The sequence below is a fragment of the Xenopus laevis genome, chromosome 8S (assembly GCF_017654675.1).
Source record: "Xenopus laevis strain J_2021 chromosome 8S, Xenopus_laevis_v10.1, whole genome shotgun sequence".
In the NCBI taxonomy this organism is placed as follows: domain Eukaryota; kingdom Metazoa; phylum Chordata; class Amphibia; order Anura; family Pipidae; genus Xenopus; species Xenopus laevis.
Window position 1 is genome coordinate 31,284,712 of NC_054386.1, and position 144,179 is coordinate 31,428,890.

A 144,179-nucleotide genomic window follows, 5' to 3' on the forward strand; every position below is an offset into this window, starting at 1 on the left:
CTGGTACTTCACAGGTAAGTGAATATTATCACAGGACTCAGAATAAGGCGGGTACTGCACAGGTAAGTGAATATTTAGCACAGGACTCAGAATAAGGCTGGTACTGCACAGGTAAGTGAATATTTAGAACAGGACTCAAAATAAGGCTGGTACTGCACAGGTAAGTGAATATTTAGCACAGGACTTGGAATAAGGCTGGTACTGCACAGGTAAGTGAATATTATCACAGGACTCAGAATAAGGCTGGTACTGCACAGGTAAGTGAATATTTAGCACAGGACTCAGAATAAGGCTGGTACTGCACAGGTAAGTGAATATTTAGCACAGGACTCAGAATAAAGGTGGCCATACACGGGCCGATAAAAGCTGCCGACAGACCAAGTCGGCAGCTTATTGGCCTGTGTATGGGGGCCCCCGACGGGCTTCCCCGATCGAGATCTGGCCGAAAGTCGGCCAGATCTCGATCGGATGGGGTTAAAAATCCCGTCGGATCGCGGCCGCATCTGTTCGTTGATGCGGTCCCGCGATCCGACCGCCCGTCTGGCGAACGCTAGGATCCGATCGTTGGGCCCTAGGGCCCACGATCGGATCAGCCCGATATTGCCCACCTCAAGGTGGGCATATCGGAGGGAGATCCGCTCGTTTGGCGACGTCGCCAAACGAGCGGATCTATCCGTGTATGGCCACCTTAAGGCTGGTACTGCACAGGTAAATGAATATTTAGCACAGGACTCAGAATAAGGCTGGTACTGCACAGGTAAGTGAATATTTAGCACAAGACTCAGAAGCACTGCGTATCTTGACAGCGCTATATAAATAAATGATGAATAAGGCTGGTACTGCACAGGCCTGGACTGGCAATCTGTGGGTTCTGGCAAATGCCAGAGGGGCTGCTATAAGGTCCCATAGAAAGTCAGTATTTAGTGGGCTGGTGGGGGCTGTTTGGGCCTCTATGTCGGCTGAGTGGGCCTCTGTGTACCTGAAAAGCCAGGGCCTATTTTAATTCTCAGTCCGGACCTGCACAGGTAAGTGAATATTTAGCACAGGACACAGAATAAGGCTGGTACTTCACAGGTAAGTGAATATTATCACAGGACTCAGAATAAGGCGGGTACTGCACAGGTAAGTGAATATTATCACAGGACTCAGAATAAGGCGGGTACTGCACAGGTAAGTGAATATTTAGCACAGGACTCAGAATAAGGCTGGTACTGCACAGGTAAGTGAATATTTAGCACAGAACTCAGAATAAGGCTGGTACTGCATAGGTAAGTGAATATTTAGCACAGGACTCAGAATAAGGCTGGTACTGCACAGGTAAGTGAATATTATCACAGGACTCAGAATAAGGCTGGCACTGCACAGGTAAGTGAATATTTAGCACAGGACTCAGAATAAGGCTGGTACTGCACAGGTAAGTGAATATTATCACAGGACTCAGAATAAGGCGGGTACTGCACAGGTAAGTGAATATTTAGCACAGGACTCAGAATAAGGCTGGTACTGCACAGGTAAGTGAATATTTAGCACAGAACTCAGAATAAGGCTGGTACTGCATAGGTAAGTGAATATTTAGCACAGGACTCAGAATAAGGCTGGTACTGCACAGGTAAGTGAATATTATCACAGGACTCAGAATAAGGCTGGCACTGCACAGGTAAGTGAATATTTAGCACAGGACTCAGAATAAGGCTGGCACTGCACAGGTAAGTGAATATTTAGCACAGGACTCAGAATAAGGCTGGTACTGCACAGGTAAGTGAATATTTAGCACAGGACTTGGAATAAGGCTGGTACTGCACAGGTAAGTGAATATTTAGCACATGACTCAGAATAAGGCTGGTACTGCACAGGTAAATGAATATTTAGCACAGGACTCAGAATAAGGCTGGCACTGCACAGGTAAGTGAATATTTAGCACAGAACTCAGAATAAGGCTGGTACTGCATAGTTAAGTGAATATTTAGCACAGGACTCAGAATAAGGCTGGTACTGCACAGGTAAATGAATATTTAGCACAGGACTCAGAATAAGGCTGGTACTGCACAGGTAAGTGAATATTTAGCACAAGACTCAGAAGCACTGCGTATCTTGACAGCGCTATATAAATAAATGATGAATAAGGCTGGTACTGCACAGGCCTGGACTGGCAATCTGTGGGTTCTGGCAAATGCCAGAGGGGCTGCTATAAGGTCCCATAGAAAGTCAGTATTTAGTGGGCTGGTGGGGGCTGTTTGGGCCTCTATGTCGGCTGAGTGGGCCTCTGTGTACCTGAAAAGCCAGGGCCTATTTTAATTCTCAGTCCGGACCTGTGCACAGGTAAGTGAATATTTAGCACAGGACACAGAATAAGGCTGGTACTTCACAGGTAAGTGAATATTATCACAGGACTCAGAATAAGGCGGGTACTGCACAGGTAAGTGAATATTTAGCACAGGACTCAGAATAAGGCTGGTACTGCACAGGTAAGTGAATATTTAGAACAGGACTCAAAATAAGGCTGGTACTGCACAGGTAAGTGAATATTTAGCACAGGACTTGGAATAAGGCTGGTACTGCACAGGTAAGTGAATATTATCACAGGACTCAGAATAAGGCTGGCACTGCACAGGTAAGTGAATATTTAGCACAGAACTCAGAATAAGGCTGGTACTGCATAGGTAAGTGAATATTTAGCACAGGACTCAGAATAAGGCTGGTACTGCACAGGTAAGTGAATATTATCACAGGACTCAGAATAAGGCTGGCACTGCACAGGTAAGTGAATATTTAGCACAGGACTCAGAATAAGGCTGGTACTGCACAGGTAAGTGAATATTTAGCACAGGACTCAGAATAAGGCTGGTACTGCACAGGTAAATGAATATTTAGCACAGGACTCAGAATAAGGCTGGTACTGCACAGGTAAGTGAATATTTAGCACAAGACTCAGAAGCACTGCGTATCTTGACAGCGCTATATAAATAAATGATGAATAAGGCTGGTACTGCACAGTAAGTGAATATTTAGCACAGGACACAGAATAAGGCTGGTACTTCACAGGTAAGTGAATATTATCACAGGACTCAGAATAAGGCGGGTACTGCACAGGTAAGTGAATATTATCACAGGACTCAGAATAAGGCTGGTACTGCACAGGTAAGTGAATATTTAGCACATGACTCAGAATAAGGCTGGTACTGCACAGGTAAATGAATATTTAGCACAGGACTCAGAATAAGGCTGGCACTGCACAGGTAAGTGAATATTTAGCACAGAACTCAGAATAAGGCTGGTACTGCATAGTTAAGTGAATATTTAGCACAGGACTCAGAATAAGGCTGGTACTGCACAGGTAAATGAATATTTAGCACAGGACTCAGAATAAGGCTGGTACTGCACAGGTAAGTGAATATTTAGCACAAGACTCAGAAGCACTGCGTATCTTGACAGCGCTATATAAATAAATGATGAATAAGGCTGGTACTGCACAGGCCTGGACTGGCAATCTGTGGGTTCTGGCAAATGCCAGAGGGGCTGCTATAAGGTCCCATAGAAAGTCAGTATTTAGTGGGCTGGTGGGGGCTGTTTGGGCCTCTATGTCGGCTGAGTGGGCCTCTGTGTACCTGAAAAGCCAGGGCCTATTTTAATTCTCAGTCCGGACCTGTGCACAGGTAAGTGAATATTTAGCACAGGACACAGAATAAGGCTGGTACTTCACAGGTAAGTGAATATTATCACAGGACTCAGAATAAGGCGGGTACTGCACAGGTAAGTGAATATTTAGCACAGGACTCAGAATAAGGCTGGTACTGCACAGGTAAGTGAATATTTAGAACAGGACTCAAAATAAGGCTGGTACTGCACAGGTAAGTGAATATTTAGCACAGGACTTGGAATAAGGCTGGTACTGCACAGGTAAGTGAATATTATCACAGGACTCAGAATAAGGCTGGCACTGCACAGGTAAGTGAATATTTAGCACAGAACTCAGAATAAGGCTGGTACTGCATAGGTAAGTGAATATTTAGCACAGGACTCAGAATAAGGCTGGTACTGCACAGGTAAGTGAATATTATCACAGGACTCAGAATAAGGCTGGCACTGCACAGGTGAGTGAATATTTAGCACAGGACTCAGAATAAGGCTGGTACTGCACAGGTAAGTGAATATTTAGCACAGGACTCAGAATAAGGCTGGTACTGCACAGGTAAATGAATATTTAGCACAGGACTCAGAATAAGGCTGGTACTGCACAGGTAAGTGAATATTTAGCACAAGACTCAGAAGCACTGCGTATCTTGACAGCGCTATATAAATAAATGATGAATAAGGCTGGTACTGCACAGTAAGTGAATATTTAGCACAGGACACAGAATAAGGCTGGTACTTCACAGGTAAGTGAATATTATCACAGGACTCAGAATAAGGCGGGTACTGCACAGGTAAGTGAATATTATCACAGGACTCAGAATAAGGCTGGTACTGCACAGGTAAGTGAATATTATCACAGGACTCAGAATAAGGCTGGTACTGCACAGGTAAGTGAATATTTAGCACATGACTCAGAATAAGGCTGGTACTGCACAGGTAAATGAATATTTAGCACAGGACTCAGAATAAGGCTGGCACTGCACAGGTAAGTGAATATTTAGCACAGAACTCAGAATAAGGCTGGTACTGCATAGTTAAGTGAATATTTAGCACAGGACTCAGAATAAGGCTGGTACTGCACAGGTAAATGAATATTTAGCACAGGACTCAGAATAAGGCTGGTACTGCACAGGTAAGTGAATATTTAGCACAAGACTCAGAAGCACTGCGTATCTTGACAGCGCTATATAAATAAATGATGAATAAGGCTGGTACTGCACAGGCCTGGACTGGCAATCTGTGGGTTCTGGCAAATGCCAGAGGGGCTGCTATAAGGTCCCATAGAAAGTCAGTATTTAGTGGGCTGGTGGGGGCTGTTTGGGCCTCTATGTCGGCTGAGTGGGCCTCTGTGTACCTGAAAAGCCAGGGCCTATTTTAATTCTCAGTCCGGACCTGTGCACAGGTAAGTGAATATTTAGCACAGGACACAGAATAAGGCTGGTACTTCACAGGTAAGTGAATATTATCACAGGACTCAGAATAAGGCGGGTACTGCACAGGTAAGTGAATATTTAGCACAGGACTCAGAATAAGGCTGGTACTGCACAGGTAAGTGAATATTTAGAACAGGACTCAAAATAAGGCTGGTACTGCACAGGTAAGTGAATATTTAGCACAGGACTTGGAATAAGGCTGGTACTGCACAGGTAAGTGAATATTATCACAGGACTCAGAATAAGGCTGGCACTGCACAGGTAAGTGAATATTTAGCACAGAACTCAGAATAAGGCTGGTACTGCATAGGTAAGTGAATATTTAGCACAGGACTCAGAATAAGGCTGGTACTGCACAGGTAAGTGAATATTATCACAGGACTCAGAATAAGGCTGGCACTGCACAGGTGAGTGAATATTTAGCACAGGACTCAGAATAAGGCTGGTACTGCACAGGTAAGTGAATATTTAGCACAGGACTCAGAATAAGGCTGGTACTGCACAGGTAAATGAATATTTAGCACAGGACTCAGAATAAGGCTGGTACTGCACAGGTAAGTGAATATTTAGCACAAGACTCAGAAGCACTGCGTATCTTGACAGCGCTATATAAATAAATGATGAATAAGGCTGGTACTGCACAGTAAGTGAATATTTAGCACAGGACACAGAATAAGGCTGGTACTTCACAGGTAAGTGAATATTATCACAGGACTCAGAATAAGGCGGGTACTGCACAGGTAAGTGAATATTATCACAGGACTCAGAATAAGGCTGGTACTGCACAGGTAAGTGAATATTATCACAGGACTCAGAATAAGGCTGGTACTGCACAGGTAAGTGAATATTTAGCACAGGTTCCCAGTTTCAGAACAAGTGAGTTTGTATCACGTGGCAACTCCCCTCCAATGAAAAGCTCCTATTGGTTTCTCCGGTACCGGTACAGAACAACAATAGGGTTGTGCTTTACCTTTTGTTCGCAGGCACCTGCTGTCTCGTTACATTTACACAGCGCAGTGATTATAACAAACTCTACCTAAAGCGCTCTGCCCCCACCGCACAGTTCGTGTACTCCAAGCTTTCCCCAGACACTGCCCGGAGGCGCCCCTACAGCCCGTATTTCCCCAAGCACCAGTCAGACAACTAACAATAGGATTAGGTTCAGGCGCTCGGCACTCTACCGCCTTTGATTGGCCCACCGGCGGCACGTGACGGAACTTTCAGCCAATGGCGGTCGGGAGGCGAGCTAAGGCTTCCCGTGACCAAGCGTTGATTTCTCATTCAAATCGCGGCAGAGCTGCAGGGGCAGTGTCGGAGGGGCATTACAGCATGGCAGCAGGGGCAGGAAGCCGGGGTAGGTGAGCAGCGAGAGCGCACGTATCACTTGGGCAAGGATGCCCTGACTGAGTGCCCGCGGGGGGAGAGCTGGTTGTTTCCCAGGATGCCGGGCAGGAACAGGTACAACCTGGTGGATGATGGATGTGATTCCCGGGTGCCGCTGCACAATGAGGATGCCTTCCAGCATGGCATTCACTTCCAGGCAAAGGTGAGTCCGACAGGCTGCCCTTCCCTTTGTGCCCAGTGCCAGTCTCTGCCTTCTTTGTGCCCCTTGTGTCCCCCTGCTCAAGTGATTGCCACTTCTGCCCACTGTCTCTGTGCCCACTTTGTGCTTCTTACTTCAGGCCCACCCACTGGTACAGTGCCATTCCTCTGCTGCCCCGCCCCACTGTACAGTACCCAGCCTCTGGCACTGCCTCTGCCCTCTCCCTTTGTCTCTGTGCCATTCCTCAGCTGCCCCACTGTACAGTGCCCAGTCCCTGTTGCTCCTGTGGTAAACCCCCCCTGCACAATGTGCCCATCCATCCTCTTCCCACCCTTCTTATCTGTGTCCAGCTGGTGCTACCCTGTTACCTGCTCCTCCAAATAATGGCCATTCTATACTGCCCAAGGACCCTGCACTGCCCTCTTCAGTCCTGCCATTTTCTCTGCATTGTGCCCAGTCTCTACTGCCCTTAACATGTGCCACCTGCTGCTCTGCCCAATTCCCTTCTGTCCCCAACCAGTGCCCAGCCACTACATCCCTTTACCAGCCCCCTCCACAATGCCAAGTCTCTGCTGCCCTCTCATGTGTGCCTACTCCAATGCTTCCCTAACCTAGTGTCCATCCACCTGCTAGTCCCTCTGCAAAGTGCTGCCCAATTCCCTGCCCACAGCACATGCCCTAAAGCTGTGCCTGTAGCACCTCACTGCCCTCGGAGTGTAGGAAATCTGATGCCTCAGGGCTTGATCTTGTTTTGGTGTTTGAGACTGGCTCTTCTGCTCCTGCTTTTCTTAGTATTCACATATTTTGCTTACTGAATTCTGCTTTCTCCCTTGATAATCTTATCAGATCTGATGGATAGATTCATGTTTTACCAAATGTGTGTCAAAATTAACCCAGTGCAAGGATAAGTGCAAGATCGATATCCCTCCAATCTGTCTGGCCCTGTTCTCTGATTCTGACAACTGAAACAGCATAGCAGGAGCCATTTCTTCTCCCAGTCCAGCTGACTTCTTCTACATTGTTCATGAGTCAGAACCAGTAGTGCATAGACTTGAATCCGCCAGGAAGATACTGCTTGCAATAGCAATTAGGTTAACATGTAACTCTAAAACTTGCCAATACTTATTTTATATATATATATATATATATATATATATATATATATATATATATATATATATATATATATATATATATATATATATATATATACAGTATATATATATATATATATATATATATATATATATACAGTATATATATATATATATATATATACAGTATATATATATATATATATACAGTATATATATATACAGTATATATATACTGTATATAAATATATATATATATATATATATATATATATAAATATATTTTCAGTGAACCAGAGTTCCCCTTTAAATCATGGCTTGAAAAATTCCATGCCTTCTACATGTTCCCTTTGGCCCATTTGTTGATGTTTATGAATAATGTCCTGGGTTGTAACTTTTTTTTTTTATAAATGTATCAACTGTCAGCTCACATAAAAAGCAACACTAACCAGACTGGACTGATTCAAAGTAACTTTATTACAATTATTTCTTTGTTGCTACATAGTTATCTGTTTTTACTGAACGTAGTGTAATGTGCACAATTTGCTGTTAGTCTTTTTTTTTAGATATTTTCTCAGCAATTCTCAGGCTGGGCATGTCAGCAGTTATCTTGTGTCCAGGGTTAAATTACCCTAACAACCAATCAGCAGTTAGGAAATCAGAAGATGAATAGGAAAGGGTTTGAAAAGAAGGCAAAGCGGTAAAATATAAGAACAACCATTGTTGCTGGAGTTGGTCATCCCTGACAAACAGCCTTTGTTGAATTTTCAGTTGCAGCCTGAGGGGCGGAATAGAAACCTGAATCATTCATAAAGCATATAAAAGAAATAAAAAAATGAACATTTTCTTAGAACAGATCTTTGCATATAATCTGTTAATCTGTTGTTTAATTTTAACCTGAACGAATTGACACCGTCACTGTGTATGAGACTCTGACATCTTTCATTGGATTGTGCCATGGACTGTCTGGTTTCCGTGGTCAGTGTCCTTGGTTACTGGGTTTGAGGGAACCGGCACAGCAGGTGTGATAACAGCTTTTTCTGACTGATTTCTCTGTTGTTGGGGGGTTCAGGATTTAGGATTTGGCTCAGATGGCAGATAACTGGGGACACTGGTGACAGTAAGGCGGTTTCAATTACCATATGGATTGTGTCTCTTCTAAAAGTTCTATGATCTTTTTGGGTCTCAGTGACATGTCCCTGATTATTGTGAATCCTTCTGTGTTATTCCTGGTCATCCTCTTATTCTACTAAACTCCTCCATTGATCCAGGTCTTCTCATAATATGTCCAGGAGCTTTATTCTGGCTATTTGTTCTTCAAGTGCAATGTTAGACTAGATTTATTTGGTCAAATATCCCTTTAGATCAGTGGTCCCCAACCAGTGGCTGGTGAGCAACATGTTAAGGTGGCCATACACTGGTAGATTAAAGCTGGCGATATCGGTCCATATGACCAATTCAGCATCTTATCTGCCAGTGTATGGGGGCTTCTGACGGGTCTCGCTGATCGATATCTGGTGCAAAAATCATTCAGGGAGGTCAGATTTTTCTGACGATTGAGGACCTCATAGGCTATTTGATGCGGTCCTCATCTGTCGGCCCCCGTTCTCTTCGGCCCCATGACCGAATGATTGGATTAACCCATTATCGCCCTGCAGTTGGTTGAAATATCGGGGAAAGATCCGCTCATTTGGCGACCTAGCAAAAGGAGAGGATCTTATCATGTATGGCCACCTATACTCACCAACCACTTCGATGTTGCTCCCATTGGCCTCAAAGCAGGTGCTTGTTTTTGAATTCTTGGCTTGAAGGCAAGTTTCGGTTGCCTAAAAACCATGTGTACTGCCAAACACAGCCTCCTGTAGGCTGCCAGTCCACACAGAGGCTACCAATAGCCCATAAGTGGCACCTCTGGGAACTTTATTCATGCTTATGTTGCTCTTCTAACTTTTTTAAATTTGATTGTGGCTCACTGCTAAAAAAAAAAAAAAAAAGCTTGGAAATCCCTGCCTTAGTTGAATGGTGCCATTGCAATTATAAATCATACTAACATTTCATTGGATAAGGAACTTTGCTATATAGACTTCATTGCAGCCCTATCTCTTGTAGCACTTTGCTACATTGTATCATATGCATATGGTTACCTCTGATTTTATTATTTTATTTATCTGTTATTTTAAAAGAGCACGTCTACCCAAATATTGTTTCCTACATCCAAAGATTGTTTCCTATATCCTGTTGTAAAAGACTTTTCAAGGTATATGTAAATGCAATTGCTATGGAAATCAATATTTGCCTGCACTCCTGGTTCTGACTCCCAAACCAATGTAGCAGAAGGACAAAAGAACGTAGAATGCAGCTGGGGAGGAGGCTGTAATAATCAGTGAATTGTGGTGTTACTGTAACTAAATGCCTGTTTTTCTTAGTGATTAGGGCTGGTTTAAAGCCTTACTTTACTGTAATCACTGTCTGCTAAATGGGTTTTTCCTTGGCTCTTCTACAAGATGTTGAAGCTTGGTTTATAGTTAGTGCATCAGCGGGCTGTCTCATGTTCTGTGGCTCATTGTCTCAGCCTAGTGAATACTGTAGATCTCAGTCTCCAGGGGCGCCCCCCCCCCCAAAAAAAAAAGTGGATTTAAGCTTTCAATTCAGTGGATGCATGGCTAGAGCAGATCAATTGTCAGCAGCAGCTCAGAGAGTTCACAGAGAGTTACGGCAGTGAAGAAAGCGTGGCAATAGCACAAAATAACGGCTACAAAAAAATGGCAATTCAAGGGCATCAAGCATTATTATTATTTCATTTCAAAAATTAAAGGGAAACCACACCTAAAAAGTAATTGCTATTGAATGCTGCCTCCTATGTAGACCCTTAGGAGAGTAATATCGGATTATCTTGGTATAGGAGCGCAGAACTGTTCTTTTGGGGTCTGCAAAGCCTCCCCATTGCATATAAAAGAACAAATGCAGATTGCTGTATTGTAGGAACGCAATGACGCGGGAATGTATCACCATGGGGGAAGAAATACGATGAAAAATATTGGATCCTGCTGCAAACTTGTTTCATCACGAATGGAATGTAGGCAGCCCGGAGACTGCGGACTCTGCCAGTACCGTGTGGGATTGGAGCATTGGATGCTTTTGCTTATGTGTCAAGGCCAGCACTGAAATGAAGAAATGATGATGTCTTCATGCACTTGTTATTGATTGTGTGTTTATTCATGTGGGTGGAACTGAGGTTATGGATTATAGAATCTTCCTTTTCTGTATATTTATATTTATACATATGGGAGGGAGGTGCCATATTGATTCCCTTAGAGACAGTACAGTATGAGGGTATAGCTTACTGTGTGCCCAAAACATTCCTTCTCTGTATATTTGTATTTAAACATAGGGGAGGAGGGAGGTGCCATATTGTTTCCCTTAGACAGTACAGTATGAGGGTATAGCTTATTGTGTGCCCAGAACATTTCTTCTCTGTATATTTGCATTGAATTATAAAGATAGAAATCAAGCAGTAGGCCCCCAGTCTCCATAGTTCAAGACAGCCTGTGGATCCTGGGAGTTACAGTTAAACTACAGCTAGTTGGAAGAAACTTGAACATATCTGATGTTGATGCTCAAAATGTTTGTGTTTCACATGTTTTTTTCCACTTTCGGTATGGTCCTTGGTCAAATGCTCTAACTATCGATCCTTAAAACTGGACCACCGTGTCCAGGGTATCTTCATGTTGCTATGACATTATTGTGACCACTGCCTCTAAATTGTCTTTGTTGCTTGTGCACTGATTAACTGTACATGAGTTTAGCTTGCGTATGCACAGGGCATTTCTTTGCAGTCCCCTGTGCTGGTGTCTCTCAATCAACCTTCTCCAACCTACCAGCCATTTAGCTTGTAGCCTGTCCATCCTGTCAGCCTGTTCATGCTTGACTGCAAAATCCCCCTGTAAAGGCATCTGCTTAAATACAGCTGTCTAAAGTCACTTTTGCATGATGACATCAGAGAAGCAGGCAAAGTTCTCTGTATGGTGTATATGGCCTTGGGTCTAAATATAGCTGTGAGGAGTTGGTGCTCCTGATTTGACCAACAACATTCTGGGCCAAATCATGATGATCTCATCATAACTGGGGGGCTAAGGAGGACTACCCTGAGAAGACTATTGATGCACCAATGCTGTCCTTTCCTAATGATGGATGTCTGGTTGACTTTCAGCCAGATTTTATTTGGATGGTCCATTGGGAAGGTACTAAGGACTTGGTCAGGCCAACAGCCTTTCTTACTTTGGGTGGCACTTTAACAAGCTGATGGGGAAATGTCTTTCCTTTACATCAAGGTTGTCCCCCACAGGCCTGATGTAACCCTCAGAGGAATTGTTATGGCCCCCAGCATGCTGGATCTCCACAGACCTCTTTGTATGTCTTCATGGCTCTTTGTATATTTTCTAATAGCGAGTTATTGCCCCAGGGCATGGGAAATCGCAGCACATCACAACATTGCTTTATATGATACTGTGGGGATAGACAAAATGACTGTAAGACCCTACTTTTTGTGATGCTTTCACAAGCAACCAGTTACAGACTGGACCCTCAAAGGATTCTACACATGGAAAGCATGCTGCCTATTTTGGGCTACCCATGGCACTCACATACTCATTGCCTACCTATGGTATGGACACACCATCTTTTATTTGCTCTTTCTTAAAATTCTTTATTTCAGTATTTGTCCCTGTCTCCTTCAAGCTTCACAAGCACAGCATTGTCCTGACTAATTATACAGCCTAAAGAGCCGCAGGTAGAAAATTCCATCCTTGCCAAAAAAAAAACACACGCAAAGCCCTTATGCTTAAATTTAGAAAGTGATACAAGCCTAACCCTGCTGTTGATTGATTGATCAGCTGAGCTCTTTCAGGGAAGCAAAAGAGAGAATAAAAACAAAGAAACTTTGTCATTTTCCGGTTTGGTTCTTTTAAGTAATCTGGCATGTTAAGCCCAGCGTGAACTGTCTTAAGACCCAAGGGGCTGAGCAAACTCATGGAAAAGCAAATATGAAAGTGCTGGGCTGGTATTATGCAGTTTAAACAGATGAAAAAGCAAAACTAAATGCAAATCTCAATGCAGCATCTGTGATTTTTTTTGCTGTGACCTTGGTCAAGGTGGCAGTTTAATGGTATGGTTTACCTGTAATGTTTACCCCACCTTAGAAGTCGTGTATCCTATGTCTCATTAGACATCCAGGGACCATCCTTTGCCCATAGATGGTTATAGTACCACATTATATGAAGGTTAAATGAACCTTCCCAGGATGGGGCCCTTTGAGATCCTCCTGTTCTTTTGACCCTGGATTTCATACCTGGCCAATTTAGGCTTTGAAAGTTATAATGTGCTTTATGGCAATATTTTGGTTTAAGTTCACCTTTGTGTTTTCTTGTCTGTGCAAGCCCCCACTATCTTAACTTCTCATAATACACATTCTTTCACGTTTCGAACCTTTCCTGGTTATAAGGATGCATGCCTCAACCCACTACTTTGAGCCTACTTGGGGGGGGGTTAGTTTCACAGTTTGGAAACCACTGAGGTTATGGTATGGATGAGCTCTGCTCATCTCCATTTAGGCAGTCCCATATCTTTTCCTTCTGCTCAGTTGTCATACACAGAAGGATATGAATAAAAGTTACTCTTCTGGACAGCCAGATCTGAGACTGATTTCTGAGACTTGATCATGCCAATCATTAGGCCAGGTTGGGCATAGTGCCCATGAAGGACTGATGGCCTTGGATCACAGCCACTGCCTGATGCAGTCCATTGCTAATGCAATTCCCTTTTCCTGATTAATATTTTAATCACCCCCTATCACATATTGAATGGAAAACTGGTTTGGTCCCATTCAATGGCAATTGGGAAAGAGATCTGATGTCTGCCCGTGTATCCTATGTTTCTGCCTTGTTTAAAGCAGAGGTCCCCAACCCTTTTTACCAGTGAGCCTCCTTCAAATATAAATAAAAAATTGAAGAGCAACATAAGCATGCAAAAAGGTTCTGTTGGTGTCCAATATGGTCTGTCATTATGGTAGCCCCTATGTGGACTGGCAGCCTACAGGAGGCTGTGTTTGGCCGTAGTGGTTTATATGCAACCAATACTTGCCTACAAGCCAGGAATTCAAAAATAAGCACCTGCTTAAAAGCTATTGTGAATGCTCACAAGCCACTGGTTGGGAATCACTGGTTTAGAGGTTGGGTATTTTCTCTAGGTCTACCAGACCTTTGGTCTCTGCCTGATCTTTGTTTGTTGGAAGGTAATAACCCAAGTATTCATTTATGTCTGAAGTCATGCGTAATTTTTACTCTGAAAATTGGATTGGCATAGTCATTCCTCTGGGCATTCTCTCAGCTGTGTCTATTACAAATCCTTTCAATATGCCCAGGGAGTCGGATGCTCTGCAGGAATGTTGATAAGGTCTGATGAGTGAAGGAAATTCCAGACATGTAAAAACTTAATAACTGGCCTTTTATAGATGTTCGCATTGATATGCAGCCGGCACATTAATATTTGAAGATAGATTGAACCATTTAAACACCTAAAAAAATCTTGCCTAGAAAGATCCTGCTTAATTATATATACTTTATTTTGTTTTATTTTTTTTGCTCGGTTTTTGGCTGGTTAGCCCTTTAACTAGGAAAACACTTGATATGGGGGGGGGGGGTGCATGCTTACAATAACAAGCTTGAGATGAAAATTTACCAATATATTATTCTGTTATGTCATTTTTAACAGCTGCTCCTGATTTCCTTATTTATGAATGACGTCTTCAAATGAACATTAAGCAAAGTAAAAAAAAAAAGGGAGTGTTTTAAAAATAAAAAGATCTCATGTTGCATTTAACGTAGTCAAGTGGTGGTGATGATTAACTTTACGCAACAAACTGTTAGGACCTGTCTCCAGAGATCCTCCACGCTCTCATCTAAAGCTTATTAAAAAACAACTCTACGATATTTGTAATTAATGCTGCCATTTCGTCCGTGTTCTTCAGGCACCTGAAAGGTTATTAGTGACAGCCAATATTAGTCCAGTGGGTCATACGTAACCAGTGAAGTGGTTTCAGGAACTCCTTGCTCTACACCATGGAATCACAGCCCATTTGGGGCCTGTATAACTAGACTGTAGCCCAGAGGTGCCGATCACAATCTACTGCTGCAACAACAGTCATAATGATGTTTGATAGCCATGATAAAACCTCATTAAATTGCGCTTATTAGAAAATGAACGTGGAATACCATGAAGGCCATTCTGACAGAGAGCAGCCTTCTTGCAAAAGGGAACTGACCCCTTTTAGGAGTACAGAATGCTGGAGTGAAAGACAACCCTTTACTCCAGTTTTTATTGATTTTGACATTTGTCTTCCCACAATTTGCTTTTGTGAAAAACAGTGAGAGTCGTTGAACAACTGTGGCTTTGACATTCTTCAGCATTCAATGAAATGCTGACATCAAGAGTAAGGGTAACCCAAAACTCCAACTGTTGCCGCCAACGATTATTTTTTACATGCATTTTTCTCATTCAAAAATTTTCTAAAGGTGGCCATACACGGGCAGATTTAATCTGCCAATATGGACCATTTAGACCGGTTGCTAAGGAGCAAAATGTTGCTCACCAACCCCTTGGATGTTGATCCAACTGTCCTCAACACAGGGCTAAGTTTTTAATTCCTGGCTTGGAGGTAAGTTGTGGTGGCATAAAAATCAGGTGTACTGCCAAACATAGCCTCCTGTAGGCTGCCAATTGACATAGGGACTACCAAATAGCCAATCACAGCCCTTATTTGGTACCCCAAGGAACATTTTTCATGCTTTATCTAGTATTAAGTAATTCTTAACTGGACATGCTGAGTAATCATTGAAGACGTTTCCAGAGACGGAACTAGGTGGGTGCGGGCCGTGCGGCCGGGCCCCGCCCCCACCCTCTTCCGTGCGGCGCTGCAGTGGGCACGTGACTGCCGGGGGGCCCTGCGGGGGTGCAGGCCCTTGCCCAATTGCACCCCCTGCTCCCCCGGTAGTTACGCCACTGGACGTTTCACTACTCATCAGAGCAGGTTCTTCATAAGACAATGTTCAGAAGTTACAATGTGCCTTTGTTATTGGAGTAGTGGTAGAGTTTATATGCAGCGGACTTCCCATACCAGTCAGTCAACATGATGAAGCTGCTCAGATGAGTAGTGAAATGTCTTCAATGATTACTCGGCAAGTCCAGTTGCTCTAGAATTATTTATACTGGATATACCATGACCTGGATGAATGAAAATCATCCTAGTCATCTTTCATGCTTGTGATGCTCCCCAACTCTGTTTACATTTAAACGTGGCTCATGGGTAAATTAAAAAAAAAAAGGGTTGGGGACTCCTGCTTTAGGCCAATTCCCCAATACAGAAACAGTCTCACACTTGAACAGAATTCACCTGACACTAGCGGCAGATTCCTCATTTGGGTATTCTATCCTGGCTAAATAATTCTGACGGACAATGTGCCATAGCCCTGAGATTTGCGAAATTGTCTGAAGACCTTGGACTCTTTTGAACTTGGAGAATACTTGACGCCAAACCATCTTGCACTTTGCAAAATTTTCTTTTCAATAATGTATAAAGAACGTCAACTTGAATTTCAGCTCTGGGCTCCCTTTATCTTTCTCGACTATGAGCCTATAGGTTCGGAGGTAGCGTAATCATGAAATCTTAATGAACGGCTCTGCTGTAGTGAACAAAAGAAAAAAAGTCCAGGAAATAAAAAATGGCTCAGTGCGTTTCAAGGGCTCGTTCCACTGAAAAGATATGAATCACTATTGCAGCAGCTGCGAGATTGCAAGAACTCGGACGTAAGCTGGGATTTTCTTTTATTATATATTATTTTAAATCTCGAGCACCGTAAGATTTATCTCGGCACTAAACCACCGACGAGGGCTTCTTGGATCAAAGAGGCTGGCAAGTACCTGGCTAAAAAAATTGCTTTGTCCTCAGCAGGGGTCTACAAAATATATATTGTTTTCAGTCTACAGTACAGATAAAGAGAAACAAAAATATGGATTTAACCACCATGAACTTGGAATGTGAGCAGTTTTTGGAATTGATTAGCAAGGTGTGCTTGTGCTGGCCAGGTACCTGTAAGTGTATCAAGGTCACCGAAAAATTAACTTTATTCTTAATCAAAAAAAACTACTCAAGGTTCCATATGTTTTCTGGAATTTGTGCAATTTTCTAGGCAAATTTCGATCAAGTCTGTTTTACGTAAGTACTAATCAAATTAGTGACATTATTATCAGTTTTCAATATAATTTTTTGAGGTTGTTAATAGAATTTCTTCCACAACTTTCCAAAAAATAGCCTGTTGAACACCGGACCAAATCCAAGCATCAATTTACATATTCAAATTTGAGTAACACTTTAAAAATTGCATCTATCTAGAGTTGACCTTAAAGGTTCTGGATTCAATTTGGCAGAACACAAAGAGGCAAATTTATCAAATTTTCAATTTTAAGTTTTGCTTTTTTTTTAATTTAAAAAAATTAAAATTTGTGCACTTATTTATGAAAAATGTGAGAACTCCATTGCTTATATTTGTGTAAAGAGAAACAAAATCACACTAAAGCACATTGTGACAGTTTAGATAACCAGCATTTTTACAGACGGAAATTAAATCGCTGTAACCCGATTACGTTAATTTACAGAATAAAACCTCTGGCAGCATAAATCGCATTGTTCTTTTGATCTTAAAAAAAAATTTAAATACAAAAAAAATGATCAGGGTTTTTTTTTGTTTTTGAGAGATTTTCTTGAATGGTGAATTTTGGTGATTTTGAATTCTAATAATGGGGATTTAGCCACTTGTGCAAAAAATGCTGGAATTGTTTTGGAATCCTAAAGTAGGAGCATACAGGAAGCCACATTCTTCTTTCGGATTCAAAATAGTATATTCAAACAAACCAGTAGCCCACTGGGAAGCCTCTGTATGAACAAACCATGCCCTACCCCCCAGCTATAGCCTGGTATCTTTTTAGATAAGGAGCAGCTCAATATAACCAGGCTTCTTCTTCAACTGTGAGTTTGTTTGACAAAAAAAAAAAATCACTTTTATTTTTAGAACATGTATGTTTTTTCTCCTCTAGAAGAGTGGTATTTGTTAAGAGCACAGTTGGCAGGCGTTCCACTCCAGCTAACGGAGCTTGGCATGGAATGCTATACTGGCATGGCATCACACGCAGTCCTGTGCCTTCTAGTTTGCCTAATTCAAATGCCTTGGAGCTGCTGTATTATTTGAGGCCATCTGTTAGTTTTTGCATGATAATTGGAGAGGTTCAGCTCTGCAGCTTCTCTGTGGGGGCACCCAAAACCTCCATGCCGCCTTCTCTCTCGGGCACAGTGCCACTTAACAAACTTTCTCAGTGAGTTGGCAAGTTGCACCACACCCTCATCTGTTCCAGCCTGCATTAGTACTTATCAGCAGGAGGCATCAGGCTGATCATTTTACATGCAAACGCAGGGCAAATCTAGAGTAGTAGTCTGGGAGGTGTCAGAGACAAGAAATTAGAGGGGCTGATATTTTTTCTTCTGGTATTTCCATCCAGGCACTGATTCATTTAAGGAATACAACATTTTGCTTTATTATAGTATAATAGTCTTCTTTAGCTCTAAGTATGGTCTTACGTTGCCATTATATGTAATGTCACTTATAAGAGTTGGATTAAAGCCTAAAACTTAGTGTACCTACTGTAGATATGCAGAGTATCCTATACTCTCCTTAAGGATAAGGCCACACGAGGAGATTCAGGGAGATTTTGTCGCCTGGCGACTAATTGCCTCGTCTTTTGAGCGACTATCTCCCCGAACTGCCTCAGTGTTTTTCCCCCATAGGCTAGAATGAAAAGTCGTCTGCACTAATACACACGGGGCGATGCATTTTCTATAGTCGCCCGAAGTTGCCTCACAAGGCAATTAGTCGCCAGGTGACAAAATCTCCCCGAATCTCCTCATGTGGACTAGCCCTTAAGGTATTGTGGTCTTGTTTGCTTTGCTGAACCCCCCAGTCCAACGGTGGGCAGTAGCCTTTTAGACAAATGCAAAGAAATGTTACAGATAAAAGCCTGGTTGCACTATAATGAATTAAAAGTCTTTATCCCCTCCCTCAATAGATGGTGCATATAACTGTGTATAATTTTGGCTATGATGATTAGAAGTAAGTAGCCTGGCCATCAAGCTGCAATCTCCGGCAGCAGTTGCTAAGCGAATGACGCATCCAGCCTGCAGTGGGGCCCATAGTCTCCAAATCAGCTGAGAGAAACGTTGGACAAATTAGAGTCTCTCTTGGAAGCCTCTATCTCCAGCCACTTACCTGATTACTGGAATCCCACTGTGCTTCTCTGGGCTGGCTTGGCATGTGATGATTATATGAAACATACATTCTGCAAAGTTCTGAAAGACTGCCTTGTGTTGCCCAGAATAACTGTCATTCATAGGAAAGTGTTGAGGCCACTAGGACATGATAAAGTAGATCTTGCAAATGCTGGGCCCCATGACAGAGTCATATTCCCTTGATGGCTGCTGTAGGCTGATAAAATGCCTGGAGGAAAAACACTTTTCCTTGTAAGTCATCTTCATCTTGCTTTTTATATTCCATCATGGACTTGTACCTCATGCCCTAGCCAGCCTCTCCCCTACAGCACAGGTTATTTATTCATCTTTACTGACTCTCGGAGGTCCAGACACCTCATTTCTCAACACAGACGATATGAAATCATTATGAAGAGTCCCCATCCAACATAAGTCATGCCAAAATAAAGTCACTTTCTTTACTTTCTTTCTGCCATTTCCTTGTGTCGGCTCCGTACTTTGTGGATTCATATGTGGCTCATAGATCTATTCTTTTGTCTCCTCTCCATTGTGCCTGGGTTTATTGTGTAGAGTTCCACTTGTATTACTCTGTTATTTTGCTTGCCGAGTCCCTTAATTGTTCTCCCTATGTTATCCTAAAGGTCTCAGTGGTGTCCCCTAGATCATAATGTAACTTAATTCATAATTGGGACCATATGAATTAAATTCCACCAAAATAAGAATTCATATCATTACAGAATTACAAAATCTAGCTCTTCATTACAGCAGTAAGTAGTACAAATATAGACCAGAATTTGAAAGTTATTATGGCTGTAATAATCAGAGAGGGCTCTGGGAAGTACCAGGTGCTGAATGAATGATGCTCGGTCTTGTTGCTCGTGACTGACAGCTGACTACTTTTCTCTCTCTGTCTCAGTATATCGGGAGCTTGGATGTGCCAAGGCCCAACAGCCGAGTGGAAATCGTGGCCGCGATGAGAAGAATTAGGGTAAGTTTGCTATAATTATAAGTGACGTTGACTGGCACTGTACTTATGGTGGCAGTGCCAGGGCCGTGACCTCTCTGTGTACATTGTGTGGTGCTCCAAGTACACATAAACCTCTCTCCCTCCTCCTTTAGAGAAATATGTGTGTTTGGCAGCTATTTTGCATAAATGCATCCCATTGTAGACGGTAACTGAAGGAGACAGCAATTAGATGGGAACAGCTTGCTTGCAGTAGCTTTCACCATAACAAAGCTGAAATGAGGCAGCAATTAGTGTGCTGGCAGGTCTTGTGGTGGCATGTTTCTAGCTCGTAGGCATCTCCGTCCAATGTATGAAAAGGAGGAACATTTTAGATTGTACGTAGATATCCGCCTGGATAGTGGAGAGTAGGTGGTTTTTATATTTTCTATTTATTTCTAATTTAGACAATTGACCAAATGTTAACCAGAGGATGGTGGCTGCTAATGACTAGTGCAACATATAATGTATAACCAACCAGGGCATCCGCTATGTACATGAGCAAGTAACCAGCGTGCAAACGGCATGTTCAGTGTCCATAACTGCTTTATTTACTTCTCTTGCATCTATGTATTATTGAGGCCTTGGAGCTTGGTGTTGGAATAGTGGGTGGATTCTTTAGGAATTTTGTGGTGGAGAGTAATCCGGAAGCTTGGTGTTGGGTTGGCAATTTGTAATAAATTTGTGACCTTTGGATTTATTGTGGAGGATGTATTGTTTAAACATGATTTGGGTTTCTATATTGTTAAGACACTGTGTGAAAATGGGGATGAGTTGCAGGTGGGTTTGTGCAGCCACTGAGTCTTGGCGATGAGATGAAGAGGTTGAGTGTTTGGGGGTTTAGTGGTTGAGTTCTTGAGTAGATCTTGAGGTTTTAGGGAAGAGGCAGGCGGTAAGGTCTCGAGAGTTAGAGCTGGAGATGGGTAGATAGGGGTAGGTTTGAGAATTAATATGGAGATAAATTCAAGACAGGAACCTTGGCCCTTCTGCTGCATCTTCAGAAATTTCACATGCCCTCCCTTCTTGATGCTCATGTAGCGTAGCATAAAGCTGAAAGTATTTGGACAGATTAAAGTGAAAATTGCCTTATAAGACTATTATTAATGTCAAGACTGCTGTTGCCTTGGACGAAGAGCAGTTGTGTGGATTAAGCATGTGACTCATGAATGGGGCTACGAGAGAAAGAGAGGTAAATGTAATAAACGTAAAAATGCCTCAAACTAATGAAGCCAACTACTGGAAAATGACTACAGGGGAAAGGAGAGTTAGCCCAATAAGAGTGAAAATAAGGAAAAGGGTCATGGTCCGGCTAGGAACTGCCCTTTTCTTATAAATAGTAGACATTTAGCATAACTTGTATTTACTGACACTGTCTTAGTTCCAGAGGCTCAGTTTCTGCTTGACAGAATGTCAAATTTCTGGAAGGTCACTAGGAGTGAGCAGACACTTCTCTACTGAAGGTGGCTGCCTTCTGCGTGCCTTATACAGGAGTATTCTTGAGCTGCCATGGTTATATGGTCTTTCTATACTGACTGGGGGCTGTTCCTCCTAAATTGTGCTTTTACATAGGGGAAGACCAGTTTTAGGTTATCTCTCTATACATGTGATGGTTGGCTACAAGATCATCCAAGGTTATATCAGTCCTACCTCCTGTGCTGCTAGACCATCCAGCTTACTTCTTGCTATGGTAGAATTATGAATGTCAAAGGCTGTGGGAGAACTTGGAATAGTGCCATCAAAGTTCCTGATTGTTGGTTGGTCCCTAGATAAATCTGAGACCCTAGACCAGGAGTAATAATGTCTGAAATAGGTGGGTCAGGGAGGCTATATAAGTGACTGCATAGTGGGTCATGTAGGGTCTAGGTTGTAAAAGCAGGTTTGGGTCAATTGTGGGATGATTTGTTGACCTGTACATCACTTCTTGAGGGGTGTACTGGCTAATTTATGAGTTGTAAGATATAAGCACTCTTGCTGAGGTAGGGCAAACAAAACCGCAGAACTTTTAAAATACTTTAAAAGCTAATACATACATCTACTGGTATGTACCTGGACCATCTGCCTTAACCTTTCAACCATGCAACTGCTTTAGAATTCCAAGAAGCAGCCCTACAAGCAGATTTACTAAAGGGTGAATTGTCGCCAGTGACCACTTTGCTCACATCGCACCACTTCGAGCATTTCATAGCGAAGATGCGCTAGCATTCTTTTGTGCCTAGCGAAAATTCGCTAGTGATCTTGCGCTTAGGTCAATTTGCTTACAGCTGGTTATTTAAAGTTGTATGGATGTCTTTATTATAAATGTTGGTGCAAATGCTGGGTTACCACTTTTTCTTACAGGGATCCAGGGATCCTTAATAAAGACAAGAGAGTTAACATGATGCCCTACACTTTTAAAATGAATGTTCCATATGTTATGAAATGTCTGGAGAAAACCGGTTACCCAAAAAAGTTTTTCAGGACTTTTGCAGGCAATTCCTCTTCAGAAAAGGGAAAAGTCGCCAGCGTTTTTGGAACTTTAATGCATTTTCGGCACACATGATATGATGTAAGTGACAGAAGATTGAGGAAGATCTAGCTTCTTTTTAGCACTTCGTCTGGTCTAAGGTGGCGAAGTCAACTCTAGCGAAAGAGGTAACGTTCAGTAAAATCCGCATTTTATTGAATTTGCGGAGTAGTGCACGTTCACCGGAGCAAAAATACACCTGGCGATAGGATCCAAAACTGTGATATCGACGGTCTGGGTCGCTAGCGAATTGGCGATGTCCCTGTGGGTGCAAATGCTAGCGAATTGTTGCTTGCATTAGCCTCTTCGCTCTTTAGTAAATCTGCCCCCTAAGGTCTGTGCGTCCGCTGCCCGTAGGTTCCTTTCCAAAAACCGAAATGCATTCATAATTACAGCACCTCTTTTCTGCTCTATGGCAGCAGTTGCCAGGAATAGATGAGGCAGTTAAGGAACATGGATATTTCTGCACAGAAACCTTCCTACTTTATTCCCCCCCCCCCCCCGCTCAGCATTAAAATGAGCTTGTTATGAGACTTCCCGCTTGCAGCAATGTCTCTGACCTTGAATTGTCCCAGGAGAAGCTTTTTCTTCAGTCATTTATACCAAAAAAAGAGAATTCTATTGGAAAATAGACCCTAATTATAAGTACCCACTTATTTGTCCCTAGATGCCAACTAGAAGCACCTTCAGTCCCTTGCTGAGCATGCTCATTGAATGCTGTTAGTTTAGTTGCAATGGATACATTCCTGGCATTGCTCTGACTGCTGAGAAATGTATCAGTTTATAACAGATTAGAGAGCAGAACCCCTGGTTTACTGATTTGCTACAAGGAAACACAAGATGGAGGAAAGCGATGCAAATTCAAATTAAAACAGAAAAGCTGTAGAAATAAATAGAGGAATAGAAAACTATTTTAAAAAGTCCTTATTTCTGATGGAATATTTAAAAAAAGGAAAAGTGTTTGGCAGATGAGCTATCCCTTTAAAGGGGTGGTTCACCTTCAAACAACTAGTTGTTTTCAGATAGATTACCAGAAATAACGACTTTTTCCAATGACTTTCTATGTGTCACAGTTTTTCTAATATTGAAGTGTAAAGTGTAATTTTTCACCAGCCCTGGGAGGGGGGTCGCCGACCCTGTAAACTGTTCTAAATGGATACATTTAGTTGATACATCTCTTATCTTTGTCCCTGCTGAGTAGAATCTCTGTGTTTCATTACGAGCAGTTGTTAATTGATACAATAGTTGCTAATACTCCAGAGATGCTGCTGAGAAATATCTCAAATAAATGTTGCAAAATTGTAACAGTCTGCACCTGAATTACTAAGCTGCCAGACTGAATCACCAGAGACAGGGACATTCAACTTTAAACTTAGATTTTAGAAAAACAGTAAAAAATAAATAATGAAAATTATTTGAAAAAAGTCTTTATTTTTGGGGAACAATCTGAAAACAACTGAACTAAAAAAAGTGTTTGGAAGGTGAACAACACCTTTAAGGGCACGGCAGCCCCATCCCACAAAATAAATACTATTATTTGTAGGACCTTTGCTTGCCCTTTAAGTTAAATGCTGAATGATTCCATAAACCTTTTTATGTCCTTCTGTTTTGCTTTCTGCTTAAATGGCAGGTGCTCCAGAGCTCACACCAAATAAATGGATATGTAGGAACAGGACATATAATGTTTTGAGCAATGTGAAGCAGGCACATGAAAACGGGAAATTAGGGGCAGATTACCGATAACATTTTTTAAAAATACTGTCTGGACTACTGTACAACGTTCATAATTGATGGAGTTTGTGCAGCGAGGCCCAGGCCAGCCATAAGAGCCTTAATAAATTAGTTTGTGCATGTCATATTGTAATCAGTTGGGCTGCAATTTAATTGCCTCAAATCACATTCGCTGTTGAAAAGAAATTTTAATGGTGAACTACTCTTTTAAACATATGGCTCATGACACACATGGCCAAGCACCCAAATACTGCCATGCAATCTGTTGTCTGTATTCATGGAACCTGCCTTTGTGGGCAGAAAAATGAAATCCTTTGACTATAGCTTTTACACTTCTAATGTCTTCTAAAACATTTAAGATCCTTATAGTTTTCAGTAAGGGGTACATTATCCCTTATAAGACATACAGTATATACTCAGAGTTCCCTGTATAACTCAGCCTGCAGCCTTGTGCCTTTATATGGTCACAGAACCCCACAGTGACTTCTAATCTCCTTATCATTTACAGTAGGGGGTACATTATCCCTTATAATACATGAGTGATACTCAGAGTTCCCTGTATAACTCGGCCTGCAGCCTTGTGCCTTTATATGGTCACAGAACCCCTCAGTGACTTCTAATATCCTTATCATTTACAGTAGGGGGTACATTGTCAGGGTTAAATGTGAGTAATATATAGATGAATGCATTTCTAATGGTTATAGCAAAACAAATCTGCCTTATATGGATATTATTATTCCCTCTGGTACTAGCCTGCTGTATTACCACGGAAGCCACCTCCTTCGCCCTGTCCCCTTAAGACCCCTCTCCCAAGGAAGTGCATATTGCATAATATCACCCAACCTTATAAACGAGACCTTATGAATAATTATTAAGCAGACATTCATAAGTTTGAAAGCAGCAGTCTCCTTCCCATCCCACTGCCCCTCCGTCTGCAGCGAGTTCTCATCCTCCCAAGTAATAATTCATTAATACTCGTTTTTTCATTGAAAGTTTTTGCCTTTTTTCTTTTAAACCAAATAAAATTGCATCAGTGGCCTAACTAGATATTACTGGGCCCCACAGCAAATTATTTTTCAGGCCGTCAAAATGTCTAGAAGTTGACCTGTTTTGGCAATATTTATTGAAATTGTATATGAATTAGCGCCTCATGGGGCCCCTATATCTCCAGGGCCCCCCTGCAGCCGCAGGGTCTGCTTCCTCTATAGTTACACCCCTGCATTGCATCCATACATCGAGGCCTGCATGGGAATAATCTTTTTTTTATTTTATTTTTTTGGGAATTTTTCCTTTCTTTTTTGGGCTACTGTCAGAAATGTGTCGCCAGCCTTTGGCGTTTAATGCTACTTTGGCCACTGGTGGCGCTGTTTATTAGCTGTAGCAAATGCAAAGCAGTATGGTGGTGAGGCAGGCAGTCATTATTAGGGATACAAATCCACAGTGTTGGGGTCCTGCTGAATATCAAATCCCCAACTGAATTCGGAGGGCTAATCCTAATTCGGATTAGGTTTGGTCCAGCATTTAGGATCTGAATTTAATCCCTATCCACTGAAGTGGTACAGACACTTATTGACATGCTCATTGCACTTCATATAGATGTTAGTAATGCATTGCGGGTTGGACAGGAGAAATCTCATTGGGACTTGGTGCTAATGGGCCTCAACTCCTGGACTCAGAGCGTCTGACAGCAGCTGATGTGGTGCAGGGTGGGTTATTTCCATTAGGCAGTAGTGGCCAGGTGTGGTGGGCAGTGGGCCCTTGGTATTGGTTTTTCTGGTGGGCCCCAGGTACTCTAATCCAACACTGAACATTGGCAGGACCCATTGCCCCAATAGTGTATTGCGGCTGGATGAGGGGCCTTTCCCCAGCCCCACCAACCTTCCATACCCTGTTCCCACCCCACTTCTGTGCAGCGTCAGACTAGGTGTCCATGGCCTAATGGGTCTGCAACCACAAAGCACCCTTGTGACATCACCTGTCCTAATGTCCACCCTCCGCTTCTCATGCGCCGCTAGGCCACATGGGGTAGAGGAACTGGGTCAGCAGGGCATGTAAAGGCCAGGGACCATCAAGTTTTTTTACCAGTGTCCCGCAAGCCCATTTCAACTCTACTTGTGTGATACCAAAACATCTTGAGGCTTTAATTTATATACGTGTATATTATTATACATAGTGGCGCAATTTTGCTGGGTTGTGTTAGGTGGGTTATGGTTGGCACAAGTCTAACATTTTTGGAATTGCACTGGTATCAGTCCTTCCTCCTCACTTGGTATATAGTTTTGTGCAATGCTTAACTGCACTGTGAATGCCATAGAGCTAAATGGTTCCTGTTTGTTAGGAGTGACAGGTGGTTGACATTCACTTTGTTGGCAGTCAGAACGAGCAGTGACAGGTGCAAGGCCTAAGGCAAATTGGAGACAACTCCAGGGGGACTTTAGACTTTCTTCTCGATTTATGGCCTGATGTTTCTTTTCAAACCTCACCTGTTATTATAGTACAGGTGTTGGATCTGTTATCCAGAAACCCGTTATCCAGAAAGCTCAGAATGACAGGCTATCTCCCAAAGACTTCATTATAAATAAATAATACACATTTTCAAAAATGAATTGCTTTTTCTCTGTAATAATAAAACAGTAGCTTGTACTTGATTCAAACGAAGATATAATTAATCCTTACTGGAAGCAAAATCAGCCTTTTGGGTTTATTTAATGTTTTACGTGATTTTCTATTAGACTTAAGGTATGACGATCCAAATTACAGAAAGATCCATTATCCGGTAAAACCCCAGGTTCCGAGCATTCTAGATAATAGGTCACATACCTGTATAATATGTTGGTATATGTAAGGTATGGACAATTGATTCTGCCCCTCTGGAAAAGAGCATTTTGCAACATTTGCCAAAAAAAGCTAATGTTTTGAAAATTGTCCTAAACTCATTTTAAAGGAGAACTAAAGCTTAACTAAAGTAGTAGCTAGAAATGTTGTACATTATGTTTTGGGCTTCTGTGTCAGCCCAAGGCAACCACAGCCCTTTAGCAGAGACTATCAGTGTCTCCAAAGATGCCCCAGTAGCTCCCCATCTTCTTTTCTGCTGATTCACTGCACATACTCTGTGCTGCTGCCACTCACTGAGCTTAGGGACCCACTCACAATATACAGTACACATAGAATAGAAATGTCACAATATAAGGCTGATTAGTAATTAATACAGATAATTACTACATAGCATTACTAGCATAGCATAGCTTAGCTTCTCAACAGCTGCTCAGAGCCCACTGAGCATGTGAGTGTCACAGACACTTTCCAAGATGGTGACCCCCTGTGACAAGTTTAAGAAGTCCTGGATCATTGCTGCTATTGAGAAGCTGAAACTTTAGGCTGGTGCAATAAGTTCAGTATATAATATATGTAATTTTTAGCCACATTAATTTTTAGGTTTTAGTTCTCCTTAAGGGCAAAGACTCATGCAAAGATTCGGATATTTAGTCTCCTGGCATTCAGAGCACTTAGTTTTCCAAAATCGCCTGAAGTTTCCTCATTAAGGCAAAATGAAGTGATGCATCCCGCTGGCTGTTTACATTCTAGCTGGCGGGAAGGCATTTAGCAGAGATTAGAAGAGGCGATTTGTCGTTGGGTGACTAATCTCCCCCAGTAGCAGCGTGTGCCCTAAAAGCTGTTTTCCAACCCTACTGAAGAGATTTGCTGATGGAACACTGTATCAATGATGCTGGCTCTTTGATGCTGCCAAATCTCTCATATCCTTTATTTTGGAGCCTGGTATTAGATCAAACCCCTGCGTTCATTCTTGTAATTAACTGCACCTTCAGCCTCATCAGTTGGAAAAGTTTTATTTCTTTATCTGCCGTGTACAAGAAACTTCTGAGAGTGTTAAACTTGCTTTGTATCATCTTAACATCTTGCATCTCCCTGATAAAAGTGCCTTAGATCTTCTGATGCATTGTTCTGCAAAGACGGACCCTGTCATCTTAGCTTAAAGGGAAACTATACCTTATTCATAAACACAGTTTTCACTTAGTTCAGTTAAGAGAGAGTACAGTATGAGGGTATTGCTTATTATGTGCCCAGAACATTCCTTCTCTGTATATTTGTATTTATACATACAGCTGGGAGTTGCCACATTTTTCCTTTATAGCCATGTTGAGCAGTTTAATACATACACACAGTGAGACATCTGAATAGGTGCGGGGTGGCAGAATGTCGTACGACAAAAAGAATTCTATATAAAAATCAATATTCTGACTCTGGATATTGAATGTCATTGCTGAGCTCTCGCTGCTTTGGGCTTGGCTGTACCTTGGCGTTCCAGACATTAGTCTAATGAATTATGTATCAGGTTAATCTGCCTCCCAGCGTGGGATAACGGGGTTTATGTCAAATCCGAGTGGTTGAGGTTCCTGCTGCCGCCGTTTAGTCTGATCACTTTAGATTTCAAGTGCTCCTTCCAAGTGCGATCAAGAGCTAATTAGAAACTGTCACTTCTGAATCTTCTTTTAGCTGCAAAGATCATATACCAGCGCTGTCTGTCATAATGGCAGGGCCCATGGCCAACTCCACTGTCCCCATTGTGCCATGGTGTCTCCATCTCTCCCTGTTTTCTCCATCTTGCCCTATGGGGGCTTCCTTGCTTACTGCTATTGTCCCTGCCCCCATCACCAACCATGGCTCCTGTGCAAGTAACCACTTAGTATTTTCATGTTTCAACAACATCAGAAGGATTAACACCCCCCCCCCCATCTGTAAAGCCAAGATTCCGAAGCCTCCTCTTTCTGGGTTTTGCTTTAACCCAACATCCATAGCACTGAAAACTGTGTAACAGGCACCTGGGGACATCAGAGCCAGTCATTTCCTATCTGACGAGTTTCAATTCTGTGGATACTAATATGAGCCGAGGGCCAGAAAGCAGTCACTTATAAATGTCCGTCATGCCGGAGCATTTACCTGTTAATCCTGCAGCATTCCTCGCGCACCACTGAATTTATCTTATTATAGGATTTAAAGGGCCAATATAGCAACATAGTCTGTGAGTGGTGTTATATTCCATGGACTGCCCCCTCTTTATATTATATAAAGCACATGTGTGTAGGTCAGCGTGTGCAGAGTACATCTCTTGTTTGTGTTCCTCTGTTCATCTGGGTTGGAGCAGCCATATTGCTTCCCTTAGTACAGTGGGAGGGGCTAGGAAGCAGCTGCAAGTTGTTGCTTGTTATTTCTGATGCTTGATAATGGCACTTTTATATAGAAGCAATGTAGCTGAAAGCTTCTGTTAACCCCTTGATTTCTATTGGTTACCTGTGGTTGCTAAAAGCCATCGCAGCCGGGGGTTCCTCAAGTGTTGTGCTGCACTTTACCAAACTGGGTTTCCTGCAGCTAAGCTGATTTATTGTATTTTAAGGCCTCGAAAAACACATTTGCAGTCATTTTTAGCTGCGCCTGTTGTTTTCCGACAGCTTGCAGACGACAATACGTTCCTCTGTGCCGCCTCAGCGCTGACTGCAAGTTTTCAAGGCAAAAAAAATCTTGGGTTTTTTTTCCCCCCAGAAATGTATATATATGTTGCAGAGTATGCCGAAATACACATATGTATGAAACCGTAAGCAATGCGAGCACTTCAACTGCAACAACAGAACAGGGTTTTTTCCTGCCATTGAACATGAGGAGAAGCCAGAAAATGAAAGAAAGGGTTGAGAGGGTGTGCAATGCTGGTTCTGACTATAGAAACAATGTAGCAGTAGTCAGTCCTCTCCCAAGTCTGTTGGTCAGCTGACTTCTGCTACATAGTTTCAAAAGAACAGAAAGTCACAGGTGACAGTTACAGTTTGACATTGTCCTGCCTCTGCTCTCCTTACCCCCGCTCTCCTCAAAATTGTAAGGGAAAAATGCCATTGAACTACAACAGGTTGAATCCTGATAAAACTGCCCCTAGTGTGTGTGTGTGTGTGTGTGACTGGTTTTAGATTGTAAGCTCCACTGGGGCAGGGACTGCTGGGAATGATTTATAATATACCATATGTTCTTATCGCCTTTTGGATCCCCTTTCAGACTGCTTAAAACTGACTGGAGGGGATGTATTCTGTCTGATCTTAACATTGACACCCAAGCTTCAGCGCTCAATATTCCAAGCATTGGCTCCGTCACCCCTGAGCGAGCTGCTGCATTGGATTCTATTGTCTGACAGCTATCTCCACTTCATCGTATTCCTTTCAGCCTTAAATCTCTGTGATCGGATCAGTGCGTTCCCACCCCAGTGCCCTTGCCAGTTGGATTCAAAGAAACTTAAAGGGGCATCTCCACCCCCAAAAACCGTTATCGGCAAACATCTATTGTAACTGTAATTGCTATTGAATACTGTACTTGTCTGGCTGGTTCTCACTTCTGAAACAATACGCTGGGGAAGAACTTCTGCAACACTCATTTCCTATTGGGAGCTGGGGTTTGTTTCTGGAATGTGTAACTACAGAAGAAACAGACCCTGCGGCGGCAGGGGATGGGGGTGGTGAAGGAAATATATGGGCCTCATGTACATATACAATTTAAATAAATATTGGTTAAACAGGTCAACCTCTAGACATTGTGGTGGCCTGAAAAATAATTTGCTGTGGGCCCAGTAACATCTAATTATGTCACTGCTTGGAGTGTGTGCTGCTCCGAAGTTGTAAAATGTAACAATGGATCTGTTTGTGTGTGTCACCATTGATTCTTGTTATGAGACCCCAGTAGGTGTATGAGCACTAGCGAGTGATACTGTCCTAAACTAACCCACCTTGCCTGCTGCACTGCTCAGATTTATATACCCCTACAGTGACATCAGAGATGGGGGTGGGGCAAGCACAAGTATAGGGAAACTGTGCATTTGTCTATACCTCCTGGGCCTCGCAGCTGACACTCTATAGTAAAGCCCATTCAGATAGATACATCATCAATAAATCTACCATGGCGGTAGCTTTTTTTTTTTTTAATGCAATGGCTTTAAGTGTGCCATCTGTCTCTCGGGTTCCTGCAAACTGGCGGCTGACAGGCCCATCTTGTTGTCTCCTTTTTAGGGCAGTTATATTGATGGCTTTAGAAAGGCTTTATACTTTATATACTTTCTGTTCTCAAGCCAAGTGGCACGTTGGGCTGCCACCTGGCCGGTATTTTACCAGCCTGGCTGGTAAAAATGATGCTTTATGCCAATGTTATTAATGAGAAAAAAATTACAAGAATATAGAAAGGCCGGTATTTTTTTCCAGATGAGGTGGCAACCCTAGTGGCACAGTGATGCACAGCAGCAGGGTGACCTTCGGACAAACAGCCAAAAGCTTAACACACTCTGGGCCCCTGGTGTTTTTTAGGGGTATAGCTAGTTATCTCAACAACACTGCAACAGTCAATCACATCTTACTCACTGAAGAAGAAAACCCAAACAGGGCAAAGAAATTGCTTTTTATTTTGAGGGGTTTCTTTGTGCATTTAAACCGTATTTACAAGCCGGCACTTTGTCTAAGAATAATCACAAGTTTAGGGGGACCCTGGGCTTATTATCCAAAAGGAAGAGCCTGGGATTTTTCTTTTTTCTCCCAGCAGAATAAAGACAGATGTGTCCGCTTTTGTGGAAGGCTCCGGCTTAAATAAAAAAAAGGGAGGGGGGGGGCTTTGTCTCTCCAGTCAATTAGGCAGCAGGACATGGAATGTGATTTGCCACCGGAACACAGGCATTCTAAATTATGAAAGGGAGCCTTTCCAGAGTCTGTGAGACTGACACTGGCAGGGAGGTTTTAATTAGAGCGCTTGGCTGCCCTGATTTACAGTCTTACAGGGAGAAATATATTTGTTTGTTGCCTGACCTTAGAATTCTAATGGAGAAATGCATCGGTCCAACTTCCCTTGATAGTAACAGGGCTCTAGCCTTATTTTATGAGGAAACTTGCTAGTTCATCCTCACTAATGTTGTAAAGCTTGCTGCTATTCAGGGTAGGGTTGCCACCTGCCCGGTATTTCACTGGCCTGGCTGGTAAAAATTATGGTTGATCCCAATGTTATTAATAGGGAAAAAAGATAAATATATAGGAAGGCCGGTATTTTTTTCCAGAAAAGGTGGCAACCCTAATTCAGGGAGATGCGATAGCACCCAGTATGCACTAAAACTGGAGTGCCCCTCCCTTAAAGTATCAGTATATAGATTATTGCGTGCCTAGAGCATTCCTTCCCTGTATATTTGTATTTATACTTATGGGAGGAGGGAGGTGCCATATTGATTCCCTTAGACAGTACAGTATGAGGGTATAGCGTATTGTGTGCCCAGAACATTCCTTCTCTGCACAGTGTCGGACTGGGATGCCAGGGGCCCACTTTCCAAACTATTATTGCTCCTTTCCTCACTCACCCTCTTTATTCTCCTCATCTTTTCTATCTACTTACTATTCTCTTCCATTATTAAGCATGTTTCCCCATAATAAAAAAGAGAATGACCATGATGTTATGTTTTGGGTAGCCGAGGATGAGCAGAATATAACAGTGCTTTAGTAGCAGAGTCATGCAGGCATTACACAACAGTAACTTTCACTTTCAAGCTACAAGGAAGTATGCACAGTATAAGTATGAGCACAGTGACATCTACAGGCCATTTGCATGAACACTACATATTCAATAGGCTAACTATTTAGAGGCAAAACGCCCACTGATGCCTTGGCCCACCTAGAGTTTTCCTGGTATACTGGTGGGCCAGTCCAACACTGTCTCTGCATATTTGTATTTATACATATGGGAGGGAGGTGCCATATTGTTTCCCATAGACAGTACAGTATGAGGGTTTAGCTTATTGTGTGCCCAGAACATTCCTTCTCTGTATATTTGTATTTATACATATGGGAGGAGGGAGGTGCCATATTGTTTCCCTTAGACCGTACAGTATGAGGGTATAGATTATTGTGTGCCCAGAACATTCCTTCTCTGTATATTTGTATTTATACATATGGGAGGAGGGAGGTGCCATATTGTTTCCCTTAGACAGTACAGTATGAGGGTATAGCTTATTGTGTGCCCAGAACATTCCTTCTCTGTATTTTTGTATTTATACATATGGGAGGAGGGAGGTGCCATATTGATTCCCTTAAGGTGGCCATACACGGATAGATCCGCTCGTTTGGCGATGTCGCCAAACGAGCGGATCTCCCTCCGATATGCCCACCTTGAGGTGGGCAATATCGGGCTGATCCGATCGTGGGCCCTAGGGCCCAACGATCGGATCCTAGCGTTCGCCAAACGGGCGGTCGATCGCGGGACCGCATCAACGAACAGATGCGGCCGCGATCCGACGGGATTTTTAATCCCATCCGATCGAGATCTGGCCGACTTTCGGCCAGATCTCGATCGGGGAAGCCCGTCGGGGGCCCCCATACACGGGCCAATAAGCTGCCGACTCGGTCTGTCGGCAGCTTTTATCGGCCCGTGTATGGCCACCTTTAGACAGTACAGTATGAGGGTATAACTTATTATGTGCCCAGAACATTCCTTCTCTGTATTTTTGTATTTATACAAATGGGAGGAGGTACCATATAATTTCTGAGAGTATGATCTTATAGCAAGCTTATCGCAAGGTATTATAAAGGGTTGCATTATTTCCACTGTTTGCAGATACCGTGTGGCTCTAGAAAGAGGTTGGCAATAAGTGACTATGCCAGTGTTCTGGGAGATGGTTTGCAGGAAGTAAGTACCAATGAACTACCCTGTAAGATATAAGCTTGGCCAGTCCCCATTTGTAAGAGAAGTGCACAGATGCACTATTAAACCTCACTGAGTGCCTAATTGTATGCAAACTCATGGCTGCTCCTTGCCAGACACTGATTTACCATCTCCAAATCGTTTGTCATGTTGATACAGCATATGCCACCAGGCATTTGTATTATGTAATGGAGATGTTCTTTAATTGCGCCTGCAAGGTGTTACTGGCATCTCTAAATATCTATTTATTTTCCAGCTGATGCACAACAAGCTGCTCTCTGGTTTAATGTATGATAATTATTATTCCTAGTTAATATCTTCTGCAGTCTCCCACCAATGAAGCAAAAATAACATATGTATTTAAGTGGCAGGGTATATGGGACAGGGTAAACATAAAGCTCTCTGTATATTTGTATTTATACATATGGGAGGAGGGAGGAGCCATATTGTTTCCCTTAGAAAGAGACGTATGATGGTATAGCTTATTGTGTGCCCAGAACATTCCCTCTCTGTATATTTGTATTTATACATATGGGAGGAGGGAGGTGCCATATTGATTCCCTAGACAGTACAGTATGAGGGTATAGCTTATTGTGCCCAGAAAATTCCTTCTATGGGGCAAATTTATTACCTCCGAATTTGTGCCAGCGTTGACTTTGCTGCACTTTGCCAGGCGTAGATTCGCCTGGGTGTAGATTTGCCAGGGCTAGCTTATAGCTTATTGTGTGCCCAGAACATTCCTTCTCTGTATATTTGTATTTATACATATGGTAGGAGGTGCCATATTGTTTCCCTTAGACAGTACAGTATGAGGGTATAGCTTATTGTGTGCCCAGAACATTCCTTCTCTGTTTATGTGTATTTATACATATGGGAGGAGGGAGATGCCCTTTTGTTTCCCTTAGACAGTACAGCATAAGGGTATAGCTTATTGTGTGCCCAGAACATTCCTTCTCTGTATATTTGTATTTATACATATAGGAGGGGAAGGAGGTGTCATATTTATTCCCTTAGACAGTGTATTGTTTCCCCAGAACATTCCTTCTCAGAAATGACAACATTAAACATGTCAGGATTGAGGGAAAAGTAATGTAGTAATTGGTTGGTGAGGAGGATGGGGGGGACAGGGGAGGCAATTACCCAGATTTTCCTTTAATTTTTCCCACTGGCTTTAATAAAGCAGAAAGCTTTCTTAAACTTAATTGCAGCGCTGTTTTACTTAAGACTGGCATGAATAGGAAATCACAGAGACCTTTCTCTCTCTGACAAGGGAAATGCTTCCTTTGTGGCTCATTTGTACATAATACCAGAATCCAGCGCAGTCGCGGCCTGGAAAGTGCCCCCCAAGGAATAGCCAATGTGAATGGAGAGCGGAACATTATCGAAACTGAGTAAAAATTTGCAGTAAATCGCCACTGTATAAGCAAAAGATTGCCATAAATATGCTTAAAGGGGTTGTTCACTGATATGACATAGAAAGGGATATTCTGAGATGATTTGCAATTGGTTTTCATTTGTTATTATTCCTGGTTTTTGAGTTATTTAGCAACTCTCCCGTTTGCACATTCATATGCCTGGTTGCTAGGGTACAAATTTCCTTAGCAACCTTGCACTGATGTGAATAAGAGACTGGAATATGAATAGCCAGAAACAATACATTTGTAGCCCTACAGAGCATTTGTTTTTTTTTGGATGGGGTCAGTGACCCCATTTGAAAGCTGGAAAAGTCAGTAGAAAATCATTTAAAAAAAAAAAACTATAAAAAAAAGTTGGAAAGTTGTTTTGAATTAGCCATTATAACAACGATTCCCCAGTATATCAGTCTAAAACTCTCTAATAAAGAACAGAAAATGAGGTTTCTAACTCCTTGGTTCTTACAAGGTAGATCATTTAAACTTCCCATGCTCAGATAACCCCCTGCATAATAGACTTGTAATTATGTGTAAGCCAAAACAATCTGACAAAGGACGGCAGAGGGGTTTGTTTATACGGAGCTCATTGTCTCTAGGTTATCTAAATTAAGAGGCAAAATGGATTTTCAGCATAGGTTTTTGCAATTTGCTCATGAAAAAAAGGTGATTGTATGCTTCCCCTTTAAGAAGAACAACCCAAATGCATTGTGGGGGATGCCCCTCAGTGACTCTAATTGCTGGTACCCCAGACCAGTATTTTAAATTTGCTAAATATTTTTATACAGGCCCAATAAATAGCACTACTGGGGAAATGGAAGATGGAGGCAGCATATACCCCTGTTCTATATGTTAACAATTAGTCATTTGGGGCTTCCTAACAAATCGGGGCTCCCTGTGAATTTGGCTTTTGTTTCCTTAAAAGAGGATAGATTCTATCTACATGCAGGAGTCGTATATGATGGATCGTTAGATAAAACACCATTGGGCTGTACTGTCTTTGCCTGACTTTTAGATAACCACCTCCAAAACAAAGCTGCGTGTAAGATTGCTCAGACTGTGAGAGTGTCATTGCTCTGAATGTAGGAGCACCAGCCCTAGCCCAGTATATGTGTGTGTGTAGTACAAAAACAGTGAGCGCACACTGTCTTGCAGATAAGACATGCGAGATGCATCTTCCCGCTTAAGGTTCCCCAGCGGACTCTGTATTCGCATTGTCTGCAAGTTCCGCAAATAAACAGCCCCAGCTGTCTTCCTGCCATGTCAAGGTTATTCTGCCATCCGGTATAACCATCTGTGGGAACGGAATCACATTGTACAGTAACATTGTGTTCTGCAAAGGAGGATCAGGTATTATAGTGTTTCATTATACTCCTGTTGCAGAGCCTTCCCTGCCTTTTATAAAGATAATGTAGCTGACATTCACTGCTTTATTTTTCTTTTTTTTCAACAAATGGCAAAGCCGGAACATTCATGGCAGTGCAAATTGCCTCCGTCTGTATCTGTTTTGCACAATGCCACATCCAGTGTTTGCTTAACCTGTATATACAGGTATAGGATCCGTTATCCAAAAAAACCCCAGGTCCCGAGCATTCTGGATAACAGGTCCCATACCTGTGTGTGTGTATATATATATATATATATATACATACATACACACACACACACACACACACACACACACACACACACACACACACACACACACACACACACACACACACACACACACACACACACACACACACACACACACACACACACACACACACACACACACACACACACACACACACACACACACACACACACACACACACACATATATACATATACATATATATATATATATACACTACTAATGCACTGAATCCACTATTTTGGATTCGGCCGAACCCCCGAATACTTTGCGAAAGATTCGGCCGAATGCCGAACTGAATCCAAATCCTAATTTGCATATGCAAATACCATAGACGTGCACATTTACCTTCATATCGGTGCCATCTCCCGACCTGCCATTAACCATTCAGATCAAATAAAGTAGTAAAGAACAGATCAGATGATGTTCTGCCCCTGACAGCAATCGTACCAAAGTTATATCTGACAAAAGCTAGTGACAGTCTCCCACTGATATCGTCAGATGGGTAAAACATGCAGAGATATTATCGGTAGCCGTCAGAAATCGTCTAACCTGCCCGATCAACTGAACGACAGATCGCCATCTCACGAAAAATGTCAGGACACTCCACACACGGCCTAAAAATCATACGCAACAGAGATTCGTACGATCATATCTATGGCCAGCTTGAACCACAAAAACGAATTGCCCCCCTTTCCTATACGTTTTCACGTCAAAGCTGAAGTTTCATTTCATGAGTAGTACATCTGTTTATCTTCTGGTTACAGAGTTATATTCCTGGTTATCAAATAAAACTCCCCAGATTCTTCTCTTTTATCAGCCGCCACCTGTTATTTACACTGCGCAGAAGCCTTGTTTGTCCTGAAGCACAGAAACCAAATCCTTGGGATGTGATTGGGATTATGTCTATTAACTATGGAGACACACACTCTCGCTTCATTTAGAAACTCTTCTATTTACTCATCCATATTCAATCAGCACATCTGTATGTGGCATTGACCAACACTAGGACAGAATGCTCTGTTTGTTATACAGATAGCTAGAATCTCAGCTGCCATAAAGCAGGACAGGACTGCTGCTTCCAATGGGGATCAGATAGGATCTTTGCAGATACTGGGACAGAATGCTCTATTATGGGGGTACTCATACTTATATGGCCGCTCTCTTCCATGGGAATAACAGTGGGGCTGCTGTACAATTTGCATTAGAAATGCCAGTGGTCTGGGATAAACACAGGGCACTTCCCAACCTGTGTGATTGAAGGGAGGATGAATCTCCACCAGACAAATCTGTACATTCACTGCCATAAATCTTATTGAGATGAGCACCTTAAGAGTGTACAATGGGTTTCATTTATCAGACGCCTATGAATGATGTTGGCAGCCTTATACACTTGGCCAAGTTGCGTTGTAGCGACGTCTGTGTGTCTAATTGCTCATTGGAGGAAATGCTCATTATATTTGTGTGTGTGTGTATATATATATATCGCTGTCTTAAATATATTGATAATAGGGTTGAGTGCAGAGGAATCTTGTATTTGTCTATATGTATTTTGTGGTCACACCCTCATTGCACCCCCGCCTAATGATTTTAAAAACTAGTGGTGAGCACAACTTTCCCTTGTTTGTTATAGTTCTACAGGAGCAGTGACCAGCTCCATGTTGTAGCTCCCACCCCCTCCAACTATAGTCAGGTGATCCCACTGGTGTCTAATAAAAGGGCAGCCAAGTTTGGGAGTTTTACTTTGAAAGCAGCTAGTAAGTTGCAAGTAAAACGTATTCGTCCCTTTTATAAAATGTATAATGAAACCATAGAATTCTTAATGAATCAAATGAAAATTGAGCATAGGACTGGCCAGATATGGGATGACTTTGACGTAGTTGGCCAGCTTAAATATATTGCAATATATGGACAAACAATCCCTGTGTTGTTTAAAGGGTAAGGCATTTTTCAGTAGCAGTATGCACAAAATGTCGCTGTCTTAAATATATTGATAATAGGGTTGAGTGCAGAGGAATCTTGTATTTGTCTATATATATATATATATATATATATATATATATATATATATATATATATATATATATATATATATATATATATATTTTCCTTGGTTAATATTAATTAGTTAACGAGTATTGCTGGGGGGGTTAGAAAGGATTCTATGTAATTAGCAGGATGCCATTGTGACGTCACTGTTAGAGAGAAGTGATCAGATATTTGACTTGCCCTTTAAAACTTTGTTTTGTAAAGTGGCAGATTGGCAGGAATATATATTTGTTATTCCCTTTAAAAAAGTGTGTTGTGCTTGTGCAGTAGCAAAGAGGTTTTGTTCATAGAAGTGACACCTTGAAAGGACCCAGGACCAACTAGTGCAGCATCTCCGGGCCTTTATGTTCTGCCTTTGATGTGACAGATCCTTTGATATATGTGGGACATTGAGCATCATACGAAATATCTGCAAGTCCTTCTCCACCAGTAGATGAAACGTGTCCTTGTCTTGGGCCCACGGCTGTTTGTTTGCTGATCCGACTAATGCGCAGAACTAAGGGACATCAAAGATTTAGCGACTGCAACAGAATCTCCGAAACCTCCCCTTCCCCGGCAGTGCTGGCACAGATAGCCCCCCCCTGAACTTACATAAAATTGTAAATTTACCTTGTTTGCCTTTATTTATAGCTAGAAAGGATCTAGTTAGTTTACACACAGCAGAGGAGAAGTACCTTCCCTTGTTCTGCTTAAATATTTACAGATATCTGCCAGTTTTGCCTCATAAATATGAATTTGCTATGTCCATGGATCACACAACTACAGTTAGGTCCATAAATATTTGGACAACTTTTTTCCTAATTTTGGTTCTGTTCATTACCACAATGGATTTTAAATTAAACAACTCAGATGCAGTTGAACTGCAGACTTCAGCTTTAATTCAGTGGGTTGAACAAAAAGATTGCATAAAAATGTGAGGAATTAAAACCTTTTTTAACACAATGACTTTATTTCAGGGGCTCAAAAGTAATTGGACAATTGACTCAAAGGCTATTTCATGGGCAGGTGTCGGGTTGTTTCATTATCAATGAAGCAGATAAAAGCCCTGGAGTTGATATGAGGGGGGGGTGCTTATATGTGGAAGATCTTGCTGTGAACAGACAACATGTGATCAAAGGAGCTCCCCATGCAGGTAAAACAAGCCATCCTTAAGCTACAAAAGCAGAAAAAAAACCATCCTAGAAATTGCTACAATATTAGGAGGGGAAAATCTACAGTTTGGTTCATCCTGAGAAAGAAAGAAAGTACTGGTGAACTCAGCAACGCAAAAAGACCTGGACGCCCACGGAAGACAACCGTGATGGATGATCACAGAATCATTTCCATGGTGAAGAGAAACCCCTTCACAACAGCCAAACAAGTGAACCAGACTCTCCAGGAGGTATGTGTATCAATATCCAAGTCTAGCATAAAGAGAAAACTGCATGAAAGTAAATAAAGAGGGTGCACTGCAATGTGCAAGCCACTCATAAACCTCAAGAATAGAAAGGCTACATTGGACTTTACTAGCACAGTTCTGGAAAAAAATTCTTTGGACAGATGAAACCAAGATCAACCTCTACCGGAATGATGGCAAGAATAAAGTATGGAGGAGGCATGGAACAGCTCATGATCCAAAGCATACCACATCATCTATAAAACATGGCAGAGGCAGTGTGAAGGCTTGGGCGTGCATGGCTGCCAGTGGCACTGGGACACTAGTGTTTATCCATGATGTGACACAGGACAGAAGCAGCCGAATGAATTCTGAGGTGTTCAGAGACACTGTCGGCTCAGATCCAGCTAAATGCAGTCAAATTGATTGGGAGGCGTTTCATAATACAGATGGGCAATGACCCAAAACATACAGCCAAAGCAACCCAGGAGTTTATTAAAGCAAAGAAGTGGAATATCCTTAAATGGCCAAGTCAGTCACCTGTAGGGATGGGCGAATTTTTTTGCCTTGTTTCGCCGTGGAAATGACGCCGCACAATGAATTTTGGCCAAAACGAAACAGCTCAAATTGGCCCATCCCTAGTCACCTGATCTGAACCCAATTGAGCTGCATTTCACTTGTTCACTTCAGACAGAAAGGCCCACAAACAAACAGCAACTGAAAGCCGCTGCAGTAAAGGCCTGGCAGAGCATTAAAAAGGAGGAAACCCAGAATCTGGTGATGTCCATGAATTCAAGACTTCAGGCTGTCTTGCCAGCAAAGGGTTTTTAACCAAGTATTAGAAATGAACATTTTATTTTCAGTTTTTTTAATTTGTCCAATTACTTTTGAGCCCCTGAAATGAAGTGATTGGGTTAAAAAAAGGGCTTTAGTTCCTCACATTTTTATGCAATCTTTTTGTTCAACCCACTGAATTAAAGCTGAAAGTCTGCAGTTCAACTGCATCTGAGTTGTTTCATTTCAAATTCATTATGGTAATGCACAGAATTGAAATTAGAAAAAAGTTGTCTCTGTCCAAATATTTAAGGACCTAACTTTATATAAATAGCTCACATGGTTGGGGAGAGCACACTTTTGTACCCCCTACTGTAAATGATAAGGAGTTATACAGGGAACTCTGAGTATCACTCATGTATTATAAGGAATCATGTACCCCCTACTGTAAATGATAAGGATATTAGAAGTCACTGAGGGGTTCTGTGACCATACAGGGAACTCTGAGTATTACTTGTGTATTATAAGGGATAATGTATCCCCTACTGTAAATGATAAGGATATTAGAAGTCACGGAGGGGTTCTGTGACCATATAAAAGGCACAAGGCTGCAGGCTGAGTTATACAGGGAACTGTGAGTATCACTCATGTATTATAAGGGATAATGTACCCCCTATTGAGTTATACAGGGAACTAATTTCTTATGTATGTTAAGGGAAAGTTCCTTGGGCAGAAGGCTACAATTTTGAATACTTATATTTGGGTTGCCGAACTCTGCTATTATTTCCCCTCATTTTAAATTCCCCAATTTTAAATTGTGACTCTCTGTAATCACTTAGCCACTGGCTTCCCAACTGAGCGCCGCTAAATTCTCCCGGCAGCGGTGCATATACTGAGGTAACAGAATGGCTGCCAGCTCTGATCCATGCCCGTCAACACAATGCAGAGGTGAAGCACCTGCCTCCGGCATTAAATAATGCTTTGTTTCTTGTGCTTGAACGAGCGTGACCGGCTCAGCCTCGATTTACATGTCAGATAGAGGCATACTGGAAAAAAAACATAATTTCAAGTAGAATAAACAGTTGTGACTTTTATTGTCTTGCAAGGGGAAGTGTGTTTCTTTGGGATTTGCAACTGGATAACTGGGTAACCTGTGGTTGGATTTTCACCTTTAAATTAACCTTTCGTATGCTATAGAGAGTGGTAAGAGAATGCTATGAGACAGTGTTGTAATTTGCAGTTTTTGCATTATTATCTTTTTTTGTGCAGCAGCTATCTGGTTGTTAGGGTCCAATCCAACCTAGCAACAGGGCTGTGGTTTTAAAAAGAGATGGGAGTATGCATAGAGGATGGCCTTAATAGAAAGATAAGTAATAAAAAGTAACAATAACAATAAAATTGCAGCCTCACAAAGCAATAGATTTTTTTGGTTGCTGGGGTCAGTAATCCCCCATTGGAAAACTGTGGGCAAATAACTCAGGGGCATAACTACAGAGGAAGCAGACCCTGCTGTTTCAGGGGAGCCCAGGAGTGTAGGGGGTTCAGTAAAGGGCTAATTAATGAGCAACCCCACGATATCGTTGCAGATTAGGTTAATTTTCCAATCTTTTGGGGCCCTAAATTGAATTTGCTATGGGGCCCAGTAACATCTAGTTATGCCACTGTCAGAAACTATACAAAATGTAAAAAACAATTAATTGAAAAGTTGCTTAGAATAGCATACGCTGAAAGTTAACCTGAAGGTGAACCACCCCTTTAAAGGGATAATAAACCCAACAATAAAACTTCCCATAATGAAGGCAAATTGCATTCCAAGCAACTTCCCAATATACATTAATCACCAGTTTTGCATCATTTCAAAGTTATTAAAAATTGTCCGTGGTATGGAAAGCAGCGTCCTTGTTCTCCATGCTGGGTGTGGCTCCGCGCAACATTGAGACAATGGAGCAGCAGGCAGTGCGTCTCTGGCTCTGACTTGAAACAATGTATCGGGCTCTGAGGAGAATGGATTTCTGTTTTACGTAGTTAGAGAATAGAAATGACAGACGGTGCTTTCAGTAGCAATTACCTGCACCAGGGGTCCTCAAACTTTTAAAATAGGGGGCCAGTGCACAGTCCCTCAGATTGTTGGGGGGGCTGGACTATAGTTTGAAGAAAAAAAATTATTACCCTAAAGCCCTGAAGATTTAAAAAAAAAATTGGTGTTCGGCATGGCTTGGCTCCTACTTTGGCACAGCTTGGCTCCTACTTTGGTGCAACTCGGCTCCTACTTCAGTGCAACTCGGCTCTTACTTCAGCAGTTCAAGGGGGGCCTAGTTAATCCAGGCCAGACCCCCCCCCTTGACATATAGAAGCCATCAAACCGGGACAATTGTCCCCCAGTCCCCCACAATCTGCTGCTTGCAGATCCACTCTATTCCTCTGCCCCATTGCGTTGCATCACTGCATGCCCCCCCCCCCGGCTGACGCTAAGGACACGGCTGCAGGGTTAAATAACCTTGGAGGGCATAGGATGAGGACCCCTGACCTGCACAAATAAGTTAAAAACCAGTGAGAATTTTAAGTAATGAATATTGGAAAGTTGCTTTGAATCATCAAATAATAATCATGTAATAAAATTGTGTTCGCGTCAGGAGCTCCTTTCACAGATCTTGACATTGATTCGGTAGTCAGAACCAGCAATGCAAAGGGACAGTATTGATACAGGAAAGTGTTTAGGCATCTAGAGCTCATGGGCTCAATTAACTCTCATGGGCTTATTAACACCTTAAATGTGCCCTTGCCTTTCCCCCTTTTTTGGGGGAAGGGATAATAAACATAAAAAGGATCTCAGTAGATTTCTACGGGGAACAAACCACCGCTGACGCCTTCCTGCGCCACAATGGCATTGTGTGCCGAGATGAAAAGAGCTGTGAGTGTCGGTGCAGCTGCCGGCAACCTTGGCAAGTGGATATTTTTATCTCTAATGAATGCCGGAGCTTTCAGAGGATGTCAAATGAGATCAGATGCAGGCGGCTGTCTGAATTACCCCAGCGAAGTTGCAGACAGCTGTCAGCCCATTCCTGTCTACTTTCCAGAATTTTCAACTTAGTGTTGAGGCAGATGATCCGCTTCTAGGGTGGCTTCCTCTGGGGGTCGGAACTGAAGCTTCAAAGTAAAGCTGTCCCCCTTTCGGCCCTCCAGCTGTTAGATAGGAAAACACTCTTTTATCTTCCTGTTCTTTGTCTCTCCCAGAGCTCCCCCCTACAAGTTAAAAAAAAAAAAAAAACAATTGATGGCCAGAGCCCCTCAACAAGTTAAAAAAAATAAATAATTGGTGGTCAGGGTCCACCTACAATCTGGAAAATGCAGCACAGCCAGGCCCCCCTTAAATCGTAGATTCTGCTAGGCCCCCCTGATGGCGTCCCTGATCCCATGCATAAACTTTTCTCTGTACTCTTCCCCCTTTTCATCCCTCTTTTATTATTCTTTATCTTTCCATTTTCTTCTACAATCACTCCTAGTGTGGGAAGGAGTCCAACAATAAAAAATTGGTAAAATTATTGACGTGGGGAGCGTTCATGAAAGCAGAACCCCAAATCTGTATTTCAGCAGTAAGATTGTTTGCTTTAACTTTACTTGCAACTGAAAGCAGTACTCTCTTATCCCTTTCTGTTCTCTGCTCCAAGTGCAAACCTCTTCTCCGGGTTAGCTGGTTTTGGCTATATCATTCATGCAGCCAGAACCTGCAGTGCAGAAAAAATGAACAGCCAGAAAAATACTTTAAAAAAAAAAGACTTTAAAGCGGACCCGTCACCCAAAAAATTTATTCAAAATCCTATTTTATCACATTAGTCAAGCAAAATTAACTTTAATTACACTATATCAATTATTTGAATCTTGTTTCCTTCAGTCTAGGAATTCATAATTGTAGCAAGCAGGCAGGAGCCATGTTGTGGACACTGTTATTAAGACAAGCCTTGCATCATCTCAGAATCTTGTTTGTGCACCAGAATGAGGGATCTGATGTCCATCCCCATGCACTGGCTACACAATTAAACAGTGAAGAGAACGGGAATGTGGGGAGAGCAGTGACATCTAGGAAGTGCTGAATGAAAAGTGAAAGTAATTGTCTGCCCCGCCTCTATGCCTAGGCATAGAGGAGGGGCAGACAACATTTGATTGACAGCTGAGGTTTTTAAATGACCTCACAACAGCTATGAATGCTTTAATAAAAAAATAGAAATTGGATTTCATGTTTAATTTGAAAAGGACTTTTATTATACAGATTTTTGTGTCTGGGTGACAGGTTCACTTTAACAATTACATTTTTTTTTCTGCAGTTTGTTTCCTTTTCTCTTGATCTTGAAGTCTTTTCTCCGTTCCCTTTTATCCCCTTTTCTGCCTTTTTGCTGGTTTCTGTTGCCCACCTCTCTGTGCTGTGCAAAATATGGAAACCAGACCTTTATATAAATATGTATTTATAGGCCCTAGTTATCCATAAAGGTTATTCTGTCTGAACCCCAGCTAGAAATAGTGTAGCAGAACCATAATGTCTGGAAGCAATTACGAGAATATTCAGCATCTTCCCAGCTTTTAATCTTTCACTTAAAGAGAGAAGAGCCCCCTCCCCTTCCCTCCAGCTCATTTCGTCCATTCTCTTCCTATGGTAATTTCCCCACAAAGCAAATGTCAGATTCCTGCGCCTTCTCTGCAGCCTTATCTGGAGGATAATGAATTATGCATGAATGCAAGTTTCCCTGGTTTCACCCAGATATTTACACACCCACCCCCATATTACTCCACTTTACACCTAGGAACTCATGCAGAATTCCAAAATTCAACCCAGTCTGCGCCCGTTACACCGCAAGCACATCAAACAAGGGAGCTGTGCTTGTTCATCCAGCAGATGGGCTGCCATTATCTAATAGAGGATCCCGATATTTCTCTCCTCCTTGTAACATAAAAAAACCAAGCCTGTGCCTAACACTGTGTTTAAGGTGCTTCAGAGATATGAGAAAGAATACCGCTCAGACTCACCGCGCCTCCTCTGTAGAATGCAGGCAGTCCACGGATGTATATATACAGTATCTGGGTGATGGAATAGCCTTGGCGTCCCACGCCGCACAGAATGGAGGGAAAAAAGGACAGCTTAGATACTTTCTTGAAATTTACCAATACTAATGATCTGAACCTGACTTTCACTTCAAACCAAAATGTTGATAATATTGCATTTTTGGATATTAAATTAAGAGGTGTACCTCTGACAGGGAAAATCGAAACGGAAGTTTGCACTAAACCAGTAGCTGGGAATACTACCTAAGGGCAGATAGTTGTCATCCCAGGCACACCAAAATGAGTATTCCTTTCAGTCAATTCTTAAGATATAGATGCAACTCCTCTACCATTGAGATTTTTGATGAACATGCAGATATTTTGAAACAAAGATTAGCAGAGCGGGGTTACCCTACTGATGTAATTGAATCGGCCTACCGTAGGGCACGCTCACGTGATAGGAACAGTCTTCTTTCAGGATCAAAACGTAATCAAAATTCGATAGTTTTAAAAAGAATCCGGATACTAACTCCAAAGGCAAAAATATTTATTTTAGCACAGATCATAGTGTAGAATTCAATGACATTTGTCGGATAATACGTAAGCATCTTCCAATTTTGTTCATTTATCTAATTTTGGGCAATATTTTGTCAAATAATCCTCTCAAATTGGTATCTAGGAGGTCTCCCACCTTGGGTAGGAAACCATCCCCTAGTTTGGCTTCCAGTCCAACCGTTCCTCTCAGGTAATTGGCTACGTACCAAAGGGACTTTTAAATGTGGCAGACACCCCTGTAAAACATGTAAGGTCATCACAGTCAGTTCTGACTTCAAATCAAACGTTACAGGTAAAACATTCAACAACACCACATATAACAACTGTTGCAATAAACACGTGGTCTATTTACTTGAATGCAAATCCTGCAATAAACAATATGTGGGGGCGCACAATTCGTCCGCTTAAGGACAGAATCAGTGAACATCTTAATGCCATTGATAATTGTGATCTAAAATCTCCCATTGGGAAACATTTTAGCCAATGTAGTGGATGTGGGACCCTTGATTTAGGGGTTAAAATAATTGAAAAGGTACAGATTCCCCTAAGAGGTGGTGACCCCCTACTTTTATTGAACAAAAGTGAAGCATTTTGGATTTTTACCCTCAATACACGGAATCTGTGTGGTCTTAATACTTGATTTGGTATTTTGTATTATTTTTAATTTTCACTTTTTTCCTTTTTTTTTGTGTGCTTTTTTTCTTGGATTATCACTTAAGTGTTTTTTGTATGCATATTTGTTCGCCTATATTTAACACTATATAGTGACTCATGTCCTACCAGATGATAACTAATAGGTCGCTATACCAATGGACTATTTATACAGCTTCCTCACTCGCTGTTCCCCTATGCTTATGATTAAGGGTGCATGCGCCCGAGACGCGTCAAGCCCAGTGTGCTCTTCTTTTTAATCATGGATCAATAAAGATTTCGGATTTTAACTCAACCAATGTGCGGATCTTCCGTCCTTTCTTCTCTCCATTAAGGTGCTACAGAGACAGTTTCTATTTTTTTACCATTTTGTTTAAAGGGTCTGAAATCCTGGGGTGTGGTTTATAGCTATATTTTACCATCAGCCTTTTATTTTTTATTTGTTTGCCCCCTTGTTTTGTCTTTGTCTATAAACCCATTAGTCTGTTTCTGCTTCCAATAATTAATTATATACTATTGTTCCAATAATAATTAATTATATATTATTACTGAGAAAAAGAAAATTGCTTTTAAAAATGTGCATTATTTAGATAAAATGGATCCTATAGGAGACTACCCTTCCGTAATTCACCTTGTATTTGATCCCAACTAAGATATAATTAATCCTTATTGGGAGCAGAACCAGCCTATTGGGTTTATTTAATGTTTACATGATTTTCTAGTAGACTTAAGGTATGAAGAGCCTAATTACGGAAAGATCCATCATCTGGAAAACCCCAGGTTCCGATCATTCTGGATAACAGGTCCCATACCCAGAGCCGTAACTAGGGGAAGGCAGTGTACAGATTTGTTGGATTAATGAGGGAAAAGGGGGGCATCTAAGGTGTGCAGTTGTGTGGTTTTACACACATGTGCCCACTGCTGTGCAGCATGGAGAAAGCAAGTTACATGCCTGGCACATGGCTAATATTAAAAACATGCACAAAAAATAAATGTTGCATTAATGTGTATATTATATATATTGTGTGTGTGATGCAGGCTCCATGCTTTATCTTGCAGTATGAATTTAAAGCCAAGAACATAAAGAAGAAGAAAGTGAGTATCATGGTGTCTGTTGATGGAGTCAAGGTGGTAATGCGGAAGAAACAGAAGGTGAGAGCCGTTGTGTCCATATTGGGGCTTATTAGGTGTGCATGGTAATTGCCTGACCCTGCTCCCCCTCCTAATCACCCTAATTCACCGTATTCTATATCCCCCCCACACACACACAGAGAAAGGAATGGACGTGGGACGAGAGCAAAATGCTGATGATGCACGATCCTGTGTACAGGTATGACATTAACTGGGCATTTGTCAGTCCAACCCCTTGCCCTCTCTTCCTCCGCTCTTTTATCCAGGCCCTATTTTACCTCTTCAACTCTGTTTTTTATTAAGCCTCGCTTTCCACCTCTCAGTCTTTCAGCGGCCCTGCTTTATGGCTGAGATTCTAGCTATCTGTATAACGGAGCATTCTGTCCCAGTGGCTGCACAGGTCCTATCTGATCCCCATTGGAAGCAGCAGTCCTGTCCTGCTTTATGGCTGAGATTCTAGCTATCTGTATAACGGAGCATTCTGTCCCAGTGGCTGCACAGGTCCTATCTGATCCCCATTGGAAGCAGCAGTCCTGCCCTGCTTTATGACTAGGATTCTAGCTATCTGTATAACAGAGAATTCTGTCCCAGTGGCTGCACAGATCCTATCTGATCCCCATTGGAAGCAGCAGTCCTGTCCTGCTTTATGGCAGCTGAGATTCCAGCTATCTGTATAACAGAGCATTGGATCCCTGGTAGTATCCTTATATTAGATTAAACCTTTTTTCCTTAAATTACTTATGTTTATGGGATTAGTAGTGGAAAAGACAATATTCCTAAATACACAACTGTATACACTTCACCAGTGGCTTAAAAAGTTATTTCATAGTTCAAGTGAGTTCTGTTTATCATCGGGTCAAGACCAATGGCACAGAACAAAGTCTCCTTTGTGTTTGAGGCAGAAAGTTTATGTAGAAGGAACAAAACAGACAACGCACCTGCGCTTTTGTGCGGTTTCGGTGCTTATTAGCCTAGTACGCAGTAACCTTGCTGTAGAGAGGAAAATTGTCTGGCGGAACACTTAATGTATAACCCCCTTTTCATCTGTTCCGAGCTTTATATATATTCTGCGTCTCTTGTGGCTCATGTTTAGGAAGCCTGCCCCCAGTTCCTTTGCAATACAGTGCCGCCTCTTGTATATAATAAAGCCATTCTTTTACCCAGAAAGCAGATCTGATAGAGTTAGAAGCTCTTTAGATTTTTGTTTGCCTTAAAGTAAACTCCTAGGGAGCTTTAGGTCTAGAATCCCTTTAAATATACATTATTGACCTCTGTGGGACCCCCAGGTTGCTCCATAGCAGCCAATCAGCAGCTGGTTATAGTTCTAGGGTCTTGCTTGGATCTGATTGGTTGCTTGACCCAGAACAAACCCCATGGCTCTTGTACACCCCTATAATAAACCAGTTGTGGGAGCAGGGCCGCCATCAGGGGGGGACAGGGGGGACTGTTGTCCCGGGCCCGGATGTTTTGGGGAGTTAAGGGGGGCCCGGCCGTGCTGCACTTACTTGCATTTACTTGCACAGCCGGTCCCCTGCATCCGAGCTCCGATGACTTCTTCTTGTGTTCTGATTCGCCAGTGAAATGTAAGTCCCGGTAAAGCCACATTCTGATTGGTTGGGAGACGTTTGAACCTCCCCTCTACTTTATCCAATCACCATGCGCCTTTACCGGGACTTACATTTCACTGGCGAATCAGAGCACAAGAAACCGAAGATACCGGCATCTGAACTCCCTGGCTAAGGTACGTGCAGTTTTTTTTTCTTTTAACTTGTGGGAGCCCTGACCAATTGTTTTTTTAAATGTGTGGGGGCCCTTTGCTAGTTTTTTTGTTTTTTTTTTAAGATGTGTGGGGGCCCTGGCTAATAGTTTTTTTTTAAAAAATGTGTGGGGGCCCTAGATAATTGTTTTTTTTTTTAAATGTGTGGGGGCCCTTTGCTATTTTTTTTTTTTTTAAGATGTGTGGGCACCCTGGCTAATAGTTTTTTTTAAAAAAAAAAATGTGTGGGGGCCCTGGCTAATTTTTTTTTTTTTAAATGTGCGGGGGCCCTTTGCTATTTTTTTTTTTTTTTTAAATGTGTGGGGGCCCTTTGCTATTTTTTTTTTTTTTTAAATGTGTGGGGGCCCTTTGCTATTTTTTTTTTTTTAAATGTGTGGGGGCCCTTTGCTATTTTTTTTTTTTTTTAAATGTGCGGGGGCCCTTTGCTATTTTTTTTTTCAAATGTGTGGGGGCCCTTTGCTATTTTTTTTTTTTTAAATGTGTGGGGGCCCTTTGCTATTTTTTTTTTTTTTTAAATGTGCGGGGGCCCTTTGCTATTTTTTTTTTCAAATGTGTGGGGGCCCTTTGCTATTTTTTTTTTTTTTAAAGATGTGTGGGGGCCCTGGCTAATAGTTTTTTTTAAAAAAAATATGTGGGGGCCCTGGCTAATTGTTTTTTTTTTAAATGTGTGGGGGCCCTTTGCTATTTTTTTTTTTTAAATGTGTTGGGGCCCTTTGCTATTTTTTTTTTTAAGATGTGTGGGGGCCCTGGCTAATTGTTTTTTTTTTTTGTAAAAAATGTGTGGGGGCCCTGGGTAATTGGTTTTTTTTTGTAAAAAATGTCTGGGGGCCCTGGCTAATTGTTTTTTTTGTAAAAAATGTGTGGGGGCCCTGGCTAATTGTTTTTTTTTTTTTTTAATGTGTGGGGCCATGGCCACCAATGTTTTTTTTCTTTAACCACCACCTGACCACCAAAACTTGTAGGAGGGGTCTGGGCACCAAAGTTATTTTTTTAACTTGTAGGGGGGCACTTCATCTTTTAATGCCTGTGTGGCCTTCATACTGAGGGAGGGGTGGCGAGGGGGGGGCCCAGAAATTTTGTTGTGCGGGGCCCCGTGATTTCTGATGGCAGCCCTGTGTGGGAGTAACAACCAGTCATTAAAGGGTAATACCCAACTGCTCTGCATCGTAGTGGGTACCCAGAGTAACGGGTAGTAATGTGGGTGCAGGATTAATTGCAGGTTGAGTTGGGTCATTAGCTCGCCACCCAGCACTCATTGCCTTCTGCCCATCTATGATGGTCATTTTTTTTTTTTTTTACTAATGATTTTTAGGGCAAGAAGTGGGTAGTGGGATGGGTTATAATTGAAGGTATGCTGGGGGGGAGCACTGTATCATAGGAGTTGGCTTTCATCTGTCCAGTAAAATCAAATATCAATAGCAAATATCAATGAACCGTGGAATCAGGTATCTGATTGGTCGCTATGGGATACTTCACTGGTGCAAATGTACCTATTTTCTTGATTGGTCATGCACTTGTGGAACTATAATCAAGCAAATCAAAGTGTAAGCCTAAAGCCTCATGAGGAAACTTCGGGCGACTTCGGAAATGGAAGCACCGCAAGTGCATTGGTGCAGGCGATTTTTCATTTTAGCAGGTGGAAGGCAGGGGGAAGCAGGGCCGCTTCTGCCATGATTCAAGGTGAGACCTTTGCCTCTGACGGCAGCGAGCGGCCAGTTACAAGGGGCAGCAAAAAGCCTCCTCTTGTAACTTTAAGAGCCGAACTTCCGGTTTTTAACCGTTGCATTGCGCTCAATGCACTAGCGATACTGCCCCCTTAGACCCGCTCCAACGCTAATTTTAAGCGCAAAGTGGGAGAGGAGGGGGGCGGCATCTGAGCTGCTGCCCCAGAATTGGTGCTGGGGGAAGGCAGTTCCTCGAGATTGTCGCCCCACAGAAGAGGCGATTAGTCATCAGGTGACTAAATCTCCCCAAATCTGCCTGTGTGCCCCTGCCCTAAACTTCAGCAATGCACATTATCATCTATAATTACCATCTAAGGAAAGGTGGAACTAAGATGTCTTTATTTACTGGTGGTAAGATTTCTGGGGGAGTAAACTCCAAAATTAACTTTTGCTTAATCAAATAAAATGGCATTCTATGCAACTTCCCAATATCTATTCATTCATTAAAGTTCTGTGTAACTGTCATTGTGTCTGTCCTTTTCTCTGCACTGCTGCCTCTGACTCCTGATACAGCTTCCCAATATCCATTCATTCCTCATTTTCACTGAATTTATAGTTCTGTGTAACTGTCATTGTGTCTGTCCCTTTCTCTTCTCTGCACTGCTGTCTCTGACTCCTGATACAACTTCCCAATGTCCATTCATTACTCTATTCTCACTGGGTTTATAGTTCTGTGTAACTGTCATTGTGTCTGTCCCTTTCTCTGCACTGCTGCCTCTGACTCCTGATACAACTTTCCAATATCCATTCATTCCTCATTCTCACTGGATTTATAGTTCTGTGTAACTGTCATTGTGTCTGTCCCTTTCTCTGCACTGCTGCCTCTGACTCCTGATACAACTTCCCAATATCCATTCATTCCTCATTCTCACTGGATTTATAGTTCTGTGTAACTGTCATTGTGTCTGTCCCTTTCTCTTCTCTGCACTGCTGTCTCTGACTCCTGATACAACTTCCCAATGTCCATTCATTACTCTATTCTCATTGGGTTTATAGTTCTGTGTAACTGTCATTGTGTCTGTAATGAACACTGCTGCGAGGCTCATACACCTCAGCAACCACTCCTCCTCTGCCTCGCCATTCTGTCAATCCCTGCACTGGCTTCCGTTACCTTTCAGAATCAAATTCAAATTAATGACACTGACTTTCAAAGCACTTCATAACTCTGCCCCACCCTACATCTCTGAACTCATCTCTATATACTCACCCACTCGCTTACTACGCTCCTCTACCGACCTACTACTCAACTCTTCTCTCATTACCTCCTCACATGCTCGCATTCAAGACTTTGCAAGGGCTGCACCCCTCCTCTGGAACGCTCTCCCGCGGTCTGTCCGACTTTCTCCCAACCTTTCTGCTTTCAAGAAATCTCTGAAAACGCACTTCTTTCGAGAAGCCTACCCTCACCCTGCTTAACTACCAAACGCAACACCACATACAATACCACATTTCTCACCCACTTAATTCGATCTTGCCCACTCCCACACCTTGTGTATTACTCCCTTCCCTTTAGACCGTATGCCTATGCATAGGGCCTTCCTCACCTTTTTGTACCTGTATTGATTGTGATGTTTGTTACTCCATATATTCTATGTATGTAATTCATGTGATGTAGTTGCATAATCACATTTACTTTACAGTGCTACGCAATATGTTGGCGCTATATAAATACATGTTAATGTTAATAATAATACCTTTCACTTCTCTAATTCGGTCTCATGAAACAATGTTACAAAATTCTACTCTCCTCTAGGCCTGCCCATCCGTTGGCTTGTGATACATTGTTTCAGAACACTTCAAATAATAGAAATGGCCAGACAGACGCTGCTTTCAATAGCAATGACATTTAAACACAACTTTAAAACCACTGATAATGTCTGACCCATGTATATTGGAAAGTTGTTTAGAGTGATATTTTCTTTAATTCAGCAAGATTTTATTTTGGGTTTCATACGCCTTTAATAAACAAACCCAAATTCCAGGTGGGATTGGGCCGAGCCTCTGGCTTGTGTATAGCTCTGTGATTGATGTGCAATTTCCTGCTTTGTTTGATTTCCCGCAGTGGCAACACCCTCGCTGCTGACCTCTTCTTTTGACTTATGGGTCTCGTTAGGATATAGATGTGCTTTGCCTTTCAATTAGGGCGGCCTATTACCCAACTAATTACATATCTGAGCAGCCTTTAATACTCTAGGGGCCCCTCGGGTCAATCTTCTCACCAATCTGACAGCCCGATAGTTTAGCACTGTGCCACTATAAGGAAAGTCACGCACGCTGCAATGTTCAGAGTTGTACTGTGAAGACAACGCAATTTATTACCTGTAGTAAACAGTGATTTAAGCCCCTGGTGGGCAGACTGTTAGTGCCTTGGCATCTTTAAAGGCTTAAGCCATAAAGAATGGGTCTACAGGCTAATAAGAATTATTGGGTTGGCTGATTCCCTTGCTGTTGAAACAGTTTGTCCTTTAAAGGGTAAGTAAATCCTAAACTAGAGTTGCACTTTTTTATATCTGTATCATGCCCCAGAATTTTTGTGCCAGTTTCCATGGCAAGAAGTTTTATGCCTTTCAAGTTCTCCAAGCTGCACTTACTTACATGGGTTGCTAACACTCCAGTATAGCCCACCATTGGTTTCATTTACTTTAGTGGTAGGCCCAGTTATATAGTCAGGAGATCATCTAGGAAGCAGATACCCCTTAAACGCACCAACAAAATTACCGAGGTCCCATGACTATGCAGGAAGTATATTCCTCTGTGCAAGCAGACAAAAGCGACTGCAAAGTAATTAAAAGCTCTTATCTCTTCCATAATGAATTCAACAATTGATTTCATTATGGAAATATTTCCAGTTTGAGTAAACAGTAGAACAGTAGAAACTTTAAGCTGGGCTCTTGCAGCAGGAAGGAAGCAGATACCGTCACATGACTATCCAGGAAGAATATTCTTCTGTGCAAGCAGAAAAAAAAGTCTCTGCAACCTTTTCCAAAGTGCTAAAAAGCTCTGAACTCTTCCATAATGAATCCAGCAATGGTCAGAAACCTGTTTTGTTAAAAAAATTGTCATTTCATTGAAATTTTAATTCATTGAAAGTTGATTTTATTTTAAATGGAAGCCATTTTTGAATTTATAAATGGATTAATATGAAAAAAAATGTAAATAAGAAATTTTAAATTGAAGCAAATTAAAATAAAATGCAAAATTAGTTGAAAAAATTGAATATAAAAAATATTTTCAATCAAAAAAGTTTTAATGAAAAAAAGTTTTTAAAAAAAAAAAAAAAAGTTTCGGGCAGAGGCCAGCCAGAGAAGGAAGGATGATTAGTTTTATGTTTGGTAATGACAGTACTTTCCTGCATTTATTGGCAGGCATCTGTAGTACCAAGTGCCAGATCATTTCATTCAAATCCAGTAAAATTATAATATTTTGTTTTCTGTTCACGTTTTTTTCTCCTTTTGTACTTTTTCTTCTATTAGCTTGGCCAGCAGAAATAATTAATAATTTAATTTTTGAAGCATCGGTTCCTAGTACTGTTGAATATTCGTGACATGGGGACAAGGCTGACATGGGAGTTTAATACACATTATTATGAAGAAATGATACTTAGGGGGTTATTTATCAAAATCCAAATTATTTTATTAAAACAAGTCTGACCAAACTAGAATCAACGATTTAACCTCATTTATTACTGAAAAAGCTTGATTTTATCGGATATGGGGAAAAACTAAATAAAATCTAGCAAAAATACAAATCTTACATTTTTTTAGAATTGTTTGCCATTTCATTAAATTTTTTCAGGCTTTTTCCCGAAAAGCCTGAATTTTTGGCATTTTTGCCAGAAAAGCCCAAAATTGTTTCCGCAGAAACTTCCAAATAGGATATCGACCCCTTCCATTGACTTATATACAACCTCGGCAGGTCTGAGATGGCAGATTCAGACTTTTTGCAGCCTCGGGGCATAATAAATCTCGAAAAGAAAATTCCCCTAAAAATTCGGATTATATAATAAAGAAAACTTAACATTTTTCGAGTTTTTGCCATTGGTATTTAATAAATAACCACTCAATGTTTTCTTCTTTCAGAATATTCTATGTATCCCACGACTCACAAGACTTAAAAATATTCAGTTACATCGCACGAGATGGAGCCAACAACACCTTTAAGTGCAACGTCTTTAAGTCAAAGAAAAAGGTGTGTTTTCCGGATGACTCCGTAGATGGATTTGTGGGGGGCACATGGGGAAATATATTTTTTACCTTGAGAATAATGTCATGATGCTAAGAGCAGTCCTCTTTAAATATGTGTAATGACCAACAGTGCCCTCTGGAGTTTGGCCACTAATAGCAGAGTGTGCTTTGCTATGAATATTATGCATCCTCCACCCTTCTATTGGTTTTGAAGTACACCCATGATAACTTAAAGCACTGATCCCCAACCAGTGGCTCATGAGCAACATGTTGCTCACCAACTCCTTGGATGTTACTTTCAATGACCTCGAAACAGGTGCTTATTTTTGAATTCCAGCCTTGGAGTCAACTTTTGGTTGAATAAGAACCAGGTGTACTGCCAAAGAGAGCCTGCTGTAGGCTGTCAGTCCACATAGGGGGCTAGCATATAGCGAATCTAAGCCCAGATCTGCCACCCCCATGGACTTTATTCTTACTTGTGTTGCTCCCCAACTCTTTTCACATTTAAATGTGGCTCATTGGTAAAAAGGGTTGGGGAACCCTGCCTTAAAGCATAAAGTTCTGCCTATGGCTCCACAATCAACATTGTTGTACTGGAAGCCATTAGTAGAATAAAAACCTCTGGTAGACTCAGCAGGTGAAAGGAGGACTCTGGTACATGTCCCAGAGCCTTAGACTGAGGGATCATATGATCCAATTTAGATCTAGGATCTCATAGACATATCCAGACAAGGCATGTCTAAGAAGAAGTCATTTCTGCCTATGACTGTGCTAGGAGGGCAAGAGACACATCACGCCATGTGTTTATATTTGGTCATCTACTAATGATGGCTGATGGCTGGTTTGGTAACATCTCATTGAGTGCCTGTCCTACATCTACTCCAGGATCCATTGAAGACAATCAAAAAGTAATCTACAGCAATCGTTCCTAAACTGTGGAGCTTGGGCCCAGGGGAGGTTCAGCCTGAAGACCAGCTGGGATGAGATTTAGGGAGAGTGCCTATTTGCATACCTCTGAACATTGGACCTCCAAGGTGTGCTCGCTCTTCAAGTCTAACAACTACTGTTCTACCTAAAAAACTCATGCAAATAAATTCCCATAATCCAATTCTTACAACTTGAAAATGGGTATCCCATCCCAAATCCAACAGAATTGCATCATGCAACTTGGAATTGGGTGGGGGTGTGGTTTTTTTTTTTGGTGGGACAGTTTGCCTTTGCCTACAGTTACCGGCTTCTGATAAGCACTGGTCTCTAGTTCATTGTTTACTTATGGAAATTATGTTGCAGTATTTTGTGGTTACTATACTGTTGACTGTCAATGGGATTTAATGTCTTGCTTCTATATGCCAGAGCCAGGCAATGCAAATTGTACGGACAGTTGGACAAGCCTTTGAAGTGTGTCACAAAATGAGCCTGCAACATGCCCAGCAGAATGCAGATGGGCAGGCAGACGGCGCCAGCGACAAATCCCAAGAAGAAGCCAATTTGGAAGGTAGGTATAGGCAGAGGTACATGCCAAGCTTGGGGGCCTCTGCCGCCTAAGCGAGTGTGACATGCACAGCAGTGGGTGATGACACAATTCTTAACATCTGCTAGACATGGAATTATAAAACTGTTCATTGGTGAGCGTTCCTAGTCAGGGAAGGCATTAACCTTGAATATGAGGACATCTGCCTGATCTGAAAGATCTGTCACCTGATACAATGTGGCACGCCGGAAGCATTTAAATGGGATGCAAATGCAGGGCTAGAGGGGCAGATTAATATGCGAGGCGACAGGCTTCATGCTTAATCCCTCGCTTCTTTTTTTCCTTGTTTCCCCATCAGCGAACCAGTTAAAAGGAGAAGATTATAAAGACCACGAAGAAGAACATGCTGATCTCAAGATGGTCATCCTCCGAGAAGAGAGGAACATCAAACGAGACTCCACAGTATCTGATTTGGGGATCCCACAGTCTGTGCGAGTGTTAATGGAACGTAGTAGTCAGGTAGGACACGCTGCTGGAGAGACTGAGACTTCCCCTGCTTTCCTAAAAATGTATAGTCATTTTTGCATGGTGACTGTATCTGTTGCTAGTTTTTGCTTCTATTATGGTGTAAAGCTAGTATGAGAATAGCTGGGGCAATAGCATGGCGGATTCAAAACAAACAAAGCCATTGTACTTTTATATTGTATTTCCCATAGAGCTATAGATTTTATGATCCATATATGGCAACTGAACCTCTAACCTGACACTGTTTAGAATGTAACAAATCTTGGAGCTCTTGGGGGGTGAGATAGGCCATTGGATGGTTCCATAGATGCTCTACTGAGATAGACCATCGGATGGTTCCATAGATGCTCTACTGAGATAGGCCATAAAATGGTTCCATAGATGCTCTACTGAGGTAGGCCATTGGTCGGTTCCATAGATGCTCTATTGAGATTGGCCATCGGATGGTTCCATAGATGCTCTGCTAAGATAGTCCATAGGATGGTTCTATAGATGTTTTACTGAGATAGGCCATAGGAAAGTTCCATAGATGCTCTACTGAGATAGGCCATTGGATGGTCTCATAAGTGCACCACTGAGATAGGCCATTGGATGGTCTCATAAGTGCACCACCGAGATAGGCCATCGGATGGTCTCATAAGTGCACCACCGAGATAGGCCATCGGATGGTCTCATAAGTGCACCACCGAGATAAGCCATCGGATAGTTCCATAAATGCTGTACTGAGATTAGCCATTAGATGGTCCCATGTGTGCACCACTGAGATAGGCAATGTGGTTCCGTAAGTGGCTGTGTGCATTATACTTATTCACCTCTGTTGCGTTTAACTAGGATATAGAGAAGTATTACATCCATTCCCCTGCATCCCACCAAGCCCAGACTCCAGATTCGTCTTGCCCTATCTCTGCCCTAACTCCGCTCGCTTCTCAGCACCGCTTGCAACTCCTGCAACATCAGCTTTTGCAGCAACAGCAGCAAACACAAGTGGCTGTAGCCCAGGTAAGTACCCTGTGCGCCAGAGAGTGTATTTGGAAATCCCTGCCATAAAGCAAGGCAGAAGCCTTCTTGTTAACGACATAGACATGTACGTACCAGGAAAGATTCCCCCATGCAAGCACAAAAAATGCTGGGATCATTACAAATAGTATCCATTTAACAGACTCCCAGATATTACCTGTCTTACCCACAGCTCACCTGTAGATGGCAGTGAACTTCCAGTGGGACTGTTTTCCCTGTCACATCAGGCAGATTCTCACCTGCCCTTACAACAAACACTCTGTCCGTTAAAACAATAATATTTACTAAAAATATTGTATTCTCCCATAAATCACCAGGTGCAGTTGATCAAAGACCAGTTGGCGGCAGAAACGGCGGCTCGGATCGAATCACAGGCCAGTGTCCGCCAGCTGCTGCTGACCAATAGAGACCTGTTACAGCATATCTCACTCCTGGTACGGCAGCTGAAGGAGCTGGAGCTGATATCTGTTACCAAGCAGCCAGGTGAGGTGAATCTAGATAGGCCTTTTGCATGAAATGTGACTGGTTTTCCTGGTTTTCAGGAGTCAAAATGAGCAGTGCATAGACTATACATTTGCATATACTATGTTATGCCTATAATGAGAGTGTTATATCCCATATTTTTTCCTGTTAACTATTCCAGGGGACAGAAGATCATTACAAAACCTGGCTATTGCACAGTCCCTCTCGCTAAACCTAAAGAATCTATACAACTTGGAGATCAACCTTCCATGTACCTCCACGCCCGCAAGTCTTCAGAGTAACCCTGGCATGGTGCAGGTCTTGAATGGTAAAAACATTGGGGAGTCGTACCTGAACTTGTTGAACCTGGATCATCCACATGTACCCACTGAGGAAGGGACCGGGGTTTTCTGCAGAAAGGTGGAAGGATCGGAGGTCATTGAGGTCATTGAAGATCATAGCAAAGGTTTCAAGGCCAGGGATGGAAGGGCCGGATCAGATGAGGCAAAGTAGGTTTTTTTCAGCCCTTCTGCATCCCTTCTCTTATGCAAATCATATTTTTTCAATTTTATTAGTCCCTGTTTAATAACAAGTGTGTCTATTTTTTTAAGGCTTCTAGAGTCTATTCCCAAGCTGATTCCACCACCTCCCATCACTAAAAAGAGGTCCAGTAAGATCTTTTCCAGCCAAATACCAGAATCTGCCTCTACTGAGAGCATAACCGTTACGACCCCAACCACCGTCAGCCTGACCAGCTTTACTACCATCACCTCTTGCTCCATTACGCCATCCGAGTTCGCCCCTGAGGACACCAGTCCGTCCTTTAAAAACATCCACTTCCCGTGCTTTGAGAACTCTGAGCTTTCTCCCATCAAGGAGGTTTCCAATTTAACCTTCCGCCAGGAAGCTGTGGATGAGAATGGGACATTTCACTCGATGACCAGCAGCTATGACAATTTGGAGGACACCCCAACCATCTTGCCCGATATCCAAGTCTTTAATGGTTCCACCAAGCAGCTTGCCATCGAGAGCACATTGCCCTTCTCCACCGCTCATGACACCTGTCTGCACATCAGTTTCTCTGAAGATGATCTCCCTGACACAGAGTCGGACGTGTCTGTCCAAAAACAATGGCGTCTAATCAAAAATGGGAACTGAATAGCTGGCTTTGTTCTGGAGAACGGCTGGTTGGAAAACCACATCATCAACATGGGCATTTCCAAAGTTGCCTCCAGCTGCCTCATTCATGAACTTTTCAAAGTTGCCTCCATCTGTAACACAAGACAACCTTACAGAGCGCTGAGTTAAAACTGAGAGAACTTGGGTGCAAGCCTTTCCAGTCTCCATTTGGTTCCAATCTCCTTTCCCAATCTCCATATGGGTCCAATGCCAATAAGCAAGATTTCCCCAGTGCTATTTGGAACCAGATAACTGACGATTGCCAGAAATATTTTATTTGAAAATTGTATCGAATCTCCTCCCCAAAAAATACACTAATATATTGTTAAATGTAAATGGTTGGAGTTGACTTTTCCTGAAGGACACCAATTCCCTTATGCTTCAATTACACAATTTAGCTCATCCCCAAATCTGCTCCAGGTATGCCTAGTTTGAATCAGCACCATAGGGATGGAACGGTAACCTTTGTCTATGGATGTGTCTTGTACTGGCCCAGTAAGTGCTTTTGGATACAAAGTTCTGTAGGGCCCACGTGGAACCCATAACTAGAACTAAAGACCCCATTGAGGAGCTACTGCCTTTCAGCTAACATTTCATATGTTGGTGTTGCTTATCTCTGTCCAGGATCTCCATGATGTAACTGCTTAGCCACTGATGTGAAACATGTAACATTGGGTTCCCTGTATGGCCCAGCCACACATAGAAGCTCCTCATTGGTCACTGGAAGATATGGCACCAGTGTAACAGAATAGCTACAATACAGTAGTGTAGTTTGCCGTTAAAGTGCAATACAATAACTTCATCTCTTGTAGAGAGAGAGAGAGTTTAAAATGAGAGATAGAAGATTTAGGTTTATTTTTTAATGATGACTGTGCTTATTCTTTAGATTTGTAATGATATTTTTAAACTTGCGTCTGGAAGATGGTTTCATGCCCCCCATTAGAGCAAAGCAGATTCCCCTCATTATGCTGAAAGGATATTGATCTTAAGGTGTCTGTACGTGTTCTGATATACGTTGTCATGCAAGTGATGGAAGATATAATATGGTTTTTGGTGGACCTCATCTGTCCCAGGAATCCCACAAAATTAGCTAAGTCAGGTAAGTATGGGACCTATTGTACCATATTATTGGCCTAAATAATGTAGCATAATGAGTAATGACTGAGCCCTCTTACTGAACCACATTAGTGGGGGAACCTCTAAAAGTCCAGGTTGGCATCAACTGTGCATGCTCCTGATTAAAGAGAAGAGGAACTTCAGCCCCACTAAACCCGAAGTGATCATCTGCTTTTCACAACAAGGTAGAGCAAAATGCCATATTTAGGGGGTCCTCAATGGTGTGGGACAGGAGGAGGGGGAGAAAGCTCTGAAGGAGGTCCTGGTTATTACACAGGCTTAAGTTATCCTTTAATTTTTTGCCCCTTTGAGTTTTTTTTTCTATAGGTGCACCTTTGGCCCAGGCAAGTGCTGCTCATTTATGTGGACTCCGTGTAATTGAGTGGCAGTCATCTGAATTGCAAGTGCCTCCCTGTGGGGATGTTTGAAAAGGATGGATTGCAGGGCATATTAGAACATATAGGTACATATAGGACATGTTCAAAATGTGAAGGGAAACAACTCCAGTTCAGTCTAAATTTATCATGTTATGGTTGGGGGTTCAAAATGTGGATGAAGGGAATTGGTAAGTGACTCAAGGGAGTGGGACAAGGTAGTTGACATAAAAAGATGGTGGTACAGGGTTTCTAAACTCTAAACAGCTGGTGGGAGATTGGTATTGGCTATAAACTGTAGGGATAAAGGGGAGCGTTTTCCCCACCCCAAACGTAAACAGAAAGTGGGTGTACCTGATGTTCCCTATAGCAAAGGATCACAACATGATAGCCCTCTATGGCTGGAGTTCTGAAGGGCTGCACTAGGGGTTGATGGGAAGATGGAGTTGAATGTGTTTAGAAGGTTTCATGATGCATAGGAGAAGGTTAAAGGGATGGAACAGAGATTCAGAGCTGATGAAGTTTAAATTAAAGGGATCCATTTAAGAACCACTATAATTTGCCCTATGGCTTCCCTACCATTACATTTATTATCCAAGTACAGTATATAGATCCAGAGTGTAATTCCAAAACAGCTGGGCTGAGCCTGGCAACGGGATTCTGGGCGATCGGAAGACCTCAGCTTATGCCTGCCTTGTGTCTTAACCCTCCTATAGATATTTTTTAGCGCGTGTTAATTAACGCCTATTATTGTGAATCTTAAATATGTGTTTAGTCCACTACTGAAGTACATGCATATATTGCACAGGAACTGGTTTTCTAATGAAATTAAAAAAAATTTAACTTGTAATCATCCTGGTGCCAAGTGTTTATTTCTTGCTCAAAATGTGACCTGATAAATAATGACCTGATTTTGTCCCAGTGCAAGAACAGAAGAACCCAATCTTAAAATGATCCCCACTGTATCTACTAGATATATTCTGCACCACTTGAGAAGAACTCTGTGGTTCTCAATGTTGTGACATAAAAAAACATATATTGGCTTAGGATTGCAGAAGTTACCAGCCGATTGCTTTCTATAGATCCTCTTTAGAACAGAACCAAGCGCTAAATCCAACTGAAATTCAAGATCTTAGAAGCAAATGTGCATTTCAGCATGTGTAAAAGTGATCAACCCTATTGAAAGATGAACATTGTGGATGAGTAAACCCCCACAAAGACCTGGGGGTTATATCAAGTCAAGCCATGAAGAAGTTGGCATGAGTAGGCACCAACGTTGTCCCAATAGCAGTCCAAAGTCTCAGAAGGTTAATGGCATAGCAAGTCAACCCAAGAAGAGGTTAATATGTAGAGGTATGTAAGAAGAGTAGGCACCAAAGTTGTGATCTAGCAGTCCCACGTCTAGGTAGGTTGATGCGTAGCAAGTCTACTCGAAAAGAGTGAAAAAACAAAGTTGTACCCATAGCAGTCCCATGTCTTGGACATTTTGACGGCATATAAAGTCAACCCATGAAAAGGTTAGCATGAGTAGGCACCAAAGTTGAGCCCTTAGATGTTTCTCTGGTCAGTTCTTAAGCAGAGCAACATCATAGATGTTTCTTTTCCTAGTAAATTCATTTTCAGCCAGCATATTCAGTTAACTGTAATGACCAGCAGGTGATGCTGTTGTTTCAAAGAGAGAAAAAAAAGACCTATATCTTTAAATAAAGTAATTAGTATGAATTGAACAAGAACCCTGAGTAATTTTGCATTCATTTGGTTTTATTGATGTTACTTGGTAATGCCAAGAGTCCTGGCTGTCACAACTATGCACAAAAAGGCATTATAGGGTTAATATGTTTATTTAGAATAGGATTTGCTCCCCAAATGAAATCTTGGAGATTTTGGCCCCTGTACCTTTACACTTTTAATAATTGAAGTTTGCATGAATTGCAGCCAGAGGGTGCCACATCCTTTAGGCTGGTTAAATGGCACTCCTATTGGTAGATAAGGGGGCACATATTGTACCCCCCCCCCCCATTCATTAAACAGCTGCTTTAGACAAAGACTAAATATCCATGTTTAAAAATTTAGTGTAAGTTTTAGATGAGTGTTAAAGGGGATGTTAACCCAAAACTAAAATGTTGCCTTCTCAGAGAAGAAATAATTACATTTTGGGGTTTACTTTCCTTAAAAATTAGTATTTCTGTATATTTGTGTAACGACTCACCCTGGTGGTCTAGAGCACCCGCTGGGTTGCCTCTTCCTCCTCGTTGCCGGTCTCCTATGGTGCGTGCGGCGTGCACTTCCGCAGTTTACGAGCCATGCGTAATGACGTCATTGTGCTTTGGATCGAGATTCAAACTATTTAAAGGGGCTTCAGGTTAGAAATCAGTACCCATTATTAGGTCTACGTTGTAGTAGTAGTAGTTGTAGGTCTACGTAGTAGTATCCTGGGTGCTGTCTTGTTTGATTCTGATTTTGATCCTTGCCTTCCTGACTACTCTGAACTCTGCCAATTCTGACCCTTGACTGCCTGACTACTCTGAACTCTGCAAAATAGCCTCCTCCCGAGGCCAAAGGCAGCTGCTACTGGCAGAAGATTGAGCCGTGACCAGGGAGCTTTAGCACTTGTTCTGAATTTAGGGAGCCGTATGTGAAAATTTGTTACTATTCACATATGTTGGGATTTGTGCTTTAGTAAGATCTGCTGTTCTCTCCACTGCTTGTACCAGGACAGGACTGGGCCAACAGGACACCAGTAAAAAACCTGTGGACCCCGGCCCAGACCCACTCCCTGCACAACACCTTCTTTGCTGCCTCAGACCTCCCTACCTGGCCCCCAGCACGACCACAGGAAGAAAAAATATGAGTGGGGGGACAAAGGGGGGTTGTAGTTTGGGCAGATGGGGTCCGAGGGGGCTTTGCTGCTGTGGGGGCCCTGGAGTGGTGTGGGAGGCCCTAAGGCAGCAACCCCACTGGGCCACCAAGTCCGACACTGGTCAACGCTCCTACAATGCCTTGATGTTCTGCAGTTGGGTTTCAGGCCATTATTGCTCGGAAAGATAATCACATGACCCACAAGTGTACAGAGGGTCCAGGCAATTACCCTTTTGGTCAGTGGAGGGGCAATGGCAACAGATTGCTCCCACTTATTTGGAATATCTAATTGCACCCGTGTGCTACATGACCTTTTTAAATTTGTTTTTATTTTATTTTAATGGGGCCCCTATCATCGAAGGGGCCCTTTGTAGGATTAAATGCAAAGAATGAGATAAACTGAACTAGGTGTGTCTCTATGTGACAGAGGCCCTTGCAGAACCTCCATTCTCCAGATGTCAGTAGGATGTGATGAGAATGTGGAAGGTGGTTGATAAGGATTTCCGAGCTGGAAAGGGCGGGGTTGGAAAAATATATATATAATAATACAATCAATATCACTGTATCTCTAGTCAATGTTTCCAGTGTGATTATAAGTATAATTAGCCCAACCATTGCCTCAATCTGATTAGGTTTCCATTCGTAACTCGGCAGCAAAGACCTTTCAACTTTGAACTCTGTCATTCACTCTGGGAATTACCTAGAGATTGAAGGTTATATTCATAGTTCTAGTTAAAGACTGTCCACAGTGGTGATGGGCCCTGGGTCACATATTATGTTTTATAAAGTAGAAATGTCCTGTCTCCAATTTGGCCCCTGTCTCCAAAAGAAAATCACTCATTGTCTGCTTTGATCCTGAAATTTCTCATTAGGGCTCATTTTGGGAGGAAAGAAGAGGCTTAGGAGGAATAAGACCCCCCCCAGCGAACATTAAAGGTGACACCAATCTCCTATTTTTAAGTAAAACTGAGAAAAACTTTAAAAAAAAATTCTTCTTTTTAAAGAGATAATATATATCATAAGAGCTATAGAACGGGTGCCATCCAACTCGAGAACACAGTGGGAGTGGCTGCCCCCCTCCCCCGCTGAAAACAACAGGTAAATGGTTATTCATTTATTCCACTTGTTCTTTCAGAGCTCTGTGACTCTTGGCTTTAGAATGGCTAATTCCAAGCAACTTTTCAGTTGGTCTTCTTTATTTATTTTGTATAGTTATTATAATTATTTGCCTTCTTCGTCTGACTCTTTCCAGCTTTTCATAATAAAAAAATACAAATAATAATAAAAAAAAATTATAAAAAAAAACAATTGCAAATTGTCTCAGAATATCCCTCTCCATCATACTAAAAGTTTAATTTAAAGGTAAACAACCATGTATTAGCACTTGTGTCTGTATGGCCTTTGTACTGATGGGTGGGAGAGGGGCCCAAAGAACTTTGTTGTATGGGGCCCTGTGATTTCTGATTATCTTTCTATTATCCTTTATTTGAGGCTTTACTTCCCCTTTAAGTAGAGTAATTTTTATAAATTGTAATTTTACAATTGTAGTTCTAAGCAATATCCATTCATTCCTCACTCTCACTGGGTTTATTTGCAATGAAAAGCAGTCTGTCTGTCTGTTTGTTTGTTTGTTTGTCTGTCTGTCTGTACCAGCAGGGCTGATTGGAATTGACACCATATAATATTCCGAAGGTGGAATTAAAGTGATACAAAGATTTGATTGATTGGGAATCCCCCAGCAGGTTTTTCCATGATCCAGAGCCTGCAATTAGGATCCAGTGACAGTGCTGGGAGTGCCTGGGAGAGGAGGAGGAGGAAGGCTGCTGCTTGAGATAAGGGAACTGGGAGAGAGACGTAGAACTGGGAGGGATTTGTGTCTGTTATGAAGTCGGGGATATAAACTCCACTGGGGCACAGGGATTGTTAGTGGAAGCGACAGACATGGCTGACAACATGGAACTCAAGTCCAGGAGGGGAAACCAGGAGTCCAGTAATATCAGTATGTTATTATCCATTATAGTAACTTGTCCCCCTCCCCCCGGCTCTTACCAGCCTTCCCCTTATCCATGTATGTACTGTACTTTATTATATATATGTATATATAGTGCTACCTGTATACATAGTGCTGTACATGCACAGAACGGAGATCTCTGCATACAAGAGCTTACAATCTATGCAGGGATCTTAACACTATGGAGGGAGATGGGATGGACCTTCTAAACTTTATCAGGTCTCCCCCTTTCATCTGGCATGGGTGGCTAATTACACCATGACCAGAAGGGTTAAAAAGTAATTAGACACGATGGGGGGGCTACTTGTAATTTAGGAATCGGCACTAGTCATTGGTGCCAGCAAACCAGCCGCAACAGAATAGCAATAACTATATATAACTATGTATTTGTGTGTGTGAGAGACTTTAGAATGTAAGCTCTTGGGGACAGGGATCTTCCTTCCAGTTGCAGATTTGTGGGCACAGGGTTTTGTTTTGCTGCAGGTCTTGTTGTGTGAATAATATATACGTAGCTTGGTGGGGGCTGACAGACACAAATGCTTCCATCTTGGTGTCTTAGGAATGTTGAGCACTTACATCTATGGTAACCTGCAGTGCTCCAATCATTCCAAACGTGTCCCAGTGGCCTTGGACTGATCCAAGGAATTTCATCTGGGTCAGGGGAGCATGTGAATTTGGCTGCCGTAATGCTTCCTGTTTATATAAATATTTACTTGCAAACTCCAGCGCTGGGGGCACCAGGGTCTTTTTATGGGGGCAGTGCTGGAGTCATTTGTACATAATTGGTGGTGTCATGATACAGGCCTGTAATAGTTAATAAAACAGGCCAAGGTATCATGAGAAATATTTCTACCAGCATCTAAATCAGACACATAACAGGCCTCTTTTCACTATGGTCAGAGGGGTCAGAGCTGTAATTCCCTCCTCCATGCCCTGGCTGATAAGAGCCATTCCATGGGGAGGGGGAAGCCCAAGGAGTGAGAACTTAAAGTTCCCAGCAAGACCCTCAAAGGTGAAGTAAAGGTTACATATAATGTATACTCCAATATATTTATCCTTACAGAACCCAGACCTGTTGTACCAACAGTATAAAAAACTGATGATGGGTTCAAGGCAATTTCATCTTTCCAACGAGTCCAAACATGACTAGGTTTGGTACTCTGTATATTAGATGTGAATATCTGGGCAGGGGCAGGTCACAAAGTATTGATGTTTAGTATCTATGGAATCCCTGAGAGAATTAATAACCAATGAATATAATATCATCTCTCTCCTATGTTCCAATAAGGAGTTATGGTCATTATATTCTTGGTCCAGTTCCTACTCACAGGAGGTCATAAAAACTCAATCTGTGTCCTGCTAGGCCACACCCCCTTACATTCCTGAGGGAGGGGGGAGTGTGCAGTTACCTGATGCCCTGAAATCACTAATAAATAGTCAGCTCTTCTGACTAAACTTTGGATTTACTTTGGAGGACCAATTGCGATTGGAAGTTATCCCGTTTGTTTCCCCTTGCCTCCAGGACCAGGAATTCCATATCTTTGGAGTTAAGTATAGGTTTTCCATGTTTTCCCTTTTATTTTACAACTGTTTGTAATTGCATTATTGAATGTATGTCTCTTTTTGTAACATCTTTTTGTATTTTGCACTGTTATACCTTTTATAATATTAAAGAGAATTTAATAAGATTGTCTTTGATGCTCTAAACGAACCTAGCCTGAAAGAGTGTAACTGTGAGCCTTAACCCTCTGCATACTGAAGTACTTGTTGAGTCAGTAGGAACTAACTGACTATAGTGAGAGAGTGTTAATGAATTGGTGTATTGTGAGTTATTACCTGTTAGAGAGAACAGGGGAATAGTCACATTAGGTTTCTATCGCCTGTGAATGATAGATGGTGGCAGCGAATGAGTTTTGTGGGTGTTGGTTGGTGTTTGGGGTGCTTTTCTGTTAGTCTAACCTGTGTGCAAGGTGGGTGAGAGACTGAGTGAGTGACCCCTGATAGCCACACCTAAAGTCACGTGCGGTTGGAAGTACCGTGTTCGTGACAGATTGGTAGGCAGCGGTGGCATATTTTTTATTTAGAGCATTAGTGCTTGGGTTAAGTCATTAAACCTTGCACTAAAGAACTGTAAATCCTTGCGAGGAGTTTACAGTCTTCAAAGACAAACTCAGTGCATACTATTTTTATTAAGACATACTTGCAAACAGTTTCCCTTCCCTTCTTGTTTTTCTTTTCTATCTTTTATTTTGGCAAAGTGTTGCAAGATGGCAGCATTTTACAAGAGGCAGACCAAGGAGACCCTCATCAATCTCTGTGAGCAAAGAGGAATTGATGCAGCGGACAAATCGAAGGAAATGTTGATTTGTGCCTTGGTGCAACAGGAGCAGCAGAACTACACACCTGAGTCAGGAGACTATGCAACTCAGGATGTCCCAGTGATGAACTCTGTTCCAGGATCCTCTCAGCGAGAGGACAGTTCTAGTTGCAGTGGGCAGGATGACAGGAATTCATCCCTGCAAGCAAATTTGCAATTGTTGGGTTCAGATGACCCCCAGCTGCGTCTTCAGCTCATCCTGCAATATCAACAGGCAGAGAGAGATGCAGCAGCTGCAGCAGAAAGAAAGGCAGAAAGAGATGCAGCAGCAGCAGCAGCAGCAGCAGCAGCTGAAAGGCAAGCAGAGAGGGATGCTGCTACAGCTGAAAGACAGCATCAACTGGAGTTAGTCAAGCTCCAGCAGCAGGGATCACACTCACGGTCCAGTGAGACCCAGGAAGTACGCCCTTTAATAAACTCTGTGGATAAATTTCCAGTTATGGATAAAGATGGTGACTTGGATACCTTTTTGCGGTGCTTTGAAAGGGCTTGTAGACAGTATCACTTACCCCGTGAGCAATGGGCAAAATATCTCACCCCAGGGTTGAAAGGCAAAGCCCTGGATGCCTTTGTGGACTTACCACCAGAGTTTGATGGGGACTATGATGCTATAAAAAATGCCCTCATCAAAAAGTACCATCTTACACCAGAAGTATACCGCAAAAGATTTAGAACTGTGCAGCGCGGACCTACAGACAGCTACTCTGATGTTGTGAGTAGTCTGAGAACCGCTTTTAGATCCTGGTTGAGAGGACTCTCTGTTACATCATTTCAGTGCCTGGAAGATCTGATGATAAAGGATCAATTTTTGCAGACGTGTCCTATGGAAGTTAAGCAATTCATTATGGACCGCGAGCCCAAAACAGCAGATCAGGCAGCAGAGATAGCAGACACCTATGCTGCAAATAGGATGTCTGACCACCGCAGAACATCTGTACCAAGCTACAAGGAGCGATCAACAGGAGGAACCGCACACAGCAGTCTACAGTCTGGTGAGAATTCATCTCTTGGGGGGTCTGTTGCAGCTGTGGGGCAGAAGGATACCCGCCGATGTTTTTCCTGCAACCAGATGGGCCATGTGAGGACTGACTGTCCACAAAAGAAGGAACCAACTTCACCTGGACAGCCTGTTGTGATGCTCGTGTCTGGTAAGCCTGAGAATCTACATCATCATATGCAGTCTGTGATTGTGGGGGACAAAGTGACTCAGGGACTAAGAGACTCAGGTTCTAATTTTTCTCTGGTGCGTCCAGAGATGATAAACACTGGGGACATTATTCCTGGAAAGACTTTGTCCATAAAGGGAGTGGGTGGGAGCCACCCAAAGGTGCCTGTGGCAAAAGTTTTCTTGGATTGGGGTGCGGGGAGAGGTCTAAGGGAAGTGGGTGTAACTAATGAAATTCCTGTAAATGTCTTGTTGGGGAATGATTTGGGTTACATGATAACTGCTTTTGTGCCCTATGACCAGGTCTCACTAGGTCCAGCCGCGCTGGAGTGTGGCCACCCACCTCAACAGGTAATTGTAAAAAGTACAATGCAGCAAAGTAACTGGGAGGGAGGACTGGGAGGCAGGAGCCAGAGTCAACCAGTGCCTGAACCAGTGTTGTCCCAAAGTAGGGATAAGAAGGGAGAGGGGGAGGAGAGGTTTCCCCTAGGAGTCTCCCTGGTGCAGCCCGGTAGTATACCGGCAGTGAGGGATTTCCAGCGTGTAATCCCTGATCCTGTACCCAAACTGCCTGAGGTCTTGAGTGGAGGTCAGCAGCTACGCCAAGCTCAGGAGTCAGTGCAGAAGCATGAGGGACAGGTGGTTAGGACTCAGAGTAGGGTCCTAGTGGATAGTGCCACTCAGACTGGGGAGAGTGATGGTAGTGGTGGGCCAGGAATAGCCCTCATGCCAGAACCAGTACTGAGGGGGGCTAAGGTGGTCAGTACTAAGGAGGAAAGGCTGACAGTACCAGGAGTTGCTCCCAAGTCAGATAGCAACAAAGTAATTTTTCCAGAAGTCCAGAGTATTAAGGACGAGCCCAGTGGTTTATGCCAACCCAAGACTAAGCAGGTCAGTGGAGACCAGGGTGGCATCAAGGGGGTGGGAGGCCTCCAGCTACTTTCTATGTCTAGGCCCAGGGAATGGGAGATTAGAGATAGGCTGGAGGGCCCCTCAGTGAACAAGGTGGGAGGCCGCCAGCTAGTTTCTATGTCTAGGCCCAGGGAATGGGAGATTAGAGATAGGCTGGAGGGCCCCTCAGTGAACAAGGTGGGAGGAATAGGTCAGATGCCTGAGGAGAGCAGTGATAGACCATTGCCTACTATGCAAACCTGCACTCTGTCCAGAGACAGTGCAGATAGAGGCAAAACGGGAAGTATACCTACATCAAACCAGTCCAGTACCTGGGATTATACTGATACAGCCCTCAAGGAACAAGACTTTAGGCCTGGGAGGTAGCCTGATCCCTCATACTGTATAATATGAATGGATATTTCGATAATGACCTGGCTATGGCTATGGATTTATGTTTTTATTGTGGCAAGGTTAAGAGTGACCTGTAAGTCAATCTCCCCTTGCTCACTCTAAAAAGGGGAGGTGTCATGATACAGGCCTGTAATAGTTAATAAAACAGGCCAAGGTATCATGAGAAATATTTCTACCAGCATCTAAATCAGACACATAACAGGCCTCTTTTCACTATGGTCAGAGGGGTCAGAGCTGTAATTCCCTCCTCCATGCCCTGGCTGATAAGAGCCATTCCATGGGGAGGGGGAAGCCCAAGGAGTGAGAACTTAAAGTTCCCAGCAAGACCCTCAAAGGTGAAGTAAAGGTTACATATAATGTATACTCCAATATATTTATCCTTACAGAACCCAGACCTGTTGTACCAACAGTATAAAAAACTGATGATGGGTTCAAGGCAATTTCATCTTTCCAACGAGTCCAAACATGACTAGGTTTGGTACTCTGTATATTAGATGTGAATATCTGGGCAGGGGCAGGTCACAAAGTATTGATGTTTAGTATCTATGGAATCCCTGAGAGAATTAATAACCAATGAATATAATATCATCTCTCTCCTATGTTCCAATAAGGAGTTATGGTCATTATATTCTTGGTCCAGTTCCTACTCACAGGAGGTCATAAAAACTCAATCTGTGTCCTGCTAGGCCACACCCCCTTACATTCCTGAGGGAGGGGGGAGTGTGCAGTTACCTGATGCCCTGAAATCACTAATAAATAGTCAGCTCTTCTGACTAAACTTTGGATTTACTTTGGAGGACCAATTGCGATTGGAAGTTATCCCGTTTGTTTCCCCTTGCCTCCAGGACCAGGAATTCCATATCTTTGGAGTTAAGTATAGGTTTTCCATGTTTTCCCTTTTATTTTACAACTGTTTGTAATTGCATTATTGAATGTATGTCTCTTTTTGTAACATCTTTTTGTATTTTGCACTGTTATACCTTTTATAATATTAAAGAGAATTTAATAAGATTGTCTTTGATGCTCTAAACGAACCTAGCCTGAAAGAGTGTAACTGTGAGCCTTAACCCTCTGCATACTGAAGTACTTGTTGAGTCAGTAGGAACTAACTGACTATAGTGAGAGAGTGTTAATGAATTGGTGTATTGTGAGTTATTACCTGTTAGAGAGAACAGGGGAATAGTCACATTAGGTTTCTATCGCCTGTGAATGATAGATGGTGGCAGCGAATGAGTTTTGTGGGTGTTGGTTGGTGTTTGGGGTGCTTTTCTGTTAGTCTAACCTGTGTGCAAGGTGGGTGAGAGACTGAGTGAGTGACCCCTGATAGCCACACCTAAAGTCACGTGCGGTTGGAAGTACCGTGTTCGTGACAGGTGGTTACAGTGATGGCTGCCCAATAACTATGTTTATTTAACATAGATACAGCGTAATGTACCCCTACTGCAAATATATAAGGATATTAGAAGTAGGGGGCGCATTACAGTATGTAGAGGTGGTGCTTATAGTAACAGTGGGATAATAGTCTCTGGAAAGGGAGTGTGACTGTGGGATAGCAGGTATAGTAGGGAGAGATGGTGTCTATAGTAACAGTGGGATAATAGTCTCTGGGAAGGGGGTGTGACTGTGGCATAGTAGGGAGAGATGGTGCCTATAGTAACAGTGGGATAATAGTTTCTGGGAAGGGAGTGTGACTGTGGGATAGCAGGTATAGTAGGGAGAGATGGTGCCTATAGTAACAGTGGGATAAAAGTCTCTGGGAAGGGAGTGTGACTGTGGGATAGCAGGTATAGTAGGGAGAGATGGTGTCTATAGTAACAGTGGGATAATAGTCTCTGGGAAGGGAGTGTGACTGTGGGATAGCAGGTATAGTAGGGAGAGATGGTGTCTATAGTAACAGGGGGATAATAGTTTCTAGGAAGGGAGTGTGACTGTGGGATAGCAGGTATAGTAGGGAGAGATGGTGCCTATAGTAGCAGTGGGATAATAGTCTCTGGGAAGGGAGTGTGACTGTGGCATAGCAGGTATAGTAGGGAGAGATGGTGCCTATAGTAACAGTGGGATAATAGTTTCTGGGAAGGGAGTGTGACTGTGGGATAGCAGGTATAGTAGGGAGAGATGGTGTCTATAGTAACAGGGGGATAATAGTTTCTAGGAAGGGAGTGTGACTGTGGGATAGCAGGTATAGTAGGGAGAGATGGTGCCAATAGTAGCAGTGGGATAATAGTCTCTGGGAAGGGAGTGTGACTGTGGCATAGCAGGTATAGTAGGGAGAGATGGTGCCTATAGTAACAGTGGGGTAATAGTTTCTGGGAAGGGAGTGTGACTGTGGGATAGCAGGTATAGTAGGGAGAGATGGTGCCTATAGTAGCAGTGGGATAATAGTCTCTGGGAAGGGAGTGTGACTGTGGCATAGCAGGTATAGTAGGGAGAGATGGTGCCTATAGTAACAGTGGGGTAATAGTTTCTGGGAAGGGAGTGTGACTGTGGGATAGCAGGTATAGTAGGTAGAGATGGTGCCTATAGTAACAGTGGGATAATAGTTTCTGGGAAGGGAGTGTGACTGTGGGATAGCAGGTATAGTAGGGAGAGATGGTGCCTATAGTAACAGTGGGATAAAAGTCTCTGGGAAGGGAGTGTGACTGTGGGATAGCAGGTAAAGTAGGGAGAGATGGTGTCTATAGTAACAGGGGGATAATAGTTTCTGGGAAGAGAGTGTGGCTGTGGGATAGCAGGTATAGTAGGGAGAGATGGTGCCTATAGTAGCAGTGGGATAATAGCCTCTGTGAAAGGAGTGTGGCTCTGGGAAGGGAGACCCCTCGCCCTTTGGTCTGTAACTTGAGTACACTTCGTGTATGAATGTCTGTTTTATCAAGCTGAGTCCCATTTATATCCATAGCCTGCGGAAAGGAAGATAATGTGTCATTTACTTATCAGAGGAGTGTCAGCCTTTTATTGCGCTCCAATATAAATGTAATGCCAGTGCAAGAAATGCTTTAGCTTTTTGTTTCCTTCAGCACCTTGTAGACTAGTTGCCCCACAATATCTGCACCTTTGTAAAGATGGCGACAGTAGGAATAGATGGAGAAGATACAACCAATAGAGCAAAAGGAGACAGCAGGGAAAGATAGTCACAATAATGCTAGATTGAGTCAGTAGGACAAGATGAAGTATGCAGGACAAGATGGAAACAGTAGAATGAGATGGAGACTGTCGGACAAGATGGTAAAGCTGGCAAAAGTAGAACAAGATGGACACATTGGATCAAAAAAGGGGACAGTAGGTAATGGCAGTAGGACAAGGTGGCGATGGTAGGTCAAGATAGAGTCAAATAGGTAAGATAGTAACAGTAGATGAAGACAGTAAGGCAAGAATGGAGACAGAACAAGAAAGAGATAGTAGGACAGGTTGGAGACCATATGACCTATGACATATGACAGACTAAATGGATACTGTTGGTCAAGAAGATGAAGGTGCAACAAGATGGTGATAGAAGGGCAAGAAGGACCCTTGGTCTATTCTGCTTGTATCTTTTTCTGGCTCAAGCTCCATAACAAGGTTACCAACCAGCAATAGATCTTGCCTCTTAGGAACACAGGACTCTGCTTTCGGTTAGTGCCTATGTCATTGTAATTATCATGTGTTTTACTGGCATTTGACTTCCACTTCCCCAGCAGGGCTGTGCCTATAGGAGAAACAGACCTTGCAGCTGCTGGAGGGCAGTCATTGCACTTGCAGTATCTGGCTGTCCCTTTTTGTTCTCTGGTTCTCAGTTTAAACAATTTATCAGAAGTGGCTTCTCCTCCATCGTCTTTTATTCAGCTGGTTTCTGCCACATTGTTTCCAGAGACAGAACCAATAGTGCAGAGGAGATAAACAGCCAACCAGACACTGCTGTCAACTGCAATGGCATTTGTACAGAACTATTACCAGGAAAGTGAGGAATTGATGGATACCGGGAGATTGCTGTTCTTTTATAGTGGAACATTTTCTTTTTATAGGGGTTTTAAAGAAGCAGAAGTCTGTTCAGCAGGCAGTGCCAGTGACGGAATAAGGCAGGAGTATTATGTCAGTAATCACATGGAGGCTTCTTGGCAACGTTTCATTAGTGCTTGAGAGCTGCTCTGGAGCTTTATTCTATAAACAAACTTTCTCCCTAATGAGTTTTTGTTCCTGTCAACAGCAGCAGTGTTGTTGCTTTCTCTTATGTTGCTTTCTAACCCGAGAAACACAGCCATTCCCTGGGGAGGAAGATACCCCATCTCTGGGTTTCTGTTCTTTACACCTTTGTGACTGTACCCTTTAATTATCCTTTGTTTATACTGGACAAAATGCACTTTGCTCAGAGTTTGTTGTTCATTGGTTTCAGTTCCTGCCGCAGCCCCTAATGCAATTAAATATCTCAACAGCCGGAGAGGATAGGAATATTTTATCATTAGTAGTCGGGCTGTGACAGTGCAACAACTCCTGCTTCATGGCATAATTGTCTTCATCATCTATATCAGCTGGTAGATTGTGTATTAGCTAACCCAATGACAGGACCGTAAATCATACAGTATGTTGCAGTAGGAAGAGGTTGAGGGTGAATGTTTCTTGCGGCTGTAGGATGTAAGGATGTGGCTTCTCAATGGCTCTGCTTGCAGCTTTGGGAAGAGGGAGGCTCAGCTGGTCATTCTGAACCAATCCATTGTAACTTTTATATGGTGGCGACAGTTTAGAACTGCTGTCCTAACCCTGTGACCACTTCTGTAGGTCACAGGGTGAAGACAGCAGTTCTAAACTGATGCAGTACATCTTGTTTGGCAAAAAGCCTTTGTTCCAAAAAGTGCCAAAGTTCCCCTTTAAAGGTTAATATTTCTATTGCTAGTTTTTAGAAAGAAACCATTAACCCCGCGACACATGGGTCTGTCTATCTGATGCCCCATAGAATTCTGGGAGATATAATTCAGTTAGAATTAATGTGATAATGCCGGTGACTCACCCAATTACCCTGCTCTGTAAATCAGGCTGCAAATGTACCATCCTGCTGTGCATAAAAAACACAAGACAAGAAAAGACATGTGATGTGGCTTTTATAATTCTACTCTGTTGCCCTCCTTGGACCACAAGGGGGTGACTGAACAAAACCACCTGCTCTAGGTTGTAAGGAACCTGTAAGGATCCCAACTTAAATGTCAATGCTGACCACATGGTATAAGAGCTTAGTTGCAATTCTAGATAGCCTCAAAAACATGGCCTTGACTACCTTCTGGACAAAGTGAGTCAAAGTGAGGACTGGACTATAAGATTGTAAGCTTTGCAGGACAGGGCTTGGTGCGGAGGAATAATAAGTTCTGGGACTTTGGGACTAATTCTTTGTCTGCACCCAGTGATCCCTGCTGTAGGTAAGGGTGTCACTTGTTGCTGTCATGTGCAGTGCTGGGAAAATCCCTGCTGAGTTGTGATTGGACATAAGCTTGTGGTAATTGCCCCTAGCTAGGGACAACAACCTGATAAGCACATTGCTTTCCTAAGATAATATTTATATATCATAGTTGCAATGTAGATAAGGTTTGAAAAGAAAAAAAAGTCACCTCTATAAGGTTCAACATTTAGTCCTTAGTTTGCTCCCAGCATCGCACAGTCACTCCTGAGCATTCACTATTTTGAGCAAGATGGTGCCAGATGTATATAAAATGCTATGATCCTGTTCTGGAGAGAAGGGATGTTCCATGCACAAATTATCTGAAAAAAGAATACAAATACACCATGTTGATAGGAAACAATACAAACAATTGTGCAATGTTTTCTGTATTATGGGCCAGCCAAGCCTAACTGCCAGATGGGTGTTTACAATAAATAAATCAGGTTTTCCTTACACTCTACTTTCTGGTCTGGCGATGGGGACTCCTTCGCTGTATACTTTTGGTTCCTTAGTCACCGTGGTGTGACATTACCATTAGTAAGAGGAGGGTAACTGTGCTATGGGTTTGCTTTGCTCTTCAGACTAACCCAAAACTGGAAGGGTTGGGTCTCTGTCCCTTTAGCACTGTATAAAGAAGGGAAAGAATGATCCATATAAAGCCTGATTTCTCATTGGAAAAGAAACTTGCATATATAATGAGCCCCACCCCCCATGCCACTGCTTCTTTCATGGATGCAGGGCCGGATTTACATAACGGTCTTCCCTAGGCCCACTGTCATTCATCGCCCCTGTCCCCTCCCTTTTATTTGCTCAAATTTTCATCATCGGGACCGGAGCAATGGGGATTGGCGCACAGGAAATTTAAAAAAAACGATCATATCTCCTGCTTATCCCCAGTGTTTCTGAACCAATGTGGGTGTGGTTGGGCAGCATGCCGCCCCCCTAAAATCCTGCCGCCATAGGCCCGGGCCTTGGTGTCCTCTCCACAAATCCGGGCCTGCATGGATGCTGCTGCAGTATTAGTGTCAAGGGGTATCACCAAAGCTTTACCTGGTCACTAATTGAAAAAGCCCAACTGATGTTCTACTATGGAGACAATATTTTGATGGGTGCCTGGAGATTAACCAATCAGACTCACACTCCTTCCCTGCTTATGTGATGCAGAAGGAAGCAGCTAATAGAGCATTAAATGAATGAAGGCTAAAAAGTGTTTGTCCATAAAATGTTCCTGCTGGAGACGTACAAAGGGACAGACACAGGAAACGGGGCTTTTATCGTGATTAAACAAATCCATTATGAAAGGGCTCTTCACCCACAATGCCCTTGGGCATATCTTCCAGCATAAAAGCCTGCTAAATAAATCAGGAATCTCAGATTTCAAATAATAACCGAGGAACCCTAATGCTTAAGCACACGGGCGAGTTGGACCTGACCCAAATGGAAATGGATATATTTCTACTGAAAGGGTTGAGGTTCTTCTGTTGTACAGCGCTGCAGAATATGTTGGTGCTTTAAAGTCTATGGTTTATAGACCTATGGAGGAGTTGATGATCTTTAAGCGGTAACTAAACTCTGAGTATCTGTTGCAGCTGTTTCGGAAGGAGGGCTCGGATGCTGCGGCTGGTTTTTGGTCATTTTGTCCTTCTTCTTCACGATCCTCACCTTCCCCATATCAATATGGATGTGCATAAAGGTAAGGTGGCAATAACCCTTGCAGCAGAGAAGCTGCCATACTGCTTGGCTCACACATATCTTCCATAGACCGTTTATGAACAGCGCCCCTGGTGGCTGTTGCTATTGGTGGCGTGACATCTCCTCTCCAATAATATTTTAAATATATACAGTAGATTAGGCATCAACAATGCCAACAGACTGTAGCACTTCTCTTTGGAGAACCCTCCCTTTTAGAGGGGAGTAAAATACAATGGGGGGGGGGCTGACTGAAACTAACCTGGGCTTTATCATTACAGATTGTAAAGGAATACGAGCGAGCTATCATTTTCAGACTTGGACGAATCCTCCGCGGAGGAGCAAAGGGACCAGGTCAGTATTCCCTACTTTGACTCCGACCAATTATGTAGACACTTGCTTTCATGATTTTAGCTGCACTAGACATGTCAAAGCTCACTGTTGATTGGGTACAAGCTCAAACTACTACCCATTGCCTCTAATTCTCCCTGTCAATTTCCTAGGTCTGTTCTTTGTTCTCCCCTGCACCGATAGCTTCATCAAGGTGGACATTAGAACCATTTCATTTGACATCCCTCCCCAAGAGGTAACCATCCCTGTCCAATTGTGCCCAAACCCTAAACATCACTACACCAGCAACACAGCCAATGTCATTTGATTTGTGTTCCAAAAATAAGTAATTATTTTCTATTGCATTTTACCTTTAGATCCTGACAAAGGACTCTGTCACCGTTAGCGTGGATGGTGTTGTCTACTACCGAGTCAATAATGCTACACTGGCAGTGGCAAATATCACCAACGCAGACTCTGCCACCCGTCTCCTGGCTCAGACCACTTTGAGAAACGTCTTGGGGACCAAAAACCTGTCCCAAATCCTCTCTGATAGAGAAGAGATTGCCCATAACATGCAGGTAAGTGGCACTGACCTGTGGTATGGAGAAATAAGGAATGTAGAACATAAGAACGTTCTATTATTTCACATTGTGCCTTTATATGGGCACAGATATCCTTATCATTTACAGTAGGGGGTACATTATCCCTTATAATACATGAGGGATACTCAGAGTTCCCTGTATAACTCAGCCTGCAGCCTTGTGCCTTTATATGGTCACAGAACCCCTCAGTGACTTCTAATATCCTTATCATTTACAGTGGGGGGTACACCCAATACATCTCTTCTATGGCTAAATGTTTTTGGTTTCCATTTCAAGGCCACCCTGGATCTTGCAACAGACGACTGGGGTATCAAGGTGGAGCGAGTAGAGATTAAGGACGTGAAGCTACCCATTCAGTTGCAGAGAGCGATGGCGGCAGAAGCAGAGGCTGCAAGGGAAGCCCGAGCCAAGGTAATGCCCACACAAACCAACATACGGGTGCTACTGCTGTACCCAAATGGCATTGTGATGACTCCCTTTGTACAGGAAATGAGTCCGTGAAGCCGGGAAATATTTCTAGAAAACGACTGCTGTGTGTGAAGGCGCAAAACCTGGAAACATTCCATGGGCATCAATTAGTCAATCAGTACAATCGGTGCAGTTCCATGATCCACCCTATAGGAGGCAGTAGTGAACTCCCTCTTAAAACAGCAGGATGCCAACGCACCCTGTTCTGCCCTAACCACCCCCCATCATGCACCTTGCTCGGCCTAAAGTTGTACTTATTGGGGGATCTTGGTTGGACCACTGTCGTGAGAAAAACCTAATGTGGGTAGGGAGGATTTAGTTTGGCCAGACTCTTGGATTCAGCTGACTTCTGAACTGAATCCAGAATTTGATGCCTCCATATTGCAGACACTGAATCACTGAAAGCCTAATAGTAGCAGTCTAAAACTAGAAACCACAAAAAAAAATTTTGATTTGAAAATCCATACAAATTACCTAGAGGAGAAGTCTGAGTAAGTTTACAATCATTTTCAGTTTGGGTTTATATTCCCTTTAATCAAGCAATATGAATTACCCCCAGGTCATAGCAGCAGAGGGTGAGATGAACGCATCCCGTGCCCTGAAAGAAGCCTCCCTGGTCATCTCGGAATCTCCATCTGCCCTTCAGCTGCGCTACCTGCAAACGCTGACCACCATCGCCTCCGAGAAGAACTCAACCATTGTCTTCCCACTGCCCATTGACCTGCTCAACGGACTGATGAATAAATAGATCCTGTCTCATTAGTCTGAGGCTTTTAATGAACCGCCAACTGTAATTAAATGTGATCATTTCCTCTTCTCATCGAGTCTGGTTCTCTGAAACCAGGTTCCATGTCCCAAAATGATTTCAAATACATTTGGATTTTAATTAATGGGTCCTTAACCCTTTCAAAGCTGTTTGTGAATCAATGAATATAATAAATAGACGCTCACAGGTTTTATCCCATTTCTCTGTTACTCACCGGGGGGGTCACTAAGCAGTTTGGTAACATGCTATTTAGGGGTGCAAGAGTCAGAAACCCCCCAGTACTATGGAGGAACTACAACTATGTGTGTGTAAAAGCAGAAAGCTACTTCATTATAAAATAGTGTAATTATTTCTTGTACAGGATATAACTCTGGAGCAAAGGAAGAAATTACAATTAAGGTGTGAATGTTTATAGATTTCTGGGAGCAGATTACCATGTAAATAAGCTTCACTAGATCTGCACCAAGTTCTCTTACACAAGTTCTACTTTGCACTCTCAGTCGGCACAGTCGTGTGTGTTACTTTAATTTAGGAATTGTTTTGTTTTTAATGAATTGCACTATATTTTTGTATCATTGAACCAAATAAATACTCTCTTTAACTGTGCCCTGAGCCGGCCAGTCTGTTCTAGGCGAGTCACTGCAGGGTAAAGAGAGATCCTGTCCTAGGTTGCCTAATGACATTCTCTGTTATGCACTCCAGCCTCAAAGGGACACCAGACTGGGAGGTAATAATATTAGTCTAAACTGTGGGAGAAGGGGGCACAAAGATTGGGGGGGGTAGTTGGGAGTAGGTGGAGAAGCCACAAAGACTGTGGTAGAAATAGGGACAGGTTGGAGAGGGCAGAGACTGGGGTAGAAGTAGAGAGGAGGTAGAGGGCACAGAGTAGAGTAGAGTAGGGAGAAGGTGGAGAGGGCACAGAGACTGGGGTAGAAGTACAGAGGAGCTAGATGTCACAGAGTGTAGTAGGATCAGGGAGGAGGTGGAGAAGGCACAGAGACTGGGGTAGGCAAAGGGAGATAGCGGAGAGGGCACAGAGACTGGAGTAGGCAAAGGAAGGAGGTGGAGAGGGCACAGAGACTGGAGTAGGCAAAGGTGGTGAGAAAATGCACTGGCACACAAGGCAAGTGCAAGCGGGGACAAGCCCTTGTGTGTTTATTATGGAAATGCAACGTTTTGGGGTAGCAACTCCTTTGTCAATCATACAGATCAGTGAGTGCAGCACCTATTTAACACCCCACACATAATTCACAAACATAAAAAGCGGGATACATTTTCAGTGCTAAGGAGCCACCCTCAAGGGATGATACAATGCCAAAAAACCTATTAAATAAGTTTGTAAAGTCCATTGCACACCACTAGTGCCTAATAATTCCAAACAGGAGATTCCTCCAGATAAAGCAAAACATCATTTTGTCCAAAGATACTGTGACGGGTTTGCAATTATGTCTTAAGCAATTCTGATAAAACAAAATATTTTTATCCTGGAACTAAAATTCATTGCAATGTGTAACAAAAACAGGAGAACAGTATCAATCTAAAAAGTTTTATCTTTCCCCACAGGAAGGGAGGGAGGAAGAAACAGGGAACAATACCTGTCCCTGAAGTATATTACACAATCTGAAAGACATATTTATCTGCTAGGGTGCCTGGATTGTAGTAACCAGATCCAGTAGCACTCCCTCTGTAATAATGTTTTCTTTCTGTCTTGGCCAGGGCCTACAGTATATCCTTTTTGGCACCCCTAGGCCACCTTGATCCTAACACCTGTCCACGAACTCATGCACATGCGGCTGGGTGGCATGTTGCCCCACAAATTTTGCTGCCCTAGGCCCGGCCCTTTGTGGCCTCACCACCATGCGGTGGAGGAAGCAGGCAGGGGTGAACAGGGGCCCACAGCTGCAGGGGGTTTAGTTCTCCTTTAAAAGTAAAGAATTTGTTTTAGAAGGACCATTTCCAACAGTTGGCAAATAAAATTCACCTTAAGGTTAGGAAGATTACTTGCAGCCAAATAGGAGCACATACATTCGATCACCTCCTCATGTGGTATTGATATAAAGAGGTATTTTACATCCAAAGATAAAAGTTACCATCTGTTCAAAAAAAAAAAGTGATGTCTGTAAGGGTAACTTCCCAAGCGATTTCGGCGCGATCCGACGTGCTGCGCAAAAACGCAGGCGTTAAGTTGGATGCGATGAAAAAAAGGTAAGCAACAGGAACGTTGGATGGTGTTGCAGCATACGCCCAATGACACGACTGCCGGACGATGCGTCGGATGAATGCTGAGACTTCATCTGACATTTCCATCTCTTACCTTATTTCCATTGCATCCAATTTGATGCCTGCGTTTTTGCGCAGCACACCGGATCGCGCTAAAATCGCCCGTGGAGTTCTATCCTTAGACAAGGCTTAAAAGTTGGTAAGAACTCTTGCAAATGTACATATCGATAGAAATAGCCAATGGCTGCCATAAGGATCCCACGTTTGACACGAAATGTCTTTCTGGGGGATTCAAAAGGCTCGTGTGGATTTTGGGAAGGAACATCAGGTACCTTGGGGTGAATTTCATCTGTTATCACACCCTCCAGTACTGCAGCATTTAAGAATATATTTAATTAATTCTTTAATCTTTGGGTAGGGTCACTATACAGTTTTTTGTTTTTTTTAATAATCTTTCACATTACCCAATTGGTTTCTATTTCATAATCCACCCTTTTCAAAAGGACAGTGCCACCTCCTTTATCAGCCTTGGTAACAACCACAGCATTATTGTTATACAGTATGCCTGGGATATGTTCAGAAGTATGTTTGTGATTCATTTTATAGATCAAAAGAGGGCACTCCAAACAGCAAGAACACTTTTTTTCAAAAATAAAGTATCACATATGCGAGGTGCAAATAACCCAGGGGTTATTTGCCTTGACAAAGGCTATTGTGCCGAAACGTTGGGGTATTCTCATTTTTTGGCAAAGTGCATCCGTTCCTTGTGGTGTGTTTCTACCTTTTTGCCTTGAACTTACAAAATTGGTGGTATGTACTGTATATACTTGTTAGTACTATTGTGTATAAATTGTCTTGGATAAGATATTGATCTATCTGATGTACATTTTACCGTTATATATCTATATAAAAAATTTTTACCTTATACCACCCTTTGCCTGTATATTATTTAGAGTGTGCAAACCCATCATATGTGATATTGTGATTCATTTTACGACAATTATATTTCCAGTGTAACCACAGCCTTAAACATATCAATGGTATGACAACTGCCAGGTGGAACAAAACTACTTTTAGTTCCCAACTTAATTTTCAAAGCTTTAGTAAAATGATCAGGGGGGCCAAGGCCGGATTTACGTAGCAGGCACCCCTAGGCCTGCTGTCGTTTGTCTCCCCCGTCCTCTCCCTTTCATTCACGCAAATTTTCATCATCAGGACCGGAGCAATGGGGATTAGCGCACGGGAAATGATAAACTATTTTATCTTCTGCGAATCCCCAGTGTTTCTGAACCGTTTTGGGTATGGTTGGCCAGCATGCCGCCCCTAAAATCCTGCCACCCTAGGCCCGGGCCTTGGTCGCTTTTCCACAAATCCGGGCCTAAGGGGGCCACAGGGGGTACGGTTGTACCGTGCCTGGGATTAAAGGGTGGCTCTGCTGCACTTATCTAAATAGCTGGGGCCCCCTTGACTGTGCTGAAGTCGTGAAAAGACCCAAGGCCACAAAAGGAGCCGAAGATGAAGTCATTAAGCCACAAGTTCAGTTCTACTGAACACCAATGTGTTGTTTTTTTTTTTTTTTTAATTTTATTAAACCCCTGACCATAAATATATTATTGTAATACTCTATAGGCCCTTTTATGGGAGGGCCCTGGAACCAATGTTTATAGGGGGGCCCTCACCATCAATGGCTTTTTACAACTTGTGTGGGGATGTTTACCGTTTTTAGCTTTGATGTCGGTGTGGTCTTTAACTGTGGTGTGGACGGGGCCCAGAAAATTTTGTTGTACAGTGCCCCATGATTTCTAATGGCGGCCCTGAAAATGTTCACCCTGCAATGTGCTTTCCTCATCACAAAAATAATGCTTTGAGCTTCGGTGATCTGACAAATTTATAAAGATAAATTGAGAAGGAAAAAGGTGCATTGTATGTAGGGACAAAGCCCAAACCCTTATTGAACACCAAAAGTTCGTTAGCAGGAGGATCCGTTAAACACAGTATTTATCTGCGGTTCTGCCGTATCCCCCTGCGTTTGATCACAGGATTTGGGAAGTTTTGCCAGGTCCCCTCCTTGCTTTCCGTTCCTTCTTTTTTGACCCAACTGTAAAAAAGAAACTGTGGAGCTTTGTGAGAATAGTTCAAAATCGGCTGATTGTGTTGAAGATCTGTCTGAAGTAATTGCAGAAGAGATTGCTGTGTAATCTTGTTTCTTTCCAGGTGTGTACAAGACAAAGGGGCAAATTCGCTAAAGGGCGAGTTTTCGCCTGCGAAGTCTTCGACACACTTTGCCAGCCATTACTTCGCTACCACCATGCTAATTCACTAGAATGCAAAATTGCGTCTCGGCAGCCGAATGCTGTCAAAGTTTCACTAGTGTTAATTCATCAGCGCAAGCATTTCAAAAGGAATACCCGCGACTATGAAATGGGTGAAGTATACACCTGGAAAGAAACAAGACTGTTCTACCACAAACAGCACATCTCTTCTGCAATTACTGCTTAAAGGGGATATGAACATCCTACTTAAAAGTGCTATTGGGGTGCTGAGAAAAGCCCAACACTACATGCTTTGTCTTATTCCATATCCCAAAACCCCTGGGAAAGAAGAAGCCCAGCGTGTAGAACATGTGGTTGCTTTATTTCTTTTAAATATTCCAATAGTACAAGAGGGGGGCAAGGTACAAACTGGGGAGGGGGGCACTTTGGTTATTGCACAGCTAAGTGGGGCTAGGAAGAGTCTCTGGCTGAGCACATCTCCTAGTCGGTAAAGGCACAGAGATATTCACGGGAAGGGTTCAGCTTGTCCAATTAAGTGCTCAGACCTGCCATTGCCCTCTCCAGGGGGTCGACATCCCAGTAATCAGCCTCCCAACCCAGGAACCAGCCTATGAAAGTGGGGGGCTCAAATCCTTGCTTGGTGATGGCAACTGGAGTCCTCTTGTCTCTGTTTGCAGGGTCACTCTCTATGTACTTGTAGGCTGGAATAGAGCAAAGAAATGGGATCAATGAAAAGCTGGTGCCTTTAGCTTGTGCAGTGTACATACATATAGCCACAGCTATACCCTCATACTGTACTGTCTAAGCTCTAAGGGAAACAATATGGCACCTCCTTTCATTTGTATAAATACAAATATACAGAGAAAGAATGTTCTGGGCACACAATAAGCTATACTCTCATATTGTACTGTCTAAGGTAAACAATATGGCACCTCCTCTCATATCTATAAATACAAATATACAAAGAAGGAATGTTCTGGGCCAGAAAGCCATTGTTACTCACCTGATGCTATGGCCTCTTTCTTCTCATCTTCCTGGGCTTCATTACCAACCCAGACATACACCTGAGCAAAATGAAAGTGTTGCTTTAAATAAATCATACAAACAAGGATAAACAATAAAACTTATAGATAATTCTCTGCTAGTGGATAAGCTATGGGCTCCAAAGCCATGTTAACTGGTGGAGCTGAATATGACAAAAAGAAACTGCGCACAAAAAGATGCCAACAAAATATGGGAACATCTACATTGGCAGGTGGCTATAGTTAAGGACTCGAAGAGTCTATTAGACTATGACTGGTCAAAATGACCAGATCTAGACAGATTAGGCCAAGGATCCATGGGTAGGTTGGCAATTTGAGCACCCAAGAAAATCACCTGATCCCAAGTATCCAACAGCATGACATCATCTGTGGCCAGATCATCCTGAGAGATTTCTCCTGGAACCTCCTCAATCTAGGAAACAAGTTAAAGGGTTATACAAGCAAATTAACCAGTATTTGATGGTTCTACAGAATCTTGGGCACGTGGTGAACCCACCCAGACCATCATTTCCCTAGTTCAGTCATGCCAACTTACAATGAAGCGCCCAGTCTTGTTAGAACAGGCAAACAGACGAGGAGGATGGGCGTTCAACTTGTCCTTTAGTCTTGCGGAGGTACGGTAGTCTGCTTTGCCGCCTAGTGCTCCCCAGAAGTCATCTGCAAGCAAGTTATTAGCAACAGGTCACATAAAAGGTGGCTTACAGATACAGGGCTTTTATATGGGGGAGGAGTGTTAATGGATTCACTGCCTTCGCCTCCAACAATTGCTCTGAAGCACCAGTAAGTTGCATAAACGTAATAATGCTACATAATTGTAATAACACAAGGTTCATGTACCAGTTTCCTGCCCTTCTGGTATCTCAGACGCAGAGACTCCCAAGATCTTTAGTAGTTCCTTGGCTCCATTCTTTTCCACATTAGTGGAACCTTGCCCAACCCACAGGTAGGAAGCAGAGGGTGTCGTCAGTACAAAGGCATCATTGGAGTTCAGATTGCTAGCTGTATTGTCCACCTGAAACAGACATATAGTGGTGTTTACATCTTTTTTAGCGAACATACTGCAAATATCCATAAAATAATTATGTTGGCACTCTTGAGAGCACCATGACCTTCTCAGGGCCTTTAGAACAAAGTCATTTAAAGAACTTCTTCACCTCTACTGCTCTGCTGAATCCAGAAGAGGATGTGCGGACTTGGAAGAGACGGACATTCGCATCCTTTGTCTGACCGCCTTCTCTGGAAGTTCCCCCTTTGTAGATAATCATAGGTTTTCCACCGAACAGGCTTATTAGATGGGCAGGTTCCTTGCCCTGCACGACCCGCACCTGTACGTAGAGAAAAACAAAAGTTATATTTGGGGGCTGCCTTATGTCCTGGTTACCAGAGGAGACTGCTGGGGTACAAAAACCCAACTGTAGTTCCTTTTCCTACAAGTCAATGGGAGAGTTAAAAATTACTCAAATGGTAAGTCTGGTACTAAAGCTAATCCATTTTTTTGTGAAGCTTTCCCAGTTGTGGGGGGGGGCAGATTTTTTTTCATTTATAAAGCCCTGGTACTTTACTTTGTATTAAGAAACGAGATTGGCTCAGACTGGTATTCCCCTGCTTGACATATACCTTGGGTTGTGCAAGAGTTGCCAGTAATTGCTTGGTTGATTTATAGCACAGGGCTGAGGAGGTTCTTCTATCATAAGGGGGATATTCACTAAACTGCTGCTGTCCCCACAGGGAAATAAGCATAATAGGCACACACAGAACACACAATAAAAAGGATAAATGATGGTAGGTTCACAGACCCACTAAGGGTTACAGGAGAAAACCAGTGCTTATAGAAGTCATTGCTCTCAGGGGAAAAGTAAGGAGTTGCCATAGTGCCAAGAAGCAGAGGTTGCAAGCAGGAGATTATATGTACATTACACTTTAGTGGCAGAAGTGACACACACACAGCCAATCGCAACCTCTGGCTTCCAGTTTAGGAGAAAATAAAGTTTCGTTTTTACAGAGGAGGAAGGAGCCTGCTCCTGGTTACACACACTTCTGCATGATTTGCTACCAGCTCTCCAAGCCCATATCCACACATCCAGTCTGATATGTTTAAAGGGGAAATAGACTTTCATGCAAAAATTCTCTAGCAGTAGGTTAATCTCCCAAGACCCAAAATTGCAGCAATTAAGTTGTCTGGTGCCCTCTAAACTGTCATATAGATTTCTATAGCAACCCCTCTGTTTTAGATCACTGACCCAACATTAGAGACGACTGGCACTATATAAACAGGTCACTCACACGAACCTTGCCAAAAATCATGTAACATACTGAATAAGGAACTACAGGTGGACCCTGCCCAGACAGAGGGGAAGGTGAGGGGCACATACAGAATGAGGAATCACAGATGGACCCTGCCCAGACAGAGGGGAAGGTGAGGGGCACATACAGAATGAGGAAACCACAGATGGACCCTGTCCAGACAGAGGGGAAGGTGAGGGGCACATACAGAATGAGGAACCACAGATGGACCCACCCAGAGGGGAAGGTAAGGGGCACATACAGAATGAGGAAACCACAGATGGACCCTGCCCAGACAGAGGGGAAGGTGAGGGGGACATACAGAATGAGGAAACCACAGATGGACCCTGCCCAGACAGAGGGGAAGGTGAGGGGCACATGCAGAATGATGAACCACAGATGGACCCTGCCCAGACAGAGGGGAAGGTGAGGGGCACATACAGAATGAGGAACCACAGATGGACCCTGTCCAGACAGAGGGGAGGTGAGGGGTACCTAGAGAATGAGGAACCACAGATGGACCCTGCCCAGATAGAGGGGAAGGTGATGGATACATACAGAATGAGGAACCTCAACCAACAGTAGCAAAAAACCATTTCTTAATCTTATTATTAATGCTAGTAACCAGAAAATAATGGAAATGTATATACACTGTAACAATACTTTCCATGGATCCCATAAACAAAGATACTGATTAGGAATGGAAAGGGTCAGAGTCCAGCTATAGGGAGATAGCAAGGCACTAAACAAGGGAGCTTTCCATTAATCAGTACAAAGTGCTAGTGAGCATTCACTGCAAAATCCACACTGCTAGTTGTGTTAGTGCCACACAAGACATGCCACTCCTCAAACCGCACAAACACATGCAATATACCTGCGTCCTTGAACCCTGCAGGGGAAAGATGGGCAAAGGAATAAGGGCATCTGCTAGAATCCAATGTTATTGCACTCAGACTTATATATGTATAAATTCTACTACATAGCACAGGGGTGGATACTAACCTATGCATGGACAAACTGACTGCCATTGGTCTAAAAAAGTCCTTAGAGCCACAAAACAGGGTGTTCATAGCAGGTAAGGGAAAGGGTAGAAAATTTAAATACCGATTAGATGATACTCTTAATGGCGGCCAAATTAAAGCAATGGTGCATATGTATACAAGCAGCAGATATGTTGTATTGGTATTACACACGCACAACAAGATCGGTTTGTTTGGCAAGCTTGCCATATGCAAAGAACCTGTGCAGGAATTAGCCCAAATCAGGGCTAAGCTGATCATTTGACCCTAGGGCAGATGTTCTCAAGCTCTTTTGAGACCATTAACACCATGCTCAGATAGACTCTAAAGCCCTTTTAATCCAGACCCGCTGTTGGTGCCGCCTCCAGATCTCCTGGGGGTGTCTATGTCTTTGCCACTGTGGCGGGGGGGCAGGGGGTGTGTGGGGGCCCTGAAGTAGCGATCTCGTTGGGCCCTGGACCCCCCAGTCCGACCCTGGTGGCAGTCAATATACTGTATATGGATATAGCAGGGTGGTGCTGTAAGACAGATGCACACTGTAGCGTAGAAGCAGGATATTGCCTTGTACAGGATTGGATATACCTTTATCCGGAGTCCAATGTTCAGTTCAATCTAGGCGTCATCTTCTTTCAGCATGAATACACTAATCATGTCTTGTGCAATAATTCCAGATGATATGTTATCTCACCTATAACTGACAGCCACTAAAAAGCTTTGCACCCTATGCCCGGGCCAATATCAAGTCATGGGTTCTGATCACAAGATTTTGAGCCTCGTGATTCAATTGCACATCATACATCTGGAAGCTACAATTTTACCAAAAATGGGCTCCATCACTTACTGATTGGTCAAGCAGTATCCGACCAATCAGAGTGCAGACTGGATACCATATGGCCCTCTTTCTATTGTTCCACCAGACATGCCAAATGAGCTGCAGCTGTTACTGTACATAATTATTAAATGCTTATTATTGAATGGTTCCCAAATACAGAGACCCTGTCTGACCGAAGACACCCACTTTGTGTTGCCTATGGAGTCAGCAACCAGCCAGAGAATGGGGCAGAACTTCCTACTGACCATGTCATAGCCCTAGATACAGATCTGCAGAAGGCAAAAGAGATGGTGTTCAGATGAGGGTGCCATACACCCAGCGGCTATGCCACATACCCTATGGAAATATGAATTTAGTGTCATGTTATAATTCACCTGCACTGGGCCACCACCAAGCTCCTCGTCCAGCTGGGCGCTCAGGATTGCCGAGGCGGTGATCTCGTCCTTTGTTGAATCATCCCCTTGCCTGAAATACAAGAGCCATCAATCACCCCGACTACTGGATCATTATTTCCATTCACAAAGGAAACAGTGAGGCAACAGTGGAAATAAGACAGTGCACTCCTTGGCACAGCTTGAAGCAAAGGTTACCAATTGTGCGGCCTTGTTGTGACTCATTATAAACTGCTTTCATCATCGGCAGCTCATGACTCATAAGCTTAAGATTTCCTTCCTTATTGGAATACCGTTAGTGTGCAACTACTGGCGTTAGGGTGCTATGGGCCGGTGCTCTTAAAGGAAAACTAAACCCCTCAAACAACGTAGATCTCTTTAAAAGATATTGCATAAAACAGCTCATATGTAAAACCCTGCTTCATGTAAATAAACCATTTTCATAATAATATACTTTAGTAGTATGTTCCATTGGGTAATCATAAATAGAAAAAGAGTTCTGTCTTTTGCTTCCACACTTCTTCCTGTTACAGTTAGAGCTGTAGTATTTCTGGTCAGGTGATCTCTGAGGCAACACACAAGACACAAAATGGTGGTTCAAGGCAAGAGATGTAAAAGGGCAAAATTAACTTACCTGTTTGGTAAGATTCTTTAATATGCCACTTAATTTGATTTAAACTGTTGCTCAAGTATTCATTATATAGTATATGTTTAGTTTTCCTTTAAGTTAACAGGCAAATATTCTATGCACTCAATCTTTTTCTGGCCTATCGAAATCAATAGGAAGAGGCTGCAAATCGGTTGGACATCAAAGAGTATCACCATGTGTATGGTCACCTTATAGGGGTTTATAAACGTTACTCCTACCAAGCTGCCCAATAGATATTGAAATGGTATAGATGGCACCCTTCTACCATGAATAGAAATCTATGATTAAAAAAAAAAAATATATATATATATATATATATATATATATATATATATATATATATATATATATATATATATATATATATATATATAATGATTTAATGGGCAAAATTGGCAGCTTTCAATGCCATCGCAAGGAGTCTTGTAGTGACGGATAAATCAAGTTATTATTTATGCTTTGGGATGAAAAGATATAAATGCATGGACAGTAACTCAAAACTGCATAAAAAAAAATAAAGGCGACATAAAAAAAAACCAAGCTTTTCCAAGCAACTTTGCAATATACAATTAAAAAAATATGCAGCCTTTATGATTTTTAATGGCTTCTGACAGTTCCCTAAGCCTAGCCCCCTGCTGATCTGTCTGACTACTTTGCTGAGCTGGCCGACTACCATAACTTTGTATCAACAGCCAGCTGTCAGACCGTATCCTCCAAACCCCACAATTCCCTGCACGTGATTTCAATAAGGAACGGAACATCACAGTGCAATGCATGTATGTCCTGCATGCTGTCTGTAAGATGTGAAGAAGCTGTTACAATTTCTAACATCGGTGTTTAGTGCCTCCTTCCCTGCCAGGATTTCGAATGATGCAGAAAGAGAAGAACGGTTAAACAACTGGATTAAAGCATAGAAAATGGCATTTATTTATACTTTTTGAAGAAACAGTTAACTCTGATGGATAGATTAGGGGTTTGTGCGTTATGTGGGCCTATTAATCAAGTTTTGGTTTGGAAGCCAGAGTTCCCCTTTAACAAGAAATACCCACCGCCCCTTTATGGGGGCACGGGCCAACATATTCGTCACCCTAGCAGAGAGAGAAAGCAAAAGTGGTGTGCCATCTAGTGACAGTTTGGTATAGAAACAAAATGAGTGGAATGCATGGCCTTGGCACATTTCATTGGCTCTACTTAGAATAAAAAATAGCTGCTACATACAGCAGGATTGCTTCCTGCGAAGGCAGCAGATTTTTTTCCCCCCAGTATTTTTTTGCAAGACAGCAGTTGTATTTTAAACTACTGATAAAATGAATTTGAAACAGCGCCACCTGCTGGTTATAGTGGACCAACCTGTTGCTGCCAACAATACATTTCCTGGGAAGGAGAAAGAAGATTCTTCTGTGCTCACCAATTTCACTTTCTAACCAAAGCAAATTCTGTGCAACCTCACAATTCTCAGTAAATTCATTTTCAGCAAGTCAGCCAAAATGACGAACAGGTGGTGATGTTGTGTCAGATTCATTCTACTGGCAGTTTCTTAACTTGAAAACTTTTCTCATTTGCCTATAACACTGTCCTGTAAATTAGGGAGGAACAACTCAAGATGCGGCTACTCAGACAGAACCATGAAACCATGAGAAAGCACATTTGGAGTTTTTAAAAAGCATGACAATGGCCCAGCTATTGGGGAAAAGTTGTGGTCAGTTGAAACCAAGGCAGAGCTTAATGCCCAACATTCATAAAAATGTGTGTGGTTAAAATGTACAACTGCCCACATACTACCATAGCTATAGCAGTAGTAGGTAGAAAGCGCTGGTAGCACCAAGCTGTGGAGCTGCTGTTCAAACTGTCTCCAGTTGGTGGGAAATACTGGATAACCAGTCTTATCCTGAAAAAAAAAAAAAAAGTGAACCCAAGATCAAAAAAAAAAAACAAAAAAAAAACCAAAACCCACTGGAGCAGCACAAGAACAAAAAGGTCAAATCTTCCAAGCGACTCCTCCCACACTTACCATGTGTAGATGATCTGGCCTTGTTTTCCACCAGATTTATAATGATACAAAATGATGTAGCTGTCTCCACCATAAAACTGTCCGTAATGCGATTCCAAAACGGGAACTTTCTCACAGTTTTCAATACGCCAAATCTGGGAGGAAAAAACAAAAGAATATAATGAAGAGTAAATATGTTCATGAAGTGCACGATTGCCTGCTGCCCCCTAGTGACTGAAAGTAAGAAGACTAAATGCATTGTGTGTGAGGATTATTAAAACTCACCTGTTTTTTGCCAGATCCATCATCCACCATGCCGTGCTGGGCAGCCATGGCTGGGGATTCGTGTAGAACAGTAACATCGAAAGGCACATTCTCAATTTTGGCAATGTGGTTGGGGACATAGGCAACACCCATGCCGTCAGTTGCCTCCTTGTCTCGCCAGTTCTTGAAAAACTGTTTAAACAGAGGAGTCTCGCCACTCTCTGGCAGCACTTGGACCTGCCGGAAAATAAAGGCTATTAACAGATGCTAATCCTGACACAAGAACCAGCAATGAAATATACACAAAAAGGGTAAAATAACTACAAGAGTCTACAGCAATGGTTTTCGGTTCCCTAAAGCGCCAACATTTCATCTCCTTGAAGCCCTCCATTATCTCACATAAGATAATGATTACATGTCACTGGTGTCAACAGGGAACATACTGCAGGTTGTTGAATCCTGCATTATAAACCCAGTAGAGGCTGGGACCCACCTGGGTTTGTTTTGGGTAGCCCATCTTGGAAATGAATTCAGTGGCAGTCTTCAGCGCAGCTTTCTTTTCTTCCATGTTGGCATTCTTTCCTAGAAACACAGGTTAAATGTTGTTAGTAGGCACCCATGGGTGCATCTGAGATGATAGATTTCAAAAGTCTGGTCGCTAGGGTCCAAATTATCCTAGTAACCATGCATTGATTGGAATAAGAGACTGGAATCTAAATAGGAGAGGGCCTGAATAGAAGAAAGAAGAGTTATAAAAAGTAGCAACAACAATACAATTGTAGCCCCACAGAACATTAGATGGGGTCAGTGATCCTCATTTAAAAGCTGGAGTCAGTTGGGCCTTCGAATTCATGAAAAAGTTGCTTAGAATTGGCTATTCTATAACATACTATAAGTTAACTTAAAGGTTAGCCACCCCCTTAATAACCCAACAACAGACTCTCCATTCAGATCCACTAATCCGTTTGCCTACACGAATACAAACCTTTCCATGCAAAGATCTTTCCATCAGAGCCATGATCTAGTACAAAACAGTCATCGGAGTTGAGAGCTGACTGGGAGAATGGGTTTTGATCTGCCACTAGAGACACGGACATGGCACCCTTACCATCAGAGACCTTGTAAGGCAGAAAAATAGTGATTATGTCCATACAGGAAGCTTCAGATTCACTTTTACCCATTTAGCTACTAAAAAAGGAAGGGGGGGGGTACCATCAGATCACTGGTGACAAACTTTTAACTTAATAAAGATAAAAAAGACCCAACATGGAGACTCCAGATCACAGAATTTTCTACAGAGGTCTGTGTTGTGCTCTTGGTCGTGTTTATGCTTAAATACATCACTTATTCTGGGGAGCAATAAACCTTGAAAAAAACTTCCATGCGTTTATTTGCAATTTCATATCCTATACATGTGCCTTACTACACCCATTATCACTTTTCTTCCTATCCTTCACTGGATAACACCCCAATAAATCAGCCAGACATAGGTGGAGAGGCTGGCTATTGAAAGAAATCTATGTATGTATAATTGCAAATGCCAACTTGGTGGTATATATGTACTGGGGGTATCCTGGAGGGGTTGAACTTGATGAGCTATCCGAATTAAACCATTAACTATGTATAATAATTATGCAATGCACTGCAGTCAAATACAGGGCCAATTTCAATTATAATACCCTAGAGCACACGTCAGGATAAATACAGAGCCAATTCAATGTAGAATACCCCAGAGCCCACGACAAGATGAATACAGGGCCAATTCCATGTATAATACCCCAGAATACACGGCAAAATAATTACAGGGCCAATTTCATGTATAATACCCTAGAGCCCACAGCAGGATAAATATAGAGCCAATTCAATGTAGAATACCCCAGAATACACGGTAGGATAAATACATGTATAATGGAACTATATTTATCCCTCCATGTGTTCTGTGGTTATCATATTAAGAACAGACACTATATTTATCCTGCCCAGTCTCTGTAGAATACCCCACAACACATGGAAGGATACATAAAGTGCCAATTCAAAATGCCACCTGTTGATTTTTACCGGTACTGCAACTTGTAAATACTATTTTTAAATGAGAAAAGACTTGATAGCATGAATAACAATATAATTATTCAACAATGAACCCATCTGTAGGAAATGCATCAATGTTGGCAGAGGAAGGCTACATTAAAAACAAGTCATACAGCCAGAGGTGACCTGTTGAGATAGAACATAGCCTAGTTTGTCTATGAGTCTTCCCTTACAAAGAAGGAACAACACCTGATGTGTAGCCCGTGAGACACCCCCTAGCATTAAGATGGGTTCAGGAATATGCTTGCTTAAGACATTTACCTTATAAAGCTTTGCAAGTTTCCTGTTGGAAGCATCTGCCTTAATATCATCCGATGGTCCCTCTGGCAAATCTGGCTTCTCTCCCAGAACCTAGGAGAAATCACAACAGCAGGAGAGTTGAACCGATGCTGCCACGTTGTTGCTTAATAAACTCATTATTGAGCAAAAGGGGGGGGGGGTAGAAACATCATGTAGTCATCTCAAGACAAAAGTGGTGTAGGTAAAGGAAATGAACCATAAACTGTGTAGATATTGTTCTAGGATGTATCCTTACAAACTCTCCACCAGGGGGCACCAGGCCCAGATTTGTGGAAAAGCCACCAAGGCTCGGGCCTAGGGCGGCAGCATGAAGCCCAACCACACCCACATTGGTTCAGAAAGTCTGGGGCTGATCATGAGATACATTAGGTTTTTTAATTTCCCATTGCAATCCCCAGTACTCCCAACCTGATGATGAAAATTTGAGCATGTGCACAAATTAAGGGGAGGGGACAGGGGGTGACAAACGGCAGCAGACCTAGGGGCGCCAGCTATGTAAATCCGGCCCTGGGGGGGGGGGAAACACCAACCAGCTGAAGGAACTGCCTTTTTAAATAGTATTTGCTAGTGACATACCCAAGTTTATTCCCAGCTCTGAGGCCACGGGCCCTGCACAGCAATAGGATAATTAGCTATAAAATGAGATGAGACTTGACACCTTTATTGGGATTTATTAATTAGTGCATCACCTTGCAGTCACGGCTGCTGCTCACTAACTTTAGCTACTGCCTCAAGTGCATGTGTCCATTTATATGGGACAGACAGGAATATAAACATTATCCAGAGTCTAATGCAGATAGAGCTGTACCCATTGTCCCATCACTGTTTCCCCCTTTGCTAGGATGAGAGAAGTCATGCACACCATAAAGGTCTGGTTTAGGGCCCCCCCATCCCTTTTGAAACAATTTTAACAATATAACTTATAGCGTCGCCCATCCTCCTCAGAGCCACATCCCACAGTGTTTTTGCGGTAACACTTCCAACCAATTGAGGCATGTGCTCTCTGGAAGCCAAAAGAAACCCCAAACTCTCCAACTATGCAAGCCGCAGCTGCACGTCTCTTGTTTACAGCACTGAAGCCCAGAACATTTTTCCCCCCATCCTATTTCTGTAATCCGAGCAGTAAAATATATATAAATAAATATACTTGGCTGCAGGAAAAAGCACAAAAATGACAAAATGAGTTCAAGATGTAGAAGTTTTTTTTTTTAGCCTGTGGAAAAAACCCAGATGCATAATTGATAGTATTTGGAGATTACAGATGGGGGCTGGGGTGCGTCAGCTCAAGACTTGAAGCCAGAGGGAAACAGGGTTCTCACAATTAGCATCAAACAGAACAGCTTTAATTAAAAGGGGCACTAAACGTGACAATTTTTAGAGTTCCAAAGGTGGTAAAAAAAAAAAAAAAGTGTATCTGGCACAGTATAAACTGGAGCTGGCAATTACCATGACCATGAAAACTGCCACACGGTTGACATCACAGTAAAGATATCACAATTAAAACTGCCCATATGGGACAATGAAAACCCTTCCCCATCGGAGGGACATATAGTGGCATAAACAAGCACCTCAATCATTTTCTCTCGCTCCATCCCTTCTTCCACCACATAAACCTTGGCTCTTCCGCTCCTTTCATTGTCCCTGATATCCTTGGCAACGGCGGTGGCTTTCAGTTTCTCAAATCGGTTGGATTTCGATCCGCACCATTGGTAAATCTCCTGTAAATAAATAATGCAGCAGTTAAAGCGGTCCTCCCAATGGTCTTAATGCACTCATACATCGACAGAGACCACTCTTCATTTTTTGGCTCAGTTAGCAGGAGCTGAGCAGTCATGGAGGGATCCATTTCCTTGGTACTCGTGTGATTAATTTGGCTTTCCTTTCAGCAAACCACAGAAGTCCTAGGGCCCCCCCTTTTTAATTTCAGACAGAAAATACTTACACCCCCAAGATCAAGAATAAAGCAGTCGCCTTGATTGAAGCTGTCCCAGCCCACCGGAACCTCGGTGGCTCTGACAACCCGGCGGCCTTTCACCTGGAGGAGTCGTTTGATGTCCACCTCATTTGGTACCACGTGTGTGAAACCTGAGGCCACACCTCCTGCCTTAAATCAAAGAACAGTATGAGGGTTGATCCGTGGATTCTTATATTCAGGTCAGCTTATCCGATTTAGATTTGTCTTTAAAGTAGGGGTTGGTGAAAGAATGCTCTGGGCACACAAGTCTCATCAGGCCCCCTATGTCCCTGGGGCCCCCTGCAGTCACAGGGCCTGCTTCCTCTGTAGTTATGCCCCTGCGCCCACCAGTATGTATACATACAATTATACAGCAAAGTTCTGTTTTGGAGACAATAAACCATCGAAAGCATTAAGGTAGCCCCACTATTCTTCTTAAGATTACGGTCTATCTTCCTACCTTGTATTTGATGCCAGGCTTAAAATAACCTACGAACGTTGAAGACTCATATCCTTGCACTTCCCGGTTCTGAATGGGCTTTCCTCCCAGATGATCATCCATTTGTACTGTGAATATGGCAGCTGATCCACTTTCATCCTGAGTGCACTCATCCCCTAAGAGGAACAAAACAAATCCAACATGAAAGATACCCTAACATTGTAGTCAGAACATCTATACATGGCCTTCTAATCCAGCAGGGCGTTTCCCATCCTTAAACAAAAACCAACTATGCCCAGAGTTTTGGGGCACTGCCCTGTTTACTCCCTTTTTAGCCCAAAAGCTGACATTTGGGGTAAACCAACATTCTGAGTTCTGACGGTCAATGAGAATCACAACTTGCAGCAACTTGTGATAAAAATTTGTGGGGGATGATCGGTTTTGGTGTATGCAATCCATTGGTTTATGAGCCTATCCCAACAGAGGTAAAACAAACAACAGCTACTTATTCAGCAGCAGCGCAGAGATACACAGCTCATATTGCTATGTATTTGCATCCAGGAACACAAAGCTTTTATTTCCCAGCCATGCTTCCTCTTTTTATAGCAATAAAGATAGGTGGCTGTCTCTACTCAAAAATAAAAAGGGAAGTTAAGGTGCTTACCCAGCCAGTAGTGAAGATCATACTGTAGGTTCCCAGAGCTAGTCTTAATGGTGTTCAGTACAAGGTAGGCGTCCCCAGTGAAAAATGAACCATATTGATTTTTAGGAACAGGCACCAAATTAAATTTCTCCACTCTCCATACTTGGAGTCCCGGGCCCTTTCCGGCTTTCTCGAACTCTGGATGGTCAACCATTTCTGAAGGCTGGATGGGAAGGGAGAAAGCACACTAAGCGTTTAGTCCTTCTAATTTCCCATTTCTGAACCTTGGATACATAAATGTTGTTAAACCACTACTCAGCATGCTTTGACTTAATAATGGGAGTTGTAGTCCAGCAAACATCTGTTAAGAAAGAAGGTTATAATGTCAACACAGATTTTAACTCGAGAATGCTATGAAACCGAAAGCACTGTACAAAGGGCTGGTGGCTGGATCCCCTGTACAGTTGAGCTTACAGTTCAAGAGGACCTTTACTGCTACAGAGGAAGCAGACCCTGCGACTGGGGGGGGGCAGGAGGTATAGGGGGCCCCATGAGACCAAAATAATGGCCAATTTTAACATATATTGGTAAAACAGGGCAACCTCTGGATATGTTGGGGGCCCCAAAATTAATTTGCTGTGGGGCCCAGTAACATCTAGTTACACTGCTGAGTGCCACAATATGGTGGTATGGGGGCTGGAGAGAATGGGTTAAAACCTACTACAACACATTAAAAAAAAAGTCAAGCTGCCCTGTGTAAAAGTAGGGTTCACAATCACATTAGTATAGGTTGTTTTTGCCTTAGGAATAAAAGCAAATGCTTAATTAAGAATGGAAGCTGCCATAATCGAAAAGCTTGAGAGAACATGCTCAAACTCCACAGAATTAAATATTAAGGTCAATGGCATATTAGATTGTCATAGCCCTCTCAGGGAGAATGCTCCTGTATTAGTTACCAAGCAATTCCTACCTGCAGGGACCAAAATGCCAGTTTCTTTAGGCTCAGTGATTTTAATAACCCCATGATTAGTAAGAACACTGTACCTTTAAACATGGTTCCCCAAATGCTGCCAGACAACAACTCCCATCCCAACATTTTAGGTCAAGAAATACTGGAATTTGTAGTCCAGCAACACATCTAGGCAACTGAGGTTAAAGGAAACTCCACTCAAAAATGTTTTATTCCCCCCCCCCCCGATAGAAACTGTAATTATAAGCAACTCTCTAATATACATCCATTATAAACATACAATCATTTTAAAGTTATGCGTCAAAGTAAATGCTATTGAAAGGGGTCTCTGTATGGTCATTTCTAAGCTTTGACCTGGAGGCTCTGACATTCGCAACAGTATAACAGAAGCAGCTGATTTAGAGACCTGTCTGTGCAACATTGTTTCAAAAGTCAGAGCTAGAGAAATGGCCGGACAGACACAGCTGTCAATAGTAATAACATTTATAGAACTACTGTAAAACCATTGGAAATATTTAATTAATGTATATTAGAAAGTTGCTTAGAATTCGATTTTCTTTCATTATCAAAAAGGCAGTTATTGGGCGAAATTGCCCTTTAAGAAACAGGACTGTGATTAGAGCTGTGCCTCCAGATATAAGCAGCAGAAACCCCACTGAAGAGTAATGGCAAAAGCAGCCGGTCTAGTGCTTTTCATGCTCACATTCCAACTGTTATCCACTGAGCCAAAACAACTGCAGAGTCGATGTAACACTACACCGCAGCCATTTACAGGCCGGGTGCTTGTACAGCGAATCTGTTGTACACACAACAATGGCAGCGATTATCTGGGCATTGTCCTGGATATTTCACAGGGAATAATAAAATCTGATGGGCGGCATTGAACCAGATCCATTTCAGACAGACAGTGACTGGTAACAGGGGTTAAGCTCTGCAACGCTTGATTCAACATTAATCCCAAGGAAAATATACTTGTTGACTTTGCGCCATACATTTTAACTCTACCTCTCCTTGCCCTTTAACAGACTTTGTTAAACACTAAATCTATTATTTGTGAGTAAAATTAGGTGACACACACCCTGGCCTCCACCCATGTATACTTGTGGTTTGTTAAAGGGGAACTCCATTGAATAATGTCATTCTACATTATCAATATACATTGATTAAAAGTTATGTGTAAATGTAATGGATACAAAGGAGGTAAGAAACAGAGGGGAAAGTTAGGGTTTCAGAAAGAAGCTTTTGGGGTGATGCAGGGAGATTGGGTTGAAAATGCCAGGGAGTCTGATCCCGTGCAGGGTTGTTAATCTGCCTGCCACACTGAGGAGCACAGAAAGAAACCAGTCTGGGACCATGAACAATTATACAGATTCCCCAGAGGAACAGAAAATAATTTTGAATTGTTTGTGCTCACGGGGACACAGGTTCCAGCAGGTCGACTTTGCTTAAAGGCAGAAACACATCTTTATTTCCTCTCTTCCACCTCTAGTTTACCCTCCTTATTGCTTTCCAAAGCCAGAGGGCTGTACGGTAATCTCTATGGGCAGTATTTTAGCAGCCGTATGCCAACAGCCAGAACATGAACTATGGCACATGTGTCATATTTTCCCCCACTGGTCAAAATGCCCATGTCCAGGCTGTTTCATGCCTGCCCCTATGCCCCACAAACTTCAGCCTAAAAATGCACTTTAATTTTTTTTTTTGGGACCTGATAAAGTAAATATTAAAGACCAACTGAAACGTTGCTTAGAACAGATCCACCTGTAACACAGGATTTATGTAAAGATGAATTTTCCCTTTAACAATACAGGTTGTGCCATGGTGTGGGAATTGGGAAGTAGTAGTAGGTAAGACATTTCTCACGATCATTAAAAATTTCATATCTATTAGAAAAACACACACACACACCAATATGGATTCAGCTAATAGCCGTGAGCCACCAGCAACTATAATGCAGCTTGAATTCAGATATTTCAGCCAATGTTCACCCTCTGGAAAAGGGTTATTTCCGTCTCCTGCTTTTACCCAATGATCACTAATTTAGTCACTCTCACACCTAGTCAAAGGGCCAGAAGAAGGGGGTTGTACCAAGGAGGCGATTTCGCATACAGTTGGTACCATCACCAGCCGAAGGAAAAACGTTAAAGCTGTGATATTTATATACCTGAAGGGGGACGGGAAAGCAGATGCATGTATAGTAGGGATGTGCCAAATCCAGGATTTGGCCAAGATTCAGCCTTTTTCTGCAGGATTTGGATTCAACTGAATACCAACTGCCTTGCCCAACCTAATTTGAAAAAAATTCAAATATTTTTCTATTTTCCTAATTTGCATATGAAAATTAGAATTAAGATTCGGTTTGGTATCCAGCCAAATCTGTCACAAAGGATCCTAAAATAGTGGATTCGGTGCATCGCTAATGATTGCTGAAACCCCCAGATCACTATCTTGAAAGAAAATTATCCCTTGAAAACATCAGTGGCTCCTAGGTATAATCACCTGTCAAGAAAGTGCCCCCAACACCTGTCTATGTAGCTACAGAATGCTGCCTAGGTAACAACAATGCTCCGAATTGTCCCATGAGCAAGCAGAGAGGCAGAGGAGATTAACGGATGATTACTCTTGTTAAAGCTTATTTATAAAGCACCAAAACATCCCTCAGCGCTGTAAGGAGAAGACAAACCGTATGATAGAGAAACAAAACAATTACAATCAGGGCAGCCATCAAGGGGGGGACGGACAGGTGGGAGAGTTGTAGGCGGCCCGAGGGTAAGGGGGGCCCCGTATAATGCCACACTTACTTGATTAGCCGGGCCCCCCATCTTTCTGAGAGCTGCTGACTTCGGGAAGGCATGGACGTTTAAGGGGCCCTGGCCACCAATTTTCTTATGTGTGGAGGGGGGGCCCTGGCCACCAATTTTTTTTTCTCATGTGGGGTCCTAGCCACCAATATTTTTTAATGGGGGGGCCCTGTCCACAAATGTTTTTTTATGGGGGGCTTTGACCACCAATATCTTTTTATTTACATGTGGGAACCCTAGCCAATATTTTTTTTGTTTTTTTACGGTGTGGTGGGGAGGGCGGACCTGTAGGTGAGGCTTGCGGTGGGCGCAGGAAATTTTGTCGTATGGGGCCCTGTGATTTCAGATGGCGGTCCTGATTACAATAGTGGAGACAAGAGCTCAGTCAGCCCTGCCCATGAGAGTCTACAATGTAAGTGATTACAGGTAATAACTTCACTAGCAGGTAATATCAAGGTTCCCTCAAATCCCTCAAAGTTTGGCACCAGTCGATAACTCGAGTGCCAGTGGCACTGCACTTACTCGGTATGCAACACAACACACACAATGAACAAAACTAGTAAATGGGCACAACATCTCAGCAACATAAGAGTTACTGATGCTGCCCTGGGATTATAGAGGTTGTGAGACAACTGGGCAGGAGGCCAACCCAGGGAACTTTAATGGGCTGCACGAGAGATAAGGGTGACTTTATCTCAGGAATGACAATTGCACTACAGGAGATATCTAGCTGCTCTACCCCAAGTGGGAGCTTGCATGAGATTGGAGAGGAACACTGTAGAAAAGAAATGAAGCAGAGTACATCACGCTAGCATGTCTCATAAGTTCCAGTGAACCCCTACCAGGATAGAGTTAGGTGGCATCCACTATTTACACAAGAAGATTGGGAAGATCAAGGTCCCTAGAGAAAAGTAGAAAAGCGCAACTATACACTTGTTTTCTGCATTTTTATAATAAGAGGAACTAACAAGGTTGAGAAGTTGCAAAAGAAGAGGAAGAATGTGTCTTGCTCAAGTCTTTGCTCAGGTGGTAACTCATTCACTCGGACTGCCCAAGAGAAAAACCACAAGCGTTTGCCTGAGAATTCTATGACAGTTTATAGAGACCATATATTATATGTTCCGCTTTTTGCCGTTAATATTGCCAAGAGGAAATCTCTCTGAAGCATGCGAGTAATCAGCTAACAGATACGAGCAGATGAATATTGTCCTGTATGCCTGTCCGATGACCAGAGCACTGGCACGGGAGTTGATTGCATTGCCTGGGCACTGGGTGTCAGTAGGAGCCAAGAAGTGAGCAAAAGCAGAGGAGGTGGGGGGCAACGCATGAAGCAGGCTTGCCTAGGGGTGCCCACACTAGAAATCCACTTGGTATAATACTGATTGGATCTTTATAAGATTTGGTGCAAACACTTTCATGCAGGGCATTATAGAGCTGATATCATTCCAGAACTGGGTAAAGTAGTATTGCTGACCAAGGCAACATTGCCTGGGCTAGCGCCACCCCACCCCCCCGCCTAGCATCATTCTCTTCATCCCTGACCCAGTGGAGCTTAAAATCTAAAAGGCATCTATCACACTCCCATCAGCCTTTGACCCAGTGGAGTTTACTACCTAAGGTCCCAATAACATGCCCATCAGCCCCTGACACAGTGGAGCTTACAATCTAAGGCATCACACTCCTATCTACCTCTGACCCAGTGGAATTTATTATCCAAGGTCCCTATCACATGCCCATCAGCCCTTGACTCAGTGGAGCTCACAATCTAAGGGTATGGGCACACCTGGCGATTCAGGGAGATTTAGTCGCCTGGCGACTAATCATCTCTTCTTTGGGGTGACTAATCTCCTCAGATGGCTTCCCCCTGTCTTCCGCCGGCTGCGGCATGGCGCATGCGGTGCTTCATATTCCAAAGTCGCCCGAAGTTTCCTCGTGAGGCATCTATCAAATTCCCATCAGCCTTTGACCCAGTGGAGCTTATTTTCTAAGGTTACTGATGGGAGAATCTGTCCCATTTCTCTCCGCCAAAGTATTCAAATTTTTGCGAAAAAAATTTGCAGATGGCAAAATGCAGAATTTCACAGTAAATCCATGCCTGGCAAAAAATTCGCTCATCCCTATCTAAGGTCCCCATCACATTGCCATAGGCCCCTTTCCCAGTGGAGTGCCTATCACATTCTCACACACAGTTGCTTCTGCCTATATGTTTTGGAGTGTGGGGGGGAACCCCAGGTAGACATGGGGAGAACATATAAATCTGCATTCTGTACTATGAATGTAATCTAAAAGTTACACAATTTACACACACTTGTTTGCCTTGCAGGTAGGGTGTCAGTGACACACTAAACTGTTTGATGACGTTTTAGTAGGGAAGTTTGACAAAAGGGCGTGAGACATGACAATTGCGTGGTAAAACCAACTGTGAAAAGGCTGTGAGCAGACATATCAGAGCAGAGAGGTTGAGAGTTGAAGCGAGTTCCCCGGGCAAAGAAAAACAACACAGGAATTATCACAAACATCAATGTTACACAGTTTCATGAACTTAAGAGTCACTAAAACCACCAATTAGGGACCAGATCCCAGTTCAACTATCTGAGCACGAGGTTGAGAATGGCCTATTTGGACATTCAGGTGGCACGCCAAATGGTACCAATCTAGTTTCAATCCCCTTGTCCGACAACATCTTTACCTATACTGTCGTTTATAATCTGCCCTACTGCTGTTAAGCTCTGGCTCCCACAGTGTTTAAAAGCAGCCATTCAACAGGAAAACATGTGCAGCTTCCCGTTATCCATCCAACACTGACAATCTGTTTCCATGCTCACTCTATCAGATTAACATATACACTGCCAGATACTTAGTTGGAGGAGTCACTTCCTTCTCTGGGTATTTATTTACTTATAGGGGAAGCTGTAGTAGTAGTATTTTCTAAGGCCACTAGGATCTGTGTTCTAGCTGCATGTCTTTGCAAAAACCAAGGGAAATAACATGCCAGTTCCCCTTTCTATTTAAATTTGTATTCGCTTTAGTGGATATATTTCATACCTATTTAGTGGATAGATTTCATACCTATTTCTCTTAGCTAGAAGTACAGTAATGGGATCCATTATTATCGAAAACCCATTATCCAGAAAACTCCAAATTACGAAATGTCCATCTCCCATACACTCCATTTTAACCATATAATCAAAATATTGATTTCTAGTAGACAAGGTAAGTAAATCAAAATTACGGAAAGATCTGTTATCCGGAAAATCTCAGGTCCCGGGCATTCTGCATAACAGGTCTCATACCTGTATATATTGTATCAATGCTGGACTGCAACTCCCACAATAACAGATTTTAATCAGACTGCCTGCCCACATACAGCCTTGGCTCTCACAATAACATACAATTGGAAACGTTGTACCAGTAAAAAGATTTGTACCTTTGCAGATGGTCAGTTGGACTCCGGGTTATAGGTACTGACCTTGCAGCAATGGTTCTTATAGCCCTCTGACCCAACACCTAGGCCTCAGTGGTTCCCTACAACCTTCAGGTCTCAGGTGAGTAATTTAGCAGATGACTAATGACCTCACCTGGTTAGCGACATCAGGGAAGCCCTGGTCATCTCTTTATATTTAAATCCCTTAAAGGGGTTGTTCACCTTTAAACTAACTTTTAGTATGATGTAGAGAGGGATATTCTGAGACAATTTGCATATGGTTTTAATTTTCTATAATTTGTGGTTTTTGAGTTATTCAGCTTTTTATTCAGCAGCTCTCCAGTTTGCAATTTCAGCAATCTGGTGGCTATGGTCTAAATTACCCTAGCAACCATGCATTGAGTTGACTAAGAGAATATAAATAGGAGAGGGCTTGAATAGAAAGATAAGTCATAAAAAGTAACAATAACAACACATTTGTAGCATTACAGAGCATTTGTTTTTAGATGTGGTCAGTGACCCCCATTTGAAAGCTGGAAAGAGTCAGAAAAAGAAAGCAAATAATTAAAAAACAATAAAAAGATAAATAATGAAGACCAATTTAAAAATTGCTTAGAACAAGCCATTCTATAACATACTAAAAGTTAACTTAAAGGGTGGTTCACTTTTAAGTTAGCCTTTAGTATTGGGCAGCATTTTCTAATGCAATAGGCCTGATGTGGGGCTGCACAGATCTCATCACAGCATGCATCACTCGTGACTGTTAAAGGTGTACCGCTTTTAAGGTAGAAGGTATGTGGGAGCTGCCATATACACAACCACACAGCTTTCATACAAATGCCCTAGGAAGGGTTGAAGGAGAATAGAAAAGCGCACACACCGGTGGTACACAGCAAACTCCAGCAGTGTTCGTGTTCCCCATGGCTAGCAGCTACTCATGCCAGTCGGCCAGGGACCTTTTGCATCTGTGGTTTGCCGAAAGCAGTGCTTTTCAGGAACTCTCTCTTGCCACTAGCTGGCCACACCATCCATGTGCCAACTAACCTCTGGGGAGCCGACCTACTCCAGCATGCAGCAAAACAAAAGCAAGTGGGTGGAAAAACAAAACCAAGGCCATCAAACTCGCTCACCGGGCTGCCAAAGACTATAAATCCCAGAATTCCACGGCAAGCTGCAGCTGCTGGACAAGAATTGTACAGGTATGGGACCTATTATCCAGAATGCTCAATACTTGGGGCTTTCCAGATAATGGATCTTTCTGTAATTTAGATCTTCATACCTTAATGCTCAGGGCACACAGGTAGATTAGGGGGGTTTATCTCCTCTACTTCAGAATCTCCCAGAACTGCCTCCCCGCAGGCTAAAATGTAAATCGCCGGCGGGATGGCCCTCGGATTGCTTCGTTTTCCGAAGTTGACTGAAGTTTCCTCTAAGGCAACTTCGGGTGACTTTGGAAAACAAATTGCTCCGAGCGCCTTCCTGCCGGCGATTTTCATTATTGTCGAGGAAGGCAGTTTGGGGAGATTGGTCTCCCCGAATCTGCCTGTGTGCCCTGACCCTAAGTCTACTAGAAAATTAAGTAAACCTGAAATAAACACAATAGGCTGATTTTGCTTCCCATAAGGTTAATTATATCTTAGTTGGGATCAAATGACTGTTTTATATTATTACAGAGAAAAAGGAAATAGTTTTTAAACATTTGGATTATTTGGATAAAATTGAGCCTATGGGAGACGGCCTTTCCGTAATATGGAGCTTTCTGGCTAATGGGTTTCCGGATAACGGATCCCATACCTGTAGTTTGCAACAGCTGGAGAGCAGCGAGTTGGAAACCCATAGTGCAGTTAACCAAAAGGGTCAATTAAAGAAAGTGAATTAATTTAAATGTATTAATGGTGAAAGAATGCTAACTATTGTTAATGGCATGTAAAAACAATGTAGCTATACCCTCCTCCCCAAAAATTCACTGTTACATAACGGTCTTTCATTTCTGGCATGTTGGTGTCCCTGGATGGGACTCTGCAGCAGTAGAATCAGAATCTGGCTTTCATCAGAATTACTGCTGTTGGCTACTTAATGGTGATTGCTGATTGGTTGATATAGTTGTTTTTATGAACTGTTCATAACTTTTTTGTACCCAACGGTGAGACGTTGCAGTGTGAGATGGAATTTAATTAAGAAATAACTGGTTCTTGTAAGGCATGTACATACAAGGGTTTCATCCTACAATGCCTGCAGTGCATCTTATCATGCACCAAGATTATACCTATACTTATACCTATTACACTTTTTTTAAGTGTCCCTCATGCCCCTCTATCTATACATGCCCTAAAGGACAAGCAAAGGTAGAATATAATTTTTGGGGGTGCCATATTGTTAGTTACCCCTAGTGAGTTGGGCAGGGGGAGAGGAAAGGTTGGAGGTGCAACATCCGGTAATTACAATTTTTTCAGAAAATACATTTCCAGGATTACAATTTATATTTACATATGGAAATATGGTGTTACTTATGGCTTATTCCTGCAGACTTTTCCCTTTGTATTTACCTTCTGTCTTTGGCGGTCATTGACCCCGGCAGCCAAAAAAATGTACTGTTCTGTTAGACTAAAATGTTATTGTTGCTTTGTATTTCTATTCAGGCCTCTCCTTTTTATCTTCCAGTGTCTCGTTTGCGTCACTTCCTGGTTGCTAGACCCTAGCAACACTACACTAGACCCTAGCAACCAGAAAGCTGCTGACATTTAAACTGGACAACAAACTGAAGAAACAAAGCTCATGCAAGAAATGTGAGTATCTGAGTATAGGTGAGAATTTAAAGGTAACTACAGAGGAAGGAGACCCTGCAGCTTCAAGGGGGGGGGGGCTGGCAGTATAGGGGGCCCATGAGGCCCTAATTAATGAGCAATTTCAATATATACTGGTAAAACAGGACAACCTCCGGATATTTAAGGGGCCCTAAATGTAATTTGTTGTGGGGCCCAGTAACGTCATCTAGTTAAAGCCACTGAAAGGTAAATTAGCCCTTTAATATGTATTTGGTTGATTCCCACGCTGAGTAGACTGAATGCAGATACATTGCTCTTCTTGTCTTTGTCTTATGGCGGCCGTGAATTGCGCAGATGTTTATGTGTGAACATAGGAAACTGAACATTTCCTGTCGACCAAGGAATAGGTTTCCTTTCATCCTGCAGCTTCTGAATTTGCAAGATGGGCAAAGGATTGGGGCACCCCTTTGTGCAACATTTCAAGGTAATTTTCAAATATGCAAGTGTTTGGGTTTTAGGGCATTAAAAAAATCATTACTAAAGGGGTGCAGACACAATTAAAATTATATTATAGTTTCTGCTGTGCCACATTCAGGGCCCAATATACAAATGTCCTAAAATTGGGTTGATGCATGCTTGGCAGCAGGTTCCTGTTTGTCAAGTCAATGGGTTGAAACAAAAGACCATGTAACAGTGTATTCTGGCTGTTTATTTTTATTGAAATGCATTCTCAGTGGAATCCAAAAATAAACAGTTTTATTGTAAGTTAAACTGGCCCTTCCTGCTGAATCATGCAGCAGATGTGTTAGAGGAAGGGGTTAATAAATGCAGCTAGCTTTGAGGGTATCATACTAAAGGCCAAGTGCATGGGGGTTAGAAGAAGGAGTGCATGTCAGACTGCAAGCCAAGCCGCATGCATGTATATGCACAGTCACACAGAGTGTTCTTGGTCTCTATGCAGTGCAAGCCAAATGCAGCATCTTGCTGGATGGGGGGGGGGTATGAAAATAGGGAACCTACTACCCACCGCAAATGTTTCCCTACTGATTTAAATGGGTGGAGCCACTTAAATGGGAGGAGCCAGGGATCACCTTGCCACAAACACTTAATCCACAGCCACTCATAGGGCACTGCAGAAAAAGTCAAGAGCAACTTCAAATAAAGGTGGCCATAGACGTAGAGATCCGCTCATTTGGCGATGTCGCCAAACAAGCGGATCCCTCCCCAATATTCCCACATTGAAGTGGGGGGACATCGGGCTGATCCAATCGTGGGCCCTCGTATAAGAGTGGGCCTGTCTCCCTTTTCATTTGTCTCTGTCAGTACAAACCATCATAGCTTTGCAAAAATCCCATTTAATATCCCCGGATCAAGTAATGTCAAGCACCTGTGCCTCAAGCAATACAATAACTATTACAACTCGTCAGCTGAACCACTAAGGAAGGTAGAGTTGCCACTGGTCTACTATTGTAAGGCTACTATATAATCCAAAATAAATTCGGGGTAAAAACTGTTTGGGTTAGCAGCTGCCATATGAAGAACTGCTTTTAGGCTGGGAAATAAAGACCTCACAAGAAACAGGAAGTTGGAGTAGTCGTAGTTTACCCTGTTTGGCAATGTAAGTATATTCAGCACAAGCCCTATTTATTGCTATTCATATTCATTGCCCTTTTCATTCATGGTATATGAACTCTTAAGGCATATAGCACATGGTGTGTTTTGACAGCCTTGGACAGAAAACATCACAACTCCCCCATAGATATATATATATATATATGGAAAGTGCTGCCTAGCTGGTTGCTAAGGAGTCACTGACCATAGAAACCAGATGCCATTGTTCCACTTTGGCTTGAACCAGTCTAGAAGCCATTTGCAGACAATGTGGCAAAAGATAAGTTCTTCTCCAGGCCTACAGTGTCTGTAGGCCGACAGAACTGTCAGAACCGACAGTGTAAAGAATATAAACAGATAGATAGCAACTGAATATACAAATAACATTAAAGCCATTTGTAATAAATGTATAGTGGAAAGTAGTTTAGGATTACATTTTCTTATATTAGGCAAAAAAAAATGCTTTTGGTGGAGTTCCCTAATTAATTTACCTTAAAGGCACAATTATAAAGGACCTATTTGTACAGCTGAGATGACTGATCCACCCACTCCACTGTTAATACTGTTAATAATAAAAGAAAACCTCTGGCTGGTTCCTTACGAAGTACAGAAAGCCTGATCACCTGTTGAAAGTCAAGAGCTTCTGCAGCAGCTCAGACACTTTAATACCAAATGCTTCCTTTGTTCAGCTAGCAGGTTTCTGAGACCTTACATAAGGGTGGCACGGATGAGATTGGAGTGTCAGCAGTGAGTGGCAGAACAGTTAAATGATCAACAGAGGAGCATGGGAAGTCAGGAGTGAGTGTCAGCTCTGCTTCCCAAAAGATCTGTGCAGCTGGCTATGAGTGCAAATCAGTGGGCAGATTCCAGGCTGCCCAGCAGCACATAAAATGCTCACCCAGACTCCCCAAGCCCTCAGTGATCTCCCAGAGCCCACGCAATTCTGCTATCCGCTCCAAGCAGCACTGTCAGTCATTTCATGTCTATATAAGGGCCAGGGGCTGGGCAACAAGGAAATGGGCATATTCTGCATGAAAATGCATTTGCTGTATCATGAAGGGGTTAAGTAAATGAGATCTTGCAGGAGTAGGGGGCATGCATGTACCCCTCCTGTATATGTTAGTGCATGCATGACTTATAAGAGGGGTTACCAGCAAGATTTGCCTTGTAACCCCTCTGGATGCAGGAGATGGAAGGGTTAAGCTGGGGAGGGGATGCAAATGTATGGCAATGCATAGGGTGAGCCAGTGACAATGCCAGGAGACGGAGGCCTAGCTTTTGCAGGAAAGGCTAGCAGCACTTACCTGATGGGTCACAGGCACAAAGCACAGGAGCTGGGGGCCCTATCTTCCTGCTCAGAAGAAAGAGAAGCGAATGAGCCTGCAAAGCTGCTTACAAGAACAGAAAGCTCAGCCACAAGGCCACCACCCTCTCTGATTAATCAGCTTTTGCCCCACCTACTGGCACTTGCTGGCACTGCACACTGAGGGGCGGGGTGGTAGGCAGCTCTGAACAAAGTGTAAATCAAAGCTGTAGGGAATTCCTAAGGCTGTCAGCAACAAAAACACTCTGAACAAAGTAATCAAAGATTTGAGTTGAAAAAATGTTGTTTATTGGAACCTAGTACATTAGTTAAGAGGTGTGTGCTTTAATTCTTCATTCATTGAATGGTGATCAAAATTTTAAGGCATACAGAAATGAAATGTTTAGCCAGTTGAAGGGGATGTAAAGGCAAAAAAATAAAATCCCATTTTTACTTTCTTTAATGAAAAAGAAATCTATCTCCAATATACTTTAATTAAAAATGTGTAAATCTGACTGTACTCCGTGAAATGTCACTTTAGTTTTACTTGCTCTGACAGCTGCAGATAGGAAACTTCAGACGGTCCTTAACTGCTCTGCAGGGAAACAATCATAATTTCAAATGGCAAGGGAGAGCCCGGGCAAGGGAGAGACCCTCTCCCCCACCTTACTTCCCTGACCTCAAGCAGCTTTGTTTGTTTCCCTGTAAGGGTGGTGGCAGATGTGACGATTCTGGGGAGATTAGTTGCCCAGCGACAAATCTCCTCTTCTTCGGGTGACTAATCTCCCCAAAATGTCTTCCCGCCGGCAAGAATGTGAATCGCCGGCGGGATGGCACTCAGATTGCTTTGGTTTTCCGAAGTTGCCCAAAGTTTCCTCGTGAAGCATCTTTGGAAACCAAAGTGATCCATGTGATATCCTGCCATCGATTCACATTCTTTCCGGTAGGAAGGCATTTTTGGGAGATTTGGCATTGGGCGACTAATCTCCCCGGAATTGCCACGTCTGCCACCAGCCGAAAGCAGCTGACGACTGTGTAGAGATTTGTATCCGCAGCCCAAGTGCAGTCTGTATAGCAGTAGTGTAACTAGAGGGGGGTGGGCCCTGGTGCGTGATGCGCAGCTGGGCCCCGCCCCCTCCATACTGCCCACATTTTCAGTGGTGGGCCCTGAGGGGGTGTGGGCCCTGGCCTGCTCGCACCCCCTGCTCCCCCGGTAGTTCCGCCACTGCTGTATAGTGTGATTATTAATCAGTCTTACTGTATTGGCTTCTATGGCAGATATTATTTGACTTGTGTTGTTTTGACAAGTTATGACAATCCCTAAGATCAACTTCCCAACTGAAGTTCAGACCACACTGAGCATGTGCGTGGTTTTGGGCTTGCAAAAATGTTTAACAAAGTTACAAGATGATGACTCCCTGTGGCCAACTTTAAAAACATAAATCATTTGTTTAATTAGTCTTCTGGTACAGTAAGTTCATACTGCATTTCTAGCATTATTCTATTTTAGATTTTAGTTCCCCTTTGAGGAACATGGCCACTAGTCATGTTATAATGCAGCAGGGTTGTCCAGGGTCAGACTGGGCCGGCGGGACACCGGGAAAAAACCCGGTGGGCCCCGCCAGCCCAGATCCGCACCCATGTAAGCTTCTTAATGCCGCAACCTCCCTTAGTCGGGTGGTTGCAGCAAAAACATTGCGTCTGCACATGTCGCTGTGCACATGCTCACATCCGCAGCGCCGTGCGCCAACGCAGAGACTTACTGGAGGAAGGCCCTGGAGCAGTAATGTTGGTGGGCCCAGGGCCCCCCAGTCCAGCCCTGGGGCTGTCTAACTTTAACATTTAGTGTTTTAGTCTGGCAGCTCAGTCATTTAGGTGCAGAGTCTCATATTTCATACAATTAATTGCTACTTTAGTTGATCAATTGTATCAATTCGAATGGCCACCTTTAATGAAACTCAGGTTATCTGCTCAGCAGGGACAAAGATAACAAATGTATCAATTTAGAACAAATACAGGGTCGGCGACCCCTCCCAGAGGTGCTTTGAAAGACATAAAAAGGTGAAAAATAAAATTTTAGACTGCAACATTAGAAAGAGAAAATAGAAAGTAATTAGGGAAAAGTCTTTATCTGGTGAACTATCTGAAAACAACTGAACTGAGGTGTTGGAAGATGTCTATCCTGCCCAACTGTCTCCATCTTGGTCTTTTCTCCTTATCTTGTCCCACTGTGCCATCTGCCCTACTGTCATCATCTTCCCTTCTGTCTTTATTGTGTTCTACTTTATCTATCTTGGCTTTGGACTGCAGCTTATCCTACCATGCCATTTTCTTCTACTGTCTCAATATTTTCCTACAGTGCTATCTCATCCTACTGTCTCCATCTTGGTCTTCCCTCCTTATATTGTCCCACTCTGCTATCTTGTTCAACTGTCACTATTTGTCTTTATTGCGTACTACTGTATCCACCTTGGCTTTAGACTGCAGCTTATCCTACTGTGCCCTCTTGTCCTGTCTCTATCTGGTCCTACTAGAGCTGCTATCCACCAACCCCCCAACTATGTTCAGGGCCCAAGACCCTTATCCCTATACTAGGACTACACTAAAAATAGTTATGATTCATTCTAAGTTGACAGACCTGTTATACATTCCCTGCTTAGCACACAGGAACTATACAGTGTTCAGAAAAATGTGTGTTTTAAGAATAAAGTGAATAAAGCTCAAAATCCTTACAATAATGTTTATTTCCATCTGATCAAAACTGATCAAATTTGTGTTATTCCTTTACAGAAAGTGAAGAAAATGGAATGTTAGTCTGTTCCAAAAAAATAGCAGTGTGTGCATTCTTCTTTACAAAATCAAGTGAAACACGTTTCAAGCAGTTGCTTTCCTTTGAATGACTGAACTAAAACTGAGTTGTATAAGTAGTGTTTCTGAGAACTGCTGCACAACCTGTTACATTCCACAATCCTTCTGTATTTCTTGCTTTTGCCTCAAAAACACAATTTTTCATGTCACCCCAAAAGTTTTCTATTGGATTAAAGTGCCACTCCATAACTCCAATCTTATTGGTCTGGAACCAAGATGTTGCTCGTTAGTCATGGGGAAGAGAATGGCTGAACGAATGAATTTACTGTATGGTTACTTCTGAGAAGAAAGCACCACACTGTTCACCACATTCTTTTTTGGCTTCAGATTATAAAATAAACAATATTGTGTCCTTATCCAAGTTGTGCCCTAGCTGCGGCCTCCGCTGGCTGTTCTGTAGCACAGATGAATCACCCAAGGTAAATAAGGGTTATATTTCCCTAAAACCTTTGCCTTATATCCTTGATAATAACATTCTTCCTTCTTCAGGCTGATATCCCACAAGTATCTAATCTCTCAGCAGGTTCAATGCTAAATCTAATGGTTCAGTCTGCAATGTGACTACCACAGAGCTGATTTTAAGCCTGGCAATGTAATAATTGCTAGAACGTCTGTGTCGGGAAACTGAACATAGTTATTATGTTCCTCTCAGTCCATCTGTGCACAATCGGAGTGGAACACCAGAGAAGTCAACATGTGATTCAGCACTGAAAGGACAGGGTGAAGGTGCCCATATGTGAGTAGATTTTAGTTACCAGCTGGGCATCTCTTGACCAATCAGAGGTTTATTGGCTGTAGTGTCCAAAATGGGCCTTGGTCCCCAGCAGGTCCTGAATGATTATTATCAACAGGTGGATTTGTGTCCAAACAGCCAAGCATCTTTGAAAGTTTAAATATAACCCAGTTTCAGAAAAGCGGAATTAAATGCTGAAGCCGAAAAAGTATTGTCTGTGTGTGGTCACCAGGAACTGGAGCTAAGGAGTCCTTAGAACCCTATAGCATCTGTCAACTACAAGCGTTGGTGGATTGGACCTCTTAGGTCCCACTACAGCTGATACAGAGGGGTCACTCCTGGCTCAGAGAATAGTATGGATATGTTTCAAATGCCGAAAGGGATGCTGTAAAATGCCACAGTCATTTTTCATTGGGCTGATTGAGCCTCTGTCAGGGGTGCTGCTCCCAAGGAGAGCCGAGGAAATTGCCTCAGGAGGCAACAGCCCGCAGGTTACCAGGGGCAGCAAAAAGCCGCTCCTGGTAACTTAAAGAGATGAAATTCTGATTTTTAAATTGGAATTTTGGCTCTTTTAGAGCGGAGTGCGCAATTGTGCACTACCGATGCGGCCCTTACCTTAACCCACTCAGGAGCACGGAACGATAAGTGCCGGGTTCGATGGAGGTCGCAATTGAAAAGGCTGCCCCAGGGTGTCGAAGACCACTGTGGCCTCTGTGTACTTGAATTTGCAGAACTTGTACCATACTCATAAACATATGATATTGGTGTTGTACAGACCTCTGGTAGAAAACCATTATTACTTGGCTAGAAACTAAGTTGAATTCAGAGTTTAAATGATTAAAGGAATTGGTCAGTGTAAAAATAAACGGGGTAAATAGATCGGCTGTGCAAAATAAAAAGTGTTTTCAATATAGTTAGTTAGGCAAAAATGTAATGTATAAAGGCTGGAGTAACTGGATGTCTAACATAATAGTCAGCACACTACTTCCTGCTTTGCAGCTCTCTTGGTTTCCACTGATTGGTTACCAGGAATTAACCAATCAGAGACTTGAGGGGGGACCACATGGGTCATAACTGTTGCTTTTGAACATGAGCTGCATGCTGAGGATCAATTGAAAACTGAACATTTATGACCCATGTGGCCCCCCCTTAAAGGAAAACTATACCCCCAAAATGAATACTTAAGCAACAGATAGTTTATATCAAATTGAATGACATATTAAAGAATCTTACCAAACTGGAATATATATTTACATAAATATTGCCCTTTTACATCTCTTGCCTTGAACCACCATTTCGTGACTCTATCTGTGCTGCCTCAGAGATCACCTGACCAGAAATACTACAACACTAACTGTAACAGGAAGAAGTGAGGAAGCAAAAGGCAGAACTCTGTCTGTTAATTGGCTCATGTGACCTTACATGTGGTTTGTATGTGTGCACAGTAACTCTTACGATCTCAGGGGGCGGCCTTTATTTTTTAAAATGGCAATTTTCTATTTCTGATTACCCAATGGCACAAACTACTAAAAAAGTATATTATTATGATAATGGTTCATTTACATGAAGCAGGGTTTTACACATGAGCTGTTTTACTCATTATCTTTTAATAGAGACCTACATTGTTTGGGGGGTATAGTTTTCCTTTAAAGTCAGTGACTAACTCAGAGTTAGAGAACTGAAAAGCAGAAAGTAGTGTTTTGGCTATTATTTTAGACATCCAGTCACTCCAGCCTTTATACATTACATTTTTGGCTAACTAACTATATTAGAAACATTTTTTTTATTTTGCACAGTCTTTATATTTACCCAATTTTTATTTTTACATTGAACTATTCATTTAACGTTTGCCTGTTGGTCGGTGTGTAGGAGTATGGCATCACCAGCTGAAAAAGCTCATTGTGCAATTTAGCGGGTAAATCATAGGATAAGCACTCCATATTCTAGACGGTAGGGAAAATCTTGTTTTCTGAAACATTGCAACAACAATAAGCAAAGTGTGCGAAAGTCAAAAGCAGGCAGGCGTAGGTAGATCAGTGGCACACACGGTGCGCCACTCGGAAAATTTTGGATTATTATTGACTTTCCTGATCCTTAACTGTTTATAGTGATGCAAAGTAACATTGTGTTTACAAAACCAGCCAGCAGGTGCTAAAACCAGGCTATCCGGTTCAAAACCAAACAGGTGGCATGCCTACATGTGATACTTATAGTGAATGGATTTTATATCTATTATATTTATATCTATATTTAAGATCCTTGTAATCTCACAGGAGGGGACCTCAAAACTGAGGGCACTGCTTGATGGGCAATGTTATTATCATATTATGTAAAATGTCTTGTTCCCAAAGTTTAGGGGAGCCCCCAAAGATTTTTCTGTGGGGGCCCAGTTATTTCTTCACTGATGTATTCTCTTAGGACTTGCTCTAAATGAAGTTCTTTGACGTTACAGGCCGGTAGATAATTACATGGGAGGAACGTATTAAAAGTTTAACGCTTTACAGCACTGATGAGTAATTGTATCAGTAATTATGGCAAGTGCTAATAAACAATACTGCAATAAAACGGATTGGGTTGACTCCCATGGACAAAGAAATCCTCTGATTAATAATGATTTATCTATATAAATATATATTTCTGTGGATACAAAGGCTGAAATGCTCACAGCAAATAGTAATGGAGACAGTGGGCTTGTATGTGTGCTTTATAAAACCTATTGCTTTTCTGGTTGCTGAGCTTACTGCCATTAGCAACCAGACTCAGTTTTTAGATTCTAAAGGTAGCACTTCCTCTCTTATCCCAATTGTTGTGTAGTCGCTTGGCAATCAGTAAATAACTGGCACAGATTGTCTGACACAGATTGTCCTATAACACATAATACATGATTAAAGTGCTGTATGGATACCACAGACTTTTTTTTTCTGAAACGACACAATTCAGCATCAGACATGCACATTGCTTCATGTGTTTGCATGCTTTCTGACATTTCATTAAAAAGACCAGAGTATGTGTTTTGTTTTGTATTGAACTGTTTGAAGGTTATTGAAATGCCTTGTTCAGCTTCTTCGTGGGAAGCTTTTGAGTTCTGCAGCCACTGCAAAGAACAAGTAAGGATGGGAAGACGGGCAGCTCAGCTCTGATGCCTAGGCTGGCAATATGGCCAAAAATGTCCCCAGGTAAGCACCAGGGAAAGTGGTTCCAAGGTGCTGGTTTTTGGGTAGTGCTCTGCTGTTGCAAACCAGTGCACAGCAGCCCAGAATCATGCATGGGCAACACAGTGACTCAGTGGGTACCATCTGCTTGGGAGCTATCTGCAAGAAGTTTGTATGTACCCCCCATGTCTGCATAGGCTTTCCCCTGGGATCCAGTTTCCTTTCATACTCCGAACATATACATGTTAATTGGAGCCTGATAAAACTGTCCCTAGGATGTGTGACTGTGATAGGGGCCTTAGAGTGTAAGCTCACTGGTGCGGCGACTGGTGGAAATATGTAAGGATTGTAAACTCCACTGTGGTAGGGACTGGTCTGAATGATGAATAATATCTGTAAAGCTCTGCATAATGTGTTGATGCTACTGTATGTAAATAACAAAAAACAATATTCCCTCCTACCTGGACACAACATACGGGGACAGTCACTGGGCTGTTGCCAAGCATGCAAGGGGCTGTTTATTTCATTTGAGCCCTGTTTTACTTGTTGACAGGGTCCACCACCCAAGCTGCCTAGGTCTAATAACTCCATTGATAGCAACCTACGATATACAGTAATTCAATCAAAACTACAGTATGTAAGTATATGTATGAGCTCAAATGCTACAAGCAGCAACAATGTCCATGTGCCATTGCCCTTGAGATTTCAAGGCACAATCAGCAAACTGAATGTTTTATGGCTCAAACTAAATCCTGGGGTTTATGCCAAATTGCAGGATGTGCATTGTGTTTTCTCCTTGGTTATATAAGTAGCTGAGCTGTTTCTCTGTTGCTGTGCAGGTGTGTGGATATGATCAGCCATAATGTACGGTGCATGTCCTGCAACTATAATCTGTGGGAACAAAAGATATTGTGGTGCTGTACGTATTAGCTGCTTTCAGATGTAACCACAAAGTAAAGGCAAGCGAGCCAGCATAGAAGTGGCCAGAGTAGGAGTTTCCAATGCAGCATTATATGAGCACCTACACATGCCTACAGGTGGGGTCGTGTGTCTTAAAAGATATTGTTTGCCTTTTTAGTTCTATTTAAGAAAACACAAGCATAGGTGTGGCCTGCTTTATCTGATCCATACTATGCCTGGACACACCATCTACTGTATGTTCCAAGTGACTGCAAACATCTCCTATGAGTCATATGTGTGAACTAGTCATCACGAGAGCAAGAAGGATCATGACACACAGCCGATGTAGCCGAATTTTTATGAAAATTCTCAAATGTATTTGCCTGACCTATGGGGGGGGGGGCTATGGATGTGATGCATTCTATAGGTCACTGGTCAAAGTTAAAGACCTTTGAGGATCTAGTTGGGACGAAGTGCTCCTTACCTGAACCCACTCGTCCAACCCCAAAACGCCATAGACGTACAGATTTCACCCATGTATCGGACGTCCCAATCTTCAGACCTACCACTAACCATTCAGCTTAAATAAAGTAGTAAATGAACAAATCAGACAAAGTTCTGGCTGTGACAGCAATCGTACGAAAGTCACCCATTGATTGTCAGATAGGCAATACATGAAGAGAAATTATTGTTAGCCGACAGAAATCTTTTAACCTGTCCAATCGACTAAACGACCGATCGCCATGGTACAAAAATGTCGGGATGATCCAAACATGGTACGAAAATCCTGTGATTCATACGACTATATCTTTGCTTCTATGGCCAGCTTTACAAGCACCTTTACCTACGCATAACTGCTACTAGACCTAAATCGTTTTTTATTCCCATACCAAAGCCTGCTACCAGAATGAGATGCCTTGTGCACTATGATGCAGTGCCTCCACCTAATGGATTCCAGGGATACACCAGCAGAGGACTATAAGAATCCTGATCCCAATATTTAATGAAAAACTATCAAAGATCTACACCTACTTTTTCTACATTCAGCTTTTGTCTCTATTGTTGCTGGTACAAACCCTCCTAGAGCACATGATCACAACAGCCTTTGCTCCCCTCCCATAAAATAAATCAACGGATATATATTCATAGTTAATTATACTGTATTGGAAGCCTCCCCAAACACAAACGCCTCCCTCCTCCCTTGTCTGAGCTGTAGTTTTTACAAGCTATGCCACAGATAAGGTTTAATGCAGGGAAATGGACTAAAGGGGAAGTACAATAATGTTGTTTAACCCCACCGATCACATTATAAGCAGTAATAAGAAATATGTTCCACTACTGAGTTTATTTGACTAAAATGTCCAGCAGATAAGATAAAAGGCTGCACTTTGGTGCACAGGGACAGGGGGGACACTCAAGTAGTGGAATACAGAAAGAGAAACAAATACAAGAAGACAAATATGCGGAAGACAAATTGGGGGAGGGATATACAGTTCCTGGCATTTTGGAATGGAAAAAATTGTTGTGCGACCCACAAGGAGAGCTTAGATTATACACGGTAAACTTGAGCCATTTATGCAGCCACTCAAAGGCAGCTGCAGTTTTACAGAACAAAGAACCCCCCTCCCCCATTATGGTGTGCAGACACATGTAGCATTGCTTTTGGCACTGTATACATATGACTATAATTATAGAGGAAGAAAACCCTGCGGTTGGGGGGGGTCAACTTCCTCAAAAGCATCAGAATCCTCCACCTCACCCACTTCATTGGTATTGCAGCCGAAGACAGCTATGCGCAACGTTCCCCTCTGAAGATTTTTTTTGCCCGTCGGTCACGCACACTTGTAATGCCAATACTTTTGTACGTATAAATGACCCCTTACAATTTACCACTAGGACCAGAAATGTTTCTCTTGGATCTTAAAAATAAACTTTATTTACTGTGTTTACTAGTGCTGGGACATAGACAAACTGGCATTTCAATCAGATTTAAACATGAAAAAATGGCATTCTAAGCAACTTTCCATTTTACATTAATTACAAATGCTTTGTTTAAAGGAATGGTTCATCTTTTAGTTAACTTTTGGTAAATCACAGAATGGCCTATTCTTAGCAACTTTTCAATTGACCTTTATCATACCTCCCAACTGTCCCTTTTTCGGAGGGACAGTCCCTCTTTTGACAGCTCAACCCGCAGTCCCTCATTTGTACTGGAAAGTCCCTCTTTTCTATGCACTGAACAGCCAGAAAAAGAAACAAAGTTTCTCACTTAATTGGCTTTTAGCAGAGAGCCCAGAACAGCCACAGCTGCAAATAAGATACTTTGTAACAATTTTGAGACACAAAAACACAGTTTAGATAAGGAGAAATATTTTCAAACTTTCATAACCTGCCAAATTTTGTAAAACAAACATGGTAATTAGGGGGTGTGGCCACAGAAAGGGGTGTGGTCAAAAAAATTGCTGCACTACGTGAGGGAAAAAAAATGTGTCCCTCTTTTTACTTCCAAAATGTTGGGAGATATGCTTTATGTTTCCTTTTTTTCGTTATTAAATTATTTGCCTTCTCCTTCTGACTCTTTCCAGCTTTCAAATGAGGGTCACTGAACCTATCTTAAAAACAAATACTCTGTAAGGCTACAGATTTATTGTTACTGCTACTTTTATTACTTATTTTTCTATTCAGACCCTCTCCTATTCATATTCCAGTCTTTTATTCAAATCAATGCATGCTTTGCATGCAGATTGTTTTAACTGCAATATGGCGAGCTGCTAAATAACATCAAAGCCAATAATATCACCCTATACATTAGTGATCACCAACCAGTAGCTCGTAAGAAACATGTTGTTCTCCAACCCCTTGCATGTTGTTCCCAGTGGCCTGAAAGCAGGTGCTTATTTTTTGAATTCCAGGCTTGGAGGCAAGTTTTGGTTGTATAAAAACCAGGTGTACTGCCAAACAGAGCCTCAATGTAGGTTGACAATCCACATAGGGGCTACTAAATAGCCAATCACAGCCCTTATTTGGCACCCCAGGAACATTTTTCATGCTAGTGTTGCTCCCCAACTCCTTTTACTTTTGAATGTTGCTCACGGGTTCTAAAGGTTGGGGATAACTGCTCTACATCATAGTAAAAACTTAATTTAAAGGTGAACTTTAAATTATATGTACATATAACTGCAGTCTCTGTCCTTTCTGTCCTTCTAGGGTTCTGTCCATCAGTATGTGACAATCTCCCTCGGTCCAGCTACAGAGTCCAGGTGGCAGTGCAGCTCTCTTTCATGTGTATGGTTGCCCTGCAGGTATAGCCATGAGTTTTCAGTATGAAAGAAGTTACACAGTTACATATGGGACACTGATACACGGGGCATATAATGATGCAGGTGCTTCCAATTTGGCGTGACAATATCCCTTAAAAATGTAAATATTACTCACCAGTACCATCTAGTGGTTGAAAGGCTAATGACATAGTCGGTTTGGTGTTTGTCTGAATTTTTTTCCGTATTTTACTGAATACGGAAATCACAGACTTGGGGCACGTCTGAAATAATTCTTATTGCAGGCCACATATATGTATTATACTGGGAAGTGACCAGAGAAAGAGGCTCCTCAGTATCTAATGTATCAGTTTGTCGTTTATTACGAAAATAATTGCTGCAGCAGCACTCCGATCTTTGAGTGCAGAGAGGATTACAGCGTGCACCTAGGGTTGCCACCTGTCCGGTATTTTACCTTCCTGGTCGTTAAAAATGATGGTTGATCCCAATGTTATTACTAGGGAAAAAAGATAAATATATAGGAAGGCCGGTATTTTTTTCCAGAAAATGTGGCAACCCTACGTGCACCCGACGCTCCAAACAGCGGATCAGTGTGAGTGTGGCATTTTTTTTTTTACTTTTACAGTTTGTTGTTTATTATGTACACCACTGTGCAATACATTTGCACTTTATAAATAAACATAATAATAATACATTTTTGAGAGACAGACGCCAGTCAACGGCACCTCATTTTCACTTACATTAAAGGACCAGTAACATCAAAAAATTTGTTAGTACACAACGAAAAAAAAACACCAACACAAATTATACTTTAAAAAAGCAAAGTCTTTATTAAGAAATAACTTACAGAAACTCTGTGGGGCCTGAGCCTGTACAGCAGTGAGAGAGAGATCATGGACCCATAGGAACAATGGCACCGCAGATCCGCAGAAAGTTCATGCTGAAAGCGCCTCTGCACTACAGAAAGAACAAAATGTGGCAGCTAAAGGATCCAGCAGCAGAGAGCCAGGGAGGAGAAATCATGCTCCGCTCAATGGATAGTCGCCCTTTCGCCTTTTCTGTAGAAGACAGGAAGCAGAGTTTCTGTAAGTTATTTCTTAATAAAGACTTTGCTTTTTTGAAGTATAATTTGTGTTGGTGTTTTTTTTGTTGTGTACTAACGAATTTTGATGTTACTGGTCCTTTAAAATTAACAGCTCACTCCTGTGCTCCCTCTTATCTCAGAAATGACCATGGTTCCTCCTGGAAATAGAAAAAAGAAAACAACTTGTGACTATAGCTGTAATATATGTGTTGACTTGATAAGTTGTGATCTTTTTCTTTTGATCTAGCTGGCATAACAGGTATAACAGATGTCAGCACCAAGCACTTGCTTGCTCATAGGACCCTGTTACTCCATTCCTGAGAAAGCTGCAACTACTCAATTCCTGTTGTTGGACTTTCACCTGTTTTCCTGACCTTATATTGGGAACACTGCCTGCCCTTACCTGTTCCTGAACTTGTACCTCACTAACAGGCTGCCAGCCTCACCTATTGTGCCCTGTCTTGCCCTACCTTGCCAGCCTGCCACTGCCAGTCTTGCTAGTCCTTTCTGTTTCCCAGCACCATCTTCCTCTTCGTTTTCTCACATCCCAGTACTGAGCCCTGCAGCCTCGACAGCCATGAAGCCAGGACAGAATCTCTATTTACACAACACAATCTCTTTCATGACATGGGGTTGGTTGATGTCTTCATCAAACTTGTGTGCTAGCTGGATGGCAGCTGCTGGAGGTTCTGCAGCAGCTGAGGTGTATTTTTTACCACAGAATACTAATATGAGCAACAATTACAGAATGTCCTGACCTGACTGGAGTTTATAACAAGTAGCAAAAGGAGTGAGAGGGGATCACAAATTTTCCCTTGTAGGTGCACACCGTCAGCTGTGTTAAATTAGAAGGCTGTTCATATAATGTTCTCTGGATACTCTGTCCTGGCATCCACAAATCATGTAAATGTATCATAAAGGTTAGGAATCATACAGCAGGCAGAATAACGGCTAATAGGCTTTTATTTTGTTCCCACCTGACATGTAGGCTATTAGCAGTTATTCTGCCTGCTGTATGATTCCCAACCTTCATGATACATTTACACAAATTTTCCCTGACCTGGTTGGTCTTCAGCAAAGGCATAATGTCTGGGATCTCTTTCAAAGTAGGTTCTGCAGCAGCTAAAATTGTTTGTTCTCCAGAATATACCTAAATGACAGCAGTTCAAGCCCTTGGACTTGTTATGGTCTATTCTTAAATAAAACTCAAGGCCTTGTATCTGATGCAGAGGAGGTTCTGCTGCAGCAGCTGAGGTGACTCTTACCACACAATACAAGAGAAAAGGCAACTCCTTGGCCTTGTCACAATCTAAGGCCGGGACGATGGTCCTAAAGAGCTAAGGTGTAGTTTTACAACACGATTTACTTAGGAAAAGAGGCAATTGCAGAATTCCCCGACCTGGGCAACCCCTGGGATAAGGCACGAGACCTCAGTCCTAAGAGGTTCTGCAGCAGCTGATTTGTACTTTTACCACATAACAAAAAGCCCTGTGCCCTGACAAGATTTCAGCTAATGTGACGTTTCAGTTCAAGAAGGCGCGTTCTTGTTGATCCACTACGTCACCCGTTCTCCGGGGCATGTGACCCACCTCGTCCCATTATGTGTGAAATTAAACGAGCACAGTGCGCGCCCCCGCCTCGCCCCCACCCCTCCCAGCTCCAGGCCTGGCCCGTGACGGCTGTTCCGGGAAACCCTGTGCAAAAGCATCCGCCATCTTGGAGTGAGGGAAGAAACCCCGAGCAGCCAGGGGAACCGCACTGAGAAAGAAAGGGGGGAGCCAGAGAGCGGCTTCCGGAGGGTGACAGGGATACTCTGACACACACAAACACACAGAGAGCCGGCATCACGGAAGGGAGGGGCTGTCACACCGAACCCGCCCAGACTTCCTCACAGTCCGACGCCGCTCCCAGACAGGTAAACCTAGGGGGGAGAACCGGCCGGCAACCTTCCTCCGCCTTTGCTTCGCGGCTCGGCCCTTCCTTCTCTTTTTCTTTCTGACAAGCGCCCCCGCTGCTCCTTCCTCCATCTACTGCCCCTGTCACCCCAGCTTTTGTCTGCCCCTGTCACCCCCATCTCCCCAGCCTGTGTGTGATTGTTGCTGGCGTCACTTCAATGCCCTTGCCTGGCTATAATTGCCCCTACCATTATTATATTGCCATTATTATATTGCCCCAGCTTGCACTTTCACCCATCTGACTTAACTTGCACCCTGCCACCCCCTGGTCTTGTCAATAATTCTCCTTTAACTGCCCCCACTCTCTGCCTGCTCTTAATACCACTTCTATCTCTCTATTGCCCCCTCACTGCACCCTTCTGCCCCTTCCATCCTCCTCTGGCCCTGACATCCCCTCCCCCACTGTAGCCTTCTCTTGCCTTCACCCAGCTGCACCCCATCCATTGCACCCCTCTGCACCCCATCCATTCCTTCCCCTGTGCTCTGCCCTGATCTCACACTACTGCCCCTGTCTTGCCCATATTATTCTCTGTACCCCCCAACCCTGCACCCCGCTGACTCTGAGCACCTTGTTTCCCTCACCCCAGTATCCTTTGCAACCAGTCCATTCGCATTATCTCCCCCCCCCAGATTCCATTCATCCCTCTGCCCTCCCTGACCCACACACTGCCCAGTGCTGCAGTAGAGCTGTACCAGACCCTGCCTTCTTGCCATTGTGCCAGAGACTGGGGCAGGTGATGGTCCTCACACATAACACACACTCTCACATACACACACATAACACACACTCTCACATACACACACATAACACACACTCTCACATACACACACACATAACACACACTCTCACATACACACACATAACACACACTCACACACACTCTCACATACACACACATAACACACACTCTCACATACACACACATAACACACACTCACACACACGCTCACACATAACACACACGCTCACACATAACACACACGCTCACACATAACACACACGCTCACACATAACACACACTCTCTCACACATAACACACACTCTCTCACACATAACACACACTCTCTCACACATAACACACACTCTCTCACACATAACACACACTCTCTCACACATAACACACTCTCTCTCACACATAACACACTCTCTCACACATAACACACTCTCTCTCACACATAACACACTCTCTCTCACACATAACACACTCTCTCTCACACATAACACACTCTCTCTCACACATAACACACACTCTCTCACACATAACACTCACTCTCTCACACATAACACACACTCACACACATAACACACACTCACACACACGCTCACACATAACACACGCGCTCACACATAACACACGCGCTCACACATAACACACGCGCTCACACATAACACACGCGCTCACACATAACACACGCGCTCACACATAACACACGCGCTCACACATAACACACGCGCTCACACATAACACACGCGCTCACACATAACACACGCGCTCACACATAACACACGCGCTCACACATAACACACGCGCTCACACATAACACACGCGCTCACACATAACACACGCGCTCACACATAACACACGCGCTCACACATAACACACGCGCTCACACATAACACACACGCTCACACATAACACACACGCTCACACATAACACACACGCTCACACATAACACACACGCTCACACACATAACACACACGCTCACACACATAACACACACGCTCACACACATAACACACACGCTCTCACACATAACACACACGCTCTCACACATAACACACACGCTCTCACACATAACACACTCTCTCTCACACATAACACACACTCTCTCACACATAACACACACTGGCCCATTGCTGGCCCAGTTCTTGGGATACCTGCACTGCACATCTATTGTGTAAGCCAGGCCTTCTCTTCACATTCCACCCTCCCTCCCTTTCTCACAAATTGCACCCTCTGCTACATTTTCTCTCTCTCCCCCATTCTCTTGGGGGGGGGGGTGATTCAGTCTTACTCCCTCTTTGAATGCATGTTGTGCATTTTTCCCTTGTTTGGCCCCTGCTTAGTGCATGCAGTATGCTGCCCCTATTGTACAGGCTGCCGTGGGTGACCTGGCTTGTCAGTTTCCGGAAGAACCAGATCCCGTGACCCTTCTCTTGTTTATTCTCCCTGTCCTAGCCGGCTAGTGTCGGGCCTAGCAGGGCTTTATTTATCTGCACTGTGTTATTTTCCAGCTCATGCATTGTTCTGGCTCTCACATTAACCCTTCTTCTGCTCACAGCCTTAACCCTTTTAGCAGCCAGGGACATAAAGCCATTACATTTCCTAGAAAGGGAAGGTTCTTTGTTGTTATGCAAATGAATGTCGTGCTTTAGGAAATCTCTAGGGCCCCTCATCCTTAGGTCCACACGTTTGTGCCAGAAGCAGATTGTTTGTATCAATCATACTTCCTGTACATTACAATGTAACAATGTTAATGTTGGAGTGAAAAGTGATTGCTCTGAAGAGCTAACCTTACCCTCAAAGGTTGAAAACAGTTACTTCTGGTGGATGGCTTTTCATGAAAAATGTGCTTTATTAAGCCAAAACCCTTGAACAAACATCTAATAGTCATGGGTGCACTGTGTAAATCCATAGGTGGTCGGTGAAAGGAATCGGTAGTTCCCAGCTGGGTGGTGTCTGTCCCTGTATTGATGGTTCATGTGTTGCTTAGATTTGGTGGTGGAGAGCATCATGGTAGATCTGTTTTTTGCAGTAAATAAAAAGGGGACGTTTGCCTTTCAGTCACTGTTTTCAGCTCAGTTGTTTTAAACAATACCACGGAATGAACAACTTTATCGTTTCCTATTATTTAATATTTCCCAAGCTTTATTTTTAATGTTTCCATCCTTTCCTGTTTCTGTAATAAGTGTCCCTGACTTTATAAACTGTTAAAATGTGGCACATTAGTTTCAGGCCTGTACAGTGCATGCTCTTTTAGCTTTACTAAAGGCCAGTGTTACAACTGATACATTCGTACCTGGCATTCCTCTAATGTTGCAGAGAAATGTGGCAAATTGGGACAGATTAGGACACGTGTATCCTGGCAGAAAGCATTAGAGGGAGAAAAGGAAAGTTAAATTCCTTATTAAACGGATACATTGTAAACATTAATCTGTCATTATTTATGGAGTACAGTGTAAAAACAGGTAAACACAAAAAAGCACCTTAAAATTTCTTTGGGTCAAAGATTTGATCATGCTGCAGGCCTATGGAGACCTGTCACGACTGGACCAAATTATTGTGTCAATGGATTCCTCATCCATTGATGTGATCTGTCTGGTCCAATGGGTCTCTTTCAAGAGAGCCCAATACATGGACCAATAAAATTGTTGTGCCCTTTTACAGTATGCTATCCTACCTTTGTACAGACTATGGACACATAACATAAGTAATAAATGCAAAAGAAAGCACAACTGTAACTGAATTTATTTTGATACTTTTACAGAAATTGCTTATTTACATTATTTTCTTTTTAAAGGGGTGGTTCAACCTTCAATTTACCCTTCTTGCTATTCAGACCCTTTCTATTGATATTCCAGCCTCTTATTTAAATAAACACCTGGTTGCTAGGGGAATTTGGACCCTATCAACCAGATTGCAGAAATTGCAGGCTGGAGAGTGGCTGAATAAATGGCTCAAAAACCTCAAATAATACAGGGAAAAAAAGAAAACCAATTGCAAATTGTATCAGAATATCACTCTACATCACACTAAAGGCAAATTTAAAGATGAACGACCCCTTTAATGTCCTGCAGTTTCTATAAGTTTGATGGCACGTGAAGCATTGGAAAGCCCCCCCTGCCACCTCCCATGCACTTGTCTGGGAACACCAGTTGGCACCAGTACTGTATAATAGAAAATAAACGCTCATTAGAGCATCTTTAGGCCAAATAGAACCACTGTGGTCATGTGACCTGAATGGATTTTGGCACCCCATGTGCCATCAGCTGTTTTTTTTTGTTTTTGTTTTTTTTCTTGGTGGGAATCAAATACCAGAAATAGCTGTGGCCTGTGACGTGTCTGAGATTTCTACCCAGTCACGTGCAGACTGCTTTCTCCTGTATTTTATATGCCCAATATTGTAGTGGAAGGATGCCGTGTTTCTAAAAAGGTGTAATAAGCAGCCACATTTGAATTCGATGCTTTGCTCATGTGTTTAGTCCCTCTCGGCCCGGCATGCCAAATCCTCAGCCCGGGAATGTAGTTGGCAACCAGGACAGGACCGGTAATCTGTAGGTTCTGCTTATGGGGCCTCTGGACTTGTAGTTATTTATCCAAATACCAAAAATTTGAAGGGGTTGGTCCCCTTTGAGTTAACTGTTAGTATGATGTAGAGAGTGACATTCTGAGACAATTTGCAATTGGTTTTCATTTTTTATTATTTGTGGTTTTTGAGTTATTTGGCTTTTTATTCAGCAACTCTCCGGTTTGCAATTTCCTCTATCTGGTTGCTAAGGCCCAAATTACCCTAGCAACATGCACATATTTGAATAAGAGACTGAAATATGAATTGGAGAGGCCTGAATAGAAAGATGAGTAATAAAAAGTAACAATACATTTGTAGCCTTACAGAGCATTTGTTTTTTGGATGGGGTCAGTGACCCCTATTTGAAAGCTGGAAAGAGTTTGAAGAAGGCAGATAATTCAAAAACTATAAAAAATAAATAATGAAATCCAAATAAAAAGTTGCTTATAATTGGTGATTCTATAGCATACTAAAAGTTAACTTAAAGGTGAGCCATCCCTTTAAAAATGATTTCCCTTTTCTCTGTAATAATAAAACAGTAGCTTGTACTTGATCCCAGCTAAGATATAATTAATCCTTATTGGAAGCAAAGCCAGCCTATTGGGTTTATTTCATGTTTACAAGATTTTCTAGTAGACTTAGGATTTCTGAAGTCGGAGTTCACGGCTGCAATCTTCTGGGTCTTCGCTAATCTGAGAATGAGACTGGCGGCACAAGCACAGTTGGAGCAATTTCCCGGTTTGGGACAACTGCGCATGCGCTAAAATGTACGGAAATTGCCTAAGACCCGGAAGATGGCTGCCGTGAAGTCTAATCCCTGAATCTGCACCGAGGGGTAAGTAAAAAGTTAAGGGCATTTGCCCGGGGTAGCAGCTAGGATGGAGTGAGGAGGGAGGGTGTATGTGTTGTAGGGGGTTAGGTTTTTTTTTTTTTTTTTTAAATAAGGGGTTTGTTTCTTCTTTAAAGGGGTTGTTCACCTTTAAGTTAACTGTTAGGATGATGTAGAGAGGGATATTCTGAATTTGCGATTCATTTTCATTTTTTATTACTTTTGAGTTATTCAGCTTTTTATTCAGCAGCTTTTGCGGTTTGCAATTTCATCACTCTTGTTGCGAGGATCAAATTACCCTAGTAACCAGGGCATTTATTTGAATAAGAGACATGAATATGAACATAAGAGGTCTGAATAGAAAGATGAGTAATAAAAGTAGCAATGAAAATACATCTGTAGCCTTACAGAGCCCCCCCAGTTGAAAGCTGGAAAAAGTGAGAAGGCATTTAATTTAAAAATTATAACAAATAAATAATGAAGACCAATTGAAAAGTTGCTCTATAACATCTATAACTCTATAACATACTAAAAGTTAACGTAAAGGTGAACCTCCCCTTTAAGGGCCACTCGTTTGGACCTTTTATGCGTTGCCTAAAAAGTAATATCGCCTCTATTTGTATAAATATGGGATCCTAGTTGTATATAGAATATAGAATATACGATGACTTGTTTATTGGCCGTGTAATGTGCTTGCGCAATAGGTATTGTTGGAAGGGCCCGGCAGTTGCACCTGGAAAGGTAGGTGGAAAGAGTGGAGTAATAATGTGTGTGACAGTTTAAGGACAATATGCAGCACAGCATTACTATAGTGCTTCTATTACCATGGTCCGCAGGAAGAAATGCTGCCCCAACGCCCAATTATCATTCTAATTGTTATTATTACTTGGACGCCGGGTAATGCCCAGTAGCACAGCATGGGAGCAGATAACCACGGAATACCCACAATAGTGGTCGGGTTTTGGCCGTGCGGGCAACACAGCTGGGTACCCAACAAAGGTGCGGGCTTGATCCCTCCCCCCCCCCCTTGTGGCTCTTCCATTCTTCGAAACGGAGTAACGTCCCTTCTGGTCAAATTTGACATCCCTTCCGGTTTTGCGTGTCCCCCGGGTTGGAAGGTTAGCTGGCCTGTTGCGGGCCGGAAGGTTAGCTGGCCTGTTGCGGGTCATATTGTGGGTTTGGGTTGCGGGTACGGGTCGGGTTTCGAAAAATGGACCAGTGCAGGACTCTAGCGCAGCACACTGATTGCTGGATATATCTGCCTGCCATCTGTTAAAGGAGAAGGAAAGTTATCCTGCACTTGGGGGTGGTAAATGTTAGGCACCCCCAAGTGATTGTATTGACTTACCTGAAACCCTGGGCCAGTGCTCCTATCAGCAGAAAACTGCACAGGCCCAGGGTTATACTAGTGAGCACCACGGAGCGATCCTCTTCAATCTTCTGCTTTCTTTGTGCGGCTGCGCAGTCGAACTAAAAGCCTGAACTTTAACTAAAAAGTCGGCTATTTAGTTCAACTGCGCATGCTTTTCCCCAGGGAAATTTGAAGCTCACTGGTATAACCGTAGGCCGGTGCAGTTTTCTGCAGCTAGTCAGTGACAGAAGCAAAGCAGGAAGTAATGTTCTGGCTATTATGTTACACATTCAGTCACTCCAGCCTTGATGCATTACATTTTTGGCTAACTATATTAAAATCATTTTTTATTTTGCACAGACTATCTATTATCCTAATTTTTATTTTTATACTGAACAATTTTTTAAGTGTGCACGCTTACAGTAAGTAATCCCTTGCATTTTATGGTAATAGAAGTCTACAACATATGGTCTATCCTGTGGGACGCTTTGCCTTCCCAAGTATATTATTTTTTAGTTCTAATGTTGGTGTGTATTCTCCATCTCAGGACATTTTGCCTGGTCATGTGCTTTCAGAAAGAGCCAGTGTTGCACTATGGAACTGCTTTCTGACAGGCTATTGTTTCTCCTACTCCATGTAACTGAAAGAGTCGCAGTGGGACATGGATTTTTACTATTGAGTGCTGTATTTAAATCTACCAGGGAGCTCTTATCTGGTTACCTTCCCATTGTTCTGCTGATGGGCTGCTTGGTGGGGGAAAGGGAGAGGGTGATATCACTCCAACTTGCAGTTTAGCAGTAAAGAGTGACTGAAGTTTATCAGAGCACAAGTCACATGACTGGGGGCACCTGGGAAACTGACTATGTCTAGCCCCATGTCAGATTTCAAAATTAAATAGAAAAAAATCAGTTTGCTCTTTGGAAAAACTGATTTTAGTGCAGAAGTCTGCTAGAGCAGCACTATTAACTGCTGTATTTTGAAAAAACATGTTTTCCCATGATTGTATCCCTTTTAATTGTGTTTCTGATGGAAATGAGGGGATTGCTACTTAGCCCCCCACCACTCTATTTTATCTGTTCTTATCTGAACAATTTTATTATTGTTCTGTATTGCAATTTCCAGCGCAGTTACGTGTTGCTAGGTCTAATGGCCTCCCATAATACCAGCTCAATGTTTGCACCCCGTCTGCCGTGGCACACAGGTTCTAAAGATGTGGGCTAGAAGCAAGGGATTGGATTGGAGTTGTGGAGATGCTTATTAAGATATTGAAGGGGGTGGTTCACTTTTAGTATGTTGTAGAATGGACAGTTCTAAGCATCTTTTCAACTGGTCTTTATTTGTTTTAGTTTTTTAATTATTTGCCTTCCTTCTGAGTCTTTCCAACTGTCGAATAGGAGTCACTGACCCCATCTAAAAAAACAAACTCTCTGTAAGGCTACAAATGTATTGTTATTGCTATTTTTTTTTTTACTCCTTTCTATTCATGTCCCCTCTTAATTCTATTGCAGTCTCTTATTCAAATCTATGGTTGCTAGGATAATTTGGACCCTAGCAACCAGATGGCTGAAACTGCAAACTGGAGAGCTGCTGTATAAGAAAGCTAAATAACTCAAAAACCACAAATAATAAAAAATTAAAACCAATCGCAAATTGTCTCAGGCTATCCCTCTCTACATCATACTAAAAGTTAATTTAAAGGTGAACAACCCTTTTAAGACTGTATTTTTATTTTTTGGGCTGGTACGGGGTATTAATTCAGTGATTAGCCTTTCCAATTTTGAAAAACATATACCACTGCCCTTAAACTACTGTATCTTTAAGGCTGTTACGGGGTAATGGATGTGTCTAGTAACCCATAGCAACCAGTAAGCCAATTGAATTTATAGGTTAGCAGGTGGGGGTTACAAAACCACTGTTATGGGTGTCTAGACCTAGATCTTTTATTAAGTTGCCCTGAAATTAATAAATATATTTTTCTTATGTATTTTTAAAACGTGCCTGTTTTTGTCTTACAGCATCTCATTTGGCATTTGTGAATATTAATCCAGTTCCACGTCCCTTACAAGGTAAGACTTGCTTCTCCCCATGGGAGCCTAGAGATGTGCCTGGAAGTCGTGCCATAAGGACCCTCAGAGGCACGTGTAAGAGGTCACTGAACTATAGGATCTCCCTATGTCCGTGTAGAAGCGGTCAGCAGAAAGTACTGTCGGGGCAATAGCCTTGTAATAAAGAGGTAATGGGGTAGTTGGTTTCCTTCCTAGAGCTCTTGGAGGTTTAGGGTGAGTAATCCTAGTCATATATAAAATAATGATGATCCCAAATACTCTCCATGTGTGACCTGCTGCATGTAACTGCCTAGTAGATTCTGCCCCCTTGCCATAGACGTAGAAATTACCCTGCAGGGTATTCTGTGTGCTCACATTGTTCAGGCCCATAAATATAATAACCCCACCATATACTTGGCTGTAGTTGCTTGATTATAAGGGAACGTTTTATACTGTGTATGAAACCTTCATTGCTTGCTCTGCAGTCCGATAAAACCGCATTTCATCATGTGTATGCATATAATAAACTGCCAACTCTTTTTTTTTCCTGATCCATTCCCTGCCCTCTGATTTATATAGCTTATCTAACTTGTGTTTCTAGCAAGGAGTGGTTCATCTTTAAGTCAACTTCTGACCAATTCTAATTAACTTTTCAATTGGTCTTCATTATTTTTTTTTAAAATTATTTGCCTTTTTTCTTCTGACTCTTCCCAGCTTTCAAATGGGGGTCACTGACCCCATCTAAAAACAAATGCTCTGTAAGGCAATAAATGTATTGTTATTGCCACTTTTAATTTCTCATCTTTATATTCAGGTCCTCTCCTATTCATATTCCAGTCTTTTATTGAAACCAATGCATGGTTGCTAGGGTAATTTGGACCCTAAAGGCTGAAACTGGAGGGCTGCTGAAAAAAAAACAACTCAAAAACAACAAATAATAAAAAAATTAAAACCAATTTTCAAATTGTGTCAGAATATCGCTCTCTACATTATACTAAAAGTTATGGACATAGGGGACACACAAACCAAAGGAGGGTGACCACTTGCCAGCACCCCACTGGTGACTGTAATCACATAGCGCTGGTTTGGGGTACTACTGCTCTTTCTTTCTAACATTGGACAACAAAGTAAATACATGAAGACAACTGCAGAGATGCACAAGAATAGGTTTGTATATATGTGACGTAGCGGTGCGCATCTTCTGCTCACTGACAAATGTGACAGTTGCATTGCACATCTTCTGAACACTGACAAACGTGTCAGTTGCAGGCTAATGCCTCATGGTTATCGGCAAAGAAAGCCGGTTTTCCTAATTCAGCGAGGAATGCAGCAGGGGTGGCACTGAGATATGTGTCATCCTTGCTAACAGGGGGGGCGATAGCTGCAACCGAAGTGGTAGAGGTGAGGTAGACCCCCCCCCCCCCTGTTTTAATCTGTAGAAACTATATTTTCTATGCCTTTCCTTACATTTTTTTGGGAAACAATCAGGTTTTTGTAGAAATTAATGTTTTGTTTTCTCCCTTACAGTGCCACCATGGCAACCGCACCTTACAATTACTCTTACATCTTTAAATACATCATCATCGGTAAGTCAACTATTTTCACTTGTCCTTATTTGTCTTTTCTGCAGGCAGTGCTGTCGGGTTTTCTGACCGAAGCCAATTAGACATTGGCTCATATACTTGCATATGTTGATGCTCCAGGGACAAGCCGCAGTGTCCGACAACACAAACAGATTCTGCCAGGGACCAAAAAGACAACTGCAGCGTGAGCTGTCGGTGACTTTTCTCCCTGGCCATTTATTTACATGTCTGGTAGAAAATTGTCAGTTAGTGGGTTTTCTGGAGTGCTTCAGAACTCCCAGGATGCCCCTTAAAGGGTCAGTATACTTCACATTTGTCTGAAGCAAGTAGTAGCGCACATAGTGGTCCAGGGAAATGCTTGTCTCCACTTGTGTTGCCTGTCATTGACTTGTTGCAGAATCCTGAACACGCATGGCAGGTAGCACGGGTGGAAACAGGAAAAAAGTGTGTGCCAAGTGTAAATTTATTTCCTTTCGTTTCAACTTTCACTGACTTATTTATCCCCTCCTCAGGCCTGCTATTGTATTCTAAAAAAACATCCCATTGTAAGAATCCAAAATGTTTGATGGGTTGGCAGTTCAGTGGTATGGCATGACATTACTGGTACAAAGAGACAATCACACGTTAAATAGTAGTAGTTTTCTGGTGGCATCTGTAGAAACGGTTGGAACAACCCCCTAAGTTTGCCAATAGCCTGTATAGAGATACCATAAAACAATGGCAGCATAGGTATTCCCCTATACTAAGCACAATTCAGCAGGAACAGCCCCTAAGTTTGCTCATAGACTGTACAGAGATCCCATAAAACTATGGCAGCATAGGTATTCCCCTGTACTAAGCACAATTCTGCAGGAACAGCCTCCTAACTAATCACATAATCTGTCTTCTTTTGCTGCACTAAGCAATATTATGCAGCACAAAATGAGTGATCCAGTTGAAAGGCTGCCACTGACCTTCAGAACAACGAACCTCTACCAGTTGAATTGTAGAAAGAGCTAATGTATGTCAGACCCCTAGGGAGCCGGGTCGTTCGAGTCCAAGCTAATTGGATACAGGCATAGCTGAATCGGCTGTACGTGAGCAGATGTCGAGAGCTTAGGTGCTGCCATCTGGCCGGTGCAAACATACCAAGCATGTGTCAGCCTCAGGGCCAAGCAGAAAGCCTGGAGTCACATGGTCATGCAAAATCCCAAACCAAATTCAGGATTTTGTAAATTGACATTGTGGAACCAGAATTGTGATTATGCGTTAATATCTTGCTCTTTCTGCAGGTGACATGGGAGTAGGAAAGTCCTGCCTGCTGCACCAGTTTACAGAAAAGAAATGTAAGTCTCATATCCTAGCCCTGTGCCAGTGGAGCTTACAATCTAAGGTCCCTGCTACAGTCACACACACACTATCAGGAGCCATGTGACCTGCCTGTGTCATTTTGGGGTGTGAGAGGAAACCAGAGTACGCGGAGGAAACTCACACACAGTTGCTATAATATTAACCCACTCACTTCCTGCCCTTGTGGCTTATACTGTGTATACAGTACATGAGAATGGAGGTTGCTGTACCCCCACCCAAGGCTTTGGTATAATGCAGCTCCCTCCAGGTGCTGTCATAGGCACCTCTCCCTCACAATATCCTGCAGCCAGGATTTAAAACCCATCAATTATGCATGAGCTGCTCGACTCCCCCAGCACCTGCCATTTTTTTTAGTTAATTATTAATGTTTATAGTGATTTTTGCTGCTGTTTATTTCCCACTTTGGAAGTGTGTTAATTTTGCTTGTCCAGCTCTCCGTAGCAATTACTTTGTAATTGCAACAGTTGTCTGTCCAGTTCTATGCTCTGCACTGCTGGTTCCGACTTTTGAAACAATGCCGATTAACAGACCTGTGAGGCACAAAATGATCTGTTAATGTGCAAAGGCACTAATGGGGCGGCCAAGTGGAAAATGTAAAGTAAATATGTATAAAGGGGAAGCCGGCACAGCAGGAAGTGCTTAACACTGTTAATAAGGGCAGAGGGATTGTGGGTAAGTGCATGGTGGGTAGGTGCACGTTGCTCATTAGGCTGGAGATAGCTAGTGACTGGGGGAACACGAGAGGCGATTGATCGATTTTGTTTACATGCAACCCAACATTCTTTAGAGGGTTCATAGATGCTTGTAGGGTTGGCGATTATTCTAAACAGTAAACTAACCCTAAAATGGAAATGACAATTCCTGGGCATATACTGTACTTCGTACTTCCACAACTGTACAACACTCACAATCTCTGTACTTTGACAGTTATGGCAGACTGCCCTCATACAATTGGCGTTGAATTTGGCACCCGAATCATCGAAGTTAGCGGCCAGAAAATCAAACTGCAGATCTGGGACACAGCAGGGCAGGAAAGGTTTCGGGCCGTCACAAGGAGCTATTACAGAGGTGCTGCCGGAGCACTTATGGTCTATGACATAACTAGGTAAGTAGCATCCTACCTACACACGGCTACTGGCTGGGCACTTGTTGTTAATGAGGCCATTCCATTGTATGTTGCAGGAGAAGCACATACAACCATTTAAGCAGTTGGCTGACCGATGCACGGAACCTCACCAACCCAAATACTGTAAGTCGTACATTCCACCTGAAATCTTCTCACTTGCTACTGTAAACCCACTTTAACTCTGTGTGTTTAGTTTCAAAATATTTCTTAGAAAAAGCACAAAGGTTAGTGTGAGCGGGGATAGAAGCTGAAAAAGCTGCAATTTGTACCTCGAAGGGGGTCTAAACCCCAAATAAGGGTTAATAAGAGGAAGCAACACAAATGGTTAAGTGCCCTCGAGGCTACCCTCTGGCCATAATTCTAATAAGGGAATTTCCTTTCTCGTTTCCAGGTTATCATCCTTATAGGAAACAAAGCCGATCTTGAAGCTCAGAGGGATGTGACCTACGAGGAAGCGAAGCAGTTTGCTGAAGAGAATGGTGAGTACTTACCTGATTGCAGTAGGGCAGGAATCTGACCCACCACATCCTAGGACTCTGTATATGGCTAAGGCTGTAGAAGTTCTATAAATGTCCCCTTTTAAATGCATGGGTAACTAGACTGGTACTGCTTTTATTTATCGATGCAGTACAGCCTTTTTGTTCTCTGTTTCCCATAGGTCTTCTGTTCCTTGAAGCAAGTGCAAAAACGTAAGTACACATTTTGCTTTTATCATTTTTAGGTGACTTGGGGTAATAGTTTATTCAAAGTGAAAGCAAACCTAAAGATGTGGCCGAATATCAAATTAAAACCGAATATGAATCTGCATGTGAGCAAATTCACTTCAGCTTAACAAAAATCTGAACTGAATCTGGGAGATGGTGCATTCCAACATCATACTCCCGCGTGTAACATCCAATAAATAGGACTTGATTGGGACTATGGAAACATGCCTATAGTTTATATTGCTTGTTCTAAAATGTACAGAACATGGAAACTGAATGGACTTTTGGCCATATTTGCTCCAAGATGCACGTAGTGTGACATCAACAAACCCACTGCCATTGCTGCCTACTGAGTCTCTTGGCTCTCTTATTTTCTAGAGGTGAGAATGTAGAAGATGCATTCCTGGAGGCAGCCAAAAAGATCTACCAAAACATCCAAGATGGAAGCCTAGATCTGAACGCCGCCGAATCCGGCGTCCAACACAAACCGTCAGCTCCCCAGGGCGGCCGACTAACCAGTGAGCCCCAACCCCAGAGAGAAGGCTGCGGCTGTTAGTGATGTCCCCCGGCGACGGCTCGTTTCTTGACCTTTCCCATTCTGTCTGTCCGAAGCAGTATTTTCTACTGCCCCCATTATCTTCTGTACATTCTATTGGTTTAAATTAAAGGTGGGGGGAGGGGCTCTGCTAAGACGACAGTTTAACAAGATACTAAACTTCTAAATAACTATAGATGTATTCAGGTTAATCTGAGGCAAGTCAAGTAATAAACACACACACAGAGAAAAAAACCTTTCCTGCATGGTAAAATCTAGAACTATTTTTCTTTTCTTAATCGTATTTGTGATGTTCCATGATTTTAACATAGCACTGATGCTGGACTTACCTGATTTGTCACCAGGCCGTCTTACAGCTCCACCTCTCTTGTAAGTAAGTCGTCATGCTCTGTCTCAGTCGCTCCCCTAGGTTTATTTGCTGTGAATAAGTTGGGTGGGCAGTGGAATTCTGTAAATGTGGCTATGCACAAGGTTTCTCCCACTGACCTCGCCCGGAATTGTCTCCATGCAATTCCCGTTGTTATCAGTAGGGGGCACCACTAAAGGTGCCATCAGCCTTGCTATTCAACAGGAGGGTGGGGATACAACAACGTCTTAATCTTTCATAGTATATATATATATATTTTTTTCTTTTTCTTTTGGGCTTTATCCTGTGTTTTTATCTTGGGACTTTAACACGTACATATGTAAAGAAGGAGCAGCACTAACACTGACGTACATCCTGTGTATATGATTTTAACAAAGCCAATAAAACAGATACTGGCATTAGTATATAAAGAGAAATCACTTTGTACAGTATGTAAGCCTCCCTTTTAGCTAGAACTTACTGTCTCTTTAAGAAGTGTGTCCATCGTTTGCACTCGTGATAGTTTAGAGATCGGGGGGGGGGAAGCAGTTTGCTAAAGAGCTTCCTGCCTTACGTTGTACAGAAGTAAAAGGCTGAGTTTGACTTTTGCACTTTTGTTTTCCTGTTTCTTTTAATCTGTTTGGAGTCAGAGGCTGCTGCTTTTTAGGGGGTTTGAAGGACAAGTAAAGCCTCAGTCACTGGGATGTTCCAGTTTAAATGGGCACCGCTACCCAGTTCTTCTGCTTAACTCCTACCCTGGGCCAGGACAGTTTTGATGCTTTCCACAGCCTCTTTCCAGTTGGAAAATTCCAAGTCTGACTAAGGAAGATGGGACACCAGGAAGGCTGGGGAAAGATGGTGGAGACCGGCCCTTTAAGAAGGATACTCTGTGCGGTGCTTTCATACTGATTGGGCCTTAGTCATCTTTCCCAGGGTATCTGCTGTGCTTTAGTCATAATTGGCTCTTGCACCAACTCCAAGGGGACACTTGGGCAGCTGGAGAAAGATGGAAGAGGCCTGCTCTGTAAGACACAACCCAGAGCCAGTGCTTGAAGCTGGGGATTCTCAAGGACACCTGGGAAAATTTGGGTAAGTGCCAGGCTAAGAGCTAATTGAGCTGGTGCTCCTGGTGTAGGATCTTTCCCAACCTCCTATGTATCCTCTGTGCCTTGGTCAGACTGGTGACAGATGATACCTTGGTGGCTGGTGAGAGATGGTAGAGGCCTGTTCTGTAAAGAAGCTGGTGGGTCTGTGCCAGGGTAAGAGATAAGGCCTAACAAGTTGCCACTTCCCCAGTGACTGAGGCTCTCCTGCTCCGTTCACTTTCATTGTGCATTTTTAACACTACAAATGAGCAGGTTTTTAAAGCGCAGCATCCAATGTTTTAGATCACTGGCCATCCCCTTCCTTTGCTATGGAATAGTCCACCAGCTGTGTTATTACATTATTGGTTTCATCCACTTTTTATAATTTGATGCGCCAAGCCTATGGGAAGATGACTCGGGCAATTAGGGACACTTAAAGCCGCCCCCCCCCCCCCCCCCTTGTACATGGATAGGAATAGTCTGAATTAGAATGTCTCATACCGCCTCTGTCTGGGCAGAGATGGAAAAGGCTGCAACGTCTGTGATTAAAAGCCAAGAGATTACTGACCGGTATATTGGACCCCAAATGGTAAAACTGGAAGGAAACCACTGGTGCTGGTTATTCTGTGCAGTCTCATGCGATTGGCTGGTTCCATCTATTCACTATTAGCTTGTTTAGAACATTGGGGTTCATGCATTTCGCCATCTGATAAAATCATGATCGGTTTGTCCAGGGACCACAGCTCATCTCCCCCCCCCTCTTGTCCTGATGACTTTATTTTTCAATCCTTCCCATCCCCCCAGTACCTTCAGTTACAGTCAGCCACCTGTTTATATCTGTGACTAAAGGGATTTGTTTTGGACTGCTGTACTTTCCCTTGATGTAACTTAATGCTATTAATCAAAATATTTGTAAATAAAGTACCTGTATCTAGATAATTTCTAAATGGTTTTCATTATTCATCATTTGCTGGGTTGGGGGGGATGGGAAAAGGGTAACCACCCATTAGATTATGTGAATTTGATTTATGTTTATGGGCCTTCATCTTTGGAGATTTGGTTGTGGAACAGCAGAGGAAGCTCCAAGCTCTATCATGTGGTTAACGGGTTAGTTACCCTTTAACTTTGGGGGCAAGGAAACCTTTGACCATTTCTCAAGTTTGGTCTTCAGAGGAAAATAATCGGCGTCTTACAAAAACCATTTATATGAAAGTAGAAAATATACATCTGTATGATACAAAGGCTGATGGGTGGGGAACCATAATGCAATATAGAAATGTATAAAAATAAATAAACTGCAGCAGTGCAGGGTCAGACTTTCCGGTGCTTCAGGGAAATTGATACAATGTACTGTGGGGACAGCTTCTGTGGTTGGTGCCTGTCCCTGCAACAAACTGTAAAATATAAGCTCCGCCCTATTCAAGTTCTCATGGTCCTGGGTCCAATACAAGTGATTCACTTCCCCTTTACTAACCCCAACCTGCTAAGTTGGGGGTTTTGTATATTACCCATTCCCTACTTTAGTTTGCATTCCTTAATTTATTCATTTTACTAATGTGCAGACACTGCTCAAACACCAATGGGCGTTCCGGTTCCCAAGAATACTGAATGCAAGTTCATATTGCCCTGTTTGGCCCATGGCTGCTGGGGAAGGTGCTCAAACATTCACATTACCTGTTTATTTCAAGGCAAAATGCAGTGTGTGTAGAGGGAGCTGAAGTGCCAGTTCCTCCTGCTGTGTCTGTAATGTGGATTCCCTGGAAAACATAACGGGACCATCGGTATAGACAAGAAAATAGTTACATGTAGATTGACTCAAGCCCGCTTTGGAGGTCCAATATTTGGGTCAGGCCCTTCTTAACTCATAAAGATATAGAAACATTGGGGTAACATTCACCCTGCTATAGTTCCAGGGCACAAATAAGCACTCACCCCAAATCTCCCCCTAATTGGCCTTCAGATGGGGCCCACTTAGCTCATAAGGTTACAGATATATAGAAACATTGGGGAAACAGTCACCCTGCTATAGTTCCAGGGGTACCCAGGGCACAAATAAGCACTCACCCCAAATCTCCCCCTAACTGGCCTTCAGGCTGAGCCCCCTTAGCTCATAAGGTTACAGATATATAGAAAAATTGGGGTAACAGTCACCCTGCTATAGTTCCAGGGGTAGTTCCATTTTGGACTCACCGGAGAAGCCTTTTCTCGTAGGCCCGAAATGTCAGTGCA

General features: G+C 42.6%; 5 protein-coding genes across 11 annotated transcripts; 4 read left to right on the forward strand and 1 right to left on the reverse strand.

Moving 5' to 3' along the window:
* Nucleotides 1–6,334: 6,334 nt before the first annotated feature.
* LOC108699923 (carboxyl-terminal PDZ ligand of neuronal nitric oxide synthase protein) lies at nt 6,335–63,324 on the forward strand. 3 transcript variants are annotated; one of them, XM_041575308.1, is made up of 12 exons: nt 6,335–6,612; nt 19,988–20,059; nt 33,942–34,013; nt 48,574–48,666; nt 48,786–48,844; nt 56,226–56,334; nt 57,684–57,825; nt 58,160–58,320; nt 59,158–59,325; nt 59,661–59,826; nt 59,987–60,314; nt 60,417–63,324. In XM_041575308.1, the coding sequence occupies exons 1-12, from the start codon at nt 6,508–6,510 to the stop codon at nt 60,961–60,963; spliced, it is 2,022 nt and encodes a 673-aa protein (XP_041431242.1). In that variant the 5' UTR covers nt 6,335–6,507; the 3' UTR covers nt 60,964–63,324. The 3 variants fall into 3 exon arrangements, with proteins under 3 accessions (XP_041431242.1, XP_041431243.1, XP_018088100.1); XM_018232611.2 differs by lacking the exon at nt 33,942–34,013 and having other exon boundaries at nt 6,336–6,612; XM_041575309.1 differs by lacking the exons at nt 19,988–20,059; nt 33,942–34,013.
* A 3,934-nt stretch (nt 63,325–67,258) lies between these two features.
* stom.S (stomatin S homeolog) lies at nt 67,259–82,054 on the forward strand. The gene is given in 7 exon segments (NM_001087393.1): nt 67,259–67,332; nt 79,182–79,285; nt 79,563–79,635; nt 79,785–79,867; nt 79,989–80,192; nt 80,493–80,627; nt 81,244–82,054. Coding segments are annotated over 7 exon segments (846 nt in total). The 5' UTR covers nt 67,259–67,274; the 3' UTR covers nt 81,433–82,054.
* On the forward strand, nt 69,498–72,378 carry LOC121397686. Its single transcript, XM_041574878.1, has 2 exons — nt 69,498–71,891; nt 71,976–72,378. Exons 1-2 carry the CDS (start codon nt 69,612–69,614, stop codon nt 72,162–72,164), a joined length of 2,469 nt encoding a protein of 822 aa, XP_041430812.1. The 5' UTR covers nt 69,498–69,611; the 3' UTR covers nt 72,165–72,378.
* Nucleotides 82,055–86,283: 4,229 nt separating the features above from the next.
* gsn.S (gelsolin S homeolog) lies at nt 86,284–112,855 on the reverse strand. 5 transcript variants are annotated; one of them, XM_018231895.2, is made up of 19 exons: nt 112,715–112,814; nt 107,915–108,093; nt 99,861–100,062; nt 99,218–99,372; nt 98,746–98,907; nt 98,372–98,521; nt 96,765–96,854; nt 95,401–95,533; nt 94,909–94,997; nt 94,437–94,652; nt 94,173–94,306; nt 91,495–91,585; nt 90,144–90,158; nt 88,141–88,311; nt 87,824–87,998; nt 87,522–87,643; nt 87,321–87,398; nt 86,947–87,007; nt 86,284–86,644 (listed from the first exon to the last, which is right to left on the reverse strand). In XM_018231895.2, exons 2-19 carry the CDS (start codon nt 107,954–107,956, stop codon nt 86,475–86,477), a joined length of 2,256 nt encoding a protein of 751 aa, XP_018087384.1. In that variant the 5' UTR covers nt 107,957–108,093; nt 112,715–112,814; the 3' UTR covers nt 86,284–86,474.
* Nucleotides 112,856–126,463: 13,608 nt separating this feature from the next.
* rab14.S (RAB14, member RAS oncogene family S homeolog) lies at nt 126,464–142,889 on the forward strand. The gene is given in 9 exon segments (NM_001094511.1): nt 126,464–126,643; nt 135,171–135,221; nt 136,728–136,786; nt 138,055–138,108; nt 139,061–139,238; nt 139,316–139,382; nt 139,651–139,738; nt 139,918–139,948; nt 140,342–142,889. Coding segments are annotated over 7 exon segments (648 nt in total). The 5' UTR covers nt 126,464–126,643; nt 135,171–135,221; nt 136,728–136,734; the 3' UTR covers nt 140,520–142,889.
* Nucleotides 142,890–144,179: the final 1,290 nt, after the last annotated feature.

Coding starts and splice junctions, on each gene's coding strand:
- LOC108699923 (XM_041575308.1), top strand. CDS start 6,508: ATGCCGGGCAGGAACAGGTACAACCTGGTGGATGATGGATGTGATTCC. Junction 56,335..57,683: donor TCTTTAAGTCAAAGAAAAAG/GTGTGTTTTCCG, acceptor TCTATATGCCAG/AGCCAGGCAATGCAAATTGT. Junction 58,321..59,157: donor TAATGGAACGTAGTAGTCAG/GTAGGACACGCT, acceptor GCGTTTAACTAG/GATATAGAGAAGTATTACAT.
- gsn.S (XM_018231895.2), bottom strand. CDS start 107,956: ATGGGGAACACGAACACTGCTGGAGTTTGCTGTGTACCACCG. Junction 99,373..99,860: donor TGATCTTCACTACTGGCTGG/GTAAGCACCTTA, acceptor TGTTCCTCTTAG/GGGATGAGTGCACTCAGGAT. Junction 87,644..87,823: donor ACCAGAAGGGCAGGAAACTG/GTACATGAACCT, acceptor ACTTGCTTGCAG/ATGACTTCTGGGGAGCACTA.
- LOC121397686 (XM_041574878.1), top strand. CDS start 69,612: ATGGCAGCATTTTACAAGAGGCAGACCAAGGAGACCCTCATCAATCTC. Junction 71,892..71,975: donor AGGGCCCCTCAGTGAACAAG/GTGGGAGGCCGC, acceptor TCAGTGAACAAG/GTGGGAGGAATAGGTCAGAT.